The sequence below is a fragment of the Rousettus aegyptiacus genome, unplaced genomic scaffold, assembly GCF_014176215.1.
Source record: "Rousettus aegyptiacus isolate mRouAeg1 unplaced genomic scaffold, mRouAeg1.p scaffold_m13_p_4, whole genome shotgun sequence".
Classification (NCBI taxonomy): domain Eukaryota; kingdom Metazoa; phylum Chordata; class Mammalia; order Chiroptera; family Pteropodidae; genus Rousettus; species Rousettus aegyptiacus.
This window is the reverse complement of record NW_023416307.1, coordinates 25,354,265-25,498,443: the sequence shown is the minus strand read 5'-3', so window position 1 is coordinate 25,498,443 and position 144,179 is coordinate 25,354,265. Positions and strand designations below refer to the sequence as shown.

The window sequence follows — 144,179 nt, the reverse complement described above, 5'->3', positions numbered from 1 at the left end:
CTGCATATCTGTGTAAGAAGTTTCCTTTATAAGCCTTTAGAGGTTCATTTTAGCAGAGAATTCTTCACTTGTCTGCACCGTTTAGTGTTCTGGACATTTCAGCTGGTAACATCCTTGGGCAGATGGTGTTTGCTATCAGGACCTATTTTTGAGTAAGGCCACATCCCACACTCTGAAGTCAGTGTGTGTGTGTGTGTGTGTGTGTGTTGCTGGACGAGAAATATTAGAACTACTGGCTTTATTTCCTGCCCAAGTGAGGCTATAGAATGGATTTCATAGTTGCCAGGGTTCTCTGATTAGCTTCCTAGGTTGTTGGAACTGGGTACTATACTCAATACTGGGCAGGAACATGAATTAGCTTTCCTGCATTGGTGGGGCTGCAGAATGGGTCTCAAGGCCTGCATGGCTTATTGTTGGGAACCCAAATCAGGCTAGACTGTGTACTTAATTTCCTTGCCACACAAGGCCACCAGTTTTGCTCTGTAGAGAGAAATAACCCAAGCTGTTCTCTCTATTCAAGTGCCACTGAAAGCAGGGCTGTAGAATGGACTATGTGATTCTCTGTGTGCTCTGGTCAGGTGTGCTGAAGACTGCATTCAGTAGTGGATGGGGCTAACAAATTGATTTCCCTGCATATGAGGGGCTCCTTACAGGCCCCAAAGCTGGCAAGGCTCTAGTTTAGGGGATAAAATTAGGCAGACTATGCACCAAGTTTTCTTGCCAGTCTACCATACTTGCTATGCAGATGGGTAAAGACTCTGTCCAGGTTTTCTACTCAGGTGCCACTGTAACTGGAGTTGCAAGATGGGTTACACAGAGTTCTGTGAGCTCTGGTTAAATTACCTAATTGGTTCAACCTGGAGGCTGTATTCAACTTTAGTTATTATGAATCAGCTTTCCTGCCTAGTTGGGGCCACAATAGAGATCCCAGGGCCAACAAAGCTCTTTGGGAATCAAATCAGATGGACTCATTTGATGAGCTCTCTGGACATATGGAGGCACTATCTACCTTGGCTCTGCATCTGCAGAGCCACTGGTTGGGTTCTCTGCTCACATGCTGCTGTAATTGGGGCTGAAGGATGGGCTACTGAGATTCCTAGGAGCTATGGTTAGGTTTTCTAGTTAGTAGGTTTAGAAGTGGTATTCGGTGAAAGGCAGGGTTATGGATTAGATTCCCTGTCTGTGAGGAAGGGTGTGCAGAGCAGGCTGACCAGACTTTTGGGGAGTTAATTGGGCAGACCTGTGCACCAAACTCTCCAGAGAGGATTGTCAGCTTTTATATGCAGAGCTGCTGGCCAAGTTCTTCGCTCAAGTGCTGCTACACCAAGCCATTTCCCAAATGCTCAGACCAGGCTTCCTTGGCAGGTAGAGCTAGATGCTACACTCAGTATTGGGTGGGGTTATCACTTAGCACTCCTGCCTTGGTAGGGAATATGAGGAGGCGGTGCTGACCAGCCTCTAGGACTAGTAAGGCTCATAATTTGACATCCCAAATCAGGCACATCTGTACTCTGCTGAGTTCCACTGTGCTACTGTCTTGGCTCTGCAAATGAACAAAGCCACTGATTGGGATTACTATTTGGCTGCTATAGATAGGAACTGTCTGACAAGATCCAAGGACTTGTTATGAGCCCTTCCCTGCTTCTCCTTCACAATCCAATTCGCAGTGGCCAAATCCTATGGATTCCTCCACTATCCCTATAAGGGGAGACTGGCGTGGGGACTCCCAAGAAGTGACCCTCAATACTGAGGGAGCTAGATGTCCATCCTGGGCTCTTTTTTCCCCTCTGGAGGAAGAGTAGGTTCAGGGGAGACCTTTTAGTGCAGTGCCATGCCAGCCTTGGGATAGACGATATGGTCAGCATGCAGCTGTCCTTACCCTTCTAATGCGGTCTGTCTTGGTCTCTCTGGTACAGAGGGATGCTATAGCTTCACTCCCACATTCTAGGATTTTCTCTGTGATGTCTCAACCATGAATAATATTGTGAGGGGGAGTGAAGTTAAGAAAGACATAGTCACTATCTTGGTGATGTCACCCATAGATAATTACAAAACATTTTTTAAATTCTGCAAAGATCCCAGAAATATTGAACTCTAATTGACCACAACTGTGACCAACTTAATACTGTCTAATTTTATGACTTCCATCCTAGTTTCATTTATGACCAACTTAATACTGTCTAATTTTATGACTTCCATCCTAGTTTCATTTATTTTCTCTCCACTTCTCCTCTAGCTACTGCTATTGCCATAAGTAATAGTATCCTGTTTTTGACCATCAAGGTGTCTCTGTCTTCTCCCAGCATTCTAAAAAAGGCTAACTTGTTGGCTTGCAAATAATATCAACTCTTAAGGCCCTTTCTAGTTAATTCTTAACAAATGGAATGGGAAAAATTTATGACACTGTTTACTATTTCTGGTACTTGATAAAATAAAGAGCCTGAGCCATTCAAAACCATCAATTTGGACAATATCATGTGGTATCAAGTAAAACAGCTTTTTCTTCATTAATGTTCACTTGGTGATGGGTCATGGCAGAGCAAACAAATATTCCGAATTAGTTATAAATTTTCATATCTTGGGTATTGTATTGCTATAGTATAGTATGTATTCTGACAGTGGATGAATTCTAGTGTCATATTTTATTCTTGTTTTACCATATATGTACATATGTATGAATGTATACATACATATATAGTAAATATATATCATATATATATCAGTCATATATATATATATATATAAAATCAGTTGCTTATATATCAGTCAATTAATTCTTGTGGACTTGTGTTAAAATTTTCTACAATAAACATTTAAGATATTTGGAGAAAATACTGATAGTAGTATGATACTTCCCTTGATAGCAGAGTATATTTAACTTCGCTACTATCACATTAAAACTTGTGATATAATATAATAAGTATTCATTGAATATATGGCAATTTTGTAAAATTTAAATCAAGAATGAGGTGACATATTTGCATAAAAGGTTGAAAAAATAAGGGCAGAATAAAACTGTTTTTTGTCCTTGATCTGTATCTCATAGTGGGATGCAGAACCATAAGAGAAGGGAATAGTTCACTCTTCACTGAACAAAGGACTGAATGCTTCAATTTTCTCAGTTGTTATCCCACTGACTTTGACAAGTAGCATATTTATTAATCAATTTTAAAAAGAACAAAATAAAATGGAGGTTGAGAAGTTTTAGTGGAAAGAAAAACTATACTGCAGTAGGTCTTTGATATTTTCCACATGAATGTAGGTGGCAAAATGTTTATTAAACTAGTAAAATAAAACAATATTGTACTATTTTACTCTCTACTGCTAAAAGTTCAAATGTTTTCCCCTGTTTTTACAAGATAAAACAAGCAAGTCTACATCTCCTGTAAATCATGACGGTATTTCAATTGCACTACAACCTCACAAAGCTTTTGACAGACTTAAACTAACATTGTCAGCATATTCATATAGCAAATTTTAATTTAGGAACCTTCATAATTTAATTTATTTAGGAACCTTCTCCATAGTGGCTGCACTGATTTACATTCCCACCAACAGGGCAGAGGGTTCCCTTTTCTCTACTTCTTCCAATATGTTCTTTCTTTATTTTTTGACATTCTAACAAGTGTGAAGTGATATCTTATTGTGGTTTTGTTTTGCATGTCCCCGATTAGTGATGCTGAACATCTTTTCAAGTACCTGTTGGCATCTGCATGTCTATTTTGGAAAAATGTTCAGATCTATTCATTTGAGTTGTATAAGCTCCTTATATATTTTGAATATTAAACCCCTATCAGATATGATTTGCAAATATTTTCTCATTCTGTAGGTTGCCTTTTTATTTTGCTGCTGGATTCCTTTATTTTGCAAAAACTTTTTACTTTAATACAGCTTTACTTGTTTATTTTCACTTTTGTTGTCTTTTGTTTTTAGAACCAAAAAAAATAATCACAATGGCAAGGAGCTTACCACCTGTTTCATTTAAGAGTTTTATAGTTACAGTTCTTACATTCAAGTTGTTAACTCATTTTTAGTTCATTTCTATGTGTGTGTAAGATAGTAGTCCAGTTTTATTCTTTTCCCTGTGGCTGTTTGGTCTTCTCAACACTATTTAAGAAACTATCCTTTTCCCATTGTGTCTCATCTCCTTTGTTGTAAATTAACTGACCATATATGTATGGGTTTATTGCTGGTCTTCTGTTACATTTATCAATTTTTTTTTTTGTCAATACCATAGCTTTGTAATACAATTTGAAATCAGGAAGCAAGATGTCTCCAGCTTTGTTCTTCTTTCTCAAGACTACTTTGGCTATTTGGGGTTTGTGTGGTTCCATACAAATATAGGGATTATTTATTCCATTTCTTTGGAAAAATGCCATTGGAATTTGGATGGGGATTGCATCAAATTATGTAGATTGCTTTGAGGAATATAGACATTTAAAAATTTAAATTCTTCCAATCCATGAGGATTGTATGTCTTTACATTTATTTGCATCTTTTACAATATCTTTCATGTAGTAAATATGTAAAGCTAATGTGGGACTCAAAATAAGCAAATGTGCGTTCACATGTTTTACCATCTGAAAGAGAGCAATTTTACATGCCTTATTAAAAGGAAAGAATTTAGTTGGCCTTGTCTTCAGTGCCTACTTACTGTAAAAGAAGTTCATAATTTGAATTAGTTATATAAACCAGTACTTTTATTTCTTAACTACTATGGCTCTTTGTATCCACATCAGAATTACTTTTGAGGCTCTTAAAAAGCATAGATGACAGGACTTTAACCACGATCCGCTAATCCAGAGTCTCTGAGTCTATATAGTTTTGGGATCTTTATTTTGTTAAATGTTGAATTTCACGCCCAGCCAGGGTAAAGAATAGATGCTCTGTTAAATGAATGCTTATGTTTTAGTTGGTTTATTTTCTCATTTCTGGAACATATAAGACTTATAATAAGAAAAAGAGAAATAGGACTGTTTTGGGCCCTTGGGATAACATGAAAAAAATCCTGAAAATAAGAAATTGGCAAAATGAGTTATAGGAACTTGGGAGAACTTGCTCCTCACTCCTGGAGTCTATGGATGCTTTTGTGTATTTTCAGAGTACAGTTGATACATATGGGTTTAAACTGTGCAGTGTGTAAGTGGTTCTATGTAGTTCAAACCCATGTCGTTTAAGGGTCAACTACATTTTCAATCTGTGAATGGGAATTTGCATAGTCAGCTGACTTTTGTTATATAGATGTTTTGTGAGTTGGTTCTCCTAATCCCCATATTGTTCAAGGATCAACTTTATAATTAATGGAAATAAGTTTTTCTCATTTTAATTGAGAAAACGAATAAATATGGAAAATTTGGGAAAAATTGGTTAAGTACATTATAGGTCAAAAAGCAGATTAAAAATTGTAGTGACAGCCTGTTTGTACTTTCAGACCTTAGTTGCCCATATCAGTTTGTCTATATTCTGATTTAAATATGTGGCATTAAAATAGTCCTAAATCCTCATTGGCTCTAAGAAGCACTAGGGATTATGAAAGTAATCTGAGCTTCATACAAACAAATCAAATAAGAATCTAATGAAGGGGAATAAATATCTCGTAATTTTATGCAGCTAGATTTAAGAATCACTATTCTAAACTCCATATTTAGGAAATGCTTTGCAAGCTAATTTTAATTTTGCAAAATTCCATGTAAAACCATGATTTAGAAACCTATATGTGTTTAAAGGTGTCGGGGAGTTGAAAATATGTGGAAGGAAAAACCAACAAAATAGAAACATAGGCTAATTAATATCTTGAAAATATTTTAGTTTTATTTAAAAATCAAAGAGTAGCTCAATATATAAACAAATACTACAACTTAAAGGACTTTAAACATAGACATTATTAAAGTGGGTGAAAAATTTGATAAATAAAAATGGTACTATTTGTTTTTAAAATATCAAGCAAGGATCTTTCTGAGAAAAAGTGACAGAGAGGAAGTAAAAGAAACTATCCTACAGTCTGAATAATTATGTAGAAAAATCCTGAGTAAAAGAAGAAAACCAGAATTGAATTTTAGTGGTTTTATGAGCTATGTGAGGTATTTGTCTTTTTAATGTTTTCTGCGTTGAGCATATAGAACACATGTATGTTACAATTACATATCTTAAATTATTAATAATGACCCTCTGGTAGGTGTTTTTAGAATTGACTACTGCTGTAGTTTTTAATTTTTCAAAATTTTTACTTAAAGTTAAAAAATGATATGACCATTCTATTAAAGGAATGCATAACAAAAGAGAAAGAAACAATCTGAAAGAGTTTCCACAAAATGTCATTGCTTTCTAGTCTGATTTCTTTCCTGGTTGTGAGAGCACCTCATCATAGCAGCCAAAGAACCCATTTTCAACTTCAGCAACCCAGGTTTACATTGTGAAGTTTCAGGCACTGACAGTAAAACATAAATTATAGTTTTTGTGGCTCAGCACTGCAACACTTTTATATGTGATTTATACCTGTGAAAAGAGCACAATGCAATAATTGCATTGCTGATGTATTTAATTTACAGGTTGAATGACTAGAGAAGTGTGTTGCAAAGTGTTCAGTCTTGTTAACCATAAAGTACAAGCTGGAGTATTCTTTTCAGCTGGTGAAGCAAGCAGATATTTTAGCTTCAATTTCACAAGCAAAAAAAAAATGACTTTTTTGTCATTTTCTTGTAGTTTTCATTCTCTCTCACACACACACACACAAATATATATATATATAAAAATGTATATGTATATGCAAAATATATATATGTATATGTATATGCAAAACTCCATTTGGGATATTTTCAGTCAAATATACAACCATGAATAAATAGAATTATTATTACAGACCTAAACCATTTTACTTTACTGCTGCACAAACAATTTTTAAAACCAAGCCTTGGATCTTGTATATTTTCTCTAGCAACCAGCTGATGACTTTTATTCACACTCAAAGAGATTAGGCAACTTCATCAGCCAGTAGCTGGCTCGTAGCTGGCTCATAGATTACCAATTAGACATGACTTTTGGGGAGAGTGATATTGCAGAGAGATACGTAGTCACTAGTGTTGAACCCGACCACTAATAATAAAGAATTTTTATAATCTCTTCTTGGACAGTTAGCTCATATGAGTACTACAGGATTAATCCTCTACAAGGAGGCTATAGACAGGTCCACACCTCGAGTGACATACAAAGTAGCCATACACCAAAGTAAATAGAGGTGCTTTATGAATGTAATTGAAATAACACTTACTTTTGTAAACAAGGTAAAGTCATAATTTGTGTAAATATTTGCCATTTTCAATATTTTACTCAAATTAACACTGTATAAACAGGTTTTATTGTATATTCTTTCCTTGTTACTTAGAGGAAGCTATGAACAGTAAGATTATAATAGTAAGGCTTTAAGTCCATGAATCTATGATTCTTTTGCAAGGTTCCTTTTGAGAAATGTTTAATATATGTTTCTGTCTACCATGAAAATAATCATTTCAGTCCACCCTGGACAGGTAAAATACCATATTAAACTATTAAATTTGACTGGGTTATCATTCATACATTTTATCTTTAATTTACTCATTACTGAGAACTCACTATGTGCCAAGTACTATTGTAGGCTCTGGGAATTCAACAAAATATATTTAAAAATCTGTTCTAATGTTGCTTACAGAGAGAGAATTGGTCGAACAAATGTCCCTGAAGTAAGAGTGGATGGAATATGATGCACAAGTAGAGATATGAGTCTTGGATTCCAGTTGATGAATAGAGGGGTGAGTATAGTATGTATAATCATGGATGAAGGACATAGCAGTGGGAGCTTGTGGACAATGTTTACTCTCAGATAAGGATCCCAATTCTTCAAGAGGAAATATAGTAGTTTTAAAGAAAAAAAACTATGTATGAAAGAGGTATCTGAGAAAATGGTTTAGAAAGTATAGTTTGGTTTAGCAGCAGCACTAAGGGCTATTTTAGTTTTGTGATTAAAAAAATCTGTATCTATCTATCTGTCTATCTAAAGTGAGACCAGTTAGCATGACTATATTTTTTTCAGTCATATTGGGCCACAGAATATAGGCCTACAGTAAGTAGGCAGAAGTTTGGAGTTTGTTCATGTGAGCATAATGAAGGAAAGGGAAAAACAAAGTGAGGGAATAAGTATGTATGAGGGAATGAGTGAATATAACGATTCACCTTGGGAATTTTGGTGAACACAGAGAAGGACCTAGGAAAGTTGGGTGGTGTAGCATCAGTGGTTCAAGAAGGGTTAACGATGTGAGAGGTAGGATATTAGACAGCATGAGTTTTACTGAAAAATATGAATATAACTAGTACGTATAATCATGTAATTAATTTGAGTTGGAAAGATAAGAACTGGTAATCATTTGGTTGGATGCTTGAAACTGAGACGATAGAAGTGCTTCAGTTAATGACAATGGCATTAACCAAGTGGCCATGAAGGATAGAAAACAAAATTATTGCAGGAGAGATCAAGGAAGAGGCAAGAGTGATGTAGGGATTATCTTTCTGTATTTTGTAATCATGCATTTTATAACAGGAGATGCGGGTCGGCAGGTAGGAGGCCATAGGAACAGACGGTGACAATGAGGGATAGCACATGGTTACTTCAGGAGTTAAAGAAAGAAAAAGGATGGCTTAGAAATAGCAATGATGAACGAGAAGGGCAACTGTTTCACCTGTAGGAACTGTGGATCAAGGGATATCACCTGTAGGAACTGTGGATCAAGGGATATCAGCGAGAAAAAACACATGAGCTTGATTTCACAGAGCAGAAATATGAAAAGAAATTTCACAGGAGAGTGCGATTTCTTTTTCTTCTGCTTATGATTGTGTTCCATAGAGAACACTAAAAGAGCTTCAGCTATGTGTTTTGATTTTGCTCATGAATTCTATCAGATATTTCATTTGAGTGTTAGGAATTTTTCTATTTTATATATCTACCCTTTATTATCAGTATTACAAGTATATTGTGGTTTTCTTTTGAATTTGAGAATATAGAGTTATATAAAAGTCATTTCTAATTTTAGAAATCTGTGGGGTGTAAGAGAAAGAGAACTCAAGAATTAAAATTGGTTTTTATCGCATAATAAGTGTCTCAAAATAATTGTTAACTGAACTCTTCTTCAGACTGTGATGTTTATAGTACATAGGCAACATCATCTTCAGAATATTTATTCTGTTTGATCTGTTGCTTCATTCTTATATCAGTACTTTACTGTTCATGCTTTATGTAGTAGATGAAAATTTATAGACATGAAAGAGTTCCAGATAGCACATCAATAAAAAATGCTTCAAAGCAGTATGCTAGTTATTAATATTTTTCAGTAAAAATGTATACATTTCTCTAGAGAAAATGTCTGAAAGGTTACACATTAAAGAGCTAACAGTGGTTATTTCTGGATGTTAGAATTAGAGATGTTCTTGTTAATATTGGTTTCTCATTCTCAAAAAACATTTAAATATTAGAAAATGTTTACCTTTTAAAACATCACAAACAACCACTTAAGGAAACTTTGAAAAGAAATAGGGAAAAAATAAATCTTTCTCCATTTTCTCTGTGTGCCAGGCAACCAGCCTCATTTTACTTAATGGAATTCAACATGTCTTACTTTGAAAATGTCATTTTTTTAAGGCTTTGTCTGGTGCCTCCTGTCATGCATAACATGTTTTGCATAGCTAAATCCTATTTATTTTTCAGACCTCGACTGTTACTCAAAAATTTTGTTGAGGAAAACTGTCATCACTTGGCCAATGTCAATTTTTTGAGTCACTGACAACTCCACATGGTAAGTAACCACATTGTTCTAAATAGAGAGGCGTATACTAGGCAATCGATATATAATACATAGAATGAATGAAAAAGACTGAGATTGTTTAGGCACAAGTTTACTTACCCTCTGTCTTATCAGGCATATACACTTAGCCAACTAAGTTTTTCTATGTCTCAATCTCCCCATCTGAAAAAATAATGAAGAAAGCAGTTCTATTTATTTGTTTTAAGGATAAATATTAAATATATGAAAGGCACTTAATCTCTGCATATGTAACGAACACACAATTGCTGATCATGTTATCATTGTCCAACCAACAGGGCAGAGGTAAAAGTGGGGAGGGTAGTGGTGTCAGTGTATAAAAGATCACATTAAATTATGAAGCAATCTGTCAGCAAAGTGGATTGAAGTTCTGCCCCAGTGTTTAGCAGCCTCAAAGTGAAAGCAAATACATTTTTAAATGAGAGTTAGTATACTACAAACTACTACAGCTTTAGATTAGTAGAGGGGAGTTCTTTGGTAGAATTCCAGTATAGTTTATGCTGGAGAGAAACAATGAGTCAAGGACTTGAGACACACACAAAAAAGAGAGGCTGAATCTTGTTAAATAATGTGATGTCCTCTATTTCTCCAACTAATTATAAATCAGACTATAAGATTTTATCTGAGAAAGATAGTAGGATAGGAGGCCAAAAATGATAAAATGGAATTAATTTTTAAACTTTAGACCTTCAAAAGTGGTTTCTAGCCCACACCATTTTCATGAGTTTAATCTCAGTTAACCAATGATATCTTGTTACTGTACCTCCCCCTTACTCCAGTTGCTAATTTCGATGAACGGACGGAAATTTCCAAACTCTAAGTTTAGATCATCATCATCATATATGATCTGTTAAACAACAAAAATGCAAAGGGAATAATTTGGTTTTTTTTCGGTAACCTTTGATTACAACTTCTCATTATTTCATAGATATTTTAGATAATATTTTGTCAATGAATATTTTACATAAATATTTTAACTGACAAATAGGTCTTGGATATGAGAGCCCTTTTTACAACCACTTTTATAAGATGTCATGTGAAGTTTCCTTTAATAGCTTCTCAAAGTTAAAACTTGAGCAGTTGGACCATAGCCACCAAATATTTTTACTTTTGTATGATATTGTTGCAGGCATTCAAAAGCCTGATCTTTAATTTTTGTGAAATTATCAAATATATATTTAAGTAACTTCCTATTTTGGACATACATATTTTATGATAAAATACAGTCAATGTTTATATTTTACTATAGTTGAAAATTTAAAAATTTGCTCTAGCTTAAATGAAATATAAGCTATTAATATGATATACTGCTGATTAGTTTGTGTTTGATGTCTAGAATGACCTCTCTTTGAATAGTAAATAGTAATATGTAAGTAAATATTTAAACATATTAATATAACCATATTGTAGTTATTATATTCTCCAAAATTAAACATTTATAATCTAAGCAGTTCTAATTGCTAAGCTTTTTATAAAAACATTAAAACTGTCCAGACTTAACTGAATTGTAAGTGTTAAGAGAGTAAAAAAACATTTGCGGTTTTGCATGTTCTCTCAAAATTAAATCTTTCAAATATAAAAATAAGTTTTTTAAAGTTACCGTTCAGTGGAACATTAACTTTTTAAAAAATGCCTATAGTACCAGGTACACCTAGGTGGTCCCCCATCCAAGTACTAACCAGACCTAACCTTGCTTAAACCTTTTTTTTTTTTTTTTAAATACAATCTTGGGATTATATAAGGCTAGCAGAAAATTGAATGACTTTCAAATATTAGATTTCTCTATTACACTATAATATCTTTAACTCTCTACATTGCTTGCTACTTTTCAATCCTATGTTATTTCTTCAAATATTGGGGAACACATTTTTTCTTGGGCACTTGGTTTATCCTAAAAGGTGAATAATTTTGATAAATATTTTGCAGTACATCTGCAAAATATTTATCAAAATTATTAATGCAATAATAAGAATGTATCTACCAATGTAATCGCAAAAATACCTACATAAGAATAATTATTAAAGTTTAAAAGTAACCATAGATTCTTTAACATTCCTCCTATGGAGAAGTGAGAACTCTCTCCCCCATCTCCTTGAAAGTATCCTGACCTGTGACTGCTCTGTCCAGTAGAATCTAGGAGGAATGATGCTTTGTCAGTTTGGAGCATACCCTTTAAGAGAACTGGAAGCATCCAGTTCATGTTTTATGAAGCTCTGAGTAGTTTTGTAAGAAGACCAGTTACCATGCTGAAGGTACCATATGGAGAATACTTGAGACCACTTTGAAAGAGACCCACTGAACCTAGTTCTCCAATTATCTTCCCCAAGGCTCTAAACATGTAACATGCATCTATTATCATCCAGCCTGGCCTGGCATTAGCTAATACTAATGACCCCAGTTTATATAGAAAATCACCTAGCTAGGTTTAGTGCATATTCCCTATTCCCAGAAGGATGAGATACAATAAAATAAACAATTACACGTAGAATAAGTTAGCTCTTATTACCCAGAATAGAATGATCTCTGGCAAATTAAATACGAAAGTGATCTACAAAATATTATAATTTTCCTGCTTTAGAGATTATTATCAAGCTACATACTATAGCTATGCTCTAAAAGGTATAGAATATCAAAAGAGATGGCCCCCAAACTGGTAACAGGGCATGACTTTGAGAGAAATATATATATATGCATATATATAAAACTTGTAGCATTGGACTTTTTGCTATGCTGTATTATCATTTTAGTAGGAAGTCAACTGGAAGAAAAAATGAAAACTATATGGCAATGATTTATACTAGCTAATGTCTAGTATTCTATAAATATAAGAATTTTAGAACTTGTTCTGTATTGTTTTTTAGAACATTAAAATGATCACTCAATATACAATGACAGCAAAACATTTCATGAGATACAATGGGAATCTGAGGCTAAATTCCTTGCTGAACAGATCTGGTCCTAAAAGAAGTACAAATTCAGAACATGAGGTTCACACTCTAATTGTCCTCCATCCCCCATACAACATGTATAATGAAAGATGATTACACAGCAACTGGTAACACAGCTGGGAGGTGTTTTCTGAATATTTTTGTTCTTTTTTCATTTTAAAACAGCTTTTATTTTCATGACATCTTGCATAGAGCAGATGGTCTCAAAAGTTAAATTTGACCGTGACTACTACATTAGCTGTCATATAACTAGGGAAGGAAGATTATAAACAAGAACTTTCTTTTAAACTGTCATTCATTTTACTGTTACATCATGCGTGTATGTTTTCATTTAATAATTTATTTGTTTTATAACTCAATATTGCATCCTCTTATTTCCTTCAAATTCAAATAAGTATGTAATTCAAGTCATTAATACACAATCGGGTATTACCATCATATCACCACCATACAAAAAAGAAAAGTTTTTCTTATTGTTTTTCAACTAGAGACTTAATATAAGCAGATGTTCTGTTTTTGACTTGCCAAGAAAATTAACACTTTTCTAGGAGGTATATACAGTTAAAATATCCTCCGTAGTTTAAAAATAGATTTTAGTATGGCTGCAAGCTGTGGAGGGGCAAACACTTTGAAAGAGGACTGCTACCTAAACTTTCATAATTTCTTGTTGCATTGTCCATTAAATTTATACCAGCCATCTCTTTAGCATTGAGAGATAATGTTCTGATGTTCACACACTGACCTTATTTTCTGTGAATGGGAAGAGAATCAGCAAAAAAAATAAGAGGTGGAAAAAATTTAGAAAATGTCAAAGGAGATAGATAAAACTATTGAAAATCATATTGTATCTAACAATCTAAATCCTTATTTTGCCTAGATGATTAGAATATCTGTACAGGCTTCTCCATTGCTGTTTTTACTTTAACCTGTGGATCCTCCTACACCTTGCTCGTTAGTACTGAGAGTAGTGTAAGAAAAGAATTAACTACCCAAAATCTGAAGCAAGACGCCTGGCTGCTGGGCTATACAACTTTGTATTGAGTGTCCTTTGGCAAGTTATTTAGCCTGTCTTAACTTTGCATCTTTTAAACAGGAAGAATAAGAGTGTTGCCGTTATAAAGAAAACATGCAAGGATGAGAAGTGTTGACACATGCAAATGATTTAGAACTGCTTATCGTATGCAGTCTAACAATACTAACCATTATTTTTATTCATTAATCAAAGATTCATTGCTGCTATTTCTGTATGTGTCTTGTCTAATTGCATGCAGAGTTACTCGAACAACACTTTGAACACTAGAGAATGAATGTCATACTGAATTCTTCAGACAGAAAAAAAAATTACCCTTTTAGGTAATACCTCCACATAGTATAATATCCTGTCAAATTTCCATTTAAACATTTATCTAGCTTTGGTTAACATTAATATTTAAACTGTGCTACTGCAGGTTCAAGACGGTGGTATTGGAAGAACATGGCACACCGAGTATGCATTCACACATAGAGCAATTCCTTGTGAAGAAAAACTGAAGTCTTATCGCACGACTTCTGCACAGGAAATGAGAAGCCACATAGAGAAGGATAGGAGAGATGGAAATGTAAGTACCGTGGGAGTAACCTCAGTAGGGAGGGATAGCACAGAGAGGCCCATATATACAGACTCATCTGCTCTGGGATACAGCAATAAAACAGTGATTTATAGGGCACCTAGATTATAGGTGAAAAAAATCTAAACCAAGGTGTTTGCCAAGCAGGTTGAGAATTTCAGGAACTCTCTGAGCCAGAGGTGCCAGGGGGTGCCATTGTGTTTCTGCACCTAGACAACTTGGGTGGGAGCTCAGACTAAGGGTTATAGCTAACCTGCAAGGCCACGACAATGTACCCTGGGCTTTCCTTCCCCACATAGGCTATAGTTCTGGCCAATTAAACTGCCAGGTTACCCCAATGGTCATGCGCCCTAGGATATCTTGCCTGTGCCCCCTCCAAACACCTGGCCTGTTAGGACACCCGTAGTGCCATACATGACCACTTCAGCTCCAGCCTGCCAAAGCCACCTAGAACATGCAGCCACACAGAGATAGCTCCTATACAAGGCCACTTTTTCAACACTGGGAAGATAGCTGTTTCGCCTAATTCATAGAAACAAAGAGAGTCCAACAAAATGAAGAGGAATAGAAATATGTTACAAATGAAAGAAGGAAAATACAGGAAAAAAGACTAATAAAACATATAATTTGCCTAATTAAGAATTCAAAGCAATGGTCATAATAATGTTTACTGAACTTGGGAGAAGACTAAAGGAACACAATTTTAAGAAAGATTTAGTAAGTAAAGAAGAACTAATAAGAACTGAACAATATAATAAAAAATAGATGCTAGAGAACAAACTAAAAAATATTCGCACGGCAAAGGAAACTATCAACAAAATGAAAATCTCCTGAATGGGAGAGGATATTCACTAATGGTACATCCAATAAAATTAACATCTAAAATTTATTTTAAACATTCATAACATCAAAAACAAAACAATTTAATAAAAATGAACAGAGGACCTGAATAGACATTCCTCCAAAGAGAACATACAGATGGCCAAAAGATATATGAAAAGATGCTCAATGTCACTAATCAAAGAAATGCAAATTAAAAGCAGGATGAGATATTACCTCATACCTATCAGAATGGCTATCATGAACAAATGTGTTGGCAAGGTTGTGGAAAAAAGGGTACCCTCGTGCACTGTGGAAAACAGTATGAAGGTTCCTTAAAAAATTAAAAACAGAACTACCTTATGGCCAAGAAATTCCGCTTCTGGATATTTATTCAAAGAATTCCCAAATACTAATTTGAAAAGATGTTCATTGCAGTGTTATTTATAATAGCCAAGATATAGAAGCAACCTAAGTGCCCATCAATAGATGACTGTTAAAGTGATATATCTATACAATAGAATATTACTCAGCCATTGAAAAAAATTAAATATTACTATTTACAATAACATGGATGGACCTAGAGGGTATTATGCTAAGTAAAGTAAATTAATACCATATGATTTCACTTACATGTGAAATCTTAACAAAATAAACATAACAAGAAGATTCATAGATACTGAGAACAAACTGATTATTACTAGATGGGTGGGGAGTTGGGTGAAAAAGTGAAGGGATTAAAAAGTATAAATTGGTAGTTACAAAAATAGGGATTGTAAAATACAGCATAGGGAATATAGTTGATAATATGGTAATAATTATTTATGGTGCCAAGTAGGTACTAGACTTATGGGTCAAAACTTTGTAAATTATATAAATGTCTAACCACTATGCTGTATGCCTGAAACTAATACTGAATGTCAACCATAATTTTAAAAAAAGGCATTTACAATTTGGAAAAATATGTACTAGAGGGAATCAATATTGAATTAGATAACATGGAAGAATGCATTACTGACCTGAAAGAGTAGTGACACACAATCATAAAAATAAAATTTAAAAAATAAAAAAAAGGAAGCTAGTCTGAAACTCCTCTGGGACAACACTAAGCATACCAATGTTCACATCATGGGAGTCCCAGGAGGAGGAGAGAGAAAGGGACAGGACATTCATTGTATTTTTAGTCTCTATTTCACTTAGTTAATGGAGTGCATCGACTGCTTAAGAAACTAGTATAAACATACTATAACTGCAATAAGTAGTTAAAAGATACACAAAACAATAATACCTTACTTATGATGTCAAAAACAAAGCTTAGAGGACATAAAAGTATAATGTTTTTAGAATGCATTCAAAAGTAAATGCCTATTGTCTTAAATAAGACAACTATAGATATAGGTCAATCTACATGAACCTCATGGCAACCACAAATCAGAACCTACAAAATGTACATACACAAAAAGAAACGCAAACATAATACTAAAGAAAACCAGCAAATAGTGGGAGAGATCGAAAAAAGGAACAAAAAATATAGAAATAACCAAAACTCAATTAACAAAATGGCAATAAGTACATATTTATCAATAATTATTTTAAATGTATCAGGACTAAATGCTCCAATGAAAAGATATAGGATGGCTGAAAAGAAAAAAAAAGACCTACTTATATGCTGCCTACGAGACTCACTTCAGATTGAAAGAGACACACTGAATTTAAAGAGAGGGAAAACGATGTTCTATGCAAATAAAAATGAAAAAAAAAATTAAGATAACAATACTCATCAGACAAAATAGACATTAAAACAAAGCCTGTTAAAAGAAGCAAAGAAGGGCATTACATATAAGGATTAACCCAAGAAGAGAATATAACAGATATAAATATTAACCCAAATTAGGAGACCCTAAACTTATAAAGCAAATATTAACAGACATCAAGGGAGAAATTGCCAGTAATGCAGTAATAGTAGGGGACTTTAATATCCTACTTGTATGAGTAGACAAATTATCTGGACAGAAAATAAGAAACAAAAATGGCATTTAAATGTTATACCAGATGGCCTTAATAGATATTTACAGAACATTTTATGCAAAAACTGTTAAGGTACACACTCTTTTCAAGTGTACATGGAACATTCTCCAGGATCAATCACATGTTAGGTCACAATGTTATAAAACTGGAAAAAATCCACGAATACTTAGAGACTAAACAACATGTTACTAAAATGACAATGGATCAAAGAGGAAATCAAACAGAAAATCCAAAAATATTATGAGAAAAATTAAAACTTTGCAAAATCTATGAGATGCAATAAAAGCACTTCTAAGAGGAAAGTTCATAGTGATACAGGCCTAACTCTAAAAACAAGAAAAAATGCAAATAAACGACCTAACTTTACAAAAAAAGAACTGAAAAAGAACAAACAAAACCTAAATTGAATGAAATAAAGTTCAGAGTAGAAATAAAATAGAGACTAAAAAACCATTAGAAAAGATCAATGAAAGATGTTCTTTGAAAGATAAACTAAATTGATAAACCTTTAGCCATACACATCAAGAAAAAAACAAAAGCCCAAATAAAATCGGAAATAAAAGAGATGTTACAACTGACATAACTGAAATTCAAAGCATCACAAAAGAATACCATGAATAATTATATTCCAATGAATTGGACAATCTAGAAGAAATACATTTCTAGAAACATATGACCTTCCCAGACTTAACTAGGAAGACAAAATCTGAACAGACCAATTACTAGCAACAAAATTGAAGCAGTAATCAAAAAATTTCTAACAAAAGATGGCTTTATAGGTGAATTCTATCAAACATTTGAAGAAGAATTAATAGCTATCTTTCATACACTATTGTAAAAATTTGAAGAGGAAGGAACACTTCCAAACTCTGCGAGGCCAACATTACCCTGAAACCCACACCAGGTAAGGATAATACAAACAAAACCAGGCCAATCTCTGATGAACGAAGATGCAATAATTCTCCACAAAATCTTAGCAAACAAAATTTAAGCAATACATTAAAAGGATCATACTCTATGATCAACTGGGATTTATTCCATGGATATAAAGATGGTTCATTATCTGCAAATCATTGTGATATGCCATATCAGAAAAACCAAGGATAAAAAGCAGATGTCTTTCTCAACAGAAGTGGAAAAAGCACTTGACAAAATCCAACATCCATTTATGATACATATGATCAACAGAGTGGGTATAGAGAGAACTTACCTCAAAATAATAAAAGCTATATATGACGAACTCACAGCTAATATATCCTATGGTGAAAAATTGAAAGCTTTTCCCTACAATAAGGAACAAAGCAAGAATGTCCACACCTCTTATTCAACATAGTATTGGAAGGCCTAGTCACAGCAGTCACACAAGAAAAAAAGGCATCCAAATTGGAAAGAAAGAAGACTGTCAATATCTGTAGATGACATACAATAGTATATCAATAACCTTAAAAATTCCACTAAAAAACTGTGAGAACTAATAAATGAGTTCAGTAAATTTACAAGATACAAAATATGCAGAAATCCGTTGTGTTTTTATACACTAATAACTAACTACCAGATAAATGACAGAAAACTATCCTATTGACAATGCATCAAAAAGTAAAATACCCCAAAATAAATTTAACCAAAGAAGGAAAAGATTTGTATGCTGAAAGCTGTAAGACATTGATCAAAACAAAAAACAAACAAACAAACAAAAAAACAAAACAAAAAAACAATAAATGGAAGAATATACCATGCTTATGGACTGGAAGGATTAATATCATTAAAATGTCCATAATACCCAAGCAATTTGCAGATTCAATGCAATCTCTATCAGAATCCCAATGGCATTTTTTTAATAATTAGAACAAACACTCTTAAAATTTATATGGAACCTCAAAACACCTCAAGTAGCCAAAGCAATCTTGTGAAAGAACAAAGTTGGAGGTATCACACTTTCTGGTCTCAAACTATTTTACAAAGCTATAATAAAACTGTATGATACTGATACAAAACAGACGTTCAGATCAATAGAACAGCACAGAGAACCTAGAACTATATCCCACACTTATATGGTCAATTTACAACAAAGGAAGCAAGAATACGCGATGGGGAAATTATAAGCTCTCTAATAAACAGTGTTGAGAAAACTGGACAATTACACGCAAAAAGGAAACTGGACAACTTTTTTTGACAAATAGGAAATGTTTTGATTTTAATTTTTTTAAACATAGCGATTAGACATCTATATAATTCACAAAGTGATCACCCCAATAAATCTAGTACCCCTCTGACACCGTATATAGTTATTAAAATATTACTAACTATATTCCTTATGCTATACTTTATATCTCCATGATTATTTTGTAACTACTTATTTATACTTCTTAATCCCTTGTTTTTTCGCTGACCACCCCCATCTGCTACCCCTCAAAATATTCTCTGTAACTATGAGGAATTTTTTATTTATTTTGTTCTTTAGATTCCACATGTAAATGAAATCATATGGTATTTGTCTTTCTATGTCTTACTCCACTCAACACAATACTGTTAGGTCCACCATGAAATATCTTTTTCAGACTTTCTTATACCAGATACAAAAATAAACTGGAATAAAGACTTAAATGTAAGACTTAAAACCACAAAACACCTAGAAGGTAACATATGAAGCAAAAATTAAACACTATTCTTAGAAATATTTTTTTGGATATGTCTCCCCAGGCCAGGCAAACAAAAGCAAAGATAAATAAATAGGACTACATCACACTAAAAGAAAGCTTTTTGAGAGTAAATGAAACCACCAACAAAATGAAAAGGCAACTTCCTGAATGAGATAAAATATTTGCAAATGATATATCCGACAAAGGATTAATATCCAAAGTATATAAGGAACTCATACAAGTCAACATAAAAAAAAAAATTCCAAACTGTTTTAAAAATGGGCAGATGACCAACAGACATATTAAAATATGCTCAAAATCACTATCAGGGAAATGCAAATCAAAACCACGTGAGTTACCTTACACCTGCCAGAATGGTTATTATCAAAAAGTCAACAAATAAATGTTGGCAAAGATGTGGAGAAAATGGAACACTCATGCACATTTGTGGGGTTGTAAATTGGTACAGCCAACATAGAAAACAGTGTGGGGCTTCTCGAAAAATTCAAAATAAAACTACCACAGAACCAGAAATTTTATTTCTGGGTATTTATCTGAAGAAAATGAAAACACTAATTCAAAAAGATAAATGTGCCCCTATATTCATTGCAGCATTATTTACAATAGCCAAGATATAGAAGCAATCTAGATGTCTATTAATACATAAATGGATAGGGAAGATGTAGTGTATATATATAATAGAGTATTTCCCAACAATGAAAAATAATGAAATCTTTATGACAACATGAATGGGCCTAGTGGATATTAAATAAGTCAGGGAAAGACAAATATCATATGATTTCACTTATATGTGGAATCTAAGAAAACCAAACAATATAAAAAACAAACTCATAGATACAAAAAACAAACTGATGGTTGTCAAAGGAGAGGACGGTTGGGGAATGCTAAAAAAAAGTGAAAGAAAATAAGAGGTTTAAACCTCCAACTATAAAAATAAGTAACATATGGAGACGTAATGTTAAAAAACAAACAAAAAAATGTGCTATTTTCACCAATGATATGGACAATGATAATCATTTTTACATTTTATCTTAGTTATAAAATCCTATTATTTTCATATATTGAATCAAGTCTCTAAATTGAGTATCTGCCATATTCCAAATATACCTTAGTGGTCTTTGCTTGATGAAATCCACTATCTAGCAGAGGGAGAAGAAGATCATAAAGCTAAGTACAGTACCATGTGATAAGTGCTTTTCTTGTGTTATGACCAAAGTTGTATCAGAGTACAGACTAGGGAACATTTAAATTACAAAAGAGGGGAAAGGGAACAGTAGAATGTGGACAAGTCATTACATGAACAAGGACTTTCCAGGCTATTGGGGAAAGTACAAATGATAATATAAAGGTATGTACAGTGACGGGAAATATGAGTAGCAAAAGAAATTGTAGTTAGATAGTAAAGTTTCTGGTGTTCTATGATAAACAGTTGCACCATTATTTCTAAGTGGAGGACAGTTACAAAAGATTGCCAAAGAAATTTAATAAATAATATAGTTGAAATTAATACCCTTTAAATTTATGTTTCTTAATAATTATAGTATTAATGCAGTAATGTTGTAAATTAAAATAATACCTATATTTTAATTATTGTATCTAACAGAACTACTGGTCAAATTATGTTCTTTATATAATTAAAACTGAACACTCCATAAGGTTATGTCATATACCTGAAACTAATGTAACATGTCACCTATAATTAAAAAATAAAATCTAAAATTAAAAGAAACCTAGTATAGAATACATTAAACTTTTACTGTAAAATATAATATACCTACAGAAACACAAACGACTAACAAATGAAACAACTTTTTTTAGGTCTCTGGAAGTTTCTGAACTATGGATACCTTGAGAGTTTAGCAAGAAACAGGAGTGAAACCTGGTAACTAAACTTTCTTCTGGAAATACAGTGTCACCCCTATAATATCACATTACCTCTTAATCTGGACTCATATTTTCACTTTAATATCCACTTTAAGACCATTGATAAAATGAGATAATACTTGTATTCATGAAAAAGATACATTGAAAGATAGCTAAGACAAAGATATACTCAGTTCTAAATTTTCATTTCAAAGCCATAAATCATATAGCATAGTTCAGTTCTGTAACTTTGACTTTGTGCAATATCAAGGCTTTTTGCATTATGTGGTGAAGCAGTGTAAGAGGTATATTGGAATTCTCTATGCTATTTCCCTAACATTTCTATAAGTTTACAATTGATCAAAATAAACTTTCAAACTTTAACAAAGAAAATGGAAACATTGATAAACATTACTTCCATTTGTGCTTAACTCCAAAATAGTCATTTTCTGAAAACTTCCAGTAAGACTATCTTTCAAATAAATAGGAACTAGATAACTAAAAATAACAACAGCAATAACAAGTCAAACATTTTACTCTTTCATTTATTTACATATTAAATAATTTAATACTGCCTTCTATGTTAAGCTACTTTTACTACATTTATTGAATTGAATGTCATTAATTACATAAAAATTAGATTATCTTAAAGAGTCAAAAGAATCTAAATTCACTAAAGTAGTATGAAAGCTAGGTAAAACAAACTTGTAAAATAGTTGTATCTATACATATAGAGCACACATTACAAATTAAACATATTTCCCATAGCAAATATAAATTTACCATTAAAATTTTAATAAGATAAATGTATTGTATCATACAATAATAATGAAATATTTGGCATAATGTCACAATAATTTCAGAAACCAGAAAAAATGCTTGAGTTGATGATTAAAATAAAATCTGGAAATTTCTCCCTGTAGATATCAAAACATGCTTTTTAAAAACTAATCTCTGTAATAATATACGATATAAAGATTAAAAAAGATTGTGCCTCCCATCTGATCTCAGGTCAAATGATTGCTTAGTAAGAAATACTCAGTACTTGATAGAGATTTTAACCTTCAGCTAATCATCTTGCTTATCATTAAGGGCATTAATTGGAGAGACCATTTGAATTTGGCTAATCACCATTTATTTGTATGCTGACACACACCATGGAGTTAGATGTACATAATCAACTTAGAGAATAATGAAATCATTGGGGATATTTCAACTATATCTTGGAAAATTCGCATACTCCTTATTAATGGAGAAAAGATTACTACATTCCTTTGTACTGAACATTTATAATTAATATAATTGGGCATTTAAATTGGTATTTTAATAGCTTAAGCACTAATTAAGTGGTGATTAGATTTAGTAAAGACTGTGGAATCAAGAAAATAACTTTATGATGATGTTTAGAAAGTTAATTCTAGTTTTTCCTTGCTCTGTATGTACCCTATTCCAAAAGTTAATTCTAGTCTTAGAAATATAAGCTACACAGTCATATACCTGATCAAGATTTTATTCTTTTCCTCTTATATGTTGTTTCTGATCAAATAGTTTTTTTGTTATTAAATAGCAAATTGATTTTTTAATCTCTGAAAATATATTTTCAGTTATTTTTTTTTTGTTTCATATATTCACAAAAAAACAGCATCATTAAGGCTTAGTTTGATTTTGGTTTTCTGTCATAAGTGCCAGGTATAAAAAATACTTTACAGCATAGCTATAAAGTGTGTCAACATGATTAGAATAGCAATTGTTTTTGCTATAAATAGTATTCTGTAGCAGCTCTGTTCTCCAAATGACATTTACTCTACTAAAGTAATAAAATAATAATCATGTGGTGGAAAATTTACATCTCCTAAGAAAAAAATGTTAAATTCTAAATTAAGTTAGTGTTGAAACTTTCTATCTTCTTTTCTTCCATTAAAATGTATTTGATATAACAGAAGTTGCTGTTTAAGGGATTAGTATTCATAAGTACCTCTGTGCTTACTCAGCTGCTTCAGCACTTTAGTACTAAATTTAAAAATAAGAAGTAATAAAAACCAAATGAGATTTTTCAGGAGGTACAGCTGGTCAGTTACAGAAACACTGTATGAGCTGTACTGTTCACAAAGTATTTCTGGCACTGGATATTTTTAAGTATCTCCAGTACTGAATATCTTATAATCTGCTCATTGTATAAATCAGTCAAGTTTATCATTATAGGTATCAGTATTAGAAATGTTTCCATGTTATTCAAAAGGACTTAAATAGAAACCTAGTTGATCAAAAAAAAAAAAAAGGAAGAAAAAAAAAGTAGGTCATAGGGGCTTTAGAATCTTTGATTACTTGTTGATAACTTTTATTACTGCAATGAAGAAAATTGCATCTACAACACTGATTCTACCTACACTGAGACAAGAATTGCATTTAATTGGAAGTCATTCCCTCTGAAATTATTTCTAACCTTAGGTCAACAGTTTCATATACTCTAGTTGCTAGAGGGTATATCTTAGTTGCCTGATTAGATTACATTACCTTCATACACCTTGAAAGTCGCTGAACATTTGAACCTTCTGGTGTTTAAATTATTTTGAAGAATAATTGATTATAAATATAGCTATTCTTATACTATAAAAGAAAACTAGCATACTGAACACATTTTCTACATATATACTGAGAACAAAAGCAATCTAAGTCAAGATTTCATTAAATTTTTTGTATAGCATTTTTCTTTAAAAATAATAATACAAGGAGAAAATACATGAGGAATTGTAAAAAAAATGAACCAAATGATCTGTTAGAACACTAATATACATCTTGGAGACAGATGATAGTTAATAGATTAGACAGATAATTTGCAAAGCCAATAGAAGGATTTCACTTCCAGAAAAATGGAGGAAACATAGTTTTGAATATTTCTCCCATTAAGTACAAATAAAACCACTACATATTATACATAAAACCAATCTAAGAAGATCTTGAAAAGGAAAAGGAAGATGCCTGACTCACTAGGGATGTTGTATCCCAAGGAAAGACACGGTGGTGAGTTCTTTAGTTTTGTTTTCTCCCCATTATTCCCAAACTTGGTGCTGAAGAGAACAGCAACCCAGAAATACCAGTGGGAGCAGAAAAAAAAACCTTTCTGTAATTTCTGCTCTCTTTAGTCAAAGTACCAGGAAAGAGACAGCCAAAGAACACAGAAAACTTTTAGACTACAATGGCTACACTGCAGACAAACAGCACGAGAAAAACTGGATCCACCCCAATCTATATCACCCAAGGCTGAGATGCTAGATTTCCACAAAGTTATAATGCAATTCCCTCAATCTACTCCCACCCATGCCCAAGTGTTATGCAAATGGGCTGCAAACTAAAGAAGAAATATTTGAGACAAGTATATATAGGGAAGAGTAAAGAGACAATAAGAAAGGTAAAATTTTTACATTTTGCTCAAGCCCTAAAACTACGATACAGTTTAATATGAATAAATGTGTGTCTGTATATGTGTGTGTGTGTGTATATGCACATACGTTTTGTCTGATGTAATACTTAAATGTGTACATAAGTATTGCATCTGATATAATACTTAAAACAACCACTAGAAGTTATAAAAAGAGATAAATTAATCAAATGAAATTCTACAAAGTGTTAAACCCATAGGAAGGCAGGGAAAAGAAAAAAGAGGTACCAAAAAATTCATTAAAAATGGAAAAGACAAATGGAAAACAAAAAATTTAAGTGGCATACAATAATTCCATTAAATGTAAATTGATGATTTACATTTGATAAGTCTATGAATTAAAAGAGTGTGAGATTAGCAGAATGGATTTAAAACATAACCCAACTATTTACTGTTTACAATCAACTTACTACAAATCTAACGAAATAGTCAATCTAAAAACTATCAAGCAAATATTAATAAAAATAAAGGAATATCTGATATATCTTTAGGGCAAAGAAAATTACTAGATACAGAAAGAGAGACTTTATATAATGACAAAAGGGTTAATCATCAAATATACATTATTATACTGAATGTAAATGCACCTAACAACTGAATTGCAAAATAAGTGATGAAAAACCTGACAGAACTACTCGGATAAAAAGAAAAATACATCATTAAATCAGATTAACACCTTGATCTTAACAATTCATAGAACTGGATACATACCAAGTGAGAATATAGAAAATATCAGCAAGGGAAGGCTGGCAACCTTTTGATACTGTGAAGAGATTAAGTATGTAATTCATGGATTCACTCAATCAGGAAGCAAGGAACAGAGATGGGATTATTCAGAAAATATCTGTGGTGGTTTCTCTTCTCTAAAGGTGTACACCCCTCATAATATATATGTGAGACCCACAAAGTGTTTTTGGGAATTTTTTATTATAAGAAGCACTGCCAGCTTGGAGTGAAAAAGAAAGAGACAAGAAGAAATGAAAGAATGCTGTTAGAATCTCAGTATTTCACAGGCAGGAAACAGGCTCAAACTACTCAGCTACAAACACATTTTGCTGTTCAGGAAAAAAGAAGTATTACTCCTAAGGCAGAACCATTAGGTCGGAGACTGGAGTCTCAAACCACAGAGTATTATACCCAGTCTTTGAAATCTAATGGGATTTTCCTTGCTGGATTTAAAATTTGTTTGAGGCCAGTAACCCCTTTTGGAATGAGAATTTCTATAACTTATACTATGCCATCCTGTTACGGTATTTTGGAAACAGATGTGTTTTATGGTTTTGTAGATCTACAGTTTGAGAGGAACTTTGCCCAAGAATAGGCTATATCTAGAGTATCACCTATATCTGATTTGAATTATTTAGATGATCAATGAGCAGATTTGATATAGACGGGAGAAAGGCAATACGAAGATGGAGCTGAGAGATATTTGAAGCTAGTAGCCTTAAAAATTAGAGTCATGTGCCATGAAGCCAAGGAATTCCTTCGGCTACTAAAAACTGAAGAAGGCAAGTGACAGATTATCCCCTAGAGCTCTCACAGAAAGACTGTGACCCTGCTAACACCTTAATTTCAGTCCCACAAAACTGTTTCAGACTTCTACTCTCTAAAACTGTGAGAGAATAAATTTCTGTTGTTTCAAGCCACCAAGTTTGTGGTAATTTGTCATGGCAGCCATGGGAACTAATACAGATAACATCATCTAACAGAACCAACATTTATAGAATACCCCACCCACCCACAGAATAAATATTCTTTGCAAGTCCCCATGGGACATCCATAAAGATAAATCATATCTTAAAACAAATCTCAATGCATTTAAAATAATTTATTCATACAGAATACGTTCACCATCCAAAATGATTCTGAACTAGAAATCAATAAAACAAAGATAATAGAAAAACCTCCAAACACTTGGAAACTAAACAACACACTTTTAAATTATCCATGAGTCAAGACTCATGGAGAATAAAAAAAAAAGTCAAAATATATGTAAAAATATAGAAAATGTCAACATTTATGAGACATAAACTGTTGAGAGGGAAACTTATTGACTAAATGCAAATGCAATAAAGAGGAAAAGTTAAATAATCTAAGCTCTCACCTTGAGAACCTAGAGAAAGAAGAGCACAAGAAACTCAAAGCAAGCAAATGGAAGTAAATAAGAACAGAAATTAATGAAATTAAAAATAGAAAAACAATAAAACAAAGAGCTATTTCCTTGAAAAGATCAATATAATTAGCAAACCTTTAGTGACTGAAAAAGAGAAATTATCATTTTGATGTCTATAGTATCTACAGTGCTATATATATTCCTAATACTAAAGAAATAATATTAACTCTACACACATGAATTTGACAACTTAGATGAGATGGACCAAGTCCTCAAAAAGTAAAACTGCCAAAAATCACTCAAAATGTCATAGATAACTCAAAAAAAATTCTTTACCTAATAAGGAAAATGAATTTGTAACTAACAGAAACTACTAAATAAAATTATCCAGGCCCAGATGGCTTCACTAAGGAATTCTGTAAAACCATGAATTAAGAAAAATACTACATGATATCCTCTAGAAAACACAAGAGGGACACTTCTCAAATCATTTAATAAAGCTAATATTATCCTCATTTAAAAATAGAAAGATAGTATGGAAAAAATTACACTATATCCCTAATATAAATGTAAAAGTCCTACCAAAATATTAGCAGATAGGATTCAATATATATATGTACATACATATATAATTATATGTATGTATGTATATATGATTATACACTGTGAAATAGTGGAGTTTCAGTGGTTTCAGGGGTGAAAGATATTCTATATTTTAAAAAATCAATGTATTATACTATATTAACAGGCTATGGAATAAAAATTAAATTTTTTATCTATTGATGAAGAAAAAATTATTTGACAAAGTTCAGTATATATCCAGGATAAAAAGTCTCATAAATATAGAAAATAGAGAGAAACTTTTATTGATAAAGAACAATGACAAAGAACATTTACAAAAAAATCTTATAACATTTAAGTGTGAATAACTGAATGCTATTTACACAGATTGGGAACAAAGCAAGATGTCTGCTCTCACAACTATTAATATAGTACTGAAAGGTCTAAACAGAGCAATAAAGCAAGAATAAAAAATAAATGTCATACGGGGAGGGTTCCAGTCAAGATGGTAAAGTAGGTAAATGCTGTGCATACCTCCTCCCATGACCACATTAAAATTACAACTAAATTATGAAATAGTCAACCTGGATGACTAGCTGAACAGAACTCCTATAACTGGAGATATAAAGAAGAGACCACATTGAGACTGATAGGAGGGGCAGAGACATGAAACACGCTGGCATCACCCTCACATGTGGTGGTTGAGCATCTGGAGGGATATCTTGTCTGCTAAGGTCCCCCTGGAGAGCAAGAGGCTCCATACTGGGGCTCCCTAGTCTAGGGTTTTAGTGCTGGAAAAGGAGTTCCCACAAAATGTGGCTGTAAAAATCAGTGGCATTTTGGTCACCTGGGTGAGGCAGAGGCAAATGGAAACCCAAATGCCATTTTAAAGGGCCTATACACAGACTTGTTCACTCACAGGCACTCACCCTGAGCTTCAGTGGAGGGACAGTAGCTCAGGAGGTGCCAGAGATATACAGGAAAGGACTGAGTTGTGTGGCTTCAGGCAAGGACTGGAGGGACAGCTACCATTGTCCCTTTGTTGAGCCCTCATCATGAGTAACCTGTAGGTGAGTGCCATCTTGGCTATGCTGGCCATTCTCCTACAGGGCCGAACTTGAATTTTCATTGGCCTGGTGAATCTTTCCCTTTTACCTGAGACCCTGCCCGACCCAACTTACAAGTTGCCTGGTGGCAATTTCAGGTGGTTACTAGGCAACCAGCCTCACTCCCTGCTCTTATCAAGAGGTTCCTTCAGCAACAATCAACAAGCCTTAGCTTGTACACTTCAGAAGACACTTTCAGTGTCAGGAAGCCAGCCCTGGCTTTAGCTACAATATTTCATGAACAAATCTTGGTTCTATGTGAACAAGGGAGGCAGCGGCTGGCCCTTGCGTGAGCTAAGACTTTTGCAAAAAGCTACAGGATCAGCACTGGTAACAAATCTGAATCTGCATCAATCTGGGGAACATCACTTGACTGATGACTACCCGAGACCCTGCCTTATACAACTCTGGCAGCCCAGAGAGTCATTTAGCTCCTAAACCTTACAGACATCTGAAAGGCAGTCTCAGGCCTGGGGGTTCCCTGGACATTTTGCTGAGCTGCCTCAGGCCTGGTACTTGTGGCAGTTGGCCTCAGTTCACTGTGTGACTTCTTTCGAATACCTCTAGGTCCAGTTCAGGCAGTGACCAAACACAAATAGCTTTGTGCTCCTACCAGGTAGACCCAGGCTGCTCACAGACCGTGGTTGACCTTGCTACTTCCAAGGGGCTTCGGAATCAAGAGACTCAGAGGCTGGTGTTAGATGCTCAACAGAGCATCATTACCTGATTAGCCCAACAAGTGACACACCAAAAGAGTGGTTTCAATGGGCACACTAACACATTTGGGCAAATCCCACTCTGTGGGTTCTGCCCCCACATAGAAGCTCATATACGGGCATGGCCAATCTTCAAGCTAGTAAGCTTGAGAATCAATCCTACTCACTGATGTGCCAACAAAAATCAGGGCTCAATTACAATATGAGGACATGTACAACCACACAAGGGTCACTTCTGAGCACCCAGCACAGATAATCAGGGATACTGAGCCACTAGGCAATACGTTTTTGGCATAAGGCCACCTGGCTAAAACTAGGAGATGTAGCAGATCTACATAATATGTAGAAAAGAACACAGAGAGGCAAAACAAGAAATAAGAAAATAAAGACACATGTTCCAAATGAAAAAACAGGAGAAAACTTCAGAAAAATAACTAAATAAAATGGAGGCAAGCACTACCAAATATAGAGTTCAAAACACTGGTTATAAAGATGCTCAATGAACTTAGAGGAAGAATAGATGAGCTCAGTGAGAACATCAATAAAGATATAATAAGGATTAAAAAAAAAACCACAGAAACCATAAAAAAGAGTCAGTCAGAAATGAAGAGTACAATACTGAAATAAAGAATACACTAGAAGGAATGAATAGTAGATCGGATGAAGCAGAGAATCAAATCAGCAATTTGAAAGGCAAGGCAGCAGAAAACATTCAATTTTAACAGCAAAAAGAAAAAAAATTAAAAAAATGAAGATAGTTTAAGGGACCTCTGAGACAACACTAAGTGTAACAACATATGTATCATAGAAGTACTAGAAGGAGAAGAGAGAAAATAAGGAACTAAGAGACTATTTGAGGAAAGAATGACTGAAAACTTCCCTAACCTGGTGAAAGAAAGAGATATTCAAGTTGAAGAAACACAGAGTCCCAAAGTGAACCCAAACAGACCCATAGCAAGACATTCCATAATTAAAATGGCTAAGAATGTCAGCTGATTTCTCAACAGAAACTTTGCAGGTCAGAGAGATTGGCATGAAATATTAAAAGCGATGAAAAGCCAGGACCTACAACAAAGATTACTCTACCCAGCAAGGCTATCAACTAAAATTGAAGGTGAGACAGTTTTCCAAACAAGGAAGAACCTAAAGGAATTTACTACCACCAAGCCAGTATTATAAGAAATGTTGAAGGGACTTCTTTAAGAAGAAGAAGGGGAGGGAAATAACATTAACATGAATAAAATAGCAACAACTAAATATCTATCATGCAATCTCCTAAGACAAAGTCAATAAGAAACAGAAAATCTGAACTAATTACTACTAATGAAATCAAATCAGTAATCATAAGACTGCTCCCCCGCCTCCCACCTTCCACTAAACAAAGGTCCTGGACTGGATAGCTTCACAGGCAAATTTTACCAAACATTTGAAGAATACCTATTCTCAAACTATTTCAAAGATTTTAAGAGGGAAGGCTCCCAAGCCCATTAGGCCACCATTACCCTGATTTCAAAAACAAACACATTACAAAAAAAAAAAAAAATTAAGCTGATATTCCTGGTGAACACAGAAGCAAAAATTCTCAACAAAATATTAGCAAACTGAATTCAACAATACATTAAAAAGATCATACATCATGATCAAGTTGGATTTATTCCAGGGATGCAAATTTTATTCAATATCTGCCAAGCAATTAATGTGATGCACTGTATTAACAAAATTAAAGATAAAAGTCATGATTATATCAATAGATAAAAAGCATGAGACAAAATCCAGTGTCTACTTATGGTAAAAACTCTCAGCAAAATGGACGAAAGGGAATATGCCTCAACATAATAATGGCCATGAGTGACAAACTCACAGCTAACATCATATTCAACAGGAAAAGGCCAAAAGTATTTTCCTTGAGATCAGAAAGATAAGGATGTTCACATTTACAACTTTGACTTAACATAGTGTTGGAAGTCCTGGCCACAGAAATCAGACAAGAAATTAAAGATGTCAAAATTGGAAAGGAAGAAGAGTTAAAACTGTCACTATTTTAAGTGATAGTATATAGAGAGAACCCTAAAGATTCCACTGGGGGGGAAAAAACTGTTAAAACTAATAAATGAATTCAATAAAGTAACAAGATACAATATTAATATTCTGAAATCGGTTGTATTTCTATACATCTGTAATAAACTATTAGAAATAGAAATTAAGAAAACAATCCCACTTAAAATTGCATCAAAACCAATATTATACTTAGGAGTAAATTTAAGCAAGAAGGTAAAAACCTGTACTAGGAAAATTATAAGTCATTAAAGAAAAAAATTGAAGAAGATGCGAATAAATGGAAGCACGTACCATGTTCATAAGTAGAAAGAATCAACATCATTAAGATGTTCATATTACTCAAAGCTATTTATAGATTCCATGCAATCCCTATCAAAATACTAATGGTATTTTTGATAGAACTAAAACAAATAATCCTAAAATTTATATAGAACCATAAAAGCAGAACAATCTTAAGAACGAAGTTGGAGGCATTACACTACCTGATATCAAACTATACTATAAGGCTATAGAAACCAAACAGCATGGTATTGGCATAAAAACAAACACATAGATCAATGTAACAGAATAGAGAGCCCAGAAATAAATCCATGCCCATATGGCCATTTAATCTTTGACAAAGGCAGCAAGAAAATACAACAGGGTAAAGATAGTCTGTTCAATAAATGGTGGTGAAAAATTGGACAAATACATGCAAAAATAAATAAAACAGGGCCACCTTTTCATACAACATACAAGAATAAACTCAAAATGGATCAAAGACTTAAATGTAAGACCTCAAACCATAAAACTCCTAGAAGAAAACACAGGCAGTAAACTCTCTGACATTGCTCTTAGTATTATATTTGATATATCTTCTTGAGCAAGGGAAACACAGTTAAAACAAAATGGGACTACATCAAACTAAAAAGTTTTTGTACAGCAAAGGAAACCATTAACAAAACAAAAAGACAACCTACTGAGAGATATTTCCCAATGATACATCTGATAAGAGGTTAATATCCAAAATTTATAAAGAACTCATACAACTCGATACCATATAAACGATCCAATTAAAAAATGAGCAGAAGTTCTGAACAGGAATTTCTCCAGAGAGGGCATACAGATGGTCAACAGACATATGAAAAGATGCTCAAGGTCACTAATCATCAGAGAAATGCAAATTTAAACCACGAAGAGCTTTCACCTCACATCTGTGAGAATGGCTATCATCAATATATACTCCCCAAGTGTTGGGGAGGATGTGGAGAAAAAAGAACCCTTAGGCACTGTTGGTGGGATTGCAAATTTATACAGTCACTCTGGAAAACATTTTAGAGATACCTCAAAAAATTAAAAACAGAAATAACTTATGTCCCAGCAATTCCACTTCTGGGTATTTATCTAAGGAAAACCAAAACACTAATTCAAAAAGATATATGCACGCCTATATTCACTGCAGTGCCCTTTACAATAGCCAAGATAATGGAAACAACCTAAGTGCCCATCGATAAAGGATTGGGTAAAGAAGAAGTGGTACATATATACAATGGAATATTATTCAGCCATTACAAAAAAATGAAATCTTATCATTTGCAACAACATGGATTGATCTAGAGGGTATTAGGCTAAGTGAAATAAATCAGACGGAGAAAGACAAATACTATATTTTGCCACTTATGTGTGGAATCTAAAGAACAAAGAAAATGAAAACAGATGCATAGATACAGAGAACAAACTTATGATTGACAGATGGGAGGATGGTTCGGGGTTGGATGAAAAAGGGAAAGGGATTAAGAAGTACAAATTAGTAGTTATGAAATAGTCTTGTAGCACAGAAAATAGAGTCGATTACATCATAATAACTATGTATAGTGCCAGGTGAGTACTAGACTAATTCAGGGTCATTTCATAAACTATATAAATGTCTAACTACTATGTTATACACATGAAACTAATATAAAATAATACTGAATGTCCATTCTATTGAAAAATAAAGATTAAGAAAAAAAAGAAACTTTATACAGACTGGAAGAAATTTTTTAAAAAACCTTATATTTAGATGGCATTATTATCTACATAGAAAATCAAAATGAATTTACCATAAACTCCTAGAATAAGGGAGTCAAGTGTGCAGCATATAAGATCAATATAGAAAACTTAATTGCATTTTTATATGTTAGCAATAAACACATGCTGAAATTTAAAATATAATATTTTAATTGCTCAAAAAATAAGAAAATTAGGTAAAAATTTAGCAAAACATGTATAGAATTTGAATACTGAAAACTACGAAATGCTGACAAAATACGGAAAGGTCTAAAAAAAATGGAGAGACATAACATGTTCATGGATTAGTACATTTACCATAGTAAGGAGGTTAACTCTCTCTCAAATTGAAATGTTTGAGTAATATGATTCCTATCAAATTCCCAGCAAGAAATTTTGGAGATATATACAAGATTATTCCAAATTTAATAGAAAGGCAGAAGAACTAGCATAGCTAAAACAATCCTTAAAAAGTAGAATAGAGTAGGAAAAAATCACTCTACCCAATTTTGTCTTATTACATAGCTATCGAAATATATCTGTATGCATTTTCAGAGGGATAGACACATACTTCAATGAAAGAGAATCCATAAAAAGAGCCACACAAATATGCCCAAATGACTTTGACAAAGATGCAAAAACAATTCAATGGAAGAAAGATAGTTTTTAAATGAAAGATTTTAGAGCAATGAGAAATCATGCATAGGCTAATAATAATAATAGGAAACTTAAGTCTCACATCTTATAAAAAATGTTAACTCAAAATAAAACATGGACAATGTAAAATTTAAAGCTATGAAGCTTTTACCCACTTCAAAAAATTAGAGAAATCTCCAGAATTTAAGGTTGTACAAAGTGTTTCTAACCTGACATTAGCCATGAAAGACAAAATTGATAAATTAAACTTCATCGAAATTAAGAAATTCACTGTGTGAAAAACCTTGTTAAAAGATAAAAACAATCTATGGACTAGGTGAAAATATTTATAAATCACATATCCTACATAGAGTACATAAAGAACTCTTCAAACACAATAGTTGGGGGAAAAAAAGCAATCCAATTAAGAAATAGGAAAGATATGAGATATTTCACCAAAGAGGATATACAAATATCAAATAAACATATAAGCTGTTCAATTATCATTTGTCATTAGTAAAATAAAAATTAAATCCATGAGATATCACTATACACTAATCAGAATGGTGAAAATAAGAGTACTGACAATACCAAATGATGGCAAGGATATGCAGAAACTAGATCACTCATACATTGCTGGTGAGAATGTAAAGCATTATAACTACTCTGGAAAACAGTTGTGCAGTTCTTTGTAAATCTAAACATGCAGCTACTATAAGACCCAGGAATTGCACTCCTAGGCATTTACTCCAGAGAAATGAAAACTTATATTGATACAGGTGCATGCATGCACGCACGCGCACGCACACGCACACACACACACACACACATGAAAATGTGTGTAATTGTTTTGGTAATAATTGAAGAAAAAAAAAGTCCAGTAGGTAAATAATTAAACTATGTATGGTTCAGTCATATCATGGAATACTATTCAACAATAAAAAGGAATTAACTATTGACACATGCATCAATGTAGATTAATCTCTAGAGAATTATGCTAAGTGAGAAAGTAAAGTAAATGATAAAGAAAAAAAGAAAGAAGCCAGAGGGATTACACACTATATGATTCTACTTAACACCCTTGAAATGACAATATTGTAGAAACAGAGACTATGTTATCGAAATGCCTAGAGATAAAGAAGGCACGGGGGAGAGGAGGGATTTGAGTGTAGTTATAGAATAGAGATTTGAAGGATCCTTGTGGTGATGAAACTGTTCTGCATGTTAACTGCATCAACAGCAATATCCTGAGATGATGATATTGTACTACAGTGTTGCAAGGTGATGCCATTGGGGTAAACTAGGTAAAGGATGGGTATACCAGATCTCACCATATTATTCCTTACAACTACATGCCTATCTTCAATTATCTCAAAATTAAAAGTTCAATTTTAAAAATATTTGAAAAGCCAATAGAATGTCAGGAAAGGATACCTAAAATATACATTATTATCTTGTTAGATTCTATAAGAGCTTTTGATTGTATGAGGCAAATATTTAGAGTGGTGTTAACCGAAAATTCATTTTGCTACTTAAAGAATGTATCGTTGGAGGTATGCTTATTCATCTTTTTTTTTGTAGTTACTATTAAGAAGCTTAAATCATGCAATTATCAGAACAAAAGAAAAGCTAACCAAATATGGGAGGGGGGTTAAATGATATTAATTTGGGGGCATAGAAAATATATTTCTATGTTTCTGTACAATTAAATCTCTCTGAGAAAATTTTAGTAAAACTTGGGACCAGGGATAGAAAACAAGTCTTAAAAGTTAATTTATAACTGATTAGCCAGTGAGATCTTCAGAGGGATTTACTACTCCAGAGGTATATGTTCGAATTTTCAAAGGAGCCATGAGACCCATGGGACCCTGGAGACATCCCTAGGTTGTAAACTGGAGATTCTAGTCTTATCTTACCCCTGAAGAAACTTATTTATATTCCAAAGCATGAGGACCCAGTATCCTTCTCATTATATTTCCAATGAGACTATCTCAGAATGGAAAGGAAAGACAGCTGCTGCCTCTCCATCCTAATAAGTATACAGCTTCATTTTTGGACGGTTCCTTACCTATAATACTGATCTATTGGGATGATGTCTAGTCTTCATCACATCCTACCAGAAAGGGGAAATTATGGCATAGGAAAACTAGTGTATTATTTACTGTGATTAAATAAAATCTGTTATGTCTCAGAAACCTTGTACTGAAATTAAAGATATTAATACAGATATTTGAAAACAACTTCATTCATCTGAATGAAACTACATTTTACATTGGGCTTCAATTTGCCTATTCTTTTTGGTAGCCAAAATAGAAAGGGAATTATCATGTAATATAAAGTTTTCCTAGTCAACAAAAATTAAAAAAAAATAAATTTTAAAAAAGTTATCTGCAGACATAATTTCCTCCTTTGAATTTAAGCACATTTGTATTTCTTTTGAATTAAAGAAATAATTTATCCTTTTATAAGAAACATCAGATGATATGAGAGTTAAGTCTTTAAGTTTAAAAATAGCACAGAAACTATAATACATGGAAGCTTAACTATGTGGAAGCATTTTGATAGAGCACTTATATAGTATTGTCATATTTTTTACTAAATTATAAATATATAAACCTCAAAAGAATAATGCATATTTGAGTATTTTTTCAAATAAAAGCTTATATCAGACTATCATAAAAGCTGAATTATCAGATACTCATAATTGCATTCTTGATACATAAGATAGATATGTACTACATAGCATCTGAAAATCATCATGATTTGCATACCTCATAAGTTAGAATTGAAGAAGCCGTGTGTGTGTGTGTGTGTGTGTGTGTGTGTGTGTGTGTGTGTATGAAGTTATGGAACAGTCTACATGACCACCATCACTTCTGACACCACTTAAAAACTCAGGAGTTCCCAAGGCCATTCTTACCTTTGATAAATCACTAGACAGTTTTAGAGAGCTCATGATTATTATTTGTTACAGTGAAAGGATCTAGGTTAAAATCAGTCAAGGGAAGAGACCCATGGGCAGAGTCTAGAAAGTTCCAAACATGGAGTTTCCCTTTGTCTTCTCCTCCTAGCAACTATGAGTGAATAGATATATGTAATTTTAATGACCAGGGAAGACCAATCCAGACATGATGTCTGAAGTCTTAAAAGGAGCTCCTTCATATAGACATGGTCAACTGCCCATATGGCGGACCTACTTTTCTGCCTTCCAGAGATCTAATACCATGAAACCCAGAAATCCTACCATAAACCACACTATGAGACTACCTGGTTTGTATCAACACCGCTGAGTTAAACAAATTTTAAGACTTTAGAGATTAATTCTCAAGAACTGAGTGCAAAGGTCAGATCTCCCTTTGGTCAAGGTTAAATTCTTTACTAGATAATATGTAGATATTTTTATAGATAAAATTGATGTAAAACTTTTAAGTTTCTCAACAATCTGAGCCATACAGTATGTAGAGTTCATCTTTGATTTAAAATAAATTTCGGACCAGTGATATCAGTAGCCTGCTTTAATAATTGAAAAGAATTTTTACACTTTTCTGTAAAATTGAGACTATGCGTTTTAATGTAATTCAACAATGGCACTTAGAACCTAGACAATCTTTACCAACCTAACGTAGATGTTTATTTCAGTAAATGCTTGCCCAGAAAATAAGTCCATAAACCAATAAATAACTATATAATTTGTTCTAGCAAATTCTTGAAAAACAATTTATCCAGGCAAATAGAATACTCATCTGGGCAACAGTTGCCCAATTGGGCAATAAACTGCACACTTAGGAAAACTGCTTACTTTCCAAAAAAATAAATAGCTCACCAAGACCCTTTTTTCTATGTTTACCAATCCTAAACTTCTAATATAAACAAAATTATTTATTTGAAAAATACCTTGGAATTGGGGGGAAAATCTCAAACCCCAAATATCCAATGGTCTACATTTTAACTGGTATGGGAATGCTTCCAAATAAATTCAGATAACAAAATTATATTTTAAAAAATATATGTGTCATCAGGGAAATAAAAAAAGTCCGAAAAGCTTAAATTGGTCTCTTTTTTACTCTCCTAACAATAAATTGAACCTAATGGTTTTTAGCCCAACATGTTCCTTCTCTTATCCTATATATCTCCATTACTCTCTGTTCTACCTTTCCACCTGACAAATTTACCAGACTAATGGCTCAGAAACTCTTAATACTTAATTGTGTGTTACAGTTGAGCCAAAATTAGAATAGAACATGCCCTTTATTTTAAGCCCTTGTTTTCATAATGGGTTAGAGCTATTGCTAACATCCTGATACCTAGAAAGAGAAGCATAAATTTCTAGAAGAACAAAATAGTTCTAAGAATGAAATCTAGAAATCTCATACGCAAATATTGGTTGACAAATGCAGAGGAAGAAAATCCGAAAACTCATGTTCCTATCAGTTACAACTTAAAACTTGGTATGCTATCACAACGCCTCATGATATAGATTGAGCATGCATTTAGTCAGTAAAGCTCTATACTTCAGCTGTAGGCATACTTTGGATATTGAAATTAATAGGTTTATTTCTACTTGTTATGTTCCATTTTCTATTGACCTATAGTTTTACTAATAGTACATTTATTAAAAAGCTACAATACCTTTAGTGTCTAGTTTATTATCTGCTTTTTTCTTAATTACTTTCAAGATGTTTTACCATTTTAGTAATCTTTTCAAAGAATGATCTTTAGTTTGTTAAATTTTTCTTTAAGATTTTTTACATTCTTTCTGTCATTCTTCATTTTCTTCTTCTGTTGTAGTCGCCAGCCCCCAATAGACACACAGACCACCAGAAACCAGTGAGTTATAGGAAACACATTCTTTATTCAGCCAGCTGGGTCTGCCAGGGGTACGCAGACCCCAAATTAAGCAGCCCTGAAAGTAGAGATACAGGGTTTTTAAGCCATAAATCCCATTCTTCAGTCTATCTGAACACAAAAGTCTATTTTTCTTCTATTTACTAACTGTCAACCCACAGATTGGTTGTGTAAGTTGGGGTACAGAAGCAGAAAGCTTATTGTTAGAATGTTATGTTCCCATAGGTGATAGTCTATGTTACCATGGGCGATAGCCAAGCAGTTATTTCCAGCAAGCAATAATTTTCCAGCCAGCACACTTCTTCTACCTTTAGTTTTTCTGTATTTTTCCAGCTTAAGAGGGAACATTAGAACTTTTATTTTTGAGCTTTTAATATTTCAACATTGTTTAAAAAATGATTATTTTCAACTTTCAAAATTATTTATGATAATAATTCTAGGTTATTCTCTATTTTTCCTTCAACATTAAAATATTTTTACTGTATTTTTTTTTCATTTCTAATAGCGCTTTTTGTGTGTATGTAAAGTCTTTAGAGTTTTCTATATAAAGAATCATCTGCAAAATGACTCCTTCATTCCCAATTTGGATGTTTTTTTCTTTCTCTTGCCTGATTGTTCTAGCTAGCACTTCCAACATTATGTTGAATAAGAGTGGTGAGTGGGCGTCCTTGTCTTGTTCCCAACCTTAGAGGAAAAGCTTTCAATTTATCATTAAATATGATATTAGCTGAGAGTTTGTCACATATGGCCTTTATTATGTTGAGGTACTTTCCTTCTTTACCCATTTTATTAAGTGTTTTAATCACAAATGGATGCTATATCTTGTCAAATGTTTCTGTATTAATGATATGATTTTAAGCCTTTATTTTATGTGCTAGATCACATTGATCTATTTACATATGTTGAATAATCCTTGAGTCCCTGATATGAATCCCACTTGATCATGTATTATTGTATTCAACTTGCTAGTATTTTGTGTAGGATTTTTGCATCTGTATTCATCAGAGATACTGGACTGTAGTTTTCTTTTTTTGTTGTATTTTTACCAAGTTTTGGTATCAAGGTAATTTTGGCTTCATATAATGAGTTAAGAAGTATTGCCTCTTCTTCAATTTTTTGAAAGAGTTTGAAAAGGATGGTATTAAATCATCTTTGAATGTTTAGTAGATTCACTAGTGAAGCCATCTGGTTCTGGACGTTTACTTTTTGGGAAATTTTGATAATTGTTTCAATATCCTTACTGTTGATAGGTCTATTTAGATTTTCCATTTTGTGTGTGTGATCAACATAGAAAGATTGTATATTTCTAAGAACTTGTCCATTTCTTCTAGGTTATTGAAGTTGGTGGCATTTTGTCTTTCATAGTATTCTTGTATGATCCTATGTATTTCTGTGGTATCCATAGCAACTTCTCTTTCATTTGGTTTTATTTTTGTCTCTTCATTTTTTTTTCTTAGTGAATCTAGCCAGGAGTTTGTCAACTTTTTAATCTTTCAAAGGTCCATCTTGTTGTTGCATTAATTTTTTTTCTATTTTCCTTGTGTTCTCAATTTCATTTAATTCTGCTTTAATTTTTATTTCCTTCTTTTTGATGACTTTGGGCTTTATTTGTTCTATTTTTCCTAGTTCTTTAAGATACAATGTTAGGTAGTTTCTTTGGGATTTTGCTTTTTTTCTTGATATAGGCCTGTAATGATATAAACTTTCATTACCACTTTGGCTGTATCTCCAAAGTTTTGATGTATTTTCATTCTCATTAGTGTCTATGAATCTTTGATCTCTCCTTTTTCTTCTTTGATCCTGTCTTTTTTTTAGTTTCATGTTATTTAATCTCCACATAGAAGTGCTTTTTCCCTTTTTTTTTCAGTTGAACTCGTTTTAAAGCACTGTATTTGGAGAATATATTTGCTATAATTTCAACCTTCTTAAATTTGTTGAGGCAAGATTTGTGTCTCAACATATGATCTATCCTTGAGAATGTTCCATGTGCACTACTGAAGAATGTATAATCTGGTATTTTGGGATGAAAGGCTCTGTAAGTGTCAATTATGTCCAATTGGTCTAATGTGTCATTTTAGGCTGATATTTCCTTACTAATTTTCTCTTCGGATGATCTATCCATAACAAACACAGTAAAGCTACAGGATACAAAATCAATGTACAGAAATCCATTGCATTCCTGTATACTAACAATGAAATTTCAGAAAAAAAAAAATTCCTTTTGTAATTGCAAAAAAAATCCCCACAAAACATTAACTACCTGGGAATAAACTTTAAAAAGAATGCAAAGGACCTATACATTGAAAATAAGATATTATTAAAATAAATTGAAATACAAGGAAAGATATTGTTTTTATAAATTGGAAGAATCGACATAGTTAAAATAGCCATATTACCCAAAACAATATATAGATTTAAGGTGAATCCCATCAAAATCCCAATAATATTTTTTAAAGAAATAGAACAAAATTATCAGATTTGTATGGAAGAGCAAGGATATCAAATAGCCAAAGCAATCCTGAGAAAAAAGAACAAAGCCAGAGGTATCACTGTCTGACTTCCAATTACATTGCAAAGTGACAGTAATCAAAAAAGCAAGGTATTGTCAGAAAAAGAGACACACCGACCACTGGAACAGAATTGAGAGCCCAGAAATAAACCCACATATATACAGGCAAATGATTTTTTGACAAATAACACAAAAACATACAATGGAGAAAAGAAATCCTCTTCAATAAATGGTGCTCGAAAAATAGAAAAGCCACATGCAAAAGAATGAAACTAGACTGCTGTGTGTCACCATACACCTAAATTAACTCAAAATGGATCAAAGATCTAAATATAAGATCTGAAACAATAAGCTTCATAGAAGAAAACATAGGCACTAAACTAATGGAACTTCATTTTAGAGAAGATTTTATTAATTTGACATCAAAGTCGAGGGAAATTAAAGCAAAAATAAACAAATGAAACTATATTAAACTAAAAAATGTCCACACATCAAAAAAATAAATAAATAAAATAAAATTAAGAGGCAACCAACTGAATGGGAGAAGATATTTGCAAACAATGCCTTTGTTAATGGGCTTATATCTAAAATATACAAAGAACTCATACAACTCAACAAAAAATAAATAAATAAACAATCTAATTTAAAAATAGTAAGAAGACCTGGATAGATACTTCTCCCCGGAAGACATAAAAATGGCCAACACACATATGAAAAGATGCTCAACTTCACTATTAAGCAAATGAAAATCAAAACCATAATGAAATGCTATCTGACACCTGTTAGAATGCTTGTCATCAACAAGAAAAACAAGTGTTGGAGAGGTAGTGGGGAAAAAGGAATCTTCATATACTGCTGGTAGTGATGTAAATTGGTACTATGGAAAACAGTATGGAGGTTCCTCAAAAAACTAAGAATATAATTACTGTATGACCCAGCAATCCCTCTTCTGGGTATCTAAGCCCCAAATTTTAACATACTTATTCATAAAGATATATGTACCTTGATATTTATAACAGCATTATTTATGGTGGCCAAGACATGGAAACAACTGAAGTACCCTTTGATAGAAGATTGTACAAAGAAGATGTGGCATGTATATGGAATAGAATATTATTCAGCCACCAGAAAAGACAGAATACTGCCATGTGCGACAACATGGATGAATCTTGAGGTTATCATAAATGAAATAAGTCAGACAGAAAAAGTTGAAAACCACATGATTTTTCTCATATGTGGGATATAAAACTGAAAGCAACAAACAGTTCAAACAAGTAGAGACTCTAGATACAGGCAATAGTTTAGTGTTCACCAGAAAAAAAAGGAGGGAGGGCTCTAGATAAGGATAAAGGGTGTTAAATACGTAGTGACAGAGGAGATTTGACTTTGGGTGATGAACATATAATGCAATATAAAGATGATGTATTGAATTGTATACTTGAAACCTATATAATTTTATTAACCAAAGTCATCCTAATTAATTTAATTTAAAAAGTAATTTATAAATATATTTATTCAGGCATCGTCATGGTTGAAAGTTTATTTAAATTGGCTTTGATCAGAAAGATGAATAAGTTCTTGATGAACTTGTAGTCATTTTGAACATCAGTAATATCTGAGATATGCAATAGGAAGGGTCATTTATGGATTAAATAATACTTACACTTTTGGTTTTTGTATGGTTAATATAGAGTAAAAGTCTTAGAGCAGGTTTCCCAGAAATCAGAGCCCAAGTCATAGCCCATGTGCTTTATTACTAAATTTGATAGTCCCAGGAAAAAGGAGTGAGGCTGGTTAGGAGAGTGAATCTATATAGGAAGTGTTATTAATTTGGCCTCTGCTAAGTGCAACTTATTATTTCATCTTCTAGGACTATCTTCTGACAAGTTGCAGAAACTATTTTTCAAGACAGCTCATCCAAATGAAAATGGATAATTGAGCCACTGATTTTTATCTCTCATTGGTTAATAATTTGCCCTGACATTTATTCTGCCACATTTCTGGCAGGCTTTGTAAAGTTGAACCCTCATCAAGTTAGTTGGAGCATATACATGGTAGTAGTGACTGGTAAAGAAAAACAATGGGGCAAGAAGGTCTAGAATAGTTCATAAGAAATGTTTTATGTGTCAAGCAAAAATAATAATAAAAACTAAGTTTCAGGCTGTGTTTATAGAATTTAATGGATGGAAACATTTACATAAACTTAGGAAGATGCAATTAATCCAGAAAATCACAATAAAGACTAGGCTGAATAATATCTTCCAGATAGTTATGAGCAAGAGCAGCTTTTTCTGTCAAGATGGTCTGCTAGAAGGAACTGCTGCTCCATCACCTTTTTCCAGTTACACTGAGAATTTTAAGGGGTATGTTGAGTGTTAGGAACTAACAAAAACAAGTTAGTATTGAATCTGAGAAAACCCTGGAGCAAATGCTTATCTTCCACAGATATATTTGTATTGGATGAGACTATAACCTAGGCAAAGGGATCCTGAGCATGGCAGTTAGAACACAGGTTAGAGAAAAATTCTTTAAATTACTTCGTTGCCTTTCTTCTTAAGACAATTGCAGCCTGCCCATTTACTGTAAAAATCTCTCCTGAGGCCAAAACGGAAGATCCAGATACAAACAAGATTAATATAATGGCAGCATCGGGAATAAAGTGCAAGATTTGATCATCCTCCTGTACTCTCTTCTCCACTCCTCCCATGCCCAGTCCTAAATGTCCATGGGTCACAATGAAAGAGATTAACTCTTTCCAGTGTTGCCACTGGCAAAATTTAGAGGTAAAATTGGGAAGCTATGCTCTAATGAAAAGAGTAACCAAGAAACCTCTAAAGCTGAAGAATCAAGGAAAAAGATCCCTAGCAGAAATGAGATCTTAATACAAAGGCATTTTAATTAAAAAAAAAAAAGTGATGCAGAAATAAATTTATCAAATGGACTTTGATATGTGGCGTAGTTGGCAAGGCAGAACACAATTGAGAATGATGGAATTGTTCAGTTACTAGAGCTAGAAACTTTAGGTATTTATGTGAATAGACATTAAATTAGGTACCTACCTCAAATCATTAATGGAAATCAATGCCAATGAATTAAGTTTTTAAATGTTAAAAGCAAATTTTAAAAATTTAAATGATGATATAAGAATAAATGTTTCTGACATTAGAGTAGGGGAAATCTTTAAGTAAAAAATACAAGTAAAAAATACAAAAATACTAAATATAAAAGATGATTTGGTTTACATTAAACTTAAGAGCATCTTCTTGTGAAATAATAAAGTGAAAAGCAAGCACTGAACTTGAGAAAGAAACATGAAACATGTTATACTGACGAAGTAATAAATAATGTATAATGTTCTCTTTTTTATATACTGTTATTCAATTTCTATTTTTGATGATTTTTTTCTTCTTTGGTATTTTTAAATTGATGTAATGTCTGCAATTATTTGGGGGGGCATTTTTCATGTACCTATATTTTAAAGTCTTCTCATATTGTTCTATCGAATTCATTTAATTAATTCAAAGAAATTACATGAAAATATTTTCCCTTTTTTACATTTTAAATACCACATAAATGACAGCACAGAAATGTATTTATGTATTTGGAGATGAGAGGGTACATCACAGAATAAACTTACTGGACCACATTGATCAAAATGACTACAATTTAAATGCAAAAGATTATGTATATATATATAAATATAGAGAGAGGCAAAACCTAAAGGAGATAACATAGAAGTAGATAGCCCAAGAGTAGTGTATTATCTAATCGTACACTTGAAAACTATATAATTTTATTAACCAATGTCACCCCAATAAATTTAAAAAAAAGTGGTAGGTAACATTGTATCAAAGTATACTGTTCATATAACTAATCTTTTAATAACAAATCTTTGTATTTCATTACTCCTTTGCAAAATTATTTTCTTCAAGTACTGTGATTTCCTTTAGTTTTATTGCTGTTCTAAATAAATCCTTAATAATGAAATAAACCATATCTTTCAAATGAATATGTAAATACATAAAGTAATGATTATACACATTAAATAACTTTCCTAAAATCATATTACTTGGCAAATGTATGAGCTGTTGCAAAGAATTAGTTATCCTCTAGCCTCATAATTAAGATAGATTGAAACAAAGAAGATTAAAGTTCCATTCCCCTAAGGAAAAATTTTACTCATAACCATTTATATTCTCTTATTTGGCAAAGTAATATATATCCTGTATGACTAATACATTTTATTAGAAAGGTTGACCCTTCAGTCATAATATATAAATTATGGAAATAAGTCTATGTGTAATGGTTAATGAAGTATTATGTTAAGTAGTGATGCCTACTTAAGTTTTCAGTTACATTCTCATCAAATTCAATGCTTAGAATATGAAATTTATTTCACAACGTACAGTTTCAGATGCTACATTATCATATGTAAAATAAGAAAAAGTCAGGAGGGAAGAGAGAGAGAGAATACATAACTTAAAGACCCATGCACCCCTGCGTTTAAAGCAGCACTACTTACAACAGTCAAGATATGGAAGCAACCTGTGTCCATGGATAGATGACTGGATAAAGAAGTTATGGCTCATATATAGAAAAGAATACTACTCAGCCATTAAAAAAAAATCCTACCATTTGCAGTGACATGGATGGACCTAAAGTGTATGGTGCTGAGTGAAATATGCCAGACAAGGAAGATAAATATCATAAGATTTCACTTATATGCAGAATCTAAGGGACAAACTAAAAGAAAACAAACTCACAGACACAGAGGACAAAGGGGAGGAAAGTTAGGGGGCTGGGAGGAAAAAGTGAAGAGTCGAAGAAGTACAAATTAGTAGATAAAAAATAATCATGGGGATGTAGAGTACACCATAGAGAATATAGTCAGTAACATTGTAATGACTGTGTGTAGAGCCAGATGTTAGAATAAATAGAGGGTTTATTTCATAAACTATAAAAATATCCAACCAATGCACTGTATACTTGAAATTAATTTTAAAAGAACGTATAATTTATATTTAATTTTTTAAATGATTAAAGTGTTTATTTTTAATATTTCCAGTTCTGATATTTTAAATAGCAATAGTGTTATCTGCTTCAAAAAGTGAAAGGCAGTAACTCTAGCATAACTGATGTGCAAGTAATTAATCAGTATTAAAATGAATAGTTATAGGAATCTGGGGCATAGATGAAGGACATTGTATTCTTAGACCTAGCTAGGATATTCAATAGGTAGAATTAACATCTTTGAAGTGATTTAGTGAGAAGAGATAACAGAAGTTAGAAATAACAGTAATTATTCTGAGGTAAGTGGTCAAGTGTATTTAAATTATAGTATCATCATTGAATTAGTGTCTATTCATGTTCTAATCATAAAGCAATTTCTTCAGCTGTGTTATTTATGGAATTTTGACAGAAACAAAAATATTTTTAGTAAGTGCTCTAAAATTCTAAACTTTTGTAATATAAATATCCTCAAATTAAAAGTTAGTATGCCTAAATAAGCACAAAGTGATTTAATATAATCGAATTTCTCTCATATAGTTTATGTCATTTCCATGAATTATTTTCCAATGGAAATAAGTTATCGAAGATAACACAATGGTTAAATTTTGAATATTTTATAAAATTATACTCATAATTTTAAATTTATTAAATATTTACAAATTACAAAGAGATGAAAGAGAGAAATATCTGAAAGTAACTATTTGAGGTTAATATTTAAAGCAGAATTACATTTTCACTGTACTATATATTATCATTATTATTAACAAAGAGATATATAGGTCAAGAAAGAATTAGCAAATTTAGAGAGAAACTTAAAAAAAAATAAGCTGCTAAAATGACTATTTTAAATCCATAAGTACTGAAAAATAAGCTATAAATAAAAAAATCCTATTTCTCAGGAATGAAATATTTTTTTTGAAAAATCATCAATGGACCTATGTAGCTCTTTCAATAAAACCTATAATTTGAAATGTAAGCTTTTACTTCTTATCTCTTAGAGTAAGATTGTCTATAAATTACCTTTCGTATATGAAATGACTAATGCTTCTTCATTTTGACAGAGATTTTATATATAATCAAACTTGGCAAAAAATTTATGGGCACCTAATTTGTTTACATGACATTTCATTTCTGCAAGTCTTTTGTAATTTGCCTATATAAAAAAGAAAATGGAAAGAAAACTTTGATCATTCAGCAGATATTTAGTAATACCTATTCTGCATAAGTCATTGAAGTGACTGCCATAATCACAACAAATAAAAATCCCAGACCTCAAGATTTGGGTGGTGGTGGTGGTGGGATCAAAGAGGATCAAATCCATTAGCCCCGTTAACATGCACTTCGTTCATCCTGGGCATGCTTTAGGTCACCAAAAAGAACTACAGGCAGAAAGATAGAACACATACTATTATCTTAATTTGTTGCTTATACTTGTGTGCTGTATTTAAGCATTTACCCACTGCTTTATAACCATTACAGAAGGTGATGTAATAGATTTGGGCTCTTTAGTTTCAGCTCCAGGTCTTGTGTAGGCCTGATGTTATAACATATGTCATAGGACACACATTATCATTCTCGTTACTGAGTTCTATCTGACTCCCCTTGGGCCACTGTGGCATTATTTCCAATTTACCCCTCTGTCTTCCCATTTCATACTCATTTCTGGCACTTAAAGATATAAATGCATGTCACCAGTCACAAATTAAAAGCCCCAAATGCAGGTAATTTTAGTGTTCATATCACACTCCTCCAAAAAATGACTCAGGAATATGACAAAAGTCGCTTCTTTGCATTAGGGGAAAAAAGGAAATTAATACAAGCAGTGTAACTTATTGTACTTATATAAACCTTTTAGTAAGAACAAATAAATCAGAAGAAGCAAAATAGCAGTGACAGAAAATTCTCAAAATCATTATTTTTGTTAATAAGAATAATCTCGAATTTTGAAGAGAAGCATGAAATTTATTACACAAAAGCATATTTGCATATTGTTTCCTTTTATCACCCAATACTAATGTCTCAGTACTAAAGCACCAAGTAGTACATATGAAATATCACTGTAATAGCAATTATACTGGTAAATACAATTTAAGTTTTAATTGTTACTATAATAAAAATGAGACATAAAATGAACAATTTATAAAACCATTATCTAGCATTTCCTTATCGCTTCAGGAACAGATTTTCTTTTCCTTCATATTAGTAAAATGTATCCAAGTTCAACAAGCTGACCATTTCAATTTCTCACATTTATTTTGTTTGCTGTTTTATCTTGCTGCTGTCTCATTTCAGTAGTTCACAGTTAAAACCTAATGGTCTGTAGCAAAGCTCAGCCTCAGAAATCAGAATCGAATGAACATTATGTGAAAGAATATTCCATTAAAAAGTCTCAGGCTGCCTTATGATCCAGTCTTCTAATTTAAAAATATCTTTGCCTCATCAAATCTGCTGCTTCTCTATCAAATTTTTTAATTATCAGACATCATATATCATGAGATTTCTTCTACTCGTATTATTAAAATAAAATTCACTAATGTCTCGATTGTTCTTTCTTCTCAAAATCTCTCAAATCTATTTCTTTACATATACATTGAAAAAGTTTTCAGGCTTAATTTCTCTAAGCTTCTATGCACTAAGTCATGACCAGACAGATGTTTGATCAAAATCTTTGATTGCTCATACAGCTTCAATAGTGGGTAAAGGATTAAGGGTTTCCTTGAGAGGAAAAAAAAAGCTGGCTTTTGTTCATCTAATTTTCTAAATGTCACTAAGGAGACCGGCTGTTAACACATCACAGATAAAATGTGCAGTGACCAGTATGAGAGGAGAATTAGAGAGTGTATTTAATCATGTAACAGGTAGAATCTACCAGATTATTTGGTAGAAAGATGAGTTAAGAAAGCAAATTGTGGACAAAATATAAAGAACATCAACTTGATATGAGAGGAGAAATCAAGTCAAGGAGATGCAATGGTTTACTTTTTTTGCCACCAGAAGTGTGAAGTGAGCCAAAAACAAAGGTGGTTTAATAAAATGGTATTAATGCTTCTATAAATGCTGAGTTGCACACATATCTTGAAAAAGTGCACTGAACTTGCCACCCCACTTCCTGATTGTGGGATGAAAATAAATGTAAAGTATTTAGAAATTAGAGGCTGAGGAACATGAAAGTCCTGCAAAGTATTATGAACAAGTCTGAACAGGAGTCTTGATGAGTTTCTACTGAAAATAAGAAATTAGAAGAATGTTAGTGCTAAAGGGTTGACTTGAGCTTGTGTGTTCAAGAACCTCTTGGGAACTGAAAACTTATTTTACCTACCTGTGCTCTGATCATAGTAAGCAGAAAAAGTAAATGTTTCATGAACACATGTTTCTTCATTTAAGCTGCTGATGACATTGTTACACAGAAAGAAGTATGAAAGGAACAGGGTGGGTAGATATACTAGTTAGGAATGCATTCATCTGCCAGCTAGAAACAAACGAAAAACTACTGACAGTAGGATTTATTTGTACCATGAAAGTCAGTATTCTCACTAAAAATTTAGGATGTTTCCATCCTTTTATTCTCTCACCCTTAGGAGCTTGGTCTTTTACCACATTTGTGGTTTTATGGTTGCATGTCTCTTCCTCCCAAACAAATAAGAAGAAGCAGGGAGAGAAAATAAGGAATGGTTATCTTCTGTAATAGAAAAGTAAATTGCTTTATTCAAAAAGTCCACCTGATTGTGTCCCATTGGCCATAACTGTGTTTCATCATCTCATGTGTAACATAGCATCTCTACCCTAAACAAATTTGAGGGTATTTTGGCAAGAAAGAATACCAGGTAGTAATACAATATTTATATCGAAGTGCTGGGTAATTATCGAATTGGATAATTGAGGAGGGGAATATTTATAATATTTGGCTAATGTTATGGGAAATGAAAGATGATAAAGAATCCCAGGTCTGCAACAAGAAGCCATTACCATGCCTAGGTTGAAAGAAAGAAAAGAGAGAACTGTTACTGTTGGCCAGTTGTAGGAGCACTCTTTTGGACAGGAGCTGTGTCAATGTACAAGCAAGCAAAGGGAGAATAACTACCCCAACATCACTATCCTCCACCTCTGATAGCTTACTGGAATCTGTCACTGATCAAATCCAACTAGAAGACAGACAGTAATGACCCAATTAAAACAGTCTACAAATTTCTACTTCCTGTGGAAGGTCAGAGGAGTAGGAAAAACACAAAGCAAAGGGAGGGTATAGATACAAAGTGTAAGTGAAGAAAAGCCAGAGAAATCTCCAAATACCATGTTAAGTCTGTGAGAGAAATGTTAACCAAAGATTTAGGGAGAAGCATGCCTTTAATCGAAACCTAAAGACAGGTTATACTTTTGGAGCAAATGGAGAGCTCAATGGCATCACCCAATTACGAGAACTTTAGTTAATTGCACTCAAAGCAACCTATACTTCTCTATTTAACATTTGTAAAATATACATTTAAATCTTTATTTGAACATTGATTCTCCCTCCCTCCCCCACAAACACTATTGTATATATTATGAAGGAAGAAATTATGATTGGCTTGCTCAATGCTTGTGGGCAGAATTCTAAGATGTGTTCCAAGATTCCCTTCCCACTGGGAAACACATACCTTTTGCCATTTATTCAAATGGATAATAATCTAGTCGCGACGATGTAGATGTGATTAATGTTTCAAATTAGTTGACCTTAAGACAAGACAATTATCCTTGGTGAGCTTCGCTTAATCAGATGAGCCCTGATAAGGGTATGAATGGATCCTGGTGAGTGATCCAAAGTGAGAGAGATTCGAAAAATGAGATATATTTGATATAAGAGGGATTTTCAATTCACTGCTTTTAAGATAGAAGCGTCCACATGGCAAGGAATGTAGATAGCTTCTGGGCACAGAAAACAACATTAGCTGATAGCCAGCAAAGAAACAGGAACCTTATTGCTAGAGCTATTAGAAGCATGTCTCCAAACAACTTGAGTGAGTTTCGGAGAGGAATCCTTTCTTTTTTTTCCAAGTCTGTCTCTGTATATGCACAAATAGCATGTAAAGTTGTTTAATATTTTCCTAAAGCATTTGAGGAGTTTCTTTGTTACTTGAGAAACATGTGTGATGAAAAATAACTATTCTCTTGAGTATTTAATGGTATGCATGACAACATATGTATTTCGGCGGATAAATGGTTATTATGGCAAGTCTCAGCTCTCAATGTATCCATAGGCTAGTGGAAGAAGAAATAAAATAGATAAGTAACCCAAATGAAGGAAAGTATAAAATGCCAGCTGTCACAGAGGTTCAGTTAATGTGGGAACAGAATTCTAAGTAGTTTCCACTTGGATATGTAGATGTCAGATCAGGGTATATGAAAGTAAAAGAAACTCATTTTAAATATCTAGATGTGTTTGTAAATCCACAAATTTGTCACAATATAAAGTAGACAACTACTGTCTTTTTATGGAATTAGAGTTCTGGCATTAGTTTGCATATGTTGTAAATTCTATTGTTTATCCACTTAGATTGGATGATACTTAGTGCCCTTATTTTTAACAAGATTTTTATTTTTTAAAATTAAATGTTATTTTTATATTTCTACTTATATTCTAAAAAATTATGGCAAAGTATATTATAATATATACAATAGTCACTTATTAAAAAGGACACATTTCAGTCATACTATGATAAATTATGTGTATATTTTGATTTGGTTAATTGAATTTTACCAATGTAAGGTAATGTCTCTTGGTTTAATTATATGTTAATTTTTGCAAGGGAAATAAAAGCTATTTAAAGTGACTCATATACTTGCTGGAAGATGAAAAAAGTATAATTTATAAAATTAGTAGTACAAATTTAGGGAAACAATGCATTTAGCTACAATGCAATGCAATATACTCTCACACAAATCCTAAGCAACTATTTGCTGGCAATAAAGAACTTTACATTTTAGTTAACTCATAGTGTAGTTAACTACAACTATAATTAATTCTGTCTCTCTGGACAACAGGAACAGTTCTCTCTTTTCTTTCTTTCAATCTAAGCATAGATTGTTATCTATTATTGGTAATGCTAACATAAAATCTAGTATCAATAAACCAAGTTTTATCCATGAACTTGCTATTTGTTTATAGGGTATGTATAGAGTCAATGAGTTTTTACCAAAATCTATACTATTTTACTAGTCGCCATCTAGTCCAGCTAACATTGTTTTTCATATCAAGACTTCCTCAGTAAAAAAAAGCAGTATAATAATTAATCTTCCAGTCAAGGCTCTTATCTCATCGAAGTTCTCCTTTTTGTTTAATACCAATTTAATTCTCTAAATTATAGAAGTTTTCTTTTCATGGTCTTCTATCTTGGTCATGTAATTATTTTAGGTATAGAAATCACTCTTGACTTAGCATTTCTTAAATCCATCTTATTATGTCAGCAAGTTCCATTCCACAAATTATTTTCATATCAAACACACAGCCTCATTATTTAAGAATTGTGACATGGGAATAATAAAATTGTTTCTTTCTTTCTTTACTTCTGAAAACTCTTTTTCCAGAATTATTAGCAACTGAAAGTACTTTGATCTTCTGCTAATGGTGAGCTTAATAATCCCTATCTTCACACACACAAATACAAAACCAGAATTCAGGATATCAATAAATAACCATGTATTGTTAAAGAGAGCTAAGAGATTATGGTTATGCATTTGTCTATTTTCTTTTTCCTTCTTTTGGGTTACTCATTTTTATTATCCCATTTTTATTCTGCTAAATTCTTTTTCCATTTTTTTTTCCTTCCTGCACATCCAATTTTCCCTGGAATCATTGTTCTTCCTGAAGCACTCACTTTATTTATTTGTTTTTCTTTCAGGAAAGGCTTCTGGCAACAAGTTCCTAAGTTTATATTTTTCTGAAAACAACTTTATCTATACATTTGAATATTATTTTCCTTTGCCATGATATACTACTTTGGTATATATCCTTTCAGTTCTTTAAAGATGTTATCCCATTTACCTATGCCTTCCATCTTTCCTATTTGGAAGTCAGCAGTAAGTCTTATAGCTGCTGTGAAGATAATAGACCTTTTTCTTTTTCTAGTGGCTTTTAGATTTCTGTTTGACTTTGTTTCTCAACAGTTTTAATATTATGTGCCTCAATGTTTTGTATTTAGAGGTATAGAACAGGTAGCTTCCCTGGGAAATGAACTTGAAGACAGATATTTGTGTGTAGCACATTTATAAAGGAGTCCTTTTGAAAATAGTCTGATTCCATTTTGATGGAGCAAACAGCCTTCAGTGACTGGTGCTTCACAAGGTTCTGTACTCACAAAAGGCAAATGCATTACTTCAGTCAAGATGAATTTCTGCCATTTCCATGATAGAAAGGTTCTGATGTGGCCAACTTGCCACCTAAAGGTTAATTGGTCTCTTTGAGAGATAATACCATATTTTGGTACAGCTTTGGTCCCTTTTACTGGTGTATTGAACACTGAGCAGCAGCAATAGCTACATCAGCTTGTTTACTTGGTTTCCGTGTGATTGGGAGACACATATGTCCATTTCTGGCACTATGATTACTCCATTTATGAATCCATATTTCTAGAACAGGGGTGGGCAAGCACAATGGATAAAAAGGCATAAAGGATGGCTGGCATCAGCTGGATGAGTCATTCTGCTTACTTGGCTACTTCTTTAGTAGGTGCTTTCTAACAGGCATTAATGTTCAATACAAATATCTTCATACTACATGCTCTCCCATACATCAATTCATGTCTCTTCCCAAGACCTTTTATTCCCAAACTACTATTGTTTTTGTTCCAAGACTGATAGACCAGTAAAAGATTTTCCTTTGACTACCTGTCCATTACACTTGGCTAGGTTCTGCAATTCCTTGAGTATGTAGGCCTTTTCTTCCCTTGGTAAGGCTGGTTCTTCCCCAGATGGAATATGTTGTTAGATAATCTTAGTTGCTGATACACCAGACAGAAGTGAATGAGTGTATATATGGACCTCAAGAGAGACACAAGTAATTGCCCTATGCATCATGTTCAAGAAAGGAGAAAAACTAGCTTTAACAGGAAAAAGTGGGCCACTTTACCATATTCAGAGGTTTAGAGGATTCTATGAGTTCAAGATTTTCAAGTAACTATCCCAAATCTGAGATCCTCTCTTTAGTATAGCAGACATGACACAGTTGAAAATTCAACACCCACTGAAGCCCTACTACTCTAATAATTCGATCCTACATTTGATTTTTAGTTTTATTTTGGCTCAACTAATTTTTCTCCTGATATTATTATTAATATAATAGTAAAAGTAATAATTATTAAAATATAAAATTAGTATAATTTATGATATAGAATTATTATAGCAGTTGACAATGCATCGAACACTACTTGATATTTTAACACTCCTCTACCCCCAAGGAAAACTTGTGCTAAAGTTAAATATTATTATTTTTATTATCTATGTTTAAACTAAGCAATTGAGAATTAAAGTACCCACTTCATGTATATTTGAAACACCGTTATTTCATATAGCTAGTAGTTGTGGAAGCCAGTGTTTAAATCTAAGCTTTGTGACTCCAAAGGCCACATTTCTAGTCACTATGCAATACTGCCTTTTAATAATTTCCTGTGCTTATCATTCTAAACATTGCCTTTCTATAAACAAAGATAATTCATGTGGTATACACATAAAGCTCAAATCATACTGTATATACTCTAGTTGCTGGTGTCAGACTATGCATATTGCTCAATTAATATTTTTTCATTTTATGATGTATATCCTGAAAATATTTTCATTCCAGTACTTTTTTTTTTACTTCAGTTATTGCATAATATTTTATTTTATAAGGAATAATATCCTTAATACCCTTAGTTTTTGGTATAGCAACTGATGGTGCATTAAACTACCATCATGTTGAGTTTTACTTGAACACCAAACTTATGTGTATGAGATTCCTGAATATTATCTTTAGCAACAGTTCATTCCTTTGCATTATTCTAGACTATTCTATGAGATGACTATACCACAATTTATTTATTCATTCTACAGCTGATGGGCATCTAAGTTCTTCCTATTTCAGGCTATTATAGATGATAATGCTTCTAAGAATGAATCTAGTATATGTTTTTGATAAACATATGCACACAGTTTTTTACTGGGAATGCTAGAAGTTGTAATTTCTTTAGTGGATATTGCCAAAAAGTTATCCAAACAGATTGGAATAATTTTTGTTCTGCCAGAAGAATATGAGAGTTTCATTTACTCCACCTCCCTCACAATACTACTTAAGAGCAGGGTTTTTTGCTTTGTTATGTTTTTATAATTTTATTCATTCTGATGGGTGTGCAGCAACAACTCTTTGAGGCACTGTCCGGGACACAGTGCTCTACAAATACTTCTATATCTTTTTTAATGGCAAGGGTTTCCTGAACAAAGGAAATTTATATAATTATATATTACATAATTATATTATAACAAGATAATATGATTATATTTTGTTGGGTTGAACCCTGCATTTACTGTTGGGTTGAATTCTTCCCTTATATTTCAACTAATTGTAAAATATTACAAAGTAAAGTTTTTTCTTCTTTTCTTGGGGTACAAGGGGCATTGTGTAGTTTATACTAACTCCCAGACTGATAATTTTGGAGTTTGTTCTCCTCTGTCATTTATGACCTCCCTCCCCAAATTATTTGATGCACAGACATAATTATCTGACTATCATTACACTGTCCTGAGAGGGTGTAAGGAGTGGGGAGAACTGATAATGGCTATTGTGAGTATTTTGGCTTTCATCTCTAGATCTACAATCAATATTAAGTTACTTTTTTTTTTTTTTTTTGGTATAGTATGGTTTAGGGCTCAATATTCTTTTTTTTTTTTTTAATATATATTCTTATCCAAATAGACCCTGATAAATAAATAAAAAAAACTCTTCCATTGGATTGAGCTTTTTCAGAAATTAGGGCTCTATATCTTTACATTTGTTTCAATTACACCTCATTTGTCTGTTTATATATCTATTCATCAATACTATACTGTCTTAATTGTTATAGTTTTATTATAATCTTGATAGCTGTTTACATAAATATACCTACTTGATTCTTCTTTGAGATTTTCTTGCCTGCTATTTTCATCTTTGCTATCCATATCAAATTTCAAACCAGCTTATCAATTTCTACCAAACCCCCCCCCCCCGCATCTTTTGCTGTTTTTGCTATACAATTTTTACTAGGATTGAATTAAATCTGTAGATGAGTTTGAGAAAGTGTTCACATCTTTATAATGCTGAATTTTCCAATTACAAAAACCTCACGTAGGTGCTTTTATGATAACCCCATAATGTGATCTGACCTAGTCAGAGTAAGAATGAAGCAAATACCTCCTATCTAAATAAATCCCATCATATTATTTTCTCTCATTCACATATAAAGCACTCAGTAATTTTTGTTTAATGTAATTTATTTGGTAATTAGCGATGAGCATGCTCATACCATCCCTACCACTGGGAATACAAACTGAAAATAGGAGTACTTAAAAAACCAGAACAAACATCTATCTCTTTCCACAGGAAGTAGTCAATAGACAAGTGACTCTCTCTTTTGTTTTTCTCCATACATTGTATACTTAAAATGACTGTGCTTCATTTAAAGAGCATCATTTTATGATTACTATTTTAAAGAAGACAGCTCAAAGAAACACACTGAGCATAATATGTGTTTGTTGACATACAAAATGTAATTAATGTCAAATGAATATATTGTATCCATGCAGCAAGGCAGATATGTTTAATTTCCATTTTAATGTTTAAACATGGTAAAAGAAAAATAAACTCAGAAAGATTGTCTGAATTGAAATGACTGAATAAAGAATAGGAAAAGAAAATTAAGGCTCTTATCCGATAATAAAGAGAACGTTCTATGATGGTAAAAGTTTTAAGGAAGTGGTTAAAGAGGTTTTCTAACTAAAATAGAGACAGGTCAGACACCTTTTAAATTCTCAGTGTGAAAGGCCTCTATATATAGAATAGACAGAATATCAGGAAAACCATACCTGAAAATAAGATCAAGAATACACATTGAGAAACAATTTGTATAACCTCTGAATAAAAAAGGAAATAAGAAAAAGGTAAAAAAAACCATAAAAAGAATAGGCAAACCTGGAGATAGGACACTAAGAATGAATGCCTACAATATACCAGTATATGATAAAAAGAAATGGAAACATTAACATCTCTTAGCCTAATGATCTTTCATTTTGCCTTTGTTTGTTTTTAAGTTGTTCTCTACTAAATTCTAACTTCTAGAAATTTTTACTTTCAGAACAGGGTGTTCTTTTTGCCCATCAATCATAGTTTACTTTAGGTGATAACACAAGAAGAACTGAGACTGTGGCTTGCCTAAGTTGGAATGCTGAGGCCAAGGAGAGTGACGCAGAGAGATGAGGGGAGATGAGTCAGACATGATGCTGACTTCTGTATTTTCCCCTCTCTAAATAAAAATAATGACTATTTCATGCATATTTATAAGGGAAGAAATGTCGGTACTTTATATCGGAAAATTAAATTTTTTTTTTTTTATAAAGAGAAATGTAACTTGAACATTCTTTTTGGTACTTAAAATTCTGCAATTACCTAAAATTTTATTTATTGCTTTCTCTTTATAACATGATATCTTTATTCTCTAATATGATTCTTATTCCAGGACAGTGTTGGGAGAAATCTTTGTCTCTAAGATAAGCTACATTTTATATAATTGAGTAGAAGGCATTGAAAATGGCCAGGTCAGCTGGAGTTGAACTTTTAAAACATAGCTTCTAATGTATTTATCAGATGCCCGAATTTTGAAAGCATTCATAGCCTATGTTTAATGAACATTATTTTAAAAAAGAAAGATTCCAATTTCTGGTTCTATTTATTTTCATATACCTTTTTGCCAATTATTTAAACAAATGAGAATTTAGTGTGAATTTCTAATTTTCAATCCATTTTCAGACAGAAGATGTTTTTTAAACACATTACTGAATTGCATGGAGTTTTAAATAACATTCCTGATATTTGATTTGTGGGTAGAGGGTTGAAATGCTCATTTAAACACATAAATTTTGGAAAATATGCAAATAAATTAGAGAAAACATTATGCATTTGGCAAGACCAGGTAATAAAAAATATTTTGTTTCCTCGGATTGCTAAATTGTCTTCGGAGCAAGATAAACCTATTTTAACCATAAAAATTAAACACTACTCTAAAGCAGTTCTCTCAAGAATAAACAACTCAATAAAAAGTAACTCCTTGCCTCTTTGCAAATATCCTTGGAGAGGCAAGATAAAAGAGAATACTTACTAACTTTAATTCAGTTCTCAATTTCCTATGTTTAGACAAGTAACCAAAGATATGATTTTAGCAGCACCTAGTTTATGGTTTAAAAGAAATCTCTAACCCTGTGAGTCACTATCGGTTGTATATATTCCTAGGTAGGGTGAAAAGAGGTGAGGGCCTCCTAATGGTCCACCTCAATTTTTGTCTCTGAAACTCAATGCTTAATCCTCCTTACCATGTATAAGAACTTTGTGTTGAATTCTTTATTTGATTATTTCGAGTATTGAATACATCCAGAATTTTTTTATTTTTCAATATTGTATTTATAAATAAATAGTTGAATTAACAAAACTATTAAATAATCCATTCTTTTGGCTCTAGTAAATGTTAAATTTTCAAATATAGCAAGATCTATTTGTAGATTTTTAATTCTGTTCCATTAAATCCATTATTGGTAATCATACCAACATATACAATTTAAAATAGAATGTAATAGTCTAATATCTGATGAAACTGCTACTTATTCTCTACCACCACAATCCCCAGCAAATATATATTTGTACATTAGCTATTATGTTTTAATTTCTTGGATGTCATAACACATTGTTAAAGAGGAAAATAAATGCTAAGTTTTAAAGCCATTTGTAATTTTTTTGTGATTCACAACCAGGATTTCTTAAAACAACATCATGATCAGTTTATTCACCTTACCCAGACATGATGCCTATTCCACAAAAAGAATTTATTCTTTCTCTACCTATCCTTTCACCCTTCAAGAGAAATGTTTCAGTTCCTTTCTCTCCCCATACTTTGAAATCTTAAAAATGCTTTGACATTATTTCTCAAGCCTTATTTAAAGGTTTTATGGAATTGTCTCTTTAGTCTTAAGAACCTTAACCTAACACTTATCTTTATATATTTAAATGTAAATTAAAATATATGTAACAAATTTTGTTATTCATAAGTATTTACTTTTTCTTCTTCTTTGATTACACACATACTTTGTGCTGTTTTATTTTAATCAATTAGACTTTTCTTGACCATTTGCCTCAGATTATCTCTCTTTATTCTTGTATATCCTCAATTGGTGTTTTAAGCTGTAAGGCATGGATGATATCTAATATTTTGCTTTCTAACTTAACAGATCTATAGTTAAGAATGTGATGTCCATGTGATTGTTCTTCCTTGGGAGATCTCAAAGTTTGCAAGATGTTCTCTTTAATCTTAGCTTTACGATATATTCAAAGATCTACACAGTAGTCCTTCAAGAGTCAGTATAATTTTAAGAACAAAGCCTCTGATTTGGCCACTTGACCAAGTTACTTGCTGTGTCTATTTCTCAACTCTAATATAGTACCTAACTTACAGGGTCACTGAGTGATAAATGAGTTAATATAGTATGTGGAAAATGCTTACAGCAGTGCCTAGCATATAGTAAAGCTTTATAAAAGTATATTCTATAAAAATTATTATTATTGCTGTGATTATTGTTCTTGTTATTTTGTTTCAGTCTCAAACCTGCCTGGAAAATAAGTGGCCCTTTCATTTGGAAACTCATTTTTTTTTTTTTTACTTAAATCTCAGGAGCATTTATTTCCATTATTTATTTTTTCTCTTGAACTTCTAGTATTTAAATACTAATCATCTCTTACCTTTATTCTTCAAGTCTTTTATAACTTCAACATATTTATTTTCTGTTTTATGAAATGTCATTCATCTCAACTTTGAGGTATAACTGTCTTCCCTTCAGTTGGAAATATAGTTTTAAAATTATATGTAGACCTTCTGTTTGTTGTTTGTTTGTACTGTTTGTGTGTTTGTTTGATACTCTGAAGTGATTTTTTTAATAGAATTTTTTATCGATTTCCTCCCATATAACTATTTACTGAGGGTGTTCTCTGAGTGCACTATTTTCTTATCTCTGGCTGATCAAACTACCACATCGAGATTGTTTTCCTGGGAAACAGAGGCACAAGTTGATTACTGCAGCAGAAATCTTATACATGGTGGAAGAAAAAGCCTTCTGGACCAGTAGTGTATAAGAAAGCAAACTAAATTTTTGGAAAAAGTGCTCCATTAGCACTCCAAGTATGCAAGTTATGTAACACTTTTACAACGATTCTTCTCCATCCTTCCTTTGGGCTAGACTGTTTATTACCCATGATGCTTAAGCTGGAGAAGCTTCACAATGCCAATTAGACTAAATAGGCTGTTCTGTTTTTGTGTATAAAATTAGTTTCTCCTTTCTTGTTGATAAGGATCTTAAACAAATTTGTTGATTTTGTGCAGTTTCCTCTGATTCTAAATCATGGCTTTTGAAATTTACTATAGTAAGGAAAAAATAGAATTTTGAGATAAAATACCTGAAATTAATTTTGTTTGACTACATACTAGCTGTTTAATCTTGGATATTTAAATTCTGTGATTTCAAACTTTCTCTTTTGTAAATTTACTCAACTAACACTACTTCCTGGATTTTATGAAGATTAAGTGATAAATATTGTATTGTGTTATGTAACTTATTGAATTTTGGTACTATTGTTTCAATATAAATATGAGTCAGTGTACATAATATAAACTTCATAATTTGAAAAATATAGATTTGCTATAACTCCATGTAAAGCATATTGTTAATTCTCAGATCATAGACTATAAGTGAAGCATTTTGAATTATTGAGTTTTTTTTATGTCCTAGTGTAGCCATACACAAAAATTAACTCAAAATGGATTAAAGACAAAGCTTAAACATGTTAATAATTCAACATCCAGATTTTTAAAATTTAATAGGGAATTTAAAATTATCAAAGATTGTCAAAGAATAAAATACATTACTTTATGTAAAATATTTTTAAATAGTTGATATCTAAGTAATTCCTTGTTTTAATTGTTTTTGCTTGTTTTAGTAAATTTTAAGTAAAACATTTTCTCTAGTTCAATGGATAGACTGATTTCTTGAATAATAGTTTTATTTCCTCATTCTTAGAGTTTCAAACATAAAATATAATTATTTTCAAATATATACTCTACTTAGAATAATGCCATAATAATTAGTAATTTATTTCACATAAAATAACACCTTAGATTCCTTGAAAATGAGAGACATGATTACATAATTAACTATAATTTTATTTAAAATATGCTCAAGTATTCTCTTTCATAAAAAGTGCTATTATATATAATTAAAAAAAGAGTTAGGCAAAATAAAGATTAAAAACTGAAAAAGAATATATGAATATATATTTTAAACTCAAACTTATTTTTAAGGGAAAAGATGAGTGTTTCACCCATGAGTATGTTGTTAGCTCTGGGTTTTTCATATATGGCTTATATTATGTTGAGATAATTTCCCTCTATTCTTTGTTTATTGAGAGTTTTAGTCATGAAAGTGTACTGAATTTTATCAAACACCTTTTTTGTATCCGTTGGGATGATGATGTGTTTTTTATTCTTCCCTTGTTAATGTGGCACATCACATTAACTGATTTTATGATGAACCATTCCAGCATCTCAGGGGTAAATCCCACTTGGTCATGGTATATGATCCTTTTAATGTGCTGTTTAATTAAGGTTGCAACCATTTTGTTGCAAATTTTTGTATCTATATTCATCAAGGATAATGGCTTGTACTTTTGTTTTCTTGTAGTGTTTTTACTTCTCTGATCAGAAACAAGGCAAGGATGCTCATTTTAGCCACTCTTATTCCAAATAGACTGAAGTCCTAACCAGAGCAATAGGTAAAAAAATAAAATAAATCATAAAGGAAGAACTAAAATTGTCTTTTTTGTAGATGACATAATTTTATATATAAACTCATAAATGAAGTAAAGTTGCATGATACAAAATCAATATAAAAATATCAGTTGCATTTTTATACACTGAAAATAAACTACGTGAAAAAGGAAATTATGAAAAAAATCATTTATAATATCAAAAAGAATAAAATATTTAGGAATAAACTTAAGTAGTTGAAAGAGTTATGCACTAAAAACTACAAAATATTAATGAAAGAAATTTTAAGACACAAATGAAATGGCTTCCAGGTCCAAGGATTAATAGACTTAAAATTGCAAAAATATACATACTACCCAAAGCAATCTACAGATTCAATGCAATCTCTATCAAAATCTCTATGTTAATTTTTGCAGAATAGAAAAAGAAAATTCAAATGGAACTATAAAGGATCCTGAATAGCCAATATCATCCTGGGAAAGAAAAATAAAGTTAAATATATCACCATGCCTAGTTTCAAAATATATTAAAAGCTATAGTAATTGAAAAGTATGATACTGGCATAAAGATAGACATACAACCAATAGAACAAAATAGATAGCCCAGAAAAAAGTTTATGCATGTATCATCAACTGATCTTTGACAAGAATGCAATGACTACACACAATAGAAAGGTCCATCTCTTCGACAAATGGTGCTAGGAAAATATGCAAAATAATAAAATTGGACCTTTATCTTACACTATACATAAAAAAAAATGCAAAATGGATTAAAGGTTTAAATGCAAGATCTGAAATTGTAAAGATCCTAGAAGAAAATACTGGAAAAATCTTTATGACACTGGTCTTGACAATAATTTCATGAATACGATACCAAAAGCACAGACAATAAAAGCAAAAATAAACAAGTGGAACTACATCACACTTTTAGCTTCTATATAGTAAAGAAAACAAATAACATACTGAAAAAGTAACCCGTGGAATGAGAGGAAATATTCATAACCCATATATCTGATAAAGGGTTACTTTTCAAAATATATAAGAAACTCATTCAACTCAATAGCAAAACACTAATAACATGATTACAAAATGGACTAAGGACTTGGATAAACATTCTTCTGAGGAAAGTATACAAATGGTTAATAGATATATGATAAGATGTGCAATGTCAAATGCAAATAAAAACCACAAGTAGACATCATCTCACACTGTTAGGATGACCATTATCAAAACAAAACAGGAGATAAAATAAGTTTGATGAGGATGAGAAAATGTAAAATGGTGCAGAAGCTATGCAAAAGAGCATCAGTTTCTCAAAAACTTAAAAATAACTATCATATGACACATAAGGCCTATGTCTGAGTATTTATCCAAAAGAACTGAATTCGGGATCTTGAAGAGATGGTAGCATTACCATGCTTTTACAGCACTATTTAGTCAAGATGTGAAAACAGATAAGGATGAACAGATGGATAAATAGATTTGTAAATACACACAATGGAATATTATTATTTCGGTTAAAAAAATCCTTTAGGTCATTATACTAAATATAATCAGCCAGTCACAGGACAAATACTGAATGATTTCACTTATATGAGGTATCTAAAATAGTTGTGCTCTTCTGGTTGCTGGGTATGGGAAGAAGGAGAAATGGGGAATTGTTAAGCAAAGGGTATAAATTTTCAATTATGCAAGATGAATATGGGCTAGAAATATGCTGAACAATATTGTTCATATCATCAACAATAGTGTATTGTATAGTTAAAAATTTGTCAAGAAGATAAATCTCATTAAGTGTTCTTACCCTAATAAAAATAAAAAAAGGACTAGTGGAAATATCTTCTCCATATTCTCTGAAAATTTTCTTATTTAAAATTATCTTAAACACACTTTTATTTTCTTTAGAAATAAATACTCGCATATACAAATAGAAACTTATCTTAATCTAGCAAATCTTTTTATTTCTAACCTAGTGATCAGAGGACTTCAAAATAATTGTCTAAGAAAATCATCTTTAATAAATGAAACTAGGTGAAATTTTTCTTTAGTGCCTTTCTACGTCCTCATTTCACTCTTCGTTTTCTTCTTTTCAAACCAAATTCTGACAAGTCTTTGTCCAATTCTATATTTTTCAAGGGAATAAAAAATATTGATGTCAGTGGTGGAATTATTTTCCTTATATAAACAAAAGTATATCAAAAATAATATTTCTCTGAACAAGGCCTGTTCTTTTATACCTTTGTGTATTGATAAAAATTTGTGGTGCCTGAATGCAAAATATTGTCTCATTCTCCTCTCAGACTCATGTTACTACATTAAGACTCATAAAAAAGCAGGGGGAGCGAAATAAAATAATTTTTCTGTGAATGTTCTTTGACCTACTTTTCTTTCCACTTATGCATTTATTCTTTGATATTTTAAATTGTTTTCCTATAACACTTATTTTATTGTATTCTACAATATTTCAAAATAAATACTATTATTTTACATATAAACATCCTCTTTCATGTTTGAGTTCTTTGAGGACAGGAATCATTTTTTTCTTAAATTTCTCTTTGTAACTAAGCGCATATACATAGGTTAGGTACTCAGTAATAAATTGTTGAATGGAGAGTGTAATAATGGATGCATACATTTGTTCAGTAGTTTTAATTTTACAAAGTAGTCACATATCCCTCCCATGGAAGAAATCTCTCAAGGAAAGCCTTTGCTTTTTAGAAATATAGCAGAGCGGTCCAAAATTTAAACATTACTTGGATAATGAGGGCAAACTAAAAGAAAAAAAAAATAGGGAAATGTAGGAAGATTTTAATGCTGGAATCCTGAAGTAGGCAATATTCTAAGGGATTGTAATTTGCAGGTGGAAAATTTATTTGTAGATGTGCAAATTTGACTTGTTAGATATAGAGGCAAATTTTTGTCTCTGGATATTTTTTGACCACTCTTTTCTTATCTATTCTCCTTGAAGCAGGGTGGAAAAACCTGAGGCGATTAGTTAAAAATTTCCTACCATTTGCATCTCTGCTCAGTCAATCAAAACCTACAAGAAGTAATCCTCAACCTATCTTTGGTAAGCGTTATGCAGGTGGTGGGAGTGTGTTCTGTGGCCAAATAACCTTGGGAATACCTGAGTTAATTATTTTTTTATTTTTTAAAAATGAATTTTTATAACTCTTTCGTATTCAAAAATATCTCTTGTATGATCCATTAAAACTATTAATGTTTATTGTTAAACTTAGGAGAATGCTGTAAAAGGAAGATTTCACAAATATATTTAGCTAGAATTTGCTAGTGATTTCTGAATTTTATTCGTGTGTGTAATATCATTTAAGGAAGATTTGCATTCAAAGAGAAATGTTATTTTTGTTTTCTTCCTACAAATACAAGTTATCTCTTGCTATCATGCCTCTTTCCTCTAACTTTAAATGTTTTTAACATGTAAAAACATTTTAATATTTAAAAACAATCTGTAAAATGAGAATTAGACTATATGACTTTTATATGTTCTGACAAATATAACGATTCTATAAAACTAAAGCAAATACTTTATAAAATCTGAGTAAATCAAATAAGTTTAATAATTTAGATTTTTTTCATTAAGTGAAAAAATGCATTAACCTAACAAGAAATAAAGACCATTTATCTCTAAGATTTATATGCACATCTGAAAATATGTAACTGAATTCCTGCAATTTGAATTGCAATTTCTATGGAATTATTTTACTGCACATATTTGTAGTTTGTAGATTTACTTCTCATGACTATAAAACTTTCTTCGGTTGTGTGTTCACGGTCTTCTGAGTCAAATAAAATACTCAGATCTTCCAGCTGTAGTGTATGCTCTACATGTCTTTACTTGGATATGTATGAAGTGTTTATTTTGTATGCATATCATTATTATGATGTACTGTATACTGTATAATGGAAGAGTTTATATTTTTGTCAAGTTATTAATTTTATCTGAGATATGACATATAATAAAACATTTTATATTATATAAATTTTATTTTAAATTTAACCTTAAGTATAGGCAAAGCAACATATGATGAAAAAAATCAGTTTGATTAAAAACAAAAACTATTAACATTTTTTAATTCTATCTAGGGTAGCTAAATTTTACTGACATATTGTATGTGCTTAAACTTTTTTATATTAACACAATACATAAAATGTACAGTAAAATAACAACTTCATATATTATTACAAGTTGAGCCGTCATCAATGACAATAAATATGACCCCGACCCAAGCATATTTCCAGTATTCACAAAGCCCCTCTCAAACCCTAAAGAAATCTCTACTTTCCCTCATTCTCAAAAGTACTACTGTCTTGTTTTTTAAAGTTTGATTTTAATATTTATATAAACAGAATCACATAGGTTGTGTTATTTTTCTAACTTTTTTAATTTAAAAATATGTGTTGGTACTTTATATTCTTAGATAAAGCTATTTGTTCATTTTAATTGTTACATATAATTTCAAGTTCATTACTTATTTAACAATGATGGACATTTGGGGTTATTTCATTTCCATTGTGGGGTTATTACGAATCATGTAGCTATGAACATTCTGATACATGCCCTTTACTCCCTATGTGCATGTGTGTTTCTGTTGGATATATATCTAGTAATGAAAGTGTTAGTCAAAAATATACATATGTTCAACTGGAGGAGACAGTTCCAAAGCAGTGACTGAACTAATATAATGCAACACAGGAGATTAGGCTTATTTTTATTTCTTTTTATGATAATCCAAATTACCCAGCAACATTCATTGAAAAGGTTGTTTTCAGTCCACTCTTCCAATCAAGTGCCCATATTTGTGTGAGTTTGTTTCTGTGTTCTATTCTGCTTTGGTTTTTATTTTTTAATAATATTGCATTGAAAAATTGACTTTATTAAATTTAAAACAATTTACATTACAATCGTTAACAAAAATTTAGCAACATATAAAGTAGAAATCATCCTGCATAGAGAGATCTGTGCAGAGTTCCATGAGGTCTCCAAGAAACTATATGTAACTAAATGACCTACATTTTTATGTAGGAATTCACCAAGATCTAATGTTCTTGGAATAAAATCATCACTTATGGAAAATTCTGCCAAAATGATTAATGAATCAATAACAGTTCTAGTTTTTATATAAAAGATGTATGAAAACAGGAATATTTAGGGGCAATCTGTTGAAATTATCACTAAAAGCTCTCTATATCTGTAGCAAAATAGAGCTGTCTATTTTAAATGAACTCATCTTCCACACTGAACTCAGTCCTGTGTGTGTGTGTGTGTGCACGTGCGTACGTGTACATACGCACGTATGCATATGTGTGTGTGCACATAGATGTTTGTCTAACTCTGTGGTGAGGCTATCTCTTAAATTGGAGTTCTAAGGCCAATGGTCACTTGTCATTGTCTGTCATTAATGCATTTTATTACAAAATGTATCAGTTTATTATGTGACATATAACAGATTTGAGAATGTTACTGAGAACACAACAGTGATACAATTTGTGTGTATCAGATTTAAAGCAATTGCTGCAAAAATTGAGGTATATACTGCAACTGACAAATGTGAGAAGTTTAAACTCTTCCTAAATTGTCAGCTGTTTCTTCAGTTGTTATTTTGATGACCCTGAGTAGATATGGATTAAATAGTTCACAAATGCTTTATGTACTCTTCATTTGGGACTCAAAAATTAAATAAGGAAATGTGTTAACATTTTTAAACTAATTTTAACTCAATAAGGTATGGTTCTAACACCATCATGATTTGAAATTTTTTAAATTTCTACTTTTTAATTGTCCAGCTTTCAGTAAGTCAGTCGATTTGAAAATGTGCTTATCTCTTTAGGTGGATCTTAATACAATTATTCCGAAAGTGTGTAAAAATGCCAAATTTGTAGCAAGATGCTTATGAATAATTTAATTACTTATCTTATATCTCAAAAAGAAACCCAATATTTTTCTTTGTTTAATGTGGAATGTAATTTTCCCATGACTGTAATTTTCATTAGTCAAATATAAACTATGTTAGAAGCCCAAAAGAAATTTCATTGAAATTAAAAAAACCACAAATGGAAAAATGTTCATTCCTGACTATGAAATTAATTATACTGTCTCTTACACATGTATTTGTAATCAATCTATTTTCCAGCTAGCATTAAAATATTCCTTAAAGGCATATACAAATGAACATTTTTTGAATTCTCCTACATTTCATTTTGCTAATTAAACATATTTAAATTGTTTTAAATCCTGATTTTCAAATGTTTTTCAGGAAATTGATATTGTATAATTGTAAATCATTTAAATAATATTCTGGAAGCATTAAGTTTTATATAAAGACTTTTGAAAGTCCTAATGTTGAATGCCAAAAAAAATGAGTCCTAAGGAAATATACATATACATGGGTATAAATCAAATCTTAATAACTCAAATGTATTTTAAAATTTAATAAGAGAACTCATTTCAAAGGAGTTCTATAGGATATTATTTGAATACAATAAAACCTTTTATGGAAACTAGTTTTAGCATTAGTATTTTTTTTATCAAGTCAGGTTCTGCATAATTGATTTCGTTAACCTGTATTATAGCTTGAATTGTGCCTTGCTACAAAAAATATGTTCTAGTCCTAACCACCCAGCACTTGTGAATGTGACCTACTTTAGAATCAGTTATTTGCAGCTTTAATCAAGATGAGGTTATATGTGATTAGGGTGGGTCCTAATCTAATGACTGACATCCTTTTAATGAAAGAAAATGGCACATAGAGATACACAGAGGGAGGACAATGTGAAGACACAGTGGTAGGAAGGCTATACGACAACAGAGGCAGGGATACGGGGATGTGGCTATAAGCATAAGAACACTAGGGATGGCTGAAAAACATGAGATGTTATAAAGATGCATGAAGAATCCTCTCCGAGAATTTTCAGAGAGCAAGCATGGTTTTAAGCTTTTAGGTTCCATAACTGTGAGAGAATTTCTGTTTTAATTATCTGTTTTTTTTAAGCTACCCATTTTGTGGTAATTTGTTATGGAAGCCCTACAAAACCAACACAACCTGCTAGGAATTTGTTCATGAATCTACATATTTGAGTACTTTCTCCTATCTTCCAGGGTTTGTGTTAACATCTTTTTTATTTAATTCTCATATATTTTGATTATAAATTGTAATATGGGGAAAGCATTAGTATCCTCAGTTTGTAGATAAAGAAACCAACTCACAGAGAGGTCACTACTAGACATATCAACATGACGTTCAATGTAGTTCTATGTAACTCCAAAGGCTACTTCTGCTGAGTGTCATACATAGGGGAACTGAAGTTTATAAATTCTTATGTATTTCATCTTCAACTGAAAAGGTGGCAGTGATATGTATCTTGATATTTTAATATATGAGTTCTCAGAATACATAGTGATTTCATACTATGTAACTATCATTCTGTCAGGTATAGAGATTATTATTACATGTGGATTTTCATTATTTGTCCCCTCACATTCTATATCAGTGTTTTTAACAGCTGTCTTGAGATATAAATTACAAACTATAAAATCTGTCCAGTTTAAGTGTACAATGATTTTTTTTTTAGTAAAATTGGAGCTGTAATCATCATTACAATCTAATTCTAGAATATTTTCATTACCCTGAGATAATCTCTTGTGGCCATTTGCACTCAATGTCCTTTTCCACTCACAGCCTGGGGAACTGTAAACTACTTTCTGTTTCAATGGATTTGATTTGGTTGTTTCCCACAGTGCATAGGTTAACAGCCCAGAAATTCACAATTGAACAATTAAATAAGTTCATAGATGGGAGCCAGGTTTATTACTGCAGTGGTAGAAGTGTAGAGACAAGAAGAGAAGGCTAGAATTATCCAGGTGTTAACGGATTAGAGTTAGAGACATCAACATGAACTCATATTTAGTTTAATGTAAATACAGATAGATACAGAAATATGTATGCACACGGAATTTGTATACACACATATAGTTCCTTGCTTTGTCATCTGAGAGAGTCTAAAAACACCACCACCTAAGTAGCAGTAAGCATGCCTAGTACCAAGATTTTAAATTCTAATACCATTCTCCAATGAAAGAAAACAGGGATCCTGGAAAAATGCCTGATTCTAGGATTGGGACAGGTACTACACAAGATGATCTTGGAGAACTTTGTAATGCTATAAAGAAGTACTTAGAAGTAACACATAATTAAGAGCTTGTGACAAGAAGACACAGGAATCGAATAAAAGAGCTCCCAATGGCCTAAGATGGAAGATTTGAGCAACAAAATAGTGTTGGATTATAATCCAAAGAATAAATAGCTGTAATATAAATAAATAACTACATAGAGAAGTATCTCATGCAGAAGAATTTCAAGTAACTTATGTAGATATTTGTCCCTTAAGGAGGTGAAACATGATTTCCCACTTAAGTGTAGGCTCTGTATGGGACTTTATTGGAAAGAGTACAATATGAAAAGAAAAAAGTAAATTTACAGTGAATAAAACTTACGAACACTATCCCAACCCAGATAATCTAGGTCAACATGAATATTGATAAGGCATATTAATTAGTATGTATCCTTGGTATGATGTGATTAAAATAGCACTTTACCTCTCTGATCTTTCTCCCCAAAACAAATTACTTCAAACTAATACCAAGAAAAAATTCAATAAATCAAGGAACAGTCTACAAAATATCTAGCGTGTCCTCCTCAAACTGTCAAGGTCATCAAAAACGAGGAATTCTTGAGAAACCGTCAAAACTAAGAATATTCTAAGACAACATGACAAATAATGCAATGCGTTATCTTGGTTTAGATTTGAAAGGAAAAGGCTATTAGGGAAGAACTGAGGAAATATAAATTAATTATGGACTTTAATAATGTATCAACGTTGATTCATTATGTTAAAAGATATTATACTAATATATGTATAATACTTGTCTTATCCTACCTCTAGGAATATTTATATTCCCATGTGTAAGAAGCCAGAATCCTTCCCTTCCTCTAAATAGAATTTTTTTCTATTTGGGAGCAAAGTTTTCCCTGTCTTAGCAGGAAGTGGAGAACCACTGTCCCAATCCTATATAAACTTGCTTATTCATATTTTGGAAATCTTCTCTGTAATTTAACTGACATTGTACTTTTTGATTGTAATGTATGACACAGCTACTAGTAAAATAAGATACAGAACCAGGCTGCCTTCCCCCATGAATTTCCCCTTTTAAAGATCCCTGAGTAACTTATAACACTTTTTCCTTCCTGTACCCTAATTACCAATGAAGAATGAACTCTAAAGAGTCTAAGTACTCCAATCTCAGGACCTAATAAAAGCAGAGCCGTCGGTTTGAGCTCCCTCGCTTTCTCCCAACTCTTGACCTCACTGAATCATCCTCAGACATGTCATGTAACCTCCAGGACCTGAAATCTTGTTCTTCAAAATTTTCTCATAGTTTTGCTGAGATATGTCCTGCAATCATAATAAGAACCACAAGTGTTGGTTAGTTCACCCACAACAGTGGCCCTGATGGTGGTTGAGGAAATGTGTGTGGGATCCTTAGGAGTCAATATGGGTTCAAGTGAGTGCCTCAGGGATCCTAGCTGAGAATAAAACTATCAACAGGCTGAGACCCTCAAAACACTCTCCCTGGAGTACAATCTCACTATGTATGTATATCTGTCCATCTGGCTCTCATTCTGCTGTGTGTGGTATGCTAGATGTGAGAGACCAGTGCTAGAATATTATTATTCCCCTGTATTGCAATGAGTAAATAAAGCTCTGATCTCTGACCCAGGGGCTTGATGTTTCTGCTAGTTATGTATGTATGTATGTATGTATTGATTTATTATCTATCTATATGCGATACATAAACTCGAAGATAAAATTATAGTTTCTGATATAACAATTTTGACACATGAAAATATGCTTTCAATTTTGTACTTAGAAATATTTTACGTATAAAAATTATCAAATAAAAATTATGCATAATTCAAACCAAAAGTAGCTATAGTCAATATTTTTTTTCTCTATGGGCTTGACTCTGTATTCATATACATGTACACAAATATGCACAGATGATCATCTTCTATATTACTATCACATTTGGCTTATTTTCTTAGCATCTTAGGAATGTTCTAAATGTAAAATTTTTAACTATATTTTTCTCCTAATGGTATACTATTTAATAATTTTCTAAGTTTTCTTGAACATGACTCATTTTGTTTTTCTTATCCTTATTCTAAATAGTATCTTTAAAATATATAGACATTATGTTCTCTTAATTATAATTTTTCTAATTTATACTACATTGAAATAAGAATAAGTATTTAAAAGTTTGAAGGTTTATCCAGGTTTTTACACCTCTAAACATTTTTCTTTTTCTGGTTGTGAAAATTAGAGGTGGTTTTGAAATAAGAAAAAAATTAGAGAAATATTCATCTCCACAAACAAAAAAACTCAATGGCTATAGGGTACATGGTCACAGGAATGAAGGAATATGTATGTAATTAACCAGAAATAAGCACAGAGAATAGAGCAAACTCAGGACTTTCAGTAGCCGGAAATCATGGATCTTCTATTTATGGTTCAAACATTAGATGATGCTTCTTCAATAACATTTCAGCATGCCTCTGGTCACCATTTACATTCCCAGGTGACAGATTGCAATTAGCCCTATCTAGCCTACACATATATTTTTAGTTTAGGGTCCTGTAATTATCTTTCCTCAAGATTTACACGAAGTGGAGGAAAAAAAGTCTTCCTAATGGAGAGGAAATTAAAACAAGCAAACAAAGGAAGAAGCTGCTATTTTTCACCCTGTGTCACTGTGCAAATGTTCTTTTCATACATACTAGTCCAAAAATGTTTCCATTTAGCAAGCAAACTTTCTTCTAACAAACAATTCATTCCCAGGGGATGGCAAGGTTGCAACTTGCTACTGAGTCTCAAGAGACAATATCATAAAGACATTGCTGTCCAAGTTCAGAACCACTGGCTATGGCACTGTTCATTTTTGTTCTAGTTCTCAGGACTAACAAAACATACATAACATTGCAGCGTGAAGGGAGATAAAGTTCTTTTTACATAAGAGCAATTTTAAAAAGCTTTGATGGCCTTGCCTATGTCAGGTACCAGTCGCCTTCTAATAATCTTTGCCTCTTATAGGGAAACTATGAAGTACTCCAAATATTTCATAATCATGAATTTTATTTAGATCTTCATTGGATAAATCAGACCTCTTTCTTCTCCATAGTCACATATATATGTATTTTATCTCATTTCCAATGATCCAGAGAACACCGACTGCGATGAAGCAATATCACATTTGAAGTAAGGGGAACATAATTGTGTGCCTTAGTGGAATCATCCCATCATTGGTTACTAAGACCTATAGACTGGAAGAGCCCAGAATTACAGGGTCAAGTGATAAACCTGTTTATAATAAACTACCAGAATAATCTGGAGAGGCATACCTCTCAGGAAAAAACATTAATGCAATTACTTTTGATTTTCCTGCATCATTTCATAAAATTCTATCTCTCCCTATAGAGAATATTTTTTTCAACAATTAAAGTATCTACTTTAAATAAACATCAACAAATCCACATTAGCTTGTTGATGATTGATGATTTATATTATAATACATTCTGTTTGAAATCTACATTTTCTATTTTTAGATTATTTGGCATTTTAAATATCATTCTTTTAGATACAAAGTTAGAGAAAATACTCCTCTCATTAATGAGGAAAATTAACATGCCATCCAATATAAATTGTTTTCAAATGTGAAAATTACCAGTGTTTATGGAAAGCTTATGCAATTTTCATTTAAAATATGCATCATTGCACCCATTTGCCGGAAAATTTTTCAAAAAATTATGGTTACACTTTTATTTCTTCCCTTGTTCCTTATATATTTTTTGAGGAATAATTGAAAATCTGATTAAGATACATTATACATTTAGTAAAAAGACCTTTTATTGGCAAAAATCCTCCTCTAAGTTTACAAAGTTCAAGTATCGAAATGTTTCATTTTTTTACTTGCAAATTTTAAGCAAATAAATTTCTTTATCAGAACTTATTTTTCTTTTAAAAGCCAATGGTTATATTCACTGAAGATTCATATGTTCATAGTTATAGATGTCAGCTAACTCCTTGGGGTATTGTGAGGAGAGAAATAGAATAAATCCCTCTGCTCTTCAACAAATTGCAAAATGTACCAATTCTTCAGAATTGTATTATATATTAGTTTATAGGAGTACCTCTTTATATCTGGTCTCATCCCTACAAAATTCAGCATAAAATATAAAAAATACATTAAGGCAATTAACTACTTTCAAATTTAATATCAATTGATGGTTGATTTTTTTATAGACTATCGTTTTATTAATTTAGCCATCATTAATTGAAAGACTATCTTAATAGAGTTTTCTATGACCAGGTAGTAGACTGATGTCTCTTGAATTATAGACTAATGCCCATCTCACTCCTAGAAACATTGTGTCCTAGATGTCTGCAGGTCAAGACATCCTGGTTGACATTCCAATCTAAAGTCTTTTTTGGTAAATACTACCGTCTTCCCTCTTACCACTGAGTACTGCCTCTTACCCTCAGCTTTTTGAGAATACTAGCAATTCCACCAATATAAAGTAAACCAGTCTCATGGCCATACAACGGTAATAGAAATACCCAAGTGAACCAATTGCTAATGTCAGCTTCAGTCTGATTAGCACCTTAAATATCCTCATGTGCTCTCACCAGGACATTTCTTATGAAAAAGTTTCTTTTAAGCCCTTATTAGAAATACACTAAGTTTATGGTTATTCCAATATTGGTCTCTGCAGCAACTTAAGGCTATTTGTTTTAAAATAAAATGAAGATAAGACTGAAAATTAAGGTGCAGAGGTAGACATACAGCGTTTTGTGTCAATTGCCTCAAGTGAGGTCTCTGCATGGTTTCCAGGTGACAAAAGGACTGTTGTCTTATAGCAGGGAGGAAGAAGTTGTGTTTGGTGGCTTAATATTCTCAGTACTCTGTTATATTGACACAAATTTCCTAATTTCATATTTCCCTGTCAGGGTCTTGACTTTGGCATACATCTGCAAAGATGTGCATTTTGTGCCTTTGAAGCTCTGCCACCACTACAATCAAATTTCAGCCTGATGGTCAGCACAGTCTACCTTGCAGCTGCAGGTAACAAGGTGTTTTTGATATGTTCTTGTGAAGATGTTCTGACATTCACAGTGTATGTTGCATTAATACTTGGGTAATCTGAGCCTATCATTGCCTTTTCTCAGGGCTTCTAAAACCAATCTGAAGCCATCGAATACTAGTCCTTATAATGTCCATAGCCCTCAAATGTTCAAATGTAATCACTATATTACAAAATGTGAAATATGAAGTATTTATTCATTCATATTATTTAACATTTATTATTAGATAATATTTTTCTATATATAACTCTAATTTCATTAGTGCTAATTAGAAGTGATTAAGGCTCGTTAAACACTTCATTATTTGTCTCTTAAATTAGCTATTGATCCCTAATATTCAAATACCACATTTATAAAGATCACAAAACTATTTTAGAATTAGACAAAAGTCTGTAAAATATATAATAAATCAAATATTTGTATTAAAAATATGTGCATGGACAATGCATATATATATTTGTGTATATTCATATATACACATATATATTCATTTGTGTATTCTCAGTTGAGAGGTAAATCAATACACACATACACACAAATATACACATGCACCTGTGTGTGGACATATGTCTGTATGGATATATGTTCTTGTATTCAGAAGAAAACTATACTTTTCTTAACAAAAGAAGTTATTCTCTGAACACAGTAATATAAATTCTTTACATATTTACACATATAATTCTTTACATAGTTCTACTTTTTAAAATAATCATTTTACGTTTTAAAATTTTTACATCTTATTATATATTTAAATTTTTTATTGAACCTTATGATCCAGAATTATACTTCTGGGTATATATACAAAGGAAATGAAAACAAAGAGATCTATGCACTCCCAAATTAATTGCAGTATTATTTACGATAACTAAAATATGGAAACAACTTAAGTGTCAACAAATGAATGTATAAAAGGTTGAAATATTATTGTGTACACACACACACACACACAATGAAATATTATTCAGCCATAAGAAAGAAGGAAATCTGCTATTTGTAACAGTATGTATGGACCTTGAGGGCATTATTCTGAGATAAATCAGACACACAAAAAATATTACATATATATATATTTTTAAAGGAGTTAATCCATGAAAATACAAACCAATTACTGTGCCTATATTTATACCAAAGCTATTATGACCTATGTGCAAAGTAATCATAGATTTACTAAGACTTTTAATCAATAAAAGTCATTGATTTTCAAATACCCTAGATCCTAGCAAATTGCATCAACTGTTATTATAGCTTAGGTCATAATGTTATCTCACTCCATTTTTCATTACTCAGATAATTCTTCAGCTTAAAGTATTTATTGCTGGGTCTATGGCTATGCCACCCTAAATGTGCTTGATCTTGTCTGATCTCAGAAGCTCAGCAGGGTTGGGCCTGGTTAGTACTTGGATGGGACACCACCTAGGAATATCAGGTGCTGTAGGCATTAAAAAAAAAAAAAAAAAAAACTATTTATGGCTAAGCTTTTTGTCTATAGAAATCAGTTAGAGAATAAGGTGATCATGGGGAAATTTTCCCAAATCAGTTCCCTAATGCCCAGAATGACTTAGATTAATTAAAATGTGGCTTTGTCTTATAAAAAGTGTACTATAGGATAAGTAATTATTTCAAATAGACAAATAGGATGTATGTGGAGGTCACCCATACAAATTGTAATTATAAATATAAGGCAAGTGCTATCTTTAAAAATAAACAATGCAATGGAAATAATACATACAGTTTTAATAATTACTCTATTGTTCCTCTTGAATGTATATATGATAAAATGCTATGTAAATGCCAAAAGTTAACTATTCTTATTTGATAGAACTTATGAATATAAAATAAATGTTAGGACTACATGCAAGTTTTGAACAGAAAAACTGAAACTAGTAAGGTAATTTAAAACATAAAACACAGTGCATTGGCTGATGTTTCTTCAATTTATAATTCTATGTCGCTGTCACCTCCCTCTTTTTTTTTTTTTTTTTGCCTACAGTGGTTCCCAAGGAGGTGATAAACTCCTGTTTTTATCTTCAATGGTCCTCTACAGTGAGAGACATGATAGATGAATATTATTAGTTGGGATTGATTAATTTCCAATTCCTGAGGAATGATTTTCACAATTTGTCTTGCTAAACCCAAAACTAATCAAATTAGCAAAGCTTAATTTATGCACTTGAAATTGAATACGTTTATTCTGGCTTATGACAGAAAGAACCACTGATATAAAAATCCTTTGATTTCCTTAGAACATTTAGAATAAAACTACCAAAAATAAACTGCTTTTCTCTCATTGCAAAATACAAATAGGCTAGTAATTATGGTTACAATGGCAAATGAAAGTATATTACTCAACCTTCTACAGTTCACAAAAGGATCATCACTCAAAACTCCAGGATGATTTCTCCTGGATATCTTTAAACAGTATCCTTTCTATCAACCTTTTATTTCTCTCTTCCTAGAAATGCTACTGCTTCCTAGATTTGCAGCCTTCTTAATTTTCATCTTCTGCTTTGTACCTGATCACAGAGTCTACAGGGATTCTCTTTGCTATCTACTTTTCTTTTTCAACTGAAATAGAACATTCTGAATTACTGACCTCTTCACTCCTAAATGAGGTTCACTCATTTGAAATGCTGGCAGCGATAAACTCCAATTTATTATTCTATGAACTGTTAAGCCTAAATAATCACTGAAGTTGTTTAAGTCTTTTGAAATCATAGTTTCAAAATTTCACTTCTATAGGATACCCAGCAGCTGGAAACTGAAACAAAGTCCATTTAAATACAACAAAATGAGGTGGGGAAAAAATCACAAAAGAGAAACTGAATGCTTACAGTTTTATGTGATCCCAGTCTCCAATGTTCTGCAATTTTTGTGACATTGACAAAAGCTCAGTCAAGGGAAAACAATATTACTGGTGACTGATTTGTTTCTGATTTCTTTGTTCTTCTTCATTTGTCACCCAGGCACAGTAAAACCACGGTTCCCTGCAGAACATGTTTCCATTGTTTTTTGTTTGTTTTTTACTGTGGTTAAAATGATGTATTCGATACTACTCTGTGGCACTGAAATAACTAACAACATATTAACAATAAAAAAACACATTTTAAAACAATGGTAATACTGTCATTTTAACGATGTAGATGCTTCAAATCCATGAACACAAAATATCTTTTCATTTATTTGTGTCTTCAATTTATTTTAATAATGTCTTGTAATTTTCAGAGTATAGGTTCTTCACATACTTTGTTAAGTTTATTCCTAGGTATTTTTATTCTTGTTGTTACAACTGTAAAAGGAAATTTTTTCATTTCTTTTTCAGAAATTTCATTGTTAGTATACAGGAATACAATGAATTTTTGTACACTGATTTTTTATCCTGGAACTTTACTGTATTTGTTTATTGTTTTTAATAGTTTTTAGTTGAGTGTTTAGGGTTTTCTATAGAGAGAATCATGTCATCTTCAAAAAGTGACAATTTGACTTCTTTCCCAATTTGGATGCCTTTTAGTTCTTTCTCTTGCCTGACTGCTCTAGTTAGAACTTCCTTCCGATACTATATTAAATAAGAGTGGTGAGAGTGGAGATCTTTGTCTTACTTCTGATCTTAGAAAAAAGCTTTCAGTTTTTTTACCGTTAAGTGGGATATTAGCTGAGGTTGATTATATATTGCTCTTATTAAAGCAATACAGATTTAATGAAATTCCTGCAATATTTCCAATGGTATTTCTTAAAGAAACAGAACAAAAAAATCATCAGATTTGTATGGAAGCACAAAAGACCCCAAATCACCAAAGCAATGTTAAGAAAAAAGAACAAGGCTGGAGGTATCATTCTGCCTGATTTCACATGATAGTACAAAGTGACAGTAATCAAAACAACATAGTACTGGCAGATAAACAGACATACAGACCAAGGGACAGAATTTAAAGCCAAGAAATAAATCCACATACACATGAGCAAATAATTTTTAACAAAGTAGCAAAAACATACAATGGAGAAAAGAAAGCCTCTTCAATAAATGGTGCTAGAAAAATTGGAGAGCCACATGCAAAAGAATGAAACTAAACTAGACTGCTATTTATCACCATGCACAAAAATTAATTCAAAATGGTTCAAAGACCTAAATATAAGACTTGAAACAAACTGCACAGAAGGAAACATAGGTACTAACCTCATGAACCTTTGTTTTAGAGAGGATTTTAAAGTCAAGGAAAATAAAAGCAAAAATAAATTAATGGAATTATATCTAACTGAAAAGCTTCTGCACAGCAAAACCATGAACAAAACAAAGAGGCAACACACTGAATGGGAGATCTTTGCAAACAATGTCTTTGATAGCAGCTAATATCCAAAATATATAAAGAACTCATACAACTCATCAAAACACCTAATAATTCAATTTAAAAGTGGGCAGAGGACCTGAACACTTTTCCCAAGAAGACATACGAAGAGCCAACAGACATATGAAAAGATGCTCAGTTTCGCTAGCTATTAGGGAAATTCAAATCAAAACTACAATGACATACCACCTCACACCTGTTAGAATGGCTATTATCAGTAAGACAAGTAATATGCATTGGAGAGGTTGTGGGGCAAAAGAAACCCTCATACACTACTGGTGAGAAAGTAAACTGGTACAGCCACTATGGAAACCAGTATAGAGGTTCCTCAGAAAATTAAGAATATAATTACCATATGACCCAGCAATTCTTCTGGATTTCTACCCCATGCACTCCAATGTTCATTGCAGCATTATTAATGGTGACCAAGACATGGAAACAATTGAGGTGTCCCTCAATAGATGATTGGATAAAGATGTGGTACATATATACAATGGAATAATACTCGGCTGTAAGAAAAGATGAAACACTGCCATTTGGGACAACATAAATGGATCCCGAGATTACCATGCTAAGCAAAATAAATCAGAAAGAAAAAGTTGAGAACCAGATGATTTCACTCATATGAGACATAAAACTGAAAGCAATAAACAAATAAGACAAACAGAGACTCATGGACACAACAGTTTAGTGGTTACCAGTGGGAAGGGGGCAAGGAGAGAGGTAGATAAGGGTAAAGAGAGTCAAATATTTGGTGATAGAAGAACATTTAATATTGGGTGGTGAACATACAATGCAATACACAGATGATGTGTGATTGAATTATATCCTTGAAACCTATATAATTTTATTAACCAATGTCACCTGAATAAACTTACTTAAAAGTACCAAAAGAAAAAAAAAACTACCAAAACATATTGCTTTTGAATGTGCCTATGAGATTTTCAAAGTTAAGGTAGTATATTTGCTTAACTATTATTAAGTAAATGAAGTAGAAGAAAGTAGTAGGGGAAATTAATAAAAACTAAATCGCTTTTGTATACACCTTGGTTGCTTTAAAAACTACTCAGTAGAGATTTTATATTATTCACACAAAATGTGTTCAAGGACTTAGTTTATCAGCTAGACTGGCTAGTATGTTCCACTAGGTAGCATTTAAATATGAATTTTGCAGCATTGTGAGTATGACATATATATCGAATTGAAGTAACAGAATCCTCCTTGTATAGTCCAGAGAAGGGGATACTAATGCGAATGAGGTAGCACAAAACTATACTGGAGAATTGTGATAAATGTTCTAGGCCTTATTTTATTTTTTTTAATTAATCTCAATTTCATTAAGTATATATCCTTGTTTAGAAGTCTGCTCAGAATATGAAGATAATTTAGTTAACTACACCCTTAGATTCATGACAGACAATAGTGGTAAGTGCAATGCATTCCCTTGTTATATTTTTCATTATTTTTAATACTACTTCCCTTACCCTTCCTTTCTCCACTTTCACACCTCTTTCCATAGATTCTCACTCTGGTTTGTTTAATTTGTTTTTATAACCCACCTTCACAATAGCTACTTTGATTCATGTGTATACTTGAATACTTTGTGTATTCAATTCTTAAGTGGTATTGATGTATATATTTTTTTTTAAATTTTTTATCCTAAACATTATAAGATTTATTCATGTTGCTGTTTGTAACATATTTATTTTCACATCCCTACCATGATCCTGCTAATCTAATTCTATACACATGTATCAGGTTATTATTATGGTACTACCCTACTTTTTGTAATAATTTTTATATTTGTTAGGATAATGCAAACTGGATTTTTAAATTTTGATATAACTTAGAACTTATAGAAACTCTTCAAGAATACAAGAAATTTCCATAGGGCCTTCGCCTATTTTTATTATTTTGCTATATTTGTTTTACTAGTTTCTATAAACATTATTTTATGACTAATTTGATAACTGCACATGCCACACTCCTTTATACTAAATAATTCAGTATGTATTTTCTAAGAATAAGGATCATACCCAGAGTACAATTATAAAAACAACATTTAATGGCCCAAGACTACTATCTAAGATCATACAAATTTCCCAATACTATACTTTGGATATATACTTCTCTAGCCAGGACCTAACCCAGGATCGTGCACTGCATTTAGTTGTCATGTCTCTTCAGTTTCCTTTAATTTGTATGTTTTTTAGCCTTCATCATTCTGTCCTGATATTTTTTAAGAATGTAAGGTACTTATTTATTAGAATTCCCCTTAATTTGTGTACTTTTACTACTTTGTGACTGTATTTAGGTTATGCATTTGGGTCAGATTACTTCTTAAATAATATGCCCTCCTCAGTGCATCATTTCAGAAGGCACATGATTTCCCAATGTTGGTGATGTTGAGATCAATCACTTACGGTTATGCCTGCAAAGTTTCTCTATAAAGTTACTGTTTTTCTCTTATGTAATTAATAAGTAATTTCCTCGAGAAAATTATGTAAATATTTCAATATTCTCTTTCTTATCAAAGTTGCACTGAAAAAGTTAGCATTCATGGATAACTTTCTATCTTAAACATTCCTACTACATTTATTAGTTTCCATTTTACTATACAATTTTCTTTTTGTGCCACGTATTATATCAATATTATTTCATAAACTCTTCATTTAATAGGTTATTATTTGGTTTTTAATGGGTTTTATTTAGATGCTTAAATTGTTCCAAATTTGGCCAGTGGAAGCCTCCTCTAACTAAAACTCTTGTCTTTTTGACACATCCCCATAATTCTTTAATCACTTCCTTATGTCCTAGTGCAAAATTCAGTACCAAGCTCCTCTTCTACTTTACCAGTCACAACCCTGAAATTGGCTATTTCTCTTGGTTTATTTTAAGGAAGAATTTTATTTAGAAATTAAGAACTGTTTGCTAGGTATGATTAGTGCCACACATGTAACATTGTTTTAGGCCTTTTGTATAAACAGAGCTAAGAGGAAGTACAAAATGTGCACACACACACACCATGTACATAGATCATGAATTTATACTGATACTTCCAACTGCAATGCAACAATACAGGTTTTATTCTAGCCTTTCCACTTTCCATTTCTTTAACTACTTTCATCACATTGAGAAATCTAACTTTTATCGTCCTCACTGTATTCCCTCATGTCAACCCTAGTATAATGAATACTAGTTTTATAATTTTTTACCCATAAAATTGTGAAAAGTAAACCTATTAAATATGTGTTTCTATTGTCTTATGTAAATTTTTTGTACAGGTTAAATAAATACATTTTAGTAATAAAATTCGCTGAGTTTTTAATTATGCATATTCCTGGCTAACCAACACCCTTATCCTATCAATACAAAATTTTCACCACTAGAAAGTTCTGTTGTGTCTGTTCTTAGTCTATATCCCAATTAGAACCACTTTTCTGATTTTTTTAACATAGATTAGTTCTAGTATATCATATAAATGGAATCATATAGAATGTATTTTTTGCTTTTATGTTCTGACGTTCAACCTAATATTTGTTTGAATTATTTATGGTATTGTTCTTATCAGTCATTTGTTCCATTTTATCCATTTTAATGCTATGGAAGTATTGAGATGTGATCAGACTCCAGACTTATTCTGAAGTCAGAAGAAAAGATATTGTTAGCAATAGAGGAGTGAGAAGAAAAGTCAAACTGGCTGCCAAAATATTTGTCCTGAGTGACTTGAAAAACAGAGTTAAGCTTTACTGAAATGAAGATGCAAGATCAATAAGCTAGAGATCGGATCTGTGCAGGTGAATACTGAAATATACGTTAGAAAAACAAATTGAATGGAAAGTTTTGTTATAGTAGAGAAATAACAGCGTGATGAAGGAAAAGAAATGCTTCACTATGACACACCAAAATTCATACTGATCTTTATTTTGCTGTTTTTTCTAAGTTCTTATAGTAGACACTTATCTCTTTGTTTTTATAATTTCATCTTTTCTAATATAAACATTTTAAAGAAGTATTAGGTTTATCCTATGAGTGTTTTTAGATTATCATAAATATTCTAATTTTTATTTAGATTCCTAAGCTGTTTAAAATGTGTTATTTAATTTGAAAACGTGTTTCTTCACTGTTGCTTGTTATTTGTTTTTGCATCTTTCATTATGATTGGAGAGATCAGATTAAGTTCAACTTTTTGATATTGAGACTTGCTTTATAATAAAGGTACATTTTTAGCAATAATCTGTATCTGCTTATAAAGAATCTGCATTATGAAAAATGTGGGATTCAGGATTCTAAATATATTTGTTATATTAAGTAGGCAGAGACCAGTAGTACTAGCAGAAAAACAAAGCTGTTAAGCTATATTAAAAAATAACAAAATAAAATGGAGAGGAAGAAGCACTATTAAGCATATAGCAGATACTACTATTTTTCATTCATTGCTCATTTTTCTCTTCTGTTTTTAGTAATAGAATTGAGTTTTAACAAGGCACAGAGGTTCTCAGCTATAGATTGTGTTCTCAAACTTTCTTTGCAATGATGTATTGCTGTGATAGTTTTTACAGGATAAAGGAATATAAGAAAAGGTGACATCTGAAACATTCTTAAAGAAAGGCTGCTTTCCCTAGATTTTGTCTCAACTAATCTTGTGGTCTGGGAAGGTGTTGATTAGAGCAAGCGCCTTTGATGCATAGGTAGAAGTCATGTATTCAGGATAAAACAAATTATTTGATTCAAAGTTTATAATCTAGGTCTTAATTGGCTCAAGTTTGAGAATTGGACAATAATGGTTTTCTCACTTGACTTTAGCAAAATGCTAATTTATTCCCTCTAATCAATTAGCCACTACAAAAGATAAATACATGTCAAAATATTCTGATTACTGCCAGTCTTGCTGCCTATCGTGATGATCATGCTCACCTAATCTCTGATGGTTAAGTGATATCTGCAGGCCTAGGATCCTATTATCCCACTAAAGTCTGAGAATTCAGTGCAATGACAGTATCTTTAACTGTAATTTTTAGCTTGCAGATAGTCAATAAATAGAGAGCTTATTCTATGATATAGATGCTTCCCATATAAATATATCACTCAGGGTTGTGATGGAAACAATACCTTCTAGATTGTCCCAGAGGAGATAGTTAAGTGGTGGGGAGAATGTCATACATAATACATTCACATTTACACTCACTTCCTAAACTTTTGAGTTTCTTCCTTTAGAGTATAAGAAGAATGTGCTGAAATCTTAATTTTGTTTAATGTAGGCCACTTTTTATCCCAGATTTCATTCAAGAAAATGAGTCAAACAGTAGAATCATTTCAATATGCTCAAGGAAATAGATTTGATACTATTAATGCCCAGAATTCATTGCTCGAAATCTTTTGGTGAGTGTACCATATAAATTCAGCCAGATCTAACAGTACATTTTTCATTCCTCCTATAACTCTATTAGAAATGTTGCATTTTTGTTTGCATTGTCTGATGTATCCTGTCAGATTAAGCTTTGTGGGCATCCTTTTGTAGTCTGCTGGGATTTGTGTCTAGTTTTAAGTCTAAAAGCAGAGAAAAGTAATAGATATAAGAACTCAGAACTTGAATCCACTTAAAAATCCAGTGTCCTAGGTAAGATCTTTATGGAGATGTGAGGCAAGATTTAGGTAATCCCTTGAGTGGGGAGGATTCTGATATTTCTCCCAGCAAGGGAAGCTCAAAGGGAAATTAAAGGTCCTCATATTCATCAGAAACCACTCATGTGTCCTCATTGTAATTCAAGACCCCAATCTCTCATGATCGATATTGTAACTTTAACTTAAAAGATCTGCTGAGGATTTGAATTAAACTTGCATATTAAAATTTAGGCTACTGTAGAATCAATCTTGTGTTGTTATCAGAAACTTCAGCCTTGTGGCTTCAAGAAATAGAGGATTCTCTCAGGATAATCATAAAAGTTTTGCAGTTTTTCTACCCATGCGTTACATTGGGAATTTAAAACCCTAAGCTTATTTTCGTCTCTCAAAATCTTCAGGGATTTAAGTGGCACCAATCCCAAACTTACAGTTCTTGTATTCTTATATTCTTTATTTTCCCTAATGTTCTAATTTAAGGACTAATAGGTCTTTCATAGCTGTTTTCTATAGGTACTTCATTGCAGGCATTTTCATGTGCTAATTAAAGTATTTTTCCAGTGAATGCCATGAAATACCAGGGTCTCGTTTTCCATTAGCAATGAATTTATTACTGCCTTCAAATCTAATCAGAGCAGAGAACCAGTTACAGATTTTAGAAAATGAACTTAAGTTTCTTGGAGCCACTTATGGTCCAAAACACTGTATTCATTGTGATTTGCTTAGGACAACAAACATGAAGAATTTTAGTATAGAGAATTTGAAGCTTAAAGCCACTGGGTCAGTGAAAGTCAGAAAGCTGCAGTGTGTTTTCAAGGACTCTTACTAAAGGTACAACAAATTTCAAGAACGTCTGAGAAATTCCCACAGCTTGTCACAGTCTTGGCACCTGATGTGCAGCACAAATCAGTCTGTAGGTTTTCCAAAGCACACTTGGAAGCTTCTTAGGACATTATATCCACACACCTGTCTGTAATAGCCTCCAGGAAATAATGATCTCTCTTTTACTTTCCAAGTCTCACAAAAGTGTCTCTCATTGATGGCCACTAATGTAAAACTATACACTAAAGGAGCTTTGAGAGCAGGCAATCTAGCACATAAGCTGACCAGCTGGGTGTCTGGAAAAGCATGTGGAGAAGAGCTTATATTCTGAGTGCCACAATTGCCCACTTAATTTGGTATCTTATGTAAGTGAAATAAACGTACATCTTAATCACTGTGTTGCAGTTTCTTAATTATAACAGCTTAGTATGTACCTTAATTCATAAAAACAACATTATTTAATCATGTTGTTATAGCCTTTTAAGTATTTAGTTTACTTAAACTACTTGATATTGCATAAACTTGACATAATTTTTTTCTGAATTGTCTTTGGATCCAATTATCTGCGACTTGCTTTCCTGGGATTTCCAGACATAGGTTTGGGAGAGAGAGGTAGAAACATATACCAATTCACCAGCTTATTTTTGCACTTATTATTTTGGTTTTCTTGGACACACTTAAGTTCTGCTGGCAGGAATATAAATCATTTAATTATTCCTGGAAATTGATTTAACAATATGCGTTAAGAACCTTAAAAATGTAGCATATAAAACTATTGAGACCTATATGAAAAGTATCATGCATACAATTCATTTAATTCAAAATTATTTTGATTATAATAATTAAAATTTAAAAACATGTCCATCAGTAGGGTAATGGCAATATTAGAGCATATCCAGTTATGTTACCATTTGTTATGAACTACATTGTGTTGCCCCAAATTTCCTATGCTGAAGCCTTAACTACCAATGTGATCACATTTAGAGGTAGGGCCTTTAAGAAGGTAATTAAGTTTAAGTGATGTCACAAAGGTGAGGCCTTAATCGGATAGGACTAATGTCCTTATAAGAGAAAGGTACATTAGAACTCTTTCTCTTCACACATACAAATAGGGAAAGGTCATTTGAGGATAGGGAGAAGGCTGTCATCCAAAAAACCAGAGTTCTCAACAGAAACCAACCCTGGTGGTACCTTAATCTTGAAAATCCAGTTTCTAGAACTGTGAGAAAATAGATGTCTGTTGTTTGACCCACTCGATCTATGGTATTCCATTATGTCAGCTTGGACTAATAAACCATTAAAATCAGACTTTTAAGAAATATTTAATAACATGAAGTGAAAAGAGGAGAGTAAAAATAATGTAGTAGTCCTCTCAGCCACAGTTTTACATTCCAGTTTCAGTTCCTCATGGTTAACCAGAGTTTGAAAATATTATGTGGAAAATTCCAGAAATAAATTCTTAAGTTCTTGCGCATTGTTCTGAGTACAGTGTGATAACAACGCTCCATTCTGCTCCATTTTACCTGGGATGTGAACCATATCCCAGGTAAATTTTCCACCGTATCCATGTGGTACACACTACCTGCCTGTTAGACACTTAGTAGCCATCTTAGTTATCAGATTGCCTGTCTTGATGTCACAGTGCTTGTGTTCAAGTAGCCCTTATCTTACTTACAAAAGGACTCAAAGCCAATAGTAATACTAGTAATTTAGATATATCAAAGAGAAGCTGTAAAGTGCTTTCTTTACATGAAAAAGTATGCATGTATAAGAAAAAGCATAATATGTATAAGTGTTAGTACTATCTATGGTTTCAGGCATCCATGAGGGGTCTTGGACCATATCCCCCCTGGATAAGGAGGGACTACTATTAATATATCTATATCTATATATCTATATTGATATATCTATACATCTATATCTATATATATAGATATATAGATATATATGTATATGTATATGTATATATATGACTTTGCGTGTGTATCACCATAATTTTGAATATAGAAAAGTAAATACACATACAGTTTATATTTTGAAGAGAGACTGGGAGAAATTACCAAAAAATAAAAATGTGTTTAGTAAGGGTTCATGAAAACCACTCTGTTCCTGAGCGAAGCATTGTTTTCCAAAAGAGATGCACACCAATGAGTCATGCAAATTTATTTCTATCCTCACTGGCAGCATCTGTTTAGGATGCCCAAATTAATTTTGTGCAATCTGTGAATACTGTGGGTAACCTTGCCTGTATGAAGCTAAATTGGTTGAACCAAGCGAAGCTGCTTAAATCACTAGAAAGGGTGGGATGACAAAGAGATAACATTGTAAATGATCAGTGAGGAAGCAAAAATGGCACAGGACCTTAAATTTAGGTTCCTTGCAAAGAAATAATGATAGAGTTCTTTAAATTTAGAATGCTTCCTGTGGTAAATCTAAGATTTGCCACTCAGAATATGTTCTATTGAATCTGGTTATTTTAATTTAGAAATAAAAAAGGATAACTCTCTTCTTTGGCCTCTTTGGTCATTCTGTCATCTAATTTTTATTGACACTGTCAATTTACTATATGTTTGAAAATTTACTTTGGAATTTTTTTAATCTCATTCTTTTTAGTAATTCAGTTTTTAACTTCAAAATATGTATAATTTACTTTTCAAAAGAGTTTATTTTATGAAGTTAATCAGAAGTACCACCGCCAACTGGGGGTATTCTGAAATGATCTAACCACAAAGATGATGTTCCTGTGCCAACTAACACTGCATTATCCCTGCTTGTACCCCTAAACTGGTAAGATTATCTTCCCACACAAATATACTGATCTTAATTTCAATCAGCTGACACTCCTCTATAGACTCATTGTCTATTCCTCCATAAATATACACAGCATAAGTCTTACTCTCCCACTTTCCAATGCTAGTTGGCTGTCCACTAAAAATCAGTTTCTGACCTTTAGACGAGGGTCATGTGTTTTATTAGGGGAGTCAATGAAAGAGTCAAAACAAGCTCACCAGGCTTTCTTCTTGATTAATATATGTGCTCTCAGAATTATCTGTCCTGGGTTGGTTCACAAGTTAGAAATCAAATATTGTTTTTGTTTATTTTAGTTTTGCTATTAGTTTTATAATGTTTGTTAAAAAGAGGAGATACTATTTCATCCAGGGGCTAAAGGAAAGAACTAGAAAGTAGAGAACTATTGAAGTGCCTTTTTTTCCATACTTGGCTCTGCTTGATTTAGGAAACTTATAATAAGCATATAGCAAGTTAATTTTGTAATTTAAATAATACAGTTGAAAAAGTATCCCTTCTAGGTGTTCATGCATACTTGTATCTTAAAAGAGGTGTCTTAATATTTTCAAGTAGTTATTTTTGCAATTGCTTATTTCCAGGTGCTTCTGAAAGATTTTTGAGTGTGCATGTATGACTCTAATAGGATAACTGAAAAATAAAAACTGAATTAATGAAGAATTCAGGCATGGTCTTGGAAGATTTACTCTTCTTTTTTATGTGATATTATTTTATATGCCTTTCAGAACAAGGTAGTTAATATATCATATATAAGAAAAAAAAAATATATATATACATATATATATGTATATAGAAACGAATGTATAGAAAACTTTGAGCCCAAAGAGAGAACATCAAAATATTCCTCTAAATTAAAAATGCATCATATCTAACCAATGCAAATAAAAGTTTTGTTTAATGTTTATTGTCCAATAACAGGAAAAAAGCACCAATAAGAATACTAGAGAGTTATCTAGAGAGTTATGTCATGAAATCAGTGAGCATAGGTCATTTCTAGTTTCATTTTCCCTCACACCAACTAACAATAGGTCATGGATGAGGCATCACTGAGAAAATTCTAGAACAGAGGGTGAAGCTCTACCACTCCCTACCTAGTACCTTGGAGGCCAAGACAAATGGCACTATAAGTGCAGCAGTTACATTATGACAAAATTGCCCCTCCCCTAGGCTGGTACAGTACTACACCAACAAGTTCCCCCTGAGCCTACTGCTCTTTCAGGGGGAAAAAGAGCTCAGGGTAGACATGCAGCTCCCCCACTGATATGGGTTTCTTCTTAGGAGTCCTAGTCCGGTCTTGCTTCAAAGGGACTGCAGGGGAATCTGCAGAGTTGACCACAGGGAATCCAATTGTAAAAGAGAGCTTGCAACAACCAGCACTCAGGTTTTAGCAGACCTAGTTCCTCTCAGTAGTGACCAAGTACCAATCTTAACCAGTGGTTTTGTTCATCTGCAGAGCCAGACAGTGGAATAGTCTGACCAGGGAACTTGGTAGGGTGTAGGTCTGATTCTGGTCCTCAACCAGAGAACCTAAGGAGTAGGTAGACTTAAGTCAAGGCCTTCCTAGACTTGGAGCCAGTTACCGGCTTGGCCCAGTCAGGGAAACTTATTCATAGCTCTGTGCATTGCTAAATAAAGCCTTCGGCCTGCCTCATCAGGGAACTAATCCAGAGCACATAGGAAGCTGCATAGCCCATCCAAAAGTCCTGCTTACAGGAACACTTGAACAGAGAACACAGCCCATGATATAACCATCTGGAGAGCAAACAGTCAGCCTCATCTGGCCAGGACATTAAGTGTACAGTTTATCTGATTTGAGTCCCCAGACAAAAGGCTATGCAGGCCTTGAGGCCGGGTCTCCTACCCTGCCAGGGGAGGGTAGCTAATTTATAGCTCTGCCTACTGAAGGACTATCTAGGAAGCCTTACCACAGAACCTAGGCATGATGGAGCCCCTCCTCCAGGTTCATTAGGGGAAGGGACCAAGCAGCAGTTCATTCCAACTGTTCTCAGCTAGTGGCACCCACACCCTCAACCTCAGAACTTGCAAAGTGGCCTTTCCTCAAAGACCCTCATAGCAAGTACACCTGCCCAAGGAGATTACCAGCAGACATATCCAGAAATTTAAACTTAGTTGTTAGGTGAACTGTCTCTACCAAAGTGAACATGTAAAGTTTGGAAGAGGAGGATTCTACTCAAATGTGTAGTTACCAGTGCAATGAATAGAATCATACACAAAAAGCAGGTAAACATGGTACCACTAAAGGAAATTAATAAAGCTCAAATAAATAACTAAAGAAATGAAAATCTATGAGCTGTCAAAAATTCAGAATACTCTTCTTAAAGAAATTTGGTGAACTACAAGAACACACAGACAACTAAACCAAATTAGGGAAACAATGGAGCAACAAAACAAGTTAGACAAAGAAATAGAAACCATTAAAAAAAAGAGCCCAGAAATTCTAGAGCTGAAACATACAATAACTAAAGTGAAGAATTTAATAGACATCTTCAAAGGCAGACTTGACTATACAAAGTAAATAATCACTGACCTAAAAAGGACATTTGAAATCATTTAGTCAGAGGAGTAAAGAGAAAAAAGAATGAAGAAAGCCTTGGTGCTTATGTGACACAAGAAGAAACAATATCAACTCATGGGAATTCCAGAAGGAGAAGGAAGAGACAAAAGGATGGATGGAGATAGATACACACACACACACACACACACACACACACATATACATATATACACACATATATGTGTGTATATGTGTGTATGTACGTATGTGTGTGCATGTGTGTATGTATGTGTATATGTATGTGTGCATATGTGTGTATGTACACACATACATACATATATATATATGACACTGACTACAAATTTTCCAAACCTTGGGAGAAAAATGAGCATTGGATGCAAGAAGTTCAAAGGCCCCAGTTAGAATGAATGCAAATAGGAATACATTTAGGCATAGAATTAAATTGTCGAAATTCAAAGACAAAGAATTAATCTTAAAACAGTGAGAGAAAAGAGTAAATTTATATACAAAGGAAGCCCCATAAGACTTTAGGTAGATTTCTCAATAAACCCTTTCTAGATCAGAAGAGAATGAGATATCTTCAAAATAATTAAAGACAAAAACTGTCAACCAAGAATTCTATAGCTGTCAAAGGTGTCCTTCAGAAATTAAGGAGAGATTAAGAAATGCTCAAAAAAAAAAAAAAGGCAGAGAGAGTTTATTTCTACTGGATTTACCTTATAAGAGATGTTAAAGGAATTATTTGAGTGGAAGTAAAAGAATGCTAATTAATATAAAAATTTAAGAAGGTAGTGTAAAATTTATTGATAATAGTAAATAAATGATTAAATAAATGAAAAAAAACAAATGCAGTAAAATAAGCATAACTACAATAATATGTTAGTAAGTACAATATAAAGGTAAGCTGTATTGGCAATAACCTAAAATGTGAGTAGGAGAAGTAAAAGTACAAAGTCTAGAAATGCTATCAAAGATAAATTATCAGTTTAAAATAGAATTTTATAATATTTTATGTAGGTCTCATGGTAACCAAAAGAAAAAAATCAAAAGTAATTAAACAAAACTCATAATAAAGATGTTAAAGCAAATTAAGACCAAAAAACATCGAAATAAAAAGACAGCAGAATAAGAAGGAACAATGGTTCCTCAAAACAGGCCAAAAAAAAAAAAAAAAGAAAGAAAATGGCAATACAAATTTCTTACCTATTGATAACTACATTAAATGTAAATAGATTAAATTTTCCAATCAAAAGACACAGGATGACTGAATAATAAAAAAAAGATTCAATGATATAATACTTATGAGAGACACACTTTACCATTAAACATTTATAAACTGAGAGAAAAGGAATGTAAACAGATACTTCAAGCAAATGGTACCAAAAAATATCAAGCACAGCTATACTTATATCACACAAAACAAACTTTAAAATAGTAAGAAGAGACAAAGTCATTATATAATGATAAAGGAGGCAGTTCAAGAAGATATATCAATTTTATGTATTTATGCATACGACACAGGAGCACCTTTGTATATATTGCAAAACTAAGAGAGCTAAAAGGAAAAATAAACATACATAATAATAGTTGAGGACTTTCATATCCCACTCTCAACAACGAACAATTCATCCAGAGAATCAATAAGAAAACATCAGTTATGAACAACACATGGACTTAATGTACATAAACAAAACATACTGACAACAGCAGAAAACACATTCTCCTCTAGCACACACACATTTTCTAGGATCGACCATATTTTGGGCCATAAAAAAAAATTTAAAGAAGATTAAAATAATACCACTTATCTTCTCTGTCTACAATGGTATGAAACTAGAAATCAATAACAGGAAGAAAACTGAAAAACTCACAAATACATGGAAATTTAAAAAAATCTCCAGAAAATTAATAGATCAAAAATAAATAAATAAATAAAAGGAAAATAAGAAGGTATCTTGAGACAAAGGAAAACAGAACCACAACACACCAAAATTTATAGAAAGCAGTGAAAGCAGTTTTAAGAGGAAAGTTCATAGCAATAAAAGCCTACATTAGGAAATGAAAAAGATCTCAAATAAAAAACCTAACTCTACACCTCAAAGAACTAAAAAAAAAAACAAACTGAACACATAGAATAGGATTAAAGCAGAATAAAATTGTGAACATTAAAATAATAGAAAAAATTAACAAGAGTAACAGTGGTTCTTTGGAAAAAAAAACAAAATTAACAAATATTTAACTAGACTAAACAAGAAAAAAAGAGGATCCAAATTAACAAAATTATAAGACATTACAACGGATAGCACACAAATAAATCAAAGGATCCTAAGCATCTACCATGTATAACTATACACCAATAAACTGAACAACCTAGAATAAAAAAAATATTCTTAGACACAACCTACCAACTGAATTAGGAAGAAATAGAAAATCTGAACAGCCTAATTAGTAGCAAGAAATATGAATCAGTAATCAAAAATCTCTCAATGAAGAAAAGCAAGTGGCTTCATTAGAAATTTTACCAAACATTTAAAGGAGAATTAATGCCAATCCTTATCAAATTCTTCCAAAATATGAAAGAGGAGGGAGCACTCCAAAACTTATTTTATGAGGTCAGCATAACCCTGATACCAAAGCCAGGAAAGAACACTACAAGAAAACTACTGGTCAATATCTTTGATGAATATAAATGCAAAAATTCTCAAAAACAGACTAGCAAATTAAATTCAGCAACACATTCATCATGATAAAGGGAATTATTTTTGAGTAAAAGAATGGTTCAGCATATACAAATTAGTAAATGTAATACATCATGTTAGCAGAATGTAAGCTATCTATGGCCGTGCTACCCTGAAGAAGCCCGATCCCATCTGACCTCAGAAGCTAAGCAGGGTCAAGCCTGGTTAGTACTTGGATGGGAGACCACCTAGGAAAACCAAGTGCTGTAGGCATGAAAAACAAAAAATAATGAATTGTAAACTGACAAGGTCCTTGTAAACTGACAAGGTCCTTGTAAACTGACAAGGTCCTTGTAAACTGACAAGGTCCTTGCAATCTGTGAGGTCAACCAAGGGTTGCCTTGCCTCAAAAGGTAAAAAAAAAAAAAAAAAAAAAAAAAACCGAAAGAAAGAATGTAAGTTAAAGAATCTTATGATCATCTTCATCTCAAAGACACAAACAAGCATTTGAAAAAAATTCAACATCTGTTCATGACATTTCCTAAAAAAATTAGGTATAGATGAAATGTATCTCAACATAAAAGGGCCATATATGACTAGCCCACAGCTAACATTACACTCAATAGTGGAAGTTTGAAACATTTTCCACTAAAATCAGGAACAAGATAAAGTTATCCACTTTCATCACTCCTATTCAATCACAGTACTGGAAGTCCTAGCCAGAGCAATCAGGCAAGAAAAAAGAAGAAAAAGAAAAAGGGCATCAGAACTGGAAAGGAAGAAATAAAACTGTCTCAACAAAAGACTGTTAGATCTAATCAATGAATACAGTAAAGTTGTAGGATACAAAATTTAAACAAATCAGTAGTATTTCTCTACACTAACAATGAATTATCTGAAAGAAAATTAAAAAAATAACTATTCCATTTACAATAGCACCAAAAAACAAACAAACAAACAATTCCATTTACAATACATTTAGGAATAAATGTAACCAAGGGTGCCGAGAATACTCAATGAATAAATAAAATCGCTTCAATAAATGGTGTTGAGAAAATTGGATACACATGTATAAAAGAAACTAGACTCATTATACAACACTCATAAACATTAACTCAAAAGGAATTAAAGACTTAAATGTGAGACCAGAAACCATAAAACTGCTAAAAGAAAATATCCCCATGTTTCTTGACTGAGGTCTTAGAAATAATTTTTTTATTCGCAACACCTAAGGAACAAACAACAAAATCAAACACAAAAAGTGGGACTATCTTGAACTAAAAAGCTTTTGCATAGCAAAAGAAATGATTAACAAAATAAAAAGGCAACCTATGAAATGTGAGAATATGTTTGCAAACCATGTATCTGAGAAGGGGTTATTATTCAAATATATAAAGACACAAACATTAGCAATATATATATACCAATTAAAAAATGGGCAAGTATCTGAATAGACATTTCATCAAAGAAGCTATACACATGGCCAAAACTAATGATGTTGAAAAGGTGCTCAACATCATTAATCAGAATGTAAAAGCAAATCAAAACCACCATGATATATTACCTCACTCCTGTTAGAATGGCTATCATCAAAAAGACAAGAGAAGACAAACGCTGGCAGGATGTGGAGGAAAGAGAACCCTTGTACACTGTTGTTGACATTATAAATCAGAATAGCCACTATGAAAAACAGTATGTATATTACTAAAAATTAAAATAGAACTACTATATGATTTGGCAATTTCAGTTTTGGGACTATATCCAAAAAAAATGAAAACACTATCTCAAAAGAATGTGTACCCCTCTGTTCACACAGCACTAGCTATGACAGGCAAAAATGTGGTAAATAACTTGTGTCCATCACTGAATCTATGAATAAAGAAAATATGGTAGACATACAAAGTAGAATATTATTCGGCCATAAAAGGAAAGAAATTCTGTCCTTTGCAACAACAGATTCACCTCAGGGTATTATACTAAGTTAAATAAGTCAGAAAAATATAAATACTATGCATGCAAACAATAAATAAAAAAACCGAAAACATAAAATCATTGAAAAACAGTGGTTTTGTGCTTAGTAAAGGTGAGAGTAGGGTTTGGGGAAAATGCATGAAGATAGTCAAAGGTACAAACTTGCAGTTAAAAGTACTAGTGATATAACATACAACATGGTGGCTACAGTTAACATAGCTATGTGGTATACGTGAAGGTTAAGATAGTAAATCCTAGGAGTTCTTACCACAAGGAAAAATACATTTTCTTTTTTATTTATGAGATGATGGATTTTAACTACACTTATTGTGGCAATCATTTCATAATACACACAAATTAAATAAATATGGTGTATATCTAAACTTATTTAATGTGTATTTCAATTATATTTCAATAAAACTGGGAAATATACTAATGAACATATACCAATCAAGTGATAAAATAAAATGGGTACTATATCACATTCATTTTAAATCTCACAAGCTGTTTTTTTCTCATAGGTATTTGATGTTAAAGGATCTGAGGATTTCTCAGAATCGATCAAATAGATTTATCAAGGCTAAATCCAATGTTCTCAAGTATCATTGTAAAGGACTCTGTTTTCATTACTGATTTATATGGACTGAGATTTGATAGAGGGAGTTGGGGAATTCAGACAGTTACTATCTCCTCTAACCCCTTACATTGTTGTTTTTCACATTCCAATAAAATTCTGCCTGGCAGAAACAATCTGGAAATCTACACTTACTACTGAGATTGTCATTATGACTACGGGATTTTTCATTTCTTTTCTCGCTTTAGATGTGGCCAAAGCTATCATGTGAATAAATAGGCCAACACTTCTAATTGAATAATGTTTTATCAGACTACATAGGCACTTTAAGAATACTATGGAAGGGATTAGACAAACATTTGATTATTCTCTAAGGAGTGTGTAAAATTTAAATTTTTTTAAAAAAATATAGCCATGCCAACTCTTTTAAAATAAATATGTTATGAGCCATTATCCCAGAGGTATTACTACTGGGAGGAACAGTATAAAGACAAGTATTCGGACGAGTGGCATTCTCCTACCTGATCATTAACTGGCAAAGTACAATGGCTTCTAACAAGTGGATATTTCTTTCTTTTTGAAACTGCACAAGGACTCTAGGTTTTGGGAATTTAATCGAGTTGGCTTCAATTTTAGGCTCTACCACTAAGACTAAGTAAATACTTTAACATTTATCACTAAGAAAACGAGAAGTTTCTCCTACATGATCATAATACAACAATCACATACAGAACTTTAACATTAATACTACATATTATCATTTGATGTTCATATTTCCCAATTATCCCAATGTCTTTTACCAAGGATTCATTCAATTGTCATCTTATAAAATTATTTTAAATGAGCTTTTAAAAATATTTGTAATTATTTTATTAATACCGACTTTTAGATTAAATGTCTAAAAGATAAAGGAGAGTAGATGTTTTTAATTATTAAATCATGATTTCTAGACCAAACCACGGTATCTAATTAAAAAAAAAAATCCAAGTGCAATTAGAAACAAATGACAAATTTTCAGACATTATATAAAATGCAAAGATATTTCTACAATGGTAATTACCACAGAAATATAAGGCATCCATAGCAAGTTATGATGTATTATGCAACAATAGAGTCATTGTAATGCACTGAATGTGTTTCCCCAAAATCCATATTGAAAGGCTAACTCTGAATGTGATGATAGTAGGAGGTGGGGCCTTTTGGAGACAATTAGGTCATGAGTGTGGAGACTTATGCACAGGATTACTGCCCTTATCAAAGAGACCCCGGAGAGATCCCTCATCCTTTCTGTCATGTGAGGACATATAGAAAATGTAAGTGTTAATAAACCAAGGAAGTGGACCTTCACCAGACATGTAATCTGCCAGCACCTTGATGTTGGACTTTCTAGAATTCAGAACTGAGAAATAAATTTCTGTTGTCTAAAAGTCACCCAGTCTATGGTATTTTGTTATAGCAACCCAAATGGTCTAAACAGAAATGGATATATGAAACCTAATACATACAGTGAATCATAATTTAAAATAATCAGTGTTGGTTGGTATAACCACAGATAATTATTGTTTGTAGTTATCATTTTGTTTTGAAATTTTTGGAATAATTATAAACTGAATATAAACTGTTTAACAAATTAAACACTACTTACTTAGACCAAGATACCACTACTTATTAGATATAAATTATAAAAAGTCATATCGTTTTTCATATACACAGAAGCAAAAATCTATACTAAATTAGTATTCTTTTAACTTCAGTACATTTTTTAAAAACAGGCACATATGATATGCACTTATAAAATATTTCTACATCTATTAACAGTTTTTATTTTCTTTAGAACGTTCTTCTAGGGTAAGCCTGATGGATGGGAAAGAGTCAGATAGTTCATTTCCTACAGAGATATATCAAACTGTTTGAAAAACAGGTAAACCAAAGTCAATAGCAAAGAAACACCTACTGTTGATTACTGCCCTGAGAGCATTTAATGATAATAGAAGATGAGTTAGAACTACTCTTACTAAAGTTTATATACAGGCTATATGGCCTATTGTATTGATTTCTAGTTTAAATTCCATCATTTCTTTTTTTAATGTTGTGGATTTTTTTAAACAAATATTTGATTTGTATTTTCTCATATGTATTAATTTATAATTTTCTATAATATGTTAAAGTAATTCTATGAGTTGTCTGCTTACTATTTGATATTTGGGTATATTGTATAGAAACCTCAACCTAAGTCATGAAAATGTAAAAATCAAAACAAACAAGTAACAAAAAAACTTTATCCTTGGTTTCAATTAGAGTAGCTTTTCTCAAATATTTTCATGCTACTTTAATCTGCAAAAGGTTTAGAGTTTTAATTTTATTGCAGTTTTTATTGGCTATCAAATTATACTACTTGAATTTTTATTGAGAGAAAGATGACTCAAAGTAGCTTAAAATATTACATTGGCAACAAAAATATAGACATAGTAGAAAATTAAAGCATCAGTAACTAAAAACAAAAAATGCTACTAGAACTATTGTCCTTGGTTTTCTTTGCATCTTTTTGCTTTTTAAAATTTTTCTTTCACATTGAAACTTTTTCTTCATAGTGAGAAACAATGATAATGTCTACATTTTAAAATATATGGCTTCTGCCACTATAGTTTGAATTTATCCTAATTTCTAAGATCTCAAGGAAAAGACTAATCAGCCCAACTTTGACCAATTCAGTAGGCTTAGGAGAGGTAATAATTTTAAGCATCATTTTCATGTCCATCACAAAAATAAGTGTTATATGTAGGAGTTCTCAAAGTGTAGGAAAAAATAGGTAAACAATTATAGCCATCTGATAAGTCTATTATAGAAGTATCATAAGGCATTTCAGTCTTTTACCTTTCCTTGGGATATTCAGTAGCATTTACTGACATTGTTATCTTATATGTATTACATGAAGCTCATATGTAAATTCTGCATTGGAAATATTAAATCAACTGAAACCATATTTTTATGTGAATTTAATATTTTTTAATCTAATTTCTTTTTCCTATAAACCTGTATTTGTGTGTCTTTTGAGAAATATCTATTCAAGTTCTTTGACCATTTTTAATATGATATTTATGTAACTTTTTGCTATTGAGTTGTATGAGTTCTTTATATATTTTAGATATTAATATATCAGATATAGTTTGCAAATATTTCTCTCATTTTTAGTTTTTTTTTTACTTTGTTTATGATTCCTTTAGCTTTCAGAAGCTTTTTAGTTTGATATATTCTCAATTGTTTTGTTTTGCTTTATTGCTTGTGGTTTAGATGTCATAGTCAAAAATCATTTGCCAAGATTTTATTTTTACTTGTGTTTTCTTCTTAGCATTTTTATGACTTCTGGTTTTACATTTAAGTCTTTAATTGATTTCAAGTTAATTTTTGTGTCTGGGGCATAGGTGTGCATATGGTGGTGACAGCTCTAGGGCAGAGGTGCACATGAGGTGGTGATGACTCCATTGCCTGGGGCAGGCAAGTGAAGAGGGACCAGAGTTTGGGGCATGAAAAGTACAAAGCAGCAGTGATACTTAGGACTAGAACATGAGTGCCTATGTGGCAGACACTGGATCTGCTGTATAGCCGCCATGGAACCAATGTCCAGGATGTGATTATATGTGGAGTGGCCAGAAACCTGGAGTTTGAGATGTGGAATACGCGAAGTCACAGTGATACTGGGACTATGATGTGTGTGGCTGCAGAGCAGCTGCAAAGCCAGGGACCAATGGCAGGATCAAGATCTGGAGCATTGGCACAAGTGGAGAATCATATTTGTGGTATTTAGAGCATGTATATGGTGGTGCCAGGGTGGGATAAGCAGCGCAAATCAGCTCTTTCTCTGGGAGGACACGCTGGCACGAAATCTGAACAGCTCTGTCGGCTGTGTTCTACCTTAGTGTTGAAGTGGCAGGTTTCCACTAGTGGTATAAGCTGCTGGTGTCTCATTTTTCTTTTCCCCCACAAGGATGTGTCATGGCCATGGGGCTCCTCCTTGAAGCCAAGCAATGCTGGGCCTAGGCAAAGAGTGATGTAGATACAATTCTTCCTACTCTTTTCGTTTTTTTTTTTTTTTTTTTTTTTTTTTGGTGTTCCAATAGGTCCTACAGCTTCTTCAATGTACTCTAGAGCTCTCCCAGACCTACTTTTATCAGTAGGTAGTTGTTTAATCATTGTTTTTGTAGGGGGATATGCACTGGGACTGCCTAGTTCATCATTTTGTTGTCACTATGTTTAATTCCTTTGATTCGAAAACATAATTTCAACAGTCATATAATTTTTATTTACTTTTGACTATCAGTAAAAGGTATAATTTTGATATATTGGCCACTTAAATGAATTATGTGGATATGGATGAATGAGGAATAAATGAATAAGGAATTACATAATGAAAAGCCAACATTTGCCAACTTAAATATGTATCTGGGCCTTGAAGTCCCTGGACATTTGTGAGCCTAGGTGTAATAATAAATCATGAGAATAATTACCAGATCCAAAGGGTGATGTTGGGTTAATTTATCTTTAAATCTATTTGCAACCGTTATGCACACACACGTACACACACAAGTGCTAGTCCTCTGGGGCCTCTGCTCCCTTGTTTCATTAAAGGTTATGGCTTGGTAAGTGCTTGCTAAAAATATCTTTTTGCTGAATATGAAGTTTAAAATAATCATTCTCATGTCAATAGCATGGCTAGGTAAAATTATACAGGTTACTGGACTTCAACATTTACATCATCCATCCTTTCACAGAGTTTGCTGTGAATGATTTCACAGTAATGGGCAGTCACATAGTAAAATAAGAGTTCAGTGCTCACAATTTTATTGATCATATTTGATGATTAAGAGATGATTTTCTCTTGATTTTAATGGACTAATTTATAAATAAAAGTTGAATCACTATGGTTTACAGCTTATTATCTTCCTTTCAGAATCTATTCGTTATCTCTGAGAATACATAGCTGTAATGGTAGTATATGCACAATTTAAATATTTCAAAAGTATTCAACTGGATTGTTATATAAATTTTATAATAATATTAAGTATATTATGACACAGATCTGACTAGCCATAATTTTATATTTATTCTCATAACATTTTTAGATAGTACTATATATGTATATGATACATCATTTAAAATGTACTATTAAAATATTTAATAATCATTGATTAGTTATTTTCCAAGTTTATAACCATAATAATTTATACTACATCTGAAGTTAAACAACTTTTTGTCACATAAGCTGTCTTAATATTTTATCCACAAATGATTTTGAATGTCTTCATTATCAATTGTCATTCTTGTTTCACATTCATATATGTAAAAATAACTTTATACAGTTTCAATCATGCTGAACCCCAAATTTTGATTTACTCTCTTTCTAGTCATGTGAAATATAATTGTCAATAAAATCCAAACAAACACGGGTTATGTTTTCAGTCATGCAAAACTCAAAGGAAAGCCAGTTATGTTTTGTAACTCCATACCTCTAATAAACGTGAGTGGACAAGTGTTTTGATTTAAAAGATTAGCTTTAGTAAAAGTAGAATTTAATAGGAGACACAATATGCCATACAATATATGTAGATATATGTATTCTTTGTCTCATTATGCCATCGGCATCCTAACACATGGCCTAATTACTGTTCTTTTGATGTGCAATGAGGAAGAATAGCTATAGGGATATATCTACTTAAGGATGGTTAGCAATTCAAAATTTTACTTTTTAAAATCATGTTCTTCAACAGATTTCAGTTTTTAACTTTTAAAAATAGAAGTTTAAAGGATTATTTAAACATATAATCTCTTAAAAAGAACAATAGCCTTAAGAAGTTTTATTTGAATTGTAAGGCAGGCAGTTTGGGATGGAATATTTAGATCTTTTTCTGTATAGTCAGATTCTTTCTATACACCCCTGAAAACATCTCTTAGAGCCCTGAGAGGACACGTCAAGGCAGGCTCATGCCTCTGTAAATCATGTACAAGCTGGTGGGCTGCTTTAGTGCTCTACTGGTTCTTAACTCTAGCAGATGAGAGGGGTGAGCCCAAGTGAAATTATTAAAGTTCAAAATCATTTTTAAAATGTCATCACCCAGAGCATTTACTTATCCATAATACCAAAAGGCCATTAACATTCACAGCTCAAACATCAAAGGATAAACTATCTTTACTCCCCTAGAAAAGACAGCTGTTAGAGATACACATTCCTCCGAAGACATTGCATGAATCTGTGACTATCAGACACACTTTTCACATTCAAATCCTCTTAAAATCTTAGTCACACTTTCCCTTTGAGATTCAACATTTTTGTTTTGGGCTGTGATGACTCCTCAATCTCATAAAGCATCAATTTTTAATAAATAGTAATGGTTTGAATTATATCAAATAAACAATTCTGGTCGCTTTATATTTTGTCTAATTGTTTCTTAGTAAAGTTACATTTGCTATTAAAATATTTCCCCCCCCCCCTGATACTACCATTGAAGAGAAATTACTAAGAACTAATTTTGTGAATGCCTTCTCAAAAAAACAGGTTGGGACATGGTTTAAAACATGCATAAATTTCCTGGTGAAAAAACAAGAAAGTAGCTAAGTAGTGTGACCTTTGGAGAATATACTGCACATTCTAATTGTCTTGTTTGACTTCTAATTATATTCAAGCCTCAGGGGAAGATCAGCTTCAGGCAAGAGTGCAAATAGAATGCTTTTTTTTCCCCCTAATCACAGGTATCCAGAGTCTCATTTCCTGCTATTTTCTCCCTTCTATCTTCTTTACATCATCCTTGCTTTACACGGAACAGACCCCTTCTACTAAATGTCTTCCAAATATCCCCCCTTTTAGCCTTATAACCTCTTGGGTAATTCCACACCCACCATCTTTCATGGACTTGCTTTCTCTAAAATAAGGTCAACTTACTCTAGTGACATAAACTCTTATCATTTTTTTTGCCTCATATGATCTTTGAGGGAAGAGCTGGGGTGGAGGAATGAGGCATTGCTATTGCTAGGACAGATTTTTTTATCCTCTCCAAATATCAGAGAGACAATTATTTATGTTATCAATGCAGGATGTGGCATTTCTAGCTTCAATAAATCTTTACTAAAAATAAGCTCAGAAAATAACATTTCGGTTCTAATTTAGATAAAGAACAAGGGGGAGAAGTATTATCAATCGAGCAATATTATTTATTACATAGATTTCATTTAAAAGCTGATTTTTAATATTATCCTACTGGAAATAAAACAGTCTATAAAAAGTGATGCTTAAACGGTTTTGAAAAAAAAAAATTCTATCACCATTCACCTTACTAGAGTAAAATCCAATAAAGTATTAGGAAAAGAGTATGTTCATGGTTATACGCATAGCGATGCACTGTTATCTTCATTTAAAAATTGTGACTTATCTTAATACAGACTAAGTAAAAATATGAAAGATTCAATTTTATCATATAAGACATTTAATATACTATTTAAAAAGTAGTCATATATATGCTTTAATATGTATTTTGCCTCTGGAAATTATACTTAATAAATCTTAGCAAAAGTAGAGAGACTAAAATGTTTCCCAAAACATTGAAAAAAAAAAATTCTGAAAAGAAGATACTTCAGAAGAGTTATTTCAAATCAGGATATAGCACCTATGCCAAGGAAAGAGTCACATTAAGCCAAATTCATTTTGTTTACCTATGAATACATATGGAGTTATTCATTGAAATTACTAGGAGAGCAGTGAAAATTTTATTAACATTGAAGATACAATATAAAAAAACAGTAGAAAACAAATCGAGATGAAATAGTTAAGGTTTAAGTTGCATTTTTACAAATTAAATGTATACTTTCAGAGTATTCATATTTACAGGGTGTTGACTGCATAAATCTATTCAACTACCTAAGGGTATAGAAACTCTAAAATAAAAAGAACTGACAAATAATTAGTATGATGACAACAGCAATATCAAAATGATTGTTAGATTCCAAATCATATAGTTAGAAAAATAAATCGCACATAAGGAAAACAACAATGTATTTTTTTTTTAAGGACTACTATTTGAGTACAATTGTCTTTATCAAGTTATGACTGTAATATGCCTGATACCAAATCATTATAATTTTATCAGAATTTATGCCTAGAAATTAAATTTTTAAGAAAAATTGAAAAACTGTCTGAATATACACAAATGATATAAAATTAACATTAATGTTATATATAAATCTAATTACAAACATTAAAACCAATGTTTTCCTTACTAATTGCATAAATTTCCTAATGAGATGGAAAGAAAGTCCAAACCATTGAATACGGTTGTGTTCAAGGGAATTTTAGAGAGCAACTTAGTGTTGCACTAGATTTAGCATGTCACAAAATTATTTATAGGGTTTTGACATACAAAATGAATTTGTCTAATATTGAGACTGTGGGGACTCAGTATTGCTTGCTGCACACTATTGTAAGAAGCTTTTAGGATTATTTTCGGCCTTCTGAAATTCGTTCTTACCTTCCTTCCCACAGAGTTTGAGAGAAATAGCTGGAGTGATCCTGATTGAAGGCAATGCGCCCCATGTTTGCCAGTTTCATTTTGAAGTTTTAAAGTTTTCTGTGATAAAGTGAGATGCTTCCTGGTATTTGTCAATTACACTTTGAAAAGCTTTTGGTTCTGACCTGTAGGTTGTAAATTTACTATTGATGGGCCAGAAGAGAAATGTTTTAAAACTTGGAGGTGTAAAAGATTTAGTTGAGGTTGAAAGGAGCCTTAAAACTCTTATGTTGCCCCCACAAGGGGTCTTAGAAACTACAGCAGCAGGTACATGGATTGAAAAGAAGATTATTTCTTCAGCAGAGTAATTACTGAACCCTGTTGCTACCTGCTCCGTGAAGCATTTCTGAGCTCCCTGTGTCAAAATGAATTGCTACCTCTGCTCTGCTTCAGTAGCACTTTGGGCATTCTTATATACTTCCCTTATCTGTTTTACACTTAGCTGCATATGTTTCTGTTTCCTTCAACAGATTATAAATTCCTTGAGTGTGGATAACTTTGAATTCATTTCTATAACTTTGCAATCTACATTAATGCCTAATACTTAAATAGGTAAGCAATAACAGTTCTAACGAAAAGAATTTTAGAAGGAACTTTGAGAAAGTTAAACAGAAACTGAAGACAAAGTGAAAAACTAACACATAAGAAAATACACCATGAAAAAAGAAATTAAATAATATTAAATGAGAGAATTAGTACGCTCACAGAAGTAGAGATAATAGAAACATTTCTAAAACTATAAAAGATGTATATTTCCAATTTTAAAATGATTAGCGATACAATAGAAACTCAATGTAGAGGCTCCTCAAAATAATTCAAGAAAAAAAACATTTAAAAACAAAAGAATATACTTAGGTAAATTAAGTGCAAATGGATAGGACAAATAACAAATTAAACACAGTGGAAAAGAGAAAAATCAGAATCTCATTTTCACAAAATCTGCTATGAGAATAACTAGGAAAAAAACTATATATATATAACATATTATAAATATATAAAACTATACATGTAGATATATAGATATATATTGCTTAGGTAAGTTCAGGAAGATGACTGAATGGAAAACCCTTCTTCTTGAATTTGGGGAATATTTTTTCCCTTGAGCTATCTGATCACTCCAGCTGACAGTATGGGAAAATTAGCAAAGTTTTAGCAGCCTTTGCTTTAGTCAGTTAATAAATGGAGTTAGAGTATGCCAAGAAGCAGAAAAGAAGGCCGATTCGTTCTGGTAAAAGCCATTGATTTTAGGTTGGCAGTTCATGATAAATGAAAATGTGAGTTAGAAACAGATCCTTGCCATTTCAGAAACCCGAGTTCATCTTTCAGTTGTCATAAACACTGAAAGTGGAAGCAGAAGGTCTGAAATCACGAATACTTCCAGTCTTGCTCTTGCCCTGCTAAGAGCAAGAGTATATTGTCTCTGGAGAAAGTAGATGTCACTTTACTCAAATACATGAAAGGATTCATTTAAAAAAAAAAAAATCTCTTTAACCCTGTAAAATAATCAAGTCTCAAGAATGTAAGAAAGTTAGTTACTAACTCAAAAAAAAAAAAAAAAGGTAACTATTATTAGTGATCATCTAAATGCTCCATTTTAAAGATTGTCAAACAATTAATATTCAACAACACAAAGCTTTATGAGAACTATATCTTAAATATAAGGATACAATAAACTTAAAAGGGCAGGAAAAAAGATATATTTTACTATGCAAAGAACCAGTCAAGAAAAACTAGTGTAGCTTTATTAATGTTAATTAAAGTAAGCATTAAGGCAAAGAAACATTATTATAGAAAAAAGACTAGATAAAATATAAAATTTATTGAAAAGGTAAAAATTCTAAATTTGTGTGCATATAATGATGTGACCTCAAAATACATAAAACAGAAACTGAAAGAAAGAAGTAGAAAAATAGATGAGTCTATAATCGTCTATTTTAACACACTCATCTTAAAATGAATAGGAAAGCAAACAAATTATTAATAGGAATATTGAAAATTTAATAAGGTGATTAAATATCTGGGCATAATTACTATTACATGCTCAAATTGCAAAATATAGTTGACTCTTGAATAGCACACACAGGTTTAAAATGCGTGGGTCCACTTACAAGTGGATTTTTTAAAATAAATATCTAGCTGGCCCTCTCTATCCCAGTTTTTGTATCTATGGATTCAACTGACTATGGATTGAAAACAGTATTTTCTATTCGTAGTTGTGCAGGGCTGATTTGAGTTATTCACAGACTTTTGATTGTGCAGGGATCGGTGCTCCTAACCTTGTGTTGTTCAAAGATCGACTGTACACATTCATGTTAAGGTGAAACTCAGTATTTTAAAATGTTTAGGTTTGCCAATGCTTAAATCAAGATGTTACGAATGTCAGGAGACTAAATTTCAACAGGGTGTGGAAAAAATCTAGAAATAAGTAACATAAAGATAACTGCATAATACCCATATATTTGGAAACGAACTTCTAAACTTATGGGTTAAAGAAACATATTACCAAGAAAATTAGAAAATATTTGAACAGAATGAAATTGGAAATGCTATGTATGAACAGTGTTATGTAGCTACAGAAATTATATCAGGTAGTGGTATAAGAATAGATTAAATAAAATAGGCTAACCCACAAAATAGCCTAGGTATATATTGGTATCTGGATTATAACAAAGGTGAAATTGCAGAGTGTTTCAATAACTAATACTAGATAAATTGGATAGCTGTATAGAACTAATGAAACTCTCTTTTCATCTCTGTCTCATGCACAATGGATGTTTCAAAGTAAAAGTTAGGTCTAAGTATAAAGAGAAAAAAATTAGACTTCTTAAAAATAATGGATATTTTTTTAAAACTTGGTGGAAAGATTTAAATATAGAAATTAAACCTAACTAAAATTTTAGAAAAATTGGAATATGTTAAAGTTGTCTTTTCATCAATAACACCCTATATATAAATATAAAAGATAAACCACAGATTGAGAGAAATTATTTACAACATATAACAAAGGACTCTTATCTAATATACATAAAGAATATGTATAAATCAATGGAAATAAGACAGTGAACTCACTAAGAAATGGGCAACAATTTTGAATTGGTACTTCAACTGTTGGCATTAACTACTAAAATTAAACAGAAAATGTGTATGCTAATCTCAGGAATACATCTAAATCATTTCAGGTTTGATCAGAGAAGGGAAACCATGAAAGCAATACAGACTAAGAATTTATTATTAAGAGTAAACCTTCCTCAATTTTGGGAGCTGGTTAAACTGTCTATTTAAGGCTCGTTTCTATTCCTAGTTGGGCCTGATGTCAGAAGCTGGCAGTCAAGAAGAAAAAATGGAGGTGAACTGGGGACAGCAAGGAAAAATGGAAACTGCAAATAAAAATTAGAAGCTATGAGGACAAACTGACTCATGAGATTGAAACATAGACTGAAACATTAGAACTTTATTTGCCACTAACCCAAGCAGTCTCAGAGATGGGGGAGATATGTTGGATGAGCTGGTGCCTCCTATGCCAGAGCTGCACATGCACCTGGCCTAGAATTCAGAAAAGCTAAAGCTGGTGATAAGCAGCAACAGTGCCTAGCACTATGCTGAAATAGCTATTGCTTACCTTCTTTTAATTTATTCAAATTTAATTGCCTTCTATTTATTTCACTGGTGGGGGAAAAATTTTTACCTTAAGAATAGAGGGGCAGCCAAACACACATAACACTTAACACTGGACAGATGAGATTGACACCAGTTTTGTCACATACACTCTCAGTCTGGTGGAGGAGAACACTGTACCAATCAGGGCCACACAGGATTACATCTTAGAACAAAAGGGATAACTAGGAACTATGGGAGACAGGTTTTGGAATGTCAAAAGAATGAAGGTTTCTCTGGTTTCCACAGAAAGATCTGACTGGCTTGTTTGGAAAATTCTGTAAGCTGATAGGGAACTGAAACTCACTATTTAGGGATGAGCAGGAATTGTGCTTTGTTCTCTGAGAGAGCTGAGTGGGAAGGAGAACTTGCAACCAGGTCTTGGTACACTAAGGACTCCGTGTTAAAATACTTAACATAGCCCAATATAAATTAAAAGAGGGCCTTCAAGGATTTGTTATATAAGACTTAATCAGTGAAGGAGTGATTATCTTTACCATTTAACAGCCCAATTTGGCCTGTTCTTAAACATGAAAAGACTGAATGGTATCTCATGGTACATTACCACAACCTTAATGCTGTGATCCCATCCTGTAAGACCTCCAAAACCCAGTATTATTAAAATTACTGATTCTATTCAAGTAGAAAATGTTGCTATTATAGATTTGGCTATGTTTTATTCAGTATACATTTCAATAGCCTCCCAGACTTAATTTGCCTTCATCTCTAAAAAAAACACAACTCACCTTTACCATGTTACTTCTGCAAGCTTTCTATTTCATACCACCTTCACAGCTGAAACCTTATGTCCACCTATCCCAAGCATTGCAGGGATGACATAATATATACCGAGACCACTACACAAAGTTCCTGTTCTCTTTGGAATACCTGATGTTCCTGAGAGTGATCAAGATACTCACTTCACTTCTCAGAATGCAAAATGCTGCATTCTTGAAGAAGTCTTTTAATGGAACGTACCTCTCCTATAGACCTAAGCATCTGGCTTAATTGAGTGGGATAATGTACTCCTCAGAGAACTCCTCTTTAAGTTACAAAGTGGTAAGCTGACCACCAGCTGGGTGTTACTATTGCTACAGGCATTGGTTAGTCGAAATTCATGCCCTCCTGGCGCATGACTGCCTATACTGAAGTCTCCCAGGTTCCTCAGTTGTCTTTATTGGCCATGAAAACAAAAAAAACCCTCTCAATTTATTTATTTTTTTCAATGAAAAGATCACCATGTGTCACTCACCCTTCCTAGCTAGTGTCTAGTTCGCTTCTTTGACTTCCCGAAAGTCTCAGTCATCATTAAGGTTTAAATTGATGTCAAAATATCAAGTCATCAATTGTAGGATAAGTCCTAAAATTGAAGGTCAATATTATGTGGTACCTTGAAAGCTGGTGGGTTTGAAGGGCCTCAAATAGCCTAAACCAAATCTCTTCTTCTTTGTCTAGTCTGGTAAATAGGGTCCCTCAGCCAAACAACCCTGTTTGTAAAGAGGACTATACATGGTTTCTGCTTATTCCAGAGAGGTGGGTTTCAAAATGAAACCAGAGAATTATTCAAACAACCCAATCACATCCTGTCATGATAGTGTCAAATCATGACCACTCCACCCCCCCCCCCCACCTTTCACTTTGTTCCCCAAATGCAGCCCTGTGTAACCCTGCATGGAGCAGCTTCCTCTTCCCCTGGGTGTGAGTATGTGACTATTAAACTGCTCTATATCTCATCTGTCCTGTCTTGGGCATCCTGTGTTTGTCCATCCACTTTATTCTAGGGCCTAAATTCCTCCCTAACCAATGAAGAGAAGAAGACATGGTTCAAAAAAAAGAGGAAGGAAAGGAGGAAATAAGAACATAAATGGGATTTAGATATGAAAAGAAAATGTGACATTCTTCTCCCAATAATTAAGAACATATATTACCTATATTTGTTCTTAGTTCAGTGATCCTAGAGCAAGCATTTTTTTGTTGTTGTTGTTACCCAGAAAATAAGTATTGTTTCCAAAATATTTCTTGGTTGGTCAACTGCCTTATTGGTTCTTAAGATACATTACTGTATTATTTCCACAATATGTTTCTTTACTTTTGGGGAGTTGGGAAAACTGTACAAGTTTTGTTCAAATGGTGTTTAAAATATAGTAAATACATTCCAAGAAGAAAATTTACTCAGCACCACTAGCTGTAAAATAAAAGCCAAAACTCTTTCATAACCATTAGTAGCATCCTTATGATTTTTGTCATCAGTAGTTTACTAGTGATGTCAATACTGTCTTCTTATTAAGTCCTCTTATTTGGGTTCTATAATGGAACACCTGAAAATGCTTTGATCTTAAAAGTCTATTTTCCAACCTACAAAACTATATTTAGAATTTATATATAAATATAAGTATGTATGTATTGTATTTTCTATAAGCACATAGCAAAAAATATATATATAGTTCAAAATATTGTGTGTTTTCTCATGCTCACTTTAATTTGTGATCTTACTTGGAAGGAAGGAAACAGGCTTTCTAATATTAGACCCCAGATAAATCTTTTCTAAAGGGAAATCAAGTGGATACATTGTACTTATGGCACAACCCTTCCTTTTTCAAAAGTATAAAGAACAGATATCTCATTTTCTTTTGGCTCCTCCACTCAATTTCTAGCCAACTCTACCTTCTGAAGTAAAATGATAGCTATAATTCTCTACATTTCTGTAGATGGCAAAAAGACATAATAAATGATTAAGTAAATGAATGAAAAAAAATCAAATTAATGGCTAAGAAGAACAAGTAAAAATTTTTCTTGTTTGCTTTTTAAAAATTGTTACAATATCTGAACTTGTAAAGTACAGGTTATGATAAAGACTATATGAGGCATATCTCTGTTCATTTTTGTTCTCTTATCTAAATGTTGTCTTTGAGGTTTGAGCAGAGATCTTATAACATGATAGTAATTAAAAGTTCAAAAGCATCAAATAGTAATGACATTTCAATAAAACTTAAAACCCTGGGCACTAAATGATAAGTTCTAAGCATTATAATATGTCTTTCAATAGACCATGCTTTTAAAACATACAGTCAAATATACATATAAACATACATACAAACATGCAATTTACTGGGGATCAGTTCCAGGACCCCTACAGATACCAAAATACACAGATATGCAAGTCTCTTTTATAAAATGATTTTATTTGCATGTAACCTATGCACGGCTTCTCATATACTTTGAATCATCTCTAGATTACTTATAATACTTAATATGATGTAAATTCTATATAGTTGCTATAGTGTATTATTTAGGGAATAATGACATGAAAATAAAGTCTATACATTTTCAGTATAGACACAACCATCATAGGCCTAACTAGACAGGACATGTAGTTAGCAACTATGTAACATTATTTTCCAAATATTTTCAATCAACAGTTGGTTGAATCTACAGATGCAAAACCCACAGATATGGAGGGCCGACTGTACTGTTATCATTCTTGATCAGTAAGAATAAAGAATTTTCACGGGGAAAAATTGATCGAATTAACCTCATTATTGCATAGAAGTGCTCTATTATATTGTAACAATTATTTTATTGGACAAGAGGAAAGTGTGATGATTGGACCTATAAACATATCTCAAATTAATTAGATGCACTTATTATTTAAATCTTATATAGATGAAACATTTATACTTGATTTTACTTATCTAGACTAGGAGGGAGCAATTTATGGCCAATGAGCCAAATCTAGGCCATTTATTTTTATAAGAAATACTGAAGTACAGCAATGACCATTCATTGTTCTACTGTCTGACAGATTATATGGCCTGCAAAGCCAAATATTTTACTGTTGTGCTATTTATTAAAAAAAAAAAGAAAAAAAGTTTGCTGACACCTTATTTAGATCATTAAGCTAGATCAAATATCTTTGGTAAGTAGGATTTGAATACTTAATATACTTTTATTTATTTACATTTGTAAGTCAATGTCTCTCTTTAAATCCTATTGACATTAGAGTCAAAAAAAGAGCTTGGGTGGGAGTTGTGGACTAGAATAGAGATATATGTTTCCTTTTACTAAACCGGTGTATAAATAATGTGTTCCAAAAATATATTGGTCAATGAAATGTTAAATTTTAATGAGATGTTGCCAAAATAAGAAAAGTAGGGATTAATTGATCCTGTGGATTGCTATCACATGCTATAATATGGAGTCTCTTTCCCTCTAATTTCAAGATCAATTCAATTTATTATATATTTATAAATGAACAGAAAATTTAAAAAATGATTAATACAAAAGAGAAATATATTAATACAAGTTTGAAATGGGAGTTGCAAAAACATCAGGACCTTGAACTTGCACTCCTGCAGTGTGGATAAAGGGGACCGAGAGGTTAAAGTCAGAGGACCTTAGTAGATTCTATAGTGTTTTCTTTGAAAAAGTCAAGTTTGAAACTATGTATGTCCTTATAAGATGTTGGGGGTGAACTTGCTGGCATATATCTGACATATGTTTGAGTGTAGCCCTCAATTAAGCTAGGTTACAAATATTAATGAACGTCAGTCGTATTTACTTAAGCTTTGGTGAAAGAGAAGGAAATATTTTTAATTATTAAGTTGTATGCAAGCAATAGCAAATTGTCATCTTTTAATTCTTGAGGGATGACAGGCATAGTATCTATGATAATTCCTATTATTTTATTAATATAATTAATCTTATAGCCTGCATGATATTGGGGTACACTCTTCCAAGAAGAGTATTTAACTAATAAATATTTAAAATGCATATTTAAAGAGAATTCTGTTAATGATGTGGTTATATAAATTTTAGAATTTGTGTAACAAGAATTTAAAACTCATTTAATTACTCAACCATAATTTAGATAGCAGGAAAAAAGTTTTGGTCAGTAAAACACATGGAAATTTGGGCATGAAATAAGAAGGGACAGTTAGACATACTTTCAGAACCAGGAAGTGGAAGGAAAGAGATTGCAGTTTAGCAGCATTGTGCAGAGGATGAAAATGCCTGTGAACACATAAGCACATTTTGGAATTGTAAATAAAATGTAGTCATAAATAGAAGAGCCCAAGACCCTCTTAAGCACTGCACCTGTTTTTTTTTTCCCTCCCCTGCTATCATAGTGGTGAAAGCACTAGTAAGCCACACATCACCTATCTGTAGGAATCAATGCATGGAAAACAACAACAACAACAACAACAACCCACAACCTCCAGAGCTGGTGAATTTCATTTACTGGGGATCTCCAGGGTCTACTTAAGTTGAAGTAGCTGCTGAATTAGTTGTCCCTTAGTTTCTCAGTCCTGTGCTCACAAAGAGGATTTAATGACCAGTGAATGCAGAATAGAAGTACCCAGTTGTTCACATACCCTAAGGACTGGTTTTCACTTTGAAAGTCTTTTGACTAGCAAAACATAAATCTACCCTAAATATTTTAAAGTATTGCCATATATAAATATTTTAAAGAATATTCAAACCAAGAACCAAAGTTAATTCAAAGGAGGATCTCAAAAATATAATTCAAAAAAGAAAAACAGAATGGGTAAAAATTCTACAGTTCACATAAAGTGACTATTCTGAAGATAAACATATATTGAGATGCATAAGGCCTGGTGCATTTGCTACAAAATCAGTCTCATTAACAGATACATATGAATATGTTTTCACACCTCATATACTTCTGAATTCAAATCATAAGACTATCTGCTTCAATTAATGAAAGGCAGATTACAAAGCGAAAGAGAAGCACCTAGAGAATTATATTAGAACAACAAAGCTATTAGTAACACTTAGCACAGAAGCACTGGAGTGTTTTAAGTAACAAGCACTGTTTACTTTTCTAGTCCATGTTCTAAAGACAAAATGAAACCTTTAAGTACATTTGCATACATTAATACCATAAGGGATTTTAGAGAAAATAAAAACCAATATCTACTCTAATATTTAATTATCTTCTTTGGTTGTCTCTCCAATGATTTTTTAAAAGCTAATATTAATTGCTCCAGGAAAATTATTTTTAAAGAAAATAAATAGCCTTTGGCCAATGAGCTATTCACTGAATTGAGAACATCTGACTCTATCTCAGTTAATTATATTTTTTGACATCCCAACTCATAAAAGTTCCTCCATGATTAAAAAAAAAAAAATGTCGAGTATGTTTTTATCTCCTGAAGCTTACAGCTTGGGTTTCACCTTGTTTTTCTAAACTAGATATTAAGACAATCAACGCTTTATTTTCCCCTAGACTCCTATTAACTGATATGCAAAGTGCTCTAAAAAAAAAAAAAAAAAAAAAAAAAAAAAACATGCTTCATTTACCAGGAGAAAGAACAAGAACGCTGCAGTGAATCTCAAGCTTGAAGGCATAGATATACAGCACTTCCTTTGGAGATCCAGATAATGGAAATGATTCTGGGGCATACTGGTTTCTTACAGGTATTCACTGCTGAAGAAAGCAGTTTAGAGCTCAATAGTACATCAAAGACAACCAAGGCCCTGTCAAGTGGTAAAATAAGAATTAAAAGAGTGATGAAAAATACTCCTTTAAAATTACATACATGCATGCAAGTGTGTGTGTGTTTGTGTGTGTGTGTGTGTGTGTGTGTGTGTGTGTGTGTAGTTGGAAAACACTAAATTAGAAAAGGAAAGTTGATTATGTCTTCAGAGAACTTAATTTTTATTGCAATGACTTTAAAAATTAATATTGTTCAGATTGGAGTCCAGAGTGGACTCTGGCTATGCATACAAGGTGGTACATTATTAGAAAAATGACACAAATTACAGAATGTAATTACTGCAGTTATGAAAGAAATATTTTATTTCTGATGACTTTGTTGAACAACACTCTCAAAAGCATTTACATGATATAATTTCATTGTAATCTGTCACCTAGCATCTGATACATAATATCCATGTATGTCTTTAATCGATCCTACAGCTGTGCATTCAGAAAATAGGTGATGGGGATAACTGAGAAAGAGAAATAATACAATTGCCCTTTTAAATCCATTTTTCCTTTCTAAATGCAGCTGAAAGGAGATACTGCCTACAGTAAGTGAGCATCTTATGGCAAACTAATACCACATATCTGATTCGACCACTTTAGTATGATACTAATGTTCAATGATTATATTCCCCCCTTTTAAAGATACAGAAAAATAAATTATTGGTTATCAGGGTTATGGGAGAGGTAAGGATAGTATAAAATAGCAAAATAAATAAATATATCAAACTAAAAGGATTTTGCATAGCAAAAGAAACCATCAACAAATCAAAAAGACAACCTACAGGATGGAAGAAGATATTTGCCAAAGATATATCTAATTAGGGGCTAATATCCAAAATTTATGAAGAACTTATACAACTCAACACCATAAAAACAAACAATCCAAATAAAAAATGGGCAGAGGGCCTGAAGAGACATCTCCCCAAAGAGGACATACAGATGGCCAATAGACATAAAAAATAAGTGCAACCTTACTAATCATCCGAGAAATGCAAAATTAAAACCACAATGAGATATCAACTCACACTGGTCAGAATGGCTATCATTAAAAAATCAACAAACAAGTGTTGGTGAAGATATGAAAAAAATGGAACCCTTGTGCTCTTGGTGGGATTTTAAATTGGTGTGGTCACTGTGGAAAACGGTATGGAGGTTCCTTAAAAAAATTAAAAATAGAACTACCTTATGATTTAGCAACTCCACTTCTGGGTATTTATCCAAAGAAATCCAAAACACTAATTTGAAAAGACGTGTGCATCCTTATGTTCATTGCAGCATTATTTACAATAGTTAAGATGTAGAAGCAACCTGAGTGTTCATCAATAGATGAAGTGAAAAAGAAGCGGTACATCTATACAATGGAATATTACTCAGCCATAAAAAAGAATGAAATCTTACCATTTGTGAGAACATGGATGGATCCAGAGGGTATTACATTAAGTGAAATAAATCAGACAGAGAAAGACAAATACCATATCATTTCACTTTTATGAGAAATCTGAAGAACAAAATAAACAGAAACAGACTCAGAGAACAAACTGATGGTTGCCAGATGAGAGGGGTATTGGGGGGCTGGGTGAAAAATGTAAAGAGATTAAGAAATACAAATTGGTAGTTGCAAAATTGTCATGGGATGTGAAGTACAGCAAGGGGGATATAATCAATAATATCATAATATCTATGTATACTGTAAAGTGGGTACTAGACTAATGGGGGGGGTCACTTTGTAAATTATATAAATGTCTAATCAGTGTTGCACACCTGAAACCAACATAAAATATTGAATGTCAATTGTAATGGAAAAGTAATAAAGCAAACAAACACTGACTCCATTTCATTTTCTATCAATGGAACTGAAATAAGAGTAAACTAGTTTATTAAACTCAAAGTATATAAATTTCAAATTCCTGTGTTCAGTCTGATTTTTGCACATCAGGTCAGAGAATGCTTCTTGGGATAAAGTGAAAGATTTGAATTCTCATGCTATTATAAATTTGTGAATTTCTGATTTTAGTTTAGAGAGTGAGTTTTTAACACACTGGTTCTCCCAAAAATAGTAGTTATAAATTCTGGCAAAACTTTTAAAAATAAAAACTACCTGAGGTCTCTGGATTTGAACAAAAGTAGTCAGATTTTGAAGTGAAAATGAATTTTGAAGCAAGTCCATTTTTGTAGTTAATGCTGGCAAAGCTGGCTTAACCACTACTAGAAAATATTTTATCTTACTGGGCAGAGGAAACATGAAGAGAAGCCCAGGAAAATCAAAAGTGACAGGAAAAAGGAAAAGCCAAAGAATAAAAAATGATATACAAATAAGTTTCTAACAAAACATTGAACCAAGGATGCATGGGCCAATAGGCTATTAAAATTCCGGTCACTGACGTAAAAAAATACATGTTCTTAATAACTTTTAAAAAATTCAGCAAAGAATTGGAAATATAATAACTAAGTTGAATTTTTAAAAATAAAAATACAGTTGGTAATATAAAAAATGTACTATATATTTTAATTTAATTGAAGAATTTAAAAAGTGTCAAATTTGAGGAACAGAAGAAAACATGACGTAAAGTGAAGAACAGAACTTTGAGGACGTGTGGAACAATTTCAAAGGTATTATATGTAGAAAATTGAAATATTAGAAGATGAAGGAAAAAAAGGGGCAAAAATTCTTTGAGGCCAAAACAATTGCCCCTAAATATAGTTAAAAATTAAAAGTTTTAAGATTCAAGAGGCTCAGTTACTAGAGAATCTTAAAGCCTCAAAAATGAATGCAGTGAATTATATAATGTAGGTATATACACACAGGTAAATATAGAAGGCAAATTTTCCTTTAATAATTTTACAATTCATGGTAATACAGAGAGCAAAATGTATAGCATTATCTTTAAATATATGTTAGAAATAAAGTAAGGTCTAAAAATATGTGACTTAAGGTTTCACCTTAAGGAACTAGGGGGAAAAAAGCAAGTTTAGGACATACTAATAATAAAGAAAATGATATAATAAAGGTGAGATTAAGAAATTGATAAATCCCTATTTAAAAGAATCAGGAAAAAGACATATGGCAGAAATCATCAATATTAGAAATTAAAATTATAATACATCCTGTAGACTTTAAAAAGCAAATAGATTTTTAAGAGCTTTATCGCAATACATCTGGTAACAGGTGAAATGACCAGACTTGTTAAAAGATAACAGCTGGCAAAGTATACTGAAAAATAAATAGTTACTATGAATAGTCTTATATTACAGGAAGTGAATTTTTAATTACACATTTTTACATTAAAAAACCATATATCTCCCTCTGATGGTTTCATTACCAAATCCACCAAACACACAAGAAATACTATTTCTATACAAACTCTCTATGTAACTGTGATAAGAACATAACATGAGATACAGTCTCTTAAGTGCACAATACAGTGTTCTTAATAGAGGTGCCAAAAGTTAATTTAACATTCAAAAATCAATCATTGCATTTTATCATGTTAACAGAATAAAGGGAGAAAACATTTCTATAGACACAGAAAATCATTTGACAAAAGTGAGCAATAATTGTGCCAATATTTGCAGCAACCTATAAATAGATAAGAGCTTCAATGTGATAAAAGGTATATACTAAGATCCCACAACGAGCATTAACTTAATGATTAAATATTGATAACTTTCCCTAATATTGAAAAAAAAAAGGCAGGAATACACACACTGAACATTTTACTCAACATTATAAGAGAGCTTCTAGATGTTACAATAAGGTAAGGGGAAAAAAGTTATAAACATCAGATAAAAAACTAAAACTTCCTATTTGCAGATTACATGATTATTTATACAGAAAATCCTTAGGGATTAAAGAGAACTTGAATAAGAGAATTTAGCAAGTTTGTAGATATAAAGTAATATTTCTATACAATAGCAGCCAGACAAAACTTAGTAAACAAATTTAGAAAAATAATTCCACTTATAATAGTATCAGAAACCACCAAATTTTGAGAAATTTAGCAAAAGATAGGCAATAATATCTCTATGCTGAAAACTACAGAATGTGGATGAAAGAAATTAAATGAGATCTAAATAAATTTATTGCCAATACCATTTTTTTTTTCATTTTCATATTTTTTCGCAAATCTTCTAATCGATATTCATGGCATATAACAAGGGTCGTCGAGCTACAACCCATGGAACAAATTTGTCCCATAGCCTGTTTTTGTAAATAAATGTTACAGAGCGCAGCAGCTCTTTTTTGTTTCAGATTGTCTATGGCCACTTTCATGCTACAGCTGCAGAGCTGAGTACACAGCAGAGATGTATAGACTTCCAAACCTAAAAAATCTACTAACTCGTCTTTTGCAGAAAACATTTATCAATCCTCTGTATAGATTATAATTGCATTTTTTATGTTAACCTTGTATCCTGTGACCTTGCTAAATTCACTTATCAATTCTAGTAGTAGTTCTGCAGATTCCCTGGGGAAGTGCTGGCTCTGCTGAAGGAAGGTTTTAGGCAACGACGTAGCTTCTGGGCCTATTGAACACATGCCCACAGTGACCAGGATAGTAAAGGTGAGACTAGATCCTTGGTGTGGCCGATAGAGGGAACATAAAGTTTCAGAATGGAAAATGTATCAATATGGAGATAACCTCCAATGATATGGGAGTTAAGTCCATGATAAAGAGCTTGAGAGATAGCTGCTAGCCAAGATAATTACGTTCTTGGCATCAGTATATGCAACAATTCCTTTTAACCCCAAGTTCCACTGGGGAGAGCCATCGGCCCAGAAGGATGCTATGTATGCAGTGGTTTTGCATTGCAGCTGAGAGACATGAAGTTTGGGGAACCTGCCATATATAGCAAATGATAAGCAAGCCTGTTCGTTGTCTCAGAATGAAAATTATCTCATCTTCAAGGACACTTACTACAAACACAACACTGACCAAAAGTCCAGAGTAGAGTAGTCAGAACCTTGCACTATTTCAACAACATGCAACAGCAATTAAATCCAAAACAAAAAGCCAAAGATGAAGAGGCTTAAACAACAGATATCTATCCAAATTTTTGAGGCTAGAAGGGTGCAGGCATGGTTGGGTTTGGTGAGGCCTTTCATCCTGGACTGCAGACAGTCACCCCTTCTTGCTATGTTCTCACATGGTGGGTGGCCATGGGAGGTGGGGAAAAGACACATTTTCTAGTGTCTCTTTTTATAAGGACACTAATCCCACCATGTGGGCTCTACTTCAATGACTTCATCTAAATCTAATTACCTCTCGAAGGCCCTATATCCAAATACTATCACACTGAGGTTAGGGCTTAAACATATGAATCCTGAGGGGTCACAATTCAGCCTGTAGCAAGGCCTTGCCCAAAACTGAGAGGTGAAATAACAGTAACTAAAAAGATTTAGCAACTATGAGTTTAGCAGAAACTTGGAAATAAGTTTCAATGGTGGATTATGGGAAGAAGTCATATTAGAAGGGAGTGAGATGTGAATGGGAGATTGAGAAAGTAGAGCCAAGAATATAAGCTTAGAAAATAACTTCGAGTCCAATGTTTTCATGGTGTTCATTACAATTAATTTTACTATTTTCTAAGATTATTTCAAAGTTACAGTGAATCTGACTTTCAGTCATTGTCATAATTTCAAAGGCTTTGATGTGAACATTTCCATTGAATGAAACATTCACATGTTGTAGCACAGCTCAAGATTTTAAAGAACATCCTTTGCCCTTTGTTGTTTGGTTGATAGACATTACAAAAGCATTCTATGTTTATTTGCTAATTAAGCCTAATTAATTAAGAAATTAAGAAGATTATTATTTATTTTGTCTCCTAGGCTGAATGAACAATTTTTTTTTAATCCTGTGACATGGATTTCTTAAATTACCATTTTATATACCCCATTAATATATGTCAGAGTTTGACTTTAAAGCCCATACCTGTTCTTCTTAGCCTAATGTTCTTTCCTCTACAACATACTATATTGAAGGAATATACCATGGTTTATACACTAATCATTAAGAAAATCAACTACTTAAAGACTAAAGAGGTGGAGGAAAAAGGAGCTCAGAGTTCACTCTAATGGCGTTCTCAGATGATTGACACTATGGTCACTGAGAAAAAGGAAAATTCATAGGCTGTTATTTTCATTTTCACAAAAATAAAATTATAATTAGCAAGAAAAATTAATATTGAAAAAAATACTGAAAAAGCTAAAAATATTGTTCTTATTAGCGTACAAAGTATATGATACTTATGAAAAAATCTGAATTTGAATGACCTAGTCCTGAATTTTAATTAAAGGACTCTGTTAGGACTTTGAAAGAATAATCAGCAAAGTAGCTTAGCAGGGGGAACCTTCTTGCCAAAAAGACATAGGAAACATCATAGCTTGTAACAATACTGAAACTTACTAAAGAGAATTTTTGAGAAATTCTGTAAGATTACTTCTAAGGTCTCTATCAAGAGGTATAATTGAAAGATTAATTTCTTCCTTGTATACTGTTCTCTCTCACTGGTTCTCTCACATATTGAGAGAGAACATAATTTCTCATACATTGAGACAGTGAAAATTTGTCATATCAGGAAACTGAAGATACGGTAATGCAGAGCAATTTGTATTCAAACCCAGCAGTGTTTGCATTCTTTATATTTAACTTAGGTGTATCATTTGAAAAACTATATAATCCCTCTAAATGTTAGTTTCTTCATTTATTCAATGTGTATAATAAACAATAACATTCATTAGGGTAATGAAATTATTAGTATTAGCATTTGTAAGCATAATAAATGTCTTTTTTTATTATTAGGAGTGATTCAAATATTTTCACATGATGATCAAGAAGCTCAGAGACTTACTTGAAACCACCCTCTAGACCATTCTTGCCTCCTCTTAATAGATTGATCCCCCCAAAAAATAAATATTAAATATTTCTTTTAGATGTTACATAAGACAGCAAGACACCTGTCAATAGAAGATACTATCACCTTTCAACTTATTTTTTTGGCATGGCAAGATAAAGAAATTAGTGTGCTTGAGAGGAATAGAAATCTTTTAGAAGTCTATTTTGCAAAAGACAGGTCAGCATAAATGAATTTTTTATGACTTGAATAATGATTTTCCTTATGCCCTGGCTTTGAGTGGTGTCTGAAGGAAATTAAGACTACATCGTATCTTGTTGTTAAATTAGACATATGAAAAGAAAATGTAGAGTTCTTTTAGAAAATATTTATTTTGTTATACCTTTTTTCACCTGACAGCTTGATAATGGAAACTGTGTAATTGAGTATGATTTTAAAAATAACTCAAATATCTTTAAATACAGGTCAGCATTTGTGAAATACTGTCTTTCCTTAACTATCAGCAGACTGCTTATGTCATTCTGCCTTAACATAAAACTTCTTAGATCTGCAAGTCTGTTGCTATAGAGAACTGTTATGCAGCTACATGTGTCTTTAGCAAAATCCTGTAGCCAGCTAATATATAAAAAAGAAAACATTGACAGAAACATTTGTAATTCGATGATTTTAATTAGGGCCCTTCATCACTCCTCATGTTGCATTAGCTTACTAAAGAAATCATACTTTGTGCTTGTGTATGTAATTTTCTACCTTAGGCTACCTTTGAAAGGCTAAAATCTCACCAAGCAATGAACAAACAGGCACCGGACTTCCAGTTCAAACTGCAGACAAGAGCATATGGATTGGTCTTCTCTACTACCGAAAACATAGTGACAACAGACAGGAGAATGGGAGAAAAGTGGACATCAAAATAGAGACCATGGTGAGTTTCCAGTAACAAGAACAAGAGAAGCTATAGTCTCAGAAAAGATGAAGCAGCGACAGGACCCAATCATTCTGCAGAGACCTGAGTTGGCTGCAAATTAGGAACAAGTGAGACAGGGGTAGATTAAGAATATGGGACAGGAACATGCAGTAATTTCTCTCTAGGGAATGTCTCTTATCAGAGTCTTATCCGCCCACGCATGAAGTTTAACTCTAAGCAAAATCCATTTCTCTGTTTGGCCTTGAAGTTGCAAAAAATCCCTGGAGAGATCAGGGACATCTTGTGGGTGCAGATACTCCTCAGTTCTCCATGTTTTTACACGGAATGAGGGTGCCTGATAACTGGCCATTCATCTATTCGTTCTTACTACAAATATTTGTTCGGGTAGTCTTTTAGATAATGGGGATGTAGAAGTGAATTAAACAGGCAAAAATAACAGGCATCATACATGGTGGAGGAGAATGCAAGGAAAAAAACAATAAAACTACAAATAGCGTGCATATTGTGTATATGGATAAGTGATGTGGAGGAGACAAAGGAGGACAGCAACGGCAGTAAGTATGAGGGAAAGCACCTCATCCCAGGGGCAGCACTTCATTCCAAGCCTGTGTAACGGACTTTCCATTCGGGAGGAAGGTCTATTTTAGAAACAGAACGAATTATGTAACAAAATACTCCCTAGCTACCTACCTGGTTAAAAATAACAGCGCAAATCACTATATATTTGAAACACACATGCAACACAAAAACTGAGAACCAAAATCAACAAAATTATTGAAACTGAAAGAAAAAGAAATAATTTAGAAAAGAGGGTGGAATATTTACATTCTTATCAATAACATTAAAGCAATACAGAGTTATATACTTGATGCATGAGCATGCTTGCTGAAAGAATTAAAACAAAGATGTATGTGATTATGATCCCGGTATGTGATAAGGGACAAACGTACTTCATCCTTGAAAGGATACAAAATAAATTAATCTAATATTGATTACGGGAAGAAAATTGAACAATCCCTTTAACGTATGGAAAAATAATTCTGAACACAGAATACTTCTGAACACAGCTAAACTCAATCAATTAAGAAAATTTTCAGACAAGCTTGCATTCACAGATGCAGTATCTGAAAGACAAAACTTTTTTTTTTTAAGGGGATTTATTCCAACAAAACAAAATCATACTAAGAAAAAAAGGGAAAATCTTAAGTTCCATGAAAATGCCACAGCAATGCAAGAGGACAGGGTAGAGAAGTTCCATTTAATTAATCTGTCCCCAGGCCCAGGAAGGAGAAGAAAGTCAGAGGTTTCAAATCTATACCTGGGCAACTTCAACATCTGTGTCTTTTCCACCTCGGCAGTCAGCCCTCTCTCCTCTGCCCAGTATTACTCTGAGAGGTGATGCAACATTTCTACTTATCATCAGGTCCCTATGTGTACACGGAGATACAAGCTATGATTGGGATATTACTAATGGGATATTACTCATGAGAAGTAAATTGATGTTCAGGGACCCAATTGCCAGGACTAAAGATATTTTCAGAAATATGTATAGAGTCATAGAACCAGTAAAGCTGTAAGGAGAGAAGGGCTATTTCATATAAAAATGTCTTATTTTAACTAATGTTTTTTGTTTTCCCCATAACAGATGTGATTTTAAAAACAAGGTTCATTGGCCAATGGAACATTAGCAATTTTTAAAGGTCTATTTAAAAACAGAAGTGTTTTCAAAATTCATTCTCTTGTCACTTACTAATTGGTTGTTCTATATAAAGCTATTACATGTGTCAGATGAAGACCTACTTATAATTTTTGTCCACTACCCTCAAAGTATGGGAAATGAAATACCACTGTGACCACATCTGAATTAACACACATTATTTTAAAAGTATTTTTTAATTCAGAAATGCAAGGCACTCTTATCTTTTTGAATGTTATTTTCCTTCTTTGTAATTAAAATGAACTTTTCTTTGTAATATGAAAACAATCTATTTAGTTTAAAGGCAAATTTAAGTTTAATATGCATAAAATGAATAAAATATATCCAATTTGTTATGGTAAAATTAATTTTCCATGGTGTGAAAAAAAAAGCATACAAGTATGAACATAAAATGCTACCTTACTGATCATTTTCTAAAATTCTTTAAATTTCTCCAATATGTATTGCCCTAAATTATTCTCTTTTAGATGCCACTTATAAAAAATAAACAGACAAAACCCAAAATACCTGAAATATAACTGAAAGAAAAAAATGAATATTGCTTACTAATATTATATTCATTTCATAGATAGATTATGAAGAATATTTTAAAGTTCTCTGGGAATATTGAATTTTGTCAATTGTTAGGATTAAATAAATATTATTTAAATAAAAGAGGACCAGGTAAAAGCTTTAAAGCTTTAAAGTTTTACTTTAAACACAAGTAAAAAAAAAAAAAAAAAGGGGAAATAATCTTAAGACTAATTCTGCTAATGTGTCATACTGCTCAAGTTATAATTTCTGTAACCAAAATCAGGTATGAGTAAATCACAAAAGAATGCATAATATTAAAAGTTCCAAGTTGGATAAAAGAATAATGATGTTCATCCTTGGATTTTTATATACTACAATATTCCAGGATTTTTTGTTGCTGTAGTTTAGTTTTACTAGTTAAAATATAAATCCTCTTTTCTCCAACCTACATTCTAACTTCTGAAAGTGAGAGCAAATGACTTCTTTCCTGCAGGTCTTCCTCTAGTTCTTAGGATGAATCTAAACATATAATCAGCATGAAGCTCACATTTTGTGGCTCAGCATCCTTTTATACCTAAATTTGTGCACCTTTCTGAGAAGCAGGCTTCTGCATGTTCTGAGGACCACATGCCTTAAGTAGCCTCAGCACCAGTTATATGATCAACAGCTTTGCAAATTCTCTGGCAAACTGTGTTGCTCTCTCCATTCCTAATACTTCGCCTTGCTCTTCTCAGTTCCTCTTAAATTAATTACGGTCCTATTCTTAAGTACTTCTCTTGGGTTTGATGCTGTATGTACTGTCTGGCCTACTTCCATAATGCAATTCTTTGCCTCATGATTTCCGAACGATGCATCTATATAAAAAGTCCCAGTCTGTTGTTATTTGAACCATTGGGACACTATGAAATCTTAAACTTTGTGTGTTACCTTCCTTCTTGTACTACAGGCAGTTTTTGCCTGTAATTCTTTTTCAAATAACTGGATTCTAAGACAGGAGCCCTTTTTTTTCATAGAACAGAGATAATTTATAATGCTTGAACTCTAAACTACACAAACTTTGATTTTATCCTGTAGAAAATAATTGAGCAAAGTCTGTTTAAGTCTCAAGACATGCCAACCCATGAGCATTAATACACATACATTCAGATATACATGAAACATAGAAACAACTATTTTGTATGAAATGACTTTTTTAAACATTAGAGAGAGCATTTCTCATGTAGGATTATTAATTTAGAGTATATATTGTGAGTTTGTCATCCAAGTAAAAGAGATTATTATAGAGCATATTCTTTTTATATTACTCTAATGGAATTTTTCTTGCAGTACAAAAATACATTGGATAGTTTAAAGAAAATAAAACTGAACCAAATAGTAATGAAATCAGACAATACAAACTAGGGACAATCCTTTCTTGCTAAGTTTTAATGATTTCCCCCATCAAGTAATAGGAATCCATTCAGGGAAACAGAAAACATGATAGGTATTTCCAAACAAAAGGAATATAATAGAGATTGATTACCAGGAAATTAGAAGCTGAGAGAACTAAATAAGTAGAAGACACTCAGGTTTAGAAACAGCAGGAGACAGCTAAAATTACCAGAGCTGGAGAGGTAAGAGAAGGTACAAGGCTCTTACTCTTTTGTGTGATGCATATATAGCTAGTGTTTGGACCTAAGGGGGAGCCGTCCTGAGGCTGATGGAGAGACCCCTGGGTGGCTAGGCACTTCATGGCTGCTTCCCGAACCACCAAGATAACTACAGTAGGTGTAGCTAGCTGGTTGGTACTGGCGGTGCAGAAAAAAGCTGGAATCCAGGAACAGTAAACCAGTCCCTTTCTCATACTCCAGTCATTCATCAGTGCCTCAGTGATCAGATTCTAAGAGGAATTCTGCTAAAAAGGAAGTCTGGAGATGCAGTTTGCAGACTCTCAGGCCCCATATCACCTGATATAGAAGGGGGAGAAAAAGACTGAGATGATATGTAAGTAACTGATATACTATATATATATGTGTGTATGTGTGTATATACTATATATATATATACACACACACACACTATATATATTGTATATAATATAAATAACTAATATACAACAGATATGTATAGATGACATGGAGGTAACTGATATACACCCCTGAAACATATAATTTGGCTCCCCAGATTAGGAGAGGTTCAAATCTCATAATTTGGGAAACAGGAATTTTCATTATGTGGGTCTTTTTCTTCATTATATACTTTCGCTATTGAAATAACATTATAAAAAACAAATTTGATTTATAGCATATTAAATATCATTAGAAAAGAGATAATAAAATACATAATTTAAAATAACAACTAGATAATTTAAGAAGCAATGTATATTTGCATTCGCCACATAACATCATTTTTTCCATTTTTTTCGTTTAGCAAGTAAAATATACATTGTTTTTTACCTGTTCTTCAGAGAAAATAAATTGAACGGTTATTGAGCCTAATTTCATGTACAAATAAATATGTTTATATATTTTCAAATGAATTTGTCTTTAAAATTTTTCAAAGTAGTTCTCTAAGAAAATAAAAAACAACTTAAAAATGTTGTACATCCATTTCCACTAATTTAAATGAGCAAAAAAAGTGTTTATTTTTGCTGAGGAGTTGTTCAAATTATAAAGTGTCTCTCATCTCACTGCCCTCAAAAAAATCAGTGTGTTGCTGCATTATTCATATCCAACAGCATTTCTAGATTAGCAGTTTAAGTAAAAATAAAATAGATTTTTATAAATATTCCAAACAATTTGATTACACTATTGGAAAAGACTTGTAAACAATATGAATTATGAGATTTTACTGCCATCTTCTGATGAAACTACTTTATGAGCAAAGTAAAACATTTAGACATTATTCAAAGGAAATTTAGTGTGGTACTTGTGTTTGGGAATGGAATGCTGGAGGAATGTACGGAAAAAAAGGAATGTCGGTAACACACATATACCTTGCTTTTTCCTCCGTTTCCTCAAACAAGTTACTAGCATGGAGCTCATCTCCTTTCTGGCCATTTTTTTTTTTTTTAAACAAGAGATTCAATGTTCCCTTTCGTAAGTTGGAAAATGAGTAATTGGAAATATTTAGTGATGCTTCCATTTAAATTGGCAAACAAATGTTACAACATAATGATTTAGATAATTGCAAAATTAGGAGGGTTTTAATATGGAGGAGCATTAAATATAACATGAATATAAAGACTTTTAGGTTTATTGCCCTTATTCTGAAAAGTATGGTTCAAATTCTGTATTTACTTTTCTTAAAAAAACTATAAACTCGAAAGGAAAAGTTAGTAAAATATTATTATACGATTTGTCTAATGATTAAATTGAAATACATGAAAATGGAACCAACCAAATGCTTGGTTCTGCCATGAACTTGAAGTATAATTTTATATCAGTCATATTTGGGCCCTCAGTTCAATACGAGTTCAGTGTTTCCTAATGACCAATCTCAAAACATCATGTCTGTATACTCCTGCATATGCTTTTTAGGTGAAAGAATGCTGAATTCCCCTTTTTCTCAGAACTGTTTCGCTCATGTTTACAGTTATAGGTTCAGATATTATCTCAAACCTTAAGTACTAAAAAATCAACTTGTGACCTTCCTCCCGAGTCTATTCCTCCTGCGGAGGTCTGGTCGTGCCGCCACCCAGCTCAGAATCTTGCCAAGCTTTCCTCTTCCTTTGAGGATGTATGATAGATCCCTGCTTATTCCTTTTGCTTCTGGCACTTTTCTCTCTCTGTCTCTCCACCTTTGTGCTGAATTTCCTCCATTTTCCTCAACAGTTCTACCATTATACAGTTTTCACTGCCTAAAACATGCTATCCTTGCCCTTAACTATCGCCTGTTTTCTTTAGTTCTCAGCTAAAAAGTTACTCTTCTGATCCCAGTTTAAATAACTATCCTCTCAACTCCTTAATCTCGATAACATAAACTCCTCTAATATCTTGATATTGTTTGTTTCTACTTTTACCATTTGATTATTCTGTCCACCTGGACAAATTGTAAACTCCATGAGAACAGCGACCCTGTCTGTCACGTTCATAACAATGTCTTAACCATCACATTCTTTGTCTGAAACAACAGAGACACTCAGTAAATATGGCTGATTAACTATGACATTCATTTGCTCATTCTACCTAAATATCTTTCTAAATATCTTCATGGCAATACTTCACATCTTTTATCCCTTGCTGAAAATATTTAGTTTTGTCACTGAGCTCATATTTTTACTTTTACTTCTAGATATCTTATTTCTAGAGGTAAAAAAAAATTAGCCATCTTTACTAGTTATTAATAAACATAGAGGTAGAAAAATCTAAAGGTAGAAAAACTAGCTTTATCTACTAGTTACTAATAAACCTTATAAAATTAAAATAGTTTGGATGATTCTGTGAGTGACTAAAGCTTTTTACTAATTAAAATATTAGGCTGTTTAGATCACTTTATAATCAAATATTATACACACAAGATGTGAGATATCTACTAATAAAACTTGATAGTGTAAATCAGCAAACCATCACCTTTTCAGTAATGAGCTTCAGAAAATTAGATGAAAATTCAGATGAAAGAAATGGCAGGATTATCAATTATATTCTGTGCTTATAGCTGAGATGTGTTTATTTGGAAAAATCTATTACTAACAGATTAAATTTTTAATATTTACTTAATATGAGCTTGTTCAAACATCTGAAAATGAAATTGAATCAACAGATAAACTAATGCAAATCAGTCACATCTTACGACATGGTGAATTGGACTGTTTATTAAGAATGAAAAGCCTTATATATATCAATGCTCAGAATGCCACCAGGCTTCATTGAAGACAGTTCATGAGAGTCTTAAATATATGTATAAAACACACACTCAAATATATGTATATATATGCACACACACACACATATATATAAATTATTATTTTTTATTTGTATAGGATGAGCTTATTATAATGCTACTCTAGGAAAGTACCCAGGCAAAGCTGCTAAGGTCTTAATGTTGTTATAAAAAAAATGTGTTGTTTTTTCAGACTGATGTATTTAGCATTAATCATAACAGATATTATTTTCAGAACGTTTCCTGCTTTGCTTTAAGCTCTATAAATTCAAACAGTGCATTGTTTATCTTTGTACTTTCAAAAGTCCTAGCCAAGTCCATGGTACACCCAGGCTAACACAGAGTGGGCGTGCTTCAGGATCTTGCTACTCCAAGTACAGCTCATGGAGCAGCAGATGAGAGCTCATAAGAAATGCAGAATCGCAGCACCCTCTCCAGCCCTGGTAAACCAGAATCTGAGTTTTAACACAATTCCTAAGTCATTCAACTCATGTTAAAATTCAGGCAAGTCTGGTATGAAAGACACTATATAATTTCAAGATAGAGATGTTTAAACCCAGGGATTTGAAACTTTGTTACTTACTGTCTATAATTCTGAGAAGTCCTTAAACATCTTTGAATCTTATTTCCTCATCTGAACAATGAGATGAAATTAACCACTTTGACAAATCTCTAATTATGAATATCTGACATTTTATAAAATTATGAATATTTGTAAAAAGGTTCTACAACTTTTACTAGAGCAGTGCATTTATTTATACACATTGTTAAGAAAAGCTGTCAGTTGTCATGGGTGTTGCATATATTTTGCTTGTTTTTACTTATTTTGACTTTAATGTTGGCTTTTTCACTTTATAAACATTTAATGTTTGTATAGTCAAATATATCATTTTTAATTATCATTATTATTTGAAAAAGACTCAAATATATGAAATACATTCTTATTTTTTCTAAGTTCACATTTTGACTTTTTTTTTTTTGAAGTAAAAGATACAGAACAATGCACCAGCCATGAGTTTCCAGCCCTCGAGATTACTTCAAATATAAATATGATCATTTGGGTATGCATGTTTATGTATTTCAGATTCTTCTTGTAAACTATTTTCACTGATGACTGGAGCCACTCTGAACATTGATATATTTGAGGCTTTTATTTAAGAAAACCATGCAACCATTAGCTACAATAAGAAACAGACCCTTGCAGCACCCAAAAACTTATTTCTTAATGATGTTCCTTTCCAATTACCATTCTAGTCTTCTACTCCAAAGGTGTCGACGGTACTGACTTTTAAAACCATGGATTAGTTTTGCCTGTTTTAAAACTTTATATAAATGGAATCAAACACTATTATTTTGCTTCATTTTTTAACACAAAAATTTGAAATTCATGTTGTTGTCTGTTCATGCATGTATATTATTCCAAGATGTTTCAGCTTATGGATGAAAGTTTAATGTTTTAGTTTTGATTTAGAGCTGTTATAATGCTGCTATAAATATTCTTGCACGTGTGTTTTGATATAAATGTGTACCCATTTATTTTTGGTATCGCCTAGGAGTGCAAATGTTGTGTGATAACAAATACATGTTTAATTGTATTCCAAAGTGGTTGTGCTTACACTAGCAGTGTGTGTGTTCCAATGCTCCATAGTTTCTCCGGCACTTGGTAATATGTTTTTTTTTTTTTTTCATTGCAGCCCAATTAAGGGACAGTGACATAATACTGTAATTTTAATTTTCACAATTCCATGCTAAAATTTCGATTATTCTTAAATGTGACTATTGCCCATTTGATATCTTCTATGTGAAATGTCTATTCAAATTCCTACCAACGTTTCCTTCTTTTTTATTTTGGGTAACTATTTCTTTTATGTTTATTTATGGGGGTTCTTTAGGTAACATAAATAGTATCCATTTGATGGATACACACACACACACACACACACACATAGTGTCTACTGATGAGAAAAATTCCTTATATTAATGCAGTCCTAGTTATCAGTTGTTTTTATTCTTGATTCTATTTTGGGGGAGTGTACTATTTAAGAATTTTCTAACCAGATATTATGGTTACATTTTCCTTTTATCGCATTAAGCCTTGTGGTTTAGTCTTTTACATTAAGCTCCACAATCCATCCAGAATTGATTTTTGCATATGGTTGAGACAGTTTACATTCATAATATATTTAAATATATGTATATTCAGGTAACTCAATTTCATTTTTAAAAAATGAACTTTCATTTTCATTCTTTCCCTATTAATCTACTATGCCATTTTGGTCACCATACAAATTTCTATATATAAAAGTGTTTCTGAATTCTATTCTTTTTCAGTGATATATGAGATCCTTTCTGCCAATATCACACATTTCTTTAAATTACTATAGCTTTATAATCAATTTTGTTTTTTTACAAAATAAATCCTCCTAACTTGCTCTTCTTCCAGAGTATCTTGGCTTTCTTGGAATTCTAATTATGTTAGAAGTTTTTAACTCATCTCCTAAGATTCTTATGTCCTTTTCTCTCTTTTTAAATCTTATTTACGGTATATTATCCCTTTAATTGTCATTATCCATTCTGGTACACTTTTTTCCTGTTCTGTTTTCTAGTTTAATCATTCTATTTTAATTTTGTCTAATCTGCTATTAATTTCATACATTTAGTTCTTAATATCCATGATGACATGTTCAATTCTAGGATTTCCTTTTGTTTCTTTTAATTAATTTTAGTTTAGTTTTATTTTCTATTCCCTTGTAATTGTTCATCCTTATTATTTAAAAGTCTGCTTTGGAATGATGTTAGCAACATGGCGGCATAAGATGTTCTTCCTTTTTGTCTCCCTTTTTAATCAATGAATTATACATTCATACATGAACAAAACACCTGCATGGGGTTTTTTGTAGACTTCATACTTTATTCCAAGGGACTTAGAAGAAATCTTGTAAACTAGTGCAGCAGGATGGAGATAAGACAAATCTCCACACAGGCTGCAAAACCAACAGAGTTAGCCAGACTGCCTGGATTCTTCTTATCACAGTGGGGCAAGAATTAAGTTAGTGCTTAATTGGGTAAGCACTCACCTCTAAGAGAGAGCTGCAGAAATCTAGCTCTTCTGAAGGGTGACTCTAACATACCATTGTAATAATAATAATAATAATAATAATAATAATAATAATAATAATATATTTTGTTTGCTAAGAAGGTGAAAAGAGAAACTATTCTGGGGCTACCCATTACCAAAGAGGCACTGATTTGGGTGGATATATCTGGCAGAAGTGACTTCTCCCACTGGGAAAAAATGGTTATGAGAAATGGCTAGCTACCCAAGCTGGGTGGGACACACCTGAAGAAACCCACCAGCACTTATAGTACTAAGGTGGGAGCTCTGTGATTCAGTAGGGAGAGGCAGAGAAGAATTTCAAGTTACCCTGAAGTCATTGTTCTCAGCAGAAAGTTCACCTACAAGCCTCTGGGAGTGCCCTTTCTGGGGACTTCCCTACTGGGTCTTTGGGCACCCTCAAACATCATGTGCTAGATTCACACATATCCCCATTCTGCTGCTGGCTCCTCATGCATATACCAAATGCAAGGGCAAGAATGAGGTCTTATAAACAGGGAACATGCTTAAAAAGGCAATGATCAGTGGGCAGGGGGAAACTAAAAACTTGAGCTACAGCACTACCTTCTGGCAAACAAACAAAAGGTTTATTATGGCAAGTCTGGTGAATTGATAGCCAAAGGAGACATAAAAGCTAATTTAGGGAAGTATCTGGTACTTCAAATGCAAAAGTAGAAACACATAACTACAAGCAAGCAACATGAACAATCAAGAAAACATGGTATCATAAAAAGAAAATTCCCTAGCAACCAAGTTCAAAGGCTAAGGACATTGTGATCTAACTGATAAAGAACTCAAAATAGCAGTTATAAAGAAATTCAATAAACTACAAAAGAACTTAGACAATTCAATGAAATAGGGAATAAAATGAACATAAGTTTTTACCAAAGAGATTGAAATTATAAAAAGAACTGAACAAAAATTCTGGAGCTCAAGAACTCAATGAATGAGAAGAAATATACAATAGACAATGTATGAAACAGGGTAGAAAAGATGGAATAAAACAGCGAATGACTTTGAGGATAGGAATATAGAAATAATACAGTTGGAAGAAAAGAGAAATAGATTTAATACAAGAACTATTGGATTTCATCACAAAGGCAAATAGAATAACCAAGATTCCAAAGAATAAGAAAGGGGTAAGGGAGTAGAGAGTTTAGTTAAAGAAATAATAGCTGAAAACTTTCCAACCTGAGGAAAGACTTGAACATACAAGTCTACAAACTAATACAACACCCTATTATCTCAAGCAAAAAGACCTTTATAAGACACATTATAATAAAATTGTTAAAAAAAAAGGGGGGGGGCAAAAAAAAAAAAAAGAGAAGAAGCTTAAAAGTGCCCAGAAACAAACAAAAAAGATGTAACCTACAAAGAAAGCCTCAATAGGCTATCAGTAGATTTCTCAGCAGAAACTCTGCAGGCAGGAGAGAGTGGCATGAGATATTCAAAGTATTGAAAGATATTAAGTGTCAGTCAAGAATGCTTTATCTTGCAAAGTTATTCTTTGGCTATGAAGGAGACATAAAGGCTTTCCCAGACAAAATCTGAAGAAATTCATCCCCACTGACCTGCCCTGCAAGAAATCCCAAAAGAAAGTCTCATTCATGAGGGCATCAAAAACAATAAAATACCTAGAAATAAATTTAACCAAAGAGTGAAATATCTATACAATGAAAACTATAGAACTTTGTTGAAAGAAATTGAAAACAGCACAAATAGAAGGACATGTCATGTTAATGAATTAAGAGTTAATATTGTTAAAATGTCCATACTACCCCAATCACTTATAGATTCAACACAATCCCTATCAAAATCCTGAAGGCATTTTTCACAGGAATAAAAAAACAATCCTAAAATTTGTACAGAACCACAAAAGACTACAAATAGCCAAAGCAATCATGTGAAAGAACAGAGGCATTGAATTACTGATTTCAAACTATACTGCAAATCTACAGTAACAAAAACAGTACAGTTCCAGCATAAAAATAGACACATAGAGCAATGGAACAGAATAGAGAACCTAGAGGTAAACCCCCACATATACCGTCAACTAATTTTTGATATGGAAGCTAGGAATATGTGATAAGGAAAATCTCTTCAACAATTGATGCTGGGAAAACTGGATAACAACATGTAGAAAAATGAAATTGGACCCTTATTGTATACTATACTTAAAAATTAACTTAAAATGGAACAAAGACAAACATAAAAAAAACTATAAAATTCCTACAAGAAAAAGTAAAAAGAAGCTACTTGATGGTGGTCTGACAATAAGTTTTTAAAAAATATGACACTAAAAGCACAAACGAAAGAAAATCAACAAGTGGGACTACATCAAACTTAAAAGCTTCTGCACTGCAAAAGAAACAATCAACTAAATAAAAAGACAACCTATGAAATGGTAAAAAATAATTGATATTGTATAAGATGTTAATATCCAAAAATGTATAAAGAAATTATTAACTCAATAACATGATCTAATTAAAAATGAGAGGAAGAACTAAATACACATTTTTTTTTCCAAAGAAAACATCCAAATAGCCAACAAGGTACATAAAAAGATACTCAACATCACTAATAACCAGGGAAATGCAAATCAAAACCACAGTGAGATATCACCTCACACCTGTAAGAATGGCTATCATCAAGAAGACAAAAGATAAGTGATGACGAGGATGAGGAGAAACTATTGCTGGGATTGTAAACTGGTTCAGCTACTATGGAGAACAGCATTGGTTACCTTCATAACATTTTATTCTAATGATTATAACCATTTATTTTCTATTTAAGAACTTTGAATTTCAGAAATATAAAATTTTGTGTCCTCCCTTTTCTTCTGATCATACTCACTGCCAACAGTTAATTTTGCTTGTATCAGTTCTTTGTTGCCTCCAAAACTTTAGGTACTATTGAATATATTATATACTTGACCATATTTTACAACTATAGTTTGACCTTTTGTTTTGAAATATAAGGATATCAACATTATAAAACCTCCCATATTCTCTCTTTCATAATTTTTTAGTCATTAGCTTAACACTGCTGTCATATAGTTATTGTAGATAAATTCTTATGAATCATATTTTCAAAAATTCAGTTCTTCAGTTAAGTTGATTCAATATGCGTTCCCAGTTATTTTATCACATTTCTGTTCCTCTGTAAGTTGGTACCAAATTCATCATGTAATATTTCTGAGAAAACTTCATGGGAATTATATTCTCTACATTCTTATATTCTATTTCTGACTTTTATGTTTGAATGGAAGTTTGAAAGCTGCAAGATTCCTAGAATGTACTTTGTCTGAGGATGTTATTAACATAGCTACATTATTGTATAACATTAAATGTTGCGGTAGTGTACTATGAACCCAGGTAGAACTTTCCATTAATAGGTGACCTGTTTTCTTTCCAATGATGATTGTTCCTCAGATTTATGTAAAATTCTCTTTAGTTTACAATCAATAATTTTATTAAGATAAATGTTGATCCATATCTAAGACATAGAACAACCTACCTATCCATCTATCTGTATGTATGTATGTGTGTGTGTGTGTGTATTTCTCATTTCAGGGTAGTTTTCTAGAATTACAGCTTTCATTGCTTATTTTATGTGTTCTATCTTATGAAAAACAAATTGTCTATATTGTTTCTCTTTTGTCTGTCTTCTATATGATTTATAATATAACTTTCTACTGGTGAAAATGTAAGTCCATTTTTCTCTCTCTGAATAATGCCTAATATATGGCAATTATATTAAATCAAGTTGATAGATCAGGCATACATTACATTCGTATTGGTTATGATGTTTTCGAAAGAACTGCCTGTATTATACAAGTCATTCCTTTTTATTGTACTTTCAAGTAGAAATCAGCGACTTTCCTGGACAACCCTGTCTGGAAGTGCTGGGGCTTGTACGCAGCGGAACAGAGGGCCCAGTCATCAGGGCAGAAAGCAGAGAAGAGGGGCAGAACTGCAGGGAAAAAACAGCTGACTTTTAACCCCCCGGTTGCAAAACTGAGGCTGAGCCACAGCCCTTAACCCCTGACTCAGAGGGTCCCTCCCCTTATAGCCTGAGAGATCAATAATGGTGGATCCCCAGAGGAATCTGAGCAAACACTACTAAAACTGCTAGAAATCCAAGATGCTTAGACACCACCTACCGGAAATCAAAAGAAGAGCACCTTCTCTGCAGCTGGCTAAAGAGAGACATTTAATAAATCTTTCTGGAAAAACAACAGAATATACTTCGATTATGCCCAGGTGGAGAAATAATCCATTAAACACCATGAACAACCAAGGTGACAGGGCATCTCAAAGAAATATCTCCAGAAAATAAGCTTACAGACATAGAAATATGTGACTTTAATTATAGACTTCAGGATGGTACTTCTGAAAAATTCAATGAGATCCAAAACAAATCATATCAACAATTTCAGGAATTAAAAAAAAAAAAAACTAGATGAGCAGAGCTAGGAGATTAAAACCCTCAAGAAGAACATAACATTCTGGAGATGAAGAACACACTACAAGAGTTGAAAAATGAAATAGTAAGCTTGAAAAATAGAGCTGACCAAATGGACAAAAAGATCAGCAATACCGAAGACAGAAATCTAAACATAAATCAGAAGAAGAGAGAAATTGAAGAATGAAAAATTATGAAAGAGAAATACAAGAACTAGCTGATATCATCAGGAGAGGAAACAAGAATAATGGGCATTACCAAAGGCAAGGAAAAGGAGCAAAGACTAGAAAGCATTTTCAGACAAATAGTGGACTAGAACTTCCCAAATCTAAGGAATGAGCTTGAGCTTGGAATTCGAGAAGTCAACAGAACATTCAATTATCTCAACTCAAAAAGGCCTTTACCAAGACACATTGTATTAAAGTTATCAAAAAATCAACGACAAAGATAGAATTCTCAAGGCAGCCAAGGAGAAGATAATGGTAGCATATAAAGAAAATCCCATTAGATTATCATCGGTCTTCTCAGCATAGACCTTATAAGCCAGAAAGGAATGTAACCAAATACTTAAACTATTAAGTGAAAGGAACTACCAGCCTAGAATAATGTATCAAGCTTAGCTCTCCTTTAGATATGATGGAGAAATCAAGACCTTTCCAGACATACAAAAACTGAGAGAATTCTCCACGAGGTCTGGACTATAGGAAATACTGGAAAGGGTCAGCTCACCTAAAACAAAATGACAATAACAATAAAAACACATAATTAAGAGTAAAGTGACTATTAGGCAAATAGAAGTAGAGGAGTGTGACCCTTACTAAGGACAGGACATTATAGCTTAAATAAGTGAATTGTTATAACAAGATAGTATTGAAAGTTCAACATGCATAAGGACAAATTGAGACGACAATGACTGAAAATGGGTGGATTCAAAGATCCAAATTCATAAAGGGGAATGGAGATAAGGCATGCGCAGAAGAAAATGGATGACTGTATGTGTGTGTGTATATATATATAATTATTCTTTACATATTTGTAATGGTAACCATACACTAAACATTCAGAACTCAAATACATAACATGAAACAAGAAGACCCAGAAAGAAAACCCACAAAAACCAACCAAAATAAAGAAAAAAGAAATACATGGACAAGGAAACAATGGAAACACTGAGCTACCAGAAAGCAAAAGATAAAATGGTTATAAGAAACCTCACATTTCAATAATCACCCTAATGTAAATGGACTGAACTTACCAATAAAAAGGCACAGAGTTGCAGAATGGATCAAAAACCAAACCCAACCATATGCTGCGTCCAGCTCCAAAGACAAACATAGACTCAGAGTGAAAGGGTGGAAAATGATATTTTAAGCAAATGGCATTCAGAGAAAAGCGGGAGTAGCAGCGTTAATATCAGATAAAATAGACTTCAAAAAAAAGGTAAATATAGATACTGAGGGACACTTCATAATGATAAAGGGAATCATGCACCAAGAAGACATAATACTTATTAATATCTATGCTCACAAAGAGCCACGAAATATGTAAAGCAATTACTAACAGAACTAAAGGTAGAAATGGACCAAAACACCATCAAAGTAGGGGATCTAAATACCCCACTGTCAGATAAGGACAGATCATCCAAACAGAAATTCAATAAGGAAATAACATCCATAAATGACACATTAGACCAATTGGACCTAATTCATATTTACAGAGCCTTCCATCCCAAAATAGCTGCTTATACATTCTTCTCTAGTGAACATGGAACGTTCTCAAGAATCAATCATATACTGGGACACAGAGATAGCCTCAACAAATATTAGAGTGTTGAAATCATATCAACTATATTCTCTGATCATAATAACACTTTGAAACTACAGATCAACTGCAAAAAACAAAATCAGGACAAACCACAAATACATGGAGATTAAACAACATACTGCTGAAGAATAACTGGGCCAGAGAAGAAATAAAAAGAGAGATCAAGAAATACATAGACCAAATGATAATGATAGGATAATATATCAAGACTTTTGGGAAGTGGCAAAAGTGGTCATAAGAGGAAAGTTCATATTATTAAGGCCTACCTCCAAAAACAAGAACGAGCCCAAGTAAACAACCTAATGCTTAATCTTAAAAAGCTAGAAAAGGAAGGATGAATGAAGCCTAAACTCAACAGAAGGAAAGAAATCATCAAAATTAGAGCAGAAATAAATGAAATTGAAAGCAAAAGAACAATTAGAAAAAAATAAATACAACAAAGAGTTGGTTCTTTGAGAAGATTAATAAAATTGACAAACCCCTGGCTAGACTTAAGAAAAAAGAGAAAGGAGACAAAATCAGGGATGAAAGAGGGGAAATTACAACTGACATCACAGAAATACAAAAGATCATACAATAATACTATGAAAAAGTATCTAACACCAAATTTAATAACCTAGAAGAAATGGACCAGTACTTAGAAAAATGCAACCTTCCTAGCCTGAATCAAGAAGAACTAGAAAATCTAAATGGACCAATCAGTAGTATGGAAATTGAAACAATCATTAAAAACCTAACGAAAAGGAAAAGTCCAGGACCAGATGGCTTCACCAGTGAATTCTATCTAACATTCAAAGAAGATTTAATACCTATTTCTCCTTAAACTTTTCCAAAAAAAATCGAAGAAGAGGCAGTACTTCCCAACCCATTTTATGTGGCCAATATTACTCTCATACCAAAACCCGGTAAGAATAACACTAAAAAAGAAAACTACAGACCAATATCTCTTATTAACACAGATGCAAAAAATCCTAAATAAGATACTAGCGAACTGAATACAGCAACATATTAAAAAGATTATACACCACGATCAAGTGGGCTTCATCTCAGGGGTACAAGGATAGTTCAACATACGCAAATCAATTAATGTGATACACCACATAAACAAATTAAAAAATAAGAATCATGGTCATATTAATAGATACAGAAGAAGCCTTCGACAAGATATAGCATCCATTTATGATCAGAATACTTCACAAAAGAAGGAAAGTACCTTAACATAATAAAGGCCTTCAATGACAAACCCTTAGCCGACATTATACTTAATGGTGAAAAACTAAAAACCTTACCTCTAAGATCAGGAACAAGGCAAGGCTGTCCACTATCACCACTCTTATTCAGTATAACATTAGAAGTCCTAGCAAGTGCAATCAGACAAGAGAAAGATATAAAAGGTATCCAAATAGAAAACAAAGTCAAACTGTCACTATTTGTGGATGACATGATTCTCTATATAGAAAACCCTAAAGACTCCACAAGAACACTACTAACAATAAGCAAATAAATATCTGGATACAAAATCAACATTCGAAAATTCATTGCATTCCTATACTCTAACAATGAAGTGTCAGAAAAAGAAGTTGAAAAAATAATTTCTTTCAAAATTGCAACAAAAAGGATACCTAGGAATAAATTTAACAAAACATGTGAAGGATCTATATAATAAAAACTACAAGAACCTATTAAAGGAGATTGAAGAAGATACAACGAAATGGCTAGATATTCCATGTTCTTAGATTGGAAGAATCAACATAGTTAAAATGACCATATCACCTAAAGCATTATACAGATTTAATGCAATTCCCATCGAAATCTCATCAGCATTTTTTAAAAGAAATAAAAAATCATCAGATTTGTATGGAAGCCAAAGCCATCCTGAGAAAAAAGAATGAGGCTGGAGGCATCATTCTGCCCGACTTCAAATTATACTCAAAGGGACTATAATCAAAACAACATGGTACTGATAGGAAAACAGACACACGGACCCGTGAAACAGCATCGAGAGCCCAGAAGTAAACCCATATTTATATGGGCAAATCATTTTTGACAAAGATGCCAAAAACACAGTGGAGAAAGGAAAGCCACCTGCAAAAGAATGAAACTAGACTGTCATCTATCACCATACACAAAAATTAACTCAAAATGGATTAAGGGCCTTAATATAAGACCTGAAACAATAAAATACATAAAAGAAAACATAGGAATGAAGCTCAAGGACTTTGGGCTTAAAAAGAATTTTATAAATTTGATCTCAAAGGCAAGGGACATAAAAACAAATAGAAATGAATAGGACTACATCAAACTAAAAAGCTTCCACTCAGCAAAAAAACAAACAAACAAAACAAAAAACAACAACAACAAAAAAAAAACAAGGTAAAGAAACAACCATCCAAATGGGAAAATATTTGTAGGCAATGTCTCCAATAAGGGCCTAATATCCAAATTATACAAAGAACTCATATGACTCGATAACAAAAAAAACAAATGATCCAATCAAAACATGGGCGGAGGACATTCAAATGGCCAATAAATATATGAAAAGATGCTCAACATTGCTAGCTATTAGGGAAACGAAAATCAAAACCACAATTAGATACCATCTCACACCTGTTAGAATGGCTATAATCAACAAGACAAGCAATAACAAATGTTGGAAAGGATATGAAGAAATAGGAACCCTCATACACTGCTGATGGGACTGCAAATTGGTGCAGCCACTATGAAAAACAGTATGGAGTTTCCTCAAAAAACTAAGAATTGATCTACCATATGATCCAACAATCCCTCTACTGGGGATTTACCCCAAAGACTTGAAAACTCATATCTATATAGATATTTGCACACCAATGTTTATAGCAGCATTATTCACAGTGGTCAAGACATGGAAGCAACTGAAGTGTCCTATGATAGATGATTGACTAAAGAAGCTGTGGTACATATATACAATGAAATATTACTCAGCTATAAGAAGAGATGAAATACTGCCATTTGCAACAACATGGATGGAACTCGAGATAATCATGCTAAGCAAAATAAGCCAGACAGAAAAAGTTGAAAACCACATGCTATCACTTATGGGTGGGATATAAACCTAAAAGCAACAAATGAGCAGGTCAGAGACTCAGACATGGACTACAGACTAGTGTTTACCAGAGGACTATAGGGTAGTGGTTACTAGTGGGGTAGGGGTGGAGGGGGCAGGTAGATGGGGTAAAGGGGGCCAAATATAGGGTGGTAAGGGGAGAGAGAAGTGGGTAAAGTGGATCAAATATATGGTAGCTGAAGAAAACTGGACTTAAGGTGGTGAACACATAATACACAGATGTCAAATGATAATACACACCTGAAAATTATATGATTGTATTAACCAATGTTAACTCAATAAACTTAATTTCAAAAAATGAAAAAAACAAAAAACAACAAATAATATGAGAGATTAGGTCAATCGAAGTAGCAGTAACATTTTCTAAAGTTCAGTACTGACAAGTGGTTTAAAAAAACTCATAACAAATGCAGGAAAAAACTCTACTTGGTAAATGAAATATAAAAAAGGGTAATGGATCTAAAATTTATTTGAATAGGCAAAATACCCAGAATAGCTCATTCAATATTAAAAAACAAAATCACAGGACTGACACTACCCATCTTCAAGTCTTACTATAAAGTACTATACAATAATAAAGACAGTTTAATTTTGGCACAAGAATACACAAGTAGATCAATGGAACAAAAATATGGACTAGAAGTAGACCCACATAAATACAGTTAACTTATTTTGACAGTG

At 32.4% G+C, this 144,179-nt stretch overlaps 1 long non-coding RNA gene and 2 pseudogenes across 1 annotated transcript; all 3 read left to right on the top strand.

Annotated features, from left to right (window-relative positions):
* The first annotated feature begins 65,851 nt into the window (after positions 1-65,851).
* On the top strand, positions 65,852-124,101 carry LOC107497065. The gene is made up of 3 exons (XR_001593710.2): positions 65,852-65,918; positions 75,929-76,043; positions 123,733-124,101. It is a non-coding gene; the product is annotated as an uncharacterized LOC107497065 (long non-coding RNA).
* On the top strand, positions 77,383-77,501 carry LOC118602536 (annotated as a pseudogene).
* Positions 95,021-95,139, top strand: LOC118602675 (annotated as a pseudogene).
* Positions 124,102-144,179: the final 20,078 nt, after the last annotated feature.